Raw genomic sequence first — 144,179 nt, forward strand, 5'->3', positions numbered from 1 at the left:
GGGTTATGAATGATAAAGACAGGGCTTTATATTTTAATAGTGATTAATCAATAAACATGTTTTGGACATGGATTACTTCTATGCTTATTTTGGTAATGTTTGAGCTCTTTTGGTTACTTTTGCAATAGTAGCTACTCCAGATATTGGTCAATACTCCTTCCTCTCATTAGTTAAAAAAAATTACAATTCACCTATAGTATGATCTGTTTAGAACATTTATTTTACTTCAATAAATTGCACAATTTAAATAGTAGGAAAATGTTATGCATGTAGAAGTTTGAATGAAAAATCAGAGTAGAAAATTCTATTTTGGAAATATTTGTGCAGACAGATCTTTCTTAGGACTTCTTAAGAAAATATTTTGGATGGAATGATTTTGGAGAAAATATTTGAGAGTTTTGAAAAATCACATTCTTTATTTAATAACAACAATTTTGTAAGTCTGAAATTCAACAAACGGGTTTTAGATCTTGTATTCAATATCTCACAGACTGAAAGGAACCCTTGGTATGCCACTGCTTTGATTATAAATAAATAGTCTTGGGGCACTTTGGGATTAAAACAGAAAAACTGACTCATTTAGTTGCATTTTTAACATAGTAACGGTATATTATCCCAGCAGGGTAGTGGTTTTTAGCTGTGTTACTAATTCTTGCTTATGTACGAAGATCAAGAAAATATTTTTAGTGGTTAGATATGTCAGAAAACAATATATGTATCTCAGGTTTTGTTTATTGATATTTGTCTTTTAATTTTAGAAAATTTACATCTTTTGAAGGAAAAGTCTTTCTTGTGTTCCATTTTTCTACTTATGCTAAAATCAAAGATCAAAATGATTTTCACCAGATTTCAAAACTCAAAATTAAATTGAGAAAGGATGGCTATAAATATATTATTATCATAAATATAGCCTATCTTGATATGCTTGGGAAATTCTTTAATCCAAATGAATAGTTTTTCTTAGTAGGTTTATTTGCTGTGAGGCAAATTTTTGGCTATTTTTCACATGCAAATGCTTGATCACTAATTTTTCACAAGATTCTCAGAGACTAGGTGTGACTTCTGATGTCATCTCAACACAAATGTTGCTGAGAGCTGTATTAATCAAATTTACCATTAAATATGTAATCCTGTTTATATCCCTATCCATACAAGATCATTACAAGGCTATAATATGATTCTTAAATTCTTATGTGTAATAAGGAAGCATTTGTCTGATTTATTTAAAAAGTTGTTTCTATGTGGAATTGACTTTCAATAAGTTTTACAAATATACTCTCCCAATACATCTGGCTTTAACTTTTAGAATTTATTTTTAACATATGATTTTTTTTAAATAAAGCTTTGTGTAACCCAGTGGAATCTAAAGTTTTATTGCAATGCTTTATAAAACAATATAAAACTTATGAAAAAGATTCAAGAAAAGAACGAAATTTTTTACCTCAACTATTAGAAAGGATGCTGCAAATCTGATATTCTAATAGATTTGAAAACTTTGAATGTATTTCCTAAAACAAGAGCATTCCCTGCATAGCCACAATACTGTGACAGATAAAATAAAACTGATGCATTTCTACCATGCATTTGTCACACCCCATTCAAATTTCAGCATTTTCCCAATAAAGTTCTTTTCAGCAGAAAGATCTCATTCAGATTCAAGCCCTTCATTTAGTTGTGAGGTGTCCTTAGTCTCTTTCAATCTGAAATTTTTTTCGGTCTTTCTTTGACATCTATGCCTTTGAATGTTATGGAAACTAGGACCAGTTATTTTTTAAAGCATTGTCAATTTTAATTTCTCTGATGTTTCCTTAAGATTAGATTCAGTTTATTCATCTTTGGTAAGGATATAAGGGAAATTATGCTGTGTCCTTATTGCATCTGCTGTGGTTTGGGTGTGGTTTGTTTGCATCAAAACTCACATTGAAATTTGATTCTTAGTGTGACAGTGTTGGGAAGCAGGGCTTGGTGGGAGGTGTCTGGGTCCTGAAGGGAGATCCTTCACGAATAGATCAATGCTGGTTCAGAGGAGTAGTTTCTTTTTTATGTGGGACTGAATTAATTGCTGTGAGAGTAGGTAGTTTCCTCTTATGTTTGGTCTGTTTGCACACATCCACTTCCCCTTTCGTTTTCCACCATGAGTTGAAGTGGCACAAAACTCTCACCAGATGAGCTACCTGCTCTTGGACTCCCCAGCCTCCAGAATCACAAGCTAAATACAGTCATGTGTTGCATAAAGAGCTTTTGGCCAATGATAGACAGTAAATATGAGAGTGGTCTCATAAGATTCAACATCATATTCTTACTGTACCTCTTCTATGTTTAGAAGTGTTTGGATGCACATTTACTCTCATGTTACAGATACTTACAGTATTCAACATAATAACATACTCTACAGGTTTATAGCCTATGAATAATAGGCCATATGCCATATAGTCTAGGTGTATAGTAGGCTATACCTGCTAGTTGTGTGTAGATACACTCTTTCAGCTCACACAGCATCAAAATCACTTAATAATATCTCAGAATGTGTCTCCATTGTTAAGAATGGCTGTAAACTTTTTTCTTTATAAATTACCCAATCTCAGACACTTTGCTATAGAAACATCAAAAGGATGAAGATGACATCCAATGGGTAGAATCACTTTGCTTTGCCCAATTTTTGATAATATTTATTGTGATCACTTGATTTAGGTGCTGCTCATCTTCTCCAACTGTAAATTTATTATTTTTTATTTGTTATTAATAAGTAATTTTGAAGCCAGGCAACTTCTCTGTTCTTTACTAACGTTTGCTAATTTAATCATATATTCACAGACTTCAGGAAAATTTTAATGTGTTGTTATTTATATTTATCCCAGATTTAGCCAGAGTAATTCAAGTTGGCTTTTCTGTCCTTCTGACACCACAATTGTTTTATTTTATGAATATGTCTTTGATTTTTTGCATGACAAGAAGTACCAGGCACATCTTGTATTTCCCAGCTCTAAGCTCTATCCTTGGATTCAGTCATTTCTCCAAAGAATCAAAGCCTTCTTTATTTTATTTTACTTTATTTTAAGAAAAATGACATGTATAAGCCAGGATCTGGTGATAGGAGTGCTCATGGCTATTGAGGGGTTGCAGCTCTATATCCTTTTAAGTGGACAGAGCTGTACATGCTTATGTATTTATTTCTCTTCAGGATTTTGTTTTTTTATTGACCACTTACTCTAGACTCTGATTTCTGATGCTGGGCTAGAATGCATAGATGCCCTCCTCACCCCACTGGGGCCCAACACTCTGTGCCAGGCCATGTCTTCAAGTAGATTTTTTATTCATACTCTGTGGACAACCTCCATACAAACCCCATTAGGTTTCTGCACATCACATTAGGCTACCATTATATCCAAATTGTCTTTATTTTCTCTGAAAAAAAAAAAAAAAAGGATAGGATTAAATATTTCTGAAAGAAAAGAGAAAGGAAAGAGAAGAGAATGAGGAAGAGAAAAAAATGTTGGATTATTCAGGAAAGACAGGAAAAGAGAAGAGAATAAAAGAACTTTAAAAAATATCATCTCAGCCTCTTCTCGATTTCATAGACTGAGATAAGAATTATTTAGTTATTCTTTCCTTTTCTCTTGATTTAATATTTCCTGTATTACACATTATTAAAATAAACTACTGTTTTTAGCAATTTGATTATGAAGTTTGTCAGTGTGGGTTTTCTAGTGTCTATTTCAAATATGAACTGAGCTTCTTGGATTGATATCTTTACAAAAAGGAGAAATTTGAATAGATACACACAGAGGGAGAATGCTGTGTGAAATTAAAGGCAGAGATTGGAGTGATACAACAAAAGCTAAGGAATGTCAAGAAATACCCCAAGTTAGGAGGCAGGTATAAAAGAGATTTTTTTTTTCCTCATAGCCTCAGTGGATTCAACTTCATCAATAAATACCTTGATCTCTGACTTTTGTCTAAACTATTAGACACTAAATTCCTGTTGTTCTGAGCAAATGCATTTGTAGTAGTTTGCTACAGCAGCTCTAGCAAATGAATAAAGGTAGGTTTCTGTTTCTCACCAAATTTTAAAAACATTTGGTCATCGTAACTTCATATATTTTTATTTCTATAGGGGAGTCACTGAGCAAATTTCTAGAGTCATTCCTTGTTGTAGCTCCTTCTTTCCTGGTAGTCTGCCTCACAGATGGCTGCTGCCACTGTCTCCTTGTCCCTTGATTTTTGTTTCTTCAGCTTAGAAAGACCGTTGTACCCTGTGTGCTTTAGATCCTACTCTCTGTACCATAATTCAGAAAGTGCACCAGGGCGATTGTAGTGCTCACTTCATTTATATCACTTCTATCAGGGGCCACAATTCTTTGTCCTTTTGTTGTTAGTGAAAAGAGTTGTTTTAATAACTTTATCTAGCTTTTAGTTATTTTTAATAACAAGAGGATAGTTTTGATCCCAGTTACTCTACCATAGCCAGAAGTAGTAATACTACTACCTCATTAGATATTTTCAGAGATCTCATAATTTGGCTTACTAATTCACCTAATAGACAACAGGTATAGATTCATTTTCTAAATATATTTTATATTTAAAATACATAAAGTTTTATTCTTGTCCAAGTTAGAGAAGTCATTTTTAAATAAAGCAGTAGAAAATGAAGTGCTAGTATCTATTGAGAATTATTGATCATTTTTAGACAAAAAGACATAAATTAAGCCCACCATGTCTTTTGAGAATCATCATCATCAAAATCCTAAGCAACTTGTGATTTTCTTTAGAATTTACAAGTGTAGGTTTTGAAAGTGTTTCCTTCTTTCTCTAAAAATAGTAATAATCTTTTTTTTGTTAGCTTTATTTAAGGAGTCCTGAAGAGAGATTAATTTGGAATCATTCTATAACTGGAAGTGCTGGCATAATAATGAACAAAAGTTGACCAATGCATGTTAGAAATTTTATTTCCTTTCATTCAAAAGCTTTCTTTGATTGAGGAACTGATATTTGTACAAACACTAATCATATAACTAGAGATGATTCTCTCAATGACTCAAAAAATAACAAAAATATTTTAATGCTTCGTTCTCATATGTAAAAAATATGAGAATCTTCAAACAAACACAGTTACACTAATTATATAAAGACTAATAAGAAAACAGATTCCAGACTTTTTATCGTCTACCACCTGAAAGATACACAAATTCTGACATCTGCTACATGTCAGCTATGTGATTCAAAAGAAGATTTCATCATCGTTATTACCAAAAACAGATTTGACCATAAAATCATAGTTTCTGAGAAGAAGCAAAGAGCTTCCCCACAATGTATGAGATTTGCCAGAGGACTCAGTCAAGTGAAATAGAGCTGAAGACTCAGTCTTTCCAAGTCCAGACAAGGCATGCCACTGGACTACATGTTTCTGCTGGCTTTGATGACAGAACACAAATGAATTATAACTTAATGGAACCTTTAATAATGACTTTCAAAGAAGACTGTGAGATAAATTCATTCAGAAAAAAAATGCTTGCAGAGAAATCAATGGAGTTACGTTTTAGAAGGAAAGAGTTGTCAAATACAAAACACAGCAACAGACAAATGTTAAAGTTTTGAGTTTTTTGAAAGAGAGGGTCTTACTCTGTTGCTCAGGCTTAAGTCAAGTGGTATGATCACGGCTCACTGAAGCCTTAAATTGCTGGCCTCAAGCAAATCTTTCACCTCAGCCTCCCTAGCAGATGGGGCTATAAAGGTGCACCACCAGGCCCAGTTAATTAAAAAAAAAATTATAGAAACAAATTCTCACTAAGATGCCTAGGTTGATCTCAAACTCCTGGCCTCAAACAATCCTCCTACCTTGGCCTCTCAAAGTGCTGAGATTACAGGTGTGAGCCACTGCAATTAGCCAAAATATAAAATTAATGATTACTTAGTGTATATTCATCTGCTTACAGTTAAAAACTGGTCATATTTCAAATGTTTATCATATTCATATTCATAAGCAATATGACATGTTCAAATGCCAACACATCAAAAATAACAATAAAATCGTTTATGTTAAGAAGTCTGGCTTAGGAAAAATATTCACTGTTTTATTATTGCGAGGACAAGAATCCATCAAGGCGATTCCCTCGTTTTTAATTTATCATGAGATACACTTTTTTTCCCCTTTGGGTGAGGTATGTGAAGTATATAGTTTTAGTACTGGTAGCAGGTCAAATGTTAGATGGTATTCTATACAACCTATTATCTCTGTTCCTTAGGCAAGATTTTTACCTCTTTGTGCTCCAGATTTCTCACCTATAAAAAATGAATGGTAATAATGTTCTATTTCCCAGTGAATTGTTATAAGGACTAAATTTGTGTTCAGCAGTGCCTGCAATATCCTCAGCAGTATAAAAGTGCTTTCTGTTATTGTTATTATGTTGATGGAGATGATTCAACTGAGAGTGAAAAATAGATGATACAAGAGAGGAGAATTTCTGCAGTGATGTCTTTAAGTAGGTGAGGATATCTAGATGGGGTCTGGTGCCCAAATGGAAACTCTGGTCTTGGACAGAGGCATAGATTGTTTGTCCATATAAGCACAAAGCAAAGCAAAACACATGGCTGTAACATGGGACCAGAGTATATGGGAAGTGTACTGGAAGCAGCTTAGAGAAGTTTGTCTAGATTGCTCACATTTTCTTTATGCATTAGGAACTAATGTCATCAGTTGGAAGTGAGAATAAGGAAGAAATTATTGGAGAAGCTGTGATAATGTCATTTCAGAGAGCCATATAGTAAGTTGATGAAGACAATGTAGTAGGACTCTAGAGGCAGACTCTGAAATACCAAGGACTATGGCAGAGAATATTATTGATATATTCTGAATATGCTGTTTTAATATTTATATAGGGTTTTAGATCCAGGACCGAATTCTACTTTATGTTTGACTTAAGTCCTGCAAACAACATTATAGAAGTGGTTATTGTAGTTTTTACTCTTTTTCTTGATATAGCATTAACTAATGTTATATATTCACTGTGATATTTTGATTACATTTTAACAAATTCAGAAGAAATTCTTGGTGGCTATAAACACATTATTTTATATGCATACCTGCTTTATGGATATGTGTGAATTTGGTTTACATGATAAAATGTAACAGTAGAGAAATGTAGCAAGGATGAAGAACCACCTGGGCTTAGCGGTTGTGCGTAAGCAGCGGAATCAGTCATACAAGATGCTGTAGGAAGAAAGAAATTGGAGAATGGAACATCACCAGGATTACCAGGACAGAAGGGAAAGGAAGTTAAGGGTGCATGCAAGATGTTCATGTAGAGATGAATTTTGTAATCTCAACTGGATAAAGAGGGAAGAAAGACTGAAAGTGCATGAGATCCATGAAAAATATGTGAGGATTAATAGATTAGGGAAAGGACTTAGTTGTAGGTAATGGTATGTTCTGGGAGAAAGTGGCTGAGCAAGTTAGGAAAGAATACTAGAGAGTAAAATAAATCAAGGACCTGGGAGTTCTGTATGTTTGATGGTTTTATCCATATACATAATGAAAAAATCACATTATTTTTAAAGATAATGATATCCAAGTGTTGGTAGAATCATGTAGTCATGATTCTACCAACACTTTGTTGGTAGTTGGTAGAATTCCTAATCTTAGAAAACATAGTTAATCTTTTTTTTAAAAAAAAAAACCATCAGCTCTAATAACTCCAGTTTTTTTTTTTTTTTTTTTTTTTTTTTTTTTTTTTTTTTTTTTTGAGAAGGAGTTTCGCTCTTGTAATCCAGGCTGGAGTGCAATGGCATGGTCTCTGCTCATTGCAACCTCTGCTTCCTGGGTTCAAGCAATTCTCCTGCCTCAGCCTCCAGAGTAGCTGGGACTACAGGCATGTGCCACCATACCCAGATAATTTTTGTATTTTTAATAGAGATGGGGTTTCACCATGTTGACCAGAATGGTCTCGATCTCTTGACCTTGTGATCCACCCACCTCAGTCTCCCGAAGTGCTGGGATTATAGGCGTGAGCCATTGTGCCGGCCAACCCCAGTCTCTTTAAAAGGAAAATTTATAGTGAGGTAGCTTCTCCTCAGTTAAGGTAGTTTTACAGTATAGAGTTAGGGGTCACATATTTTCAGTGAAATGAAGACTGTAGGATAGACATGAGACTGTTCATGGTAAAGTGGTCCATTCTCAATGTACTCTATATCTAGAGAGAAAATCCTGTGTTACTTTGCTTCTGAAATCAATAATTCATTAATTTATCCCTTCAAAAATTATATTTTGAAGAGTTTTAAATTTTTAGTGATATTAATTAGAAGTTACCATCCACAGTAGAGAAGTGTTGAAAATGATATATTGGAAAAATGAAGATAAATCTCACTTGATTTTAAAATATTAAAAATACTTGAAAGATTTCTTTCATGTATGAATGATCCATAAAATTCCTCTTTTTTTTTGAGAAGGAGTCTCACCCTGTTGCCCAGGCTGGAGTGCAGTGGCACAATCTTGGCTCACTGTAACCTCTGCCTTCTGGGTTCAAGAGATTCTTCTGCCTCGGCCTCCCAAGTAGCTGAAATTACAGGCACCCACCACAATGCCTGGCTATTTTTTGTATTTTTAGTGGAGAAAGAGTTTCACCTTGTTGGCCAGGCTGACCTCGAACTCCTGAGCTCAAGTGATCCACCCATCTTGGCCTCCCAAAGTGCTGGGATTACAGCCGTGAGCCACCATGCCTGGCCAATTCTTCTTTTCTTTTATGTAATTGTTTTTAGTAGATGACTAATTTTCTAGTTTACAGATTAAAAGGCATGTAAAGCATTTCTAAAAATGACTGATAAAAAATAATATTATAGACAGTTAAAAGAAAAACAACTTGAACAAGTCATTTCGTGGTATTTCTAACTCTGCTTTGTTACAGCAACAGGAGAGAAGCTTCTCCTCTTATGAGATTCTATAGTTGCATATTCAGGAGCCCATATTTTGAAGGGAAATCAGGAATATAAACCACTACTGCCAACAGCATTATTGGCATAGCTGGACATTGCGTTTATGTTTTCACAGCAGATTAGATTCATGCCCAGTTTCCACTCAGTGCTGGAAATAAATCCTGCCAACCTCTTTGAAGAAGTGACTCTGATGGTTTTTTATTCTTTATTTTTATTTCCATATTTAATTAAAAACAAAACAGGTATTTGTCCACCGGGGCATGTTTATCCAGTGATATTCTTGCTGCAAATTTAAACTCTGAAAGTAATCCTTTCTGACAATAAACACAGTATTTAACATACGCATACGCACCTGCTTAATTTATATGCAACGCTAAACTAAAAAGTAAGAGAAGTGTTAGTTGGTGTAACTATGGGAGTGCATTTGGGTCTGGGTGAACAGTGACAGTTCAGTTGAAGATTATAGCTTCTTTATGAATAAACCTATAATACAATGAAATTTAAACTTTCAGCTGAGCTATTCATAAGCTATCAAAATTCCTAATCTAAAACTGTCATTTTCCAGATTAGCTAAAGTTGTCTTAATAATCACGAAAATAAATTGAGCCATTATTCCAGAATAAAGTAATTGGCCTTATTAAGACTGTGATTTATGAATCTTCATCTGAGTTTAAAAGGAGTCTATTATCTTAACAAAGAGTCCAAATTAATTCTTGTCTGCATCCTGACATCAGGATAGGCTTGATATTTTGGGTAAAAATTATTCTTGTTTTATTAGAAATAATTAGCAAATAAATCTTCAGTTGTTTTGTGGCATTATTCAGTCTTTAATCAAGTAAAGTAGTTGGCAAAGTTTTCAATCACAATTAATGAAACAATTATCATTATTAGCATTCACTCTTTCTCCTATCTATAAATCAGTCTGGATAGACACAGTGAAGTAGATGCTATTCTTTCTCCCTAAATAGTGAATCCTTAAATGCAAAGATGAATAATTTGCATAAGTATACTCTTTTCAGAGAGAAATGTGTTTTGTTTCTTGAGATCCCTATAAAATAATGTGGATGAAATTTGACTACAGCTAGGACAAAAACCCGGGACCCAGAAGAGCTTTATTTTGCCAAATTGTCTAGTCTAGACCATTCGTTCTTTCCTATATGCAGTGTGAGTAAGACTTTTCAGTATTTCATTCCGTCTTTTAGTCTTTGGATTTTATCTTCTCTATGAAGCCAGGATCAGGCATCATGTGTACGCTTTTGATACACAATGGGCCAACCTTCTCAGCAGGTCCTTATGCTGTACTGTAGACCCCTGAAGGCACATTCAGGACTATGTGGGCATCTAACAGCATACTTTGGACTGTGGACAAAAAGCCATATTTTCTCAGTCTTCAGGAGTCGTTGACATAATTTCAAAAGGTAGGCTCCTCTCTTCTGGTAAAACTTAGACAAAATTCCTCTTCCGTCTCTTTCAAAAATGGACGTTCCTCTCTTGCCCAAGACAGAGAATCATTCACATACTCGTAAGTATAATTAAATTTGTGAATTAAAACATGTTTAATTATATTCTTTATGAAGTTGATATAATAATTATATCGATAATCACAATTTGCCACAGACGAAGGGGTGAGAAGTGAGAAGAAATTGACTTGTTTCTTAATTTATCTTTTTGGTCAGCATTAGTGAAGATAGTTATGATCCACATTTGACTCTTAAAATTGTCACAGTTACATAAATTTAGCACACACTACATAATAAGCTTCAGAAAGTATTTGCATTGTGATATTAAGCATTTATATAGGAGGAAATAATTTGATGTGTTGAAAAATCCTCAGTTTATTCATTTCTTTTACTTATGTACCAGTTCTTTACTTATATAATACATTACTTTGTAGTCATTTTTTATTTGTTTGTTTGTTTTATTTTATTTTATTTTATTTTATTAATTACAGAGTCTTGCTCTGTTGCCTGGGCTGAGGTGTAGAGGTGTGATCACAGCTCACCACAGCCTTGGACTCCTGGGCTCACGTGACCCTCTCGCTTCAGTCTCCTGAGAAGCTGGGATCACTGGTGCAAGCCACTATGTTGCCCAGGCTGGTCTCAAACTCCTGGGCTCAAATGGTTCTCCCACCTTGGCCTCCCAAAGTTTTGGAATTACAGGAACGACATGCCACGCTTGTACTCAGTACTGTCATAGTGGTTTCATTCAACATTTAATATCTCCTTCATTGTGTACTTTTACAGACAGAAGAAAAAATGAAAAAACAAAAAAACGCATTTGTATTGCTTTTATGAAAATAAAAAAATTATCTGTATTTATTTATACTGATGCATTTATCTGGCCTATGTATTTATCTGTACTGATGCTCTTTATTTCTGCATGTGGATTTGAATTACTGTCTAGTGCCCTTTCTTTTTTCAGCCTGAATGTGAATAAAACTGGTGTTATGGGCTAAATTTTGTCCCCCCAAATTGACTTTTGAAGTCTTAACCCCAAGCATCTCCGTAATTTTATTTGGAAACAAAGTCTTTAAAGAGGTTATATAGTTTAAATAAGACTTTTCAGGTGGTGTGCAGAGGTCCCAGCCTTGACAGAGGTGGCCGGAAGAGCTCTCAGTGAGTTGCACTAAGGGTTTCTTAAGGGAAAAGGTTGGAACCACCTCAGCTCCCTGACAGGTCAGCAAGAAAGTTATCCACCTCTCAGACACACTCCATTCCCAGTGCTCCAGCTATTCAGATCAGTCAGGCAACTCTTTTCATCTGCAGGAATGTTGATGTTCCAAATAGGGCATAATTGTGACTGTCTCTCATGCAAGCCTGAACCTGGAGGTTGCTCCTCCTGCGTGGATGCAGTCACCCTCATCTGTTCCAGGAAGACTGTCTATAGTTGCACCCATGCTGTGTTCCCATGGGGAGGAGCCCCAACTGTGCCTGCAGTGGTAGACAAGAGGGGAAAGAGATCCCCTTCTCCAAGGCTCCTAAGTCACACCAGGGCTGTCTGACTGTTGGGTTAGAGCTGAAGATTTTCCCTGCTGTGACTAGCACTGCAACCATCCTTATGTTGAAAGAAACTTCCCACAAGCAGACAGATCTGGTAATTAAGGCCTGCTGTCCAGATTTTTTTAGACCACAGAGTGTTCCCTTGTTGTGGTTCACACATTCCTCCTTCCCCTAGGAATTGGAATCCCTGAAAGCCAGACTACTGTGAGGGTTGTTGCTCCTCTGGATCTAGCTGCCAAGTAAAGTTGCCACACTCCAGGCTGGTGTTGGGGAATGTCTGCAGATCCTCAAATCTCCCAGCAGTGGGTAGTAGCACCAACTCTAATGAAGGTGACAGGGAAGTGACATAGACTCTTTGAGATTCCTTCATTATTATTATTATTATTTTTTGTCATTTTATTTTTTTATTTATTTTTTTTTCTTTTTTTTTATTGCATTTTAGGTTTTGGAGTACATGTGATGAACATGCAAGATTGTTGCATAGGTACACACATGGCAGTGTGGTTTGCTGCCTTCCATCCTGTGTTGAACAATGATTCCTTCATTATTGATAGCTATGGTGTGTTGGCTCTCTCGAACTTGTTAAGAGCAGTAATGACCCAGTCATGTGGACAGACTCAGGACCTCCTGGTTAGCCAGAGTGCAGGAGGCAGTAATGATAGCTGAGATCATGCAGCCATCTTCTCCTTCCTAGGTACAGTGTTATTCTACTAGGAGACGCTATGATGGACTGTGTTAGATTGGCTGGCTTCCAGGTATGAAGTGACATTTGCAAAACAGCACCAGCTGCAGTAGTAGCAGTGGGACTTTTGCTTACCTTATGTTTCCTAGGGTGGGTTCTCTGGTTTCTTAGGCAATGGGTGTGGCCATATAGTTCCTAAGAGTTTCTGTGCTTTGTGTTAAGCTAAGAGTGCTGGTGATAGGGCAAAGTAGGTTTGCACTGAGTCTCTGTGTGCAGGGCAAGCAGCAGACCCTTTGGGTGTTGAGGAATGGGAGAAATTCTCAGGCCACTGGATTGATGTTCCAGAGGGGAGTGTTGCTGCCTCTGCTGCACAGAAGAGTTTATGCAGGAAGTGAACCCCATACAGGTAGCAGTTAGCCCCACACAGATCCCACATTCTTGGTGAGGCAGTTCACTCCCACAGTGTTTATTAGCAGTGGACTAGGTTCCAGTAAGCCTGCACTCAGAACTCTCATCTGCCCCAAGTCATAAGCTTTTGCCATGGACATAGAAACTGTGGTTTTCAGGCCATTCCCCTCTCCATCCTCTGTAAACCTGGGCACTGGGCTTCTGCACTTGTGGCTCCTGCACTCCTGGCTGCAGCCTGCTTTTCACTCTTCCCTGTCCTGGTCCTGGCCAAGGGAGTTTGTCCACACTCCATATTATATCATGAGCCCCAGCTGGGGGTTTCTTTCAACCGGTGATCACTGCCTGAATTTTTTGGATGTCATCCACCGGGCTCCCTTTGAGGAACAATAAGCAATGGCTTCCCTCAGTTTGTGCTGAAAACTGGGAGTGCATGCAAGGGTCTTCCTGCTACTTTTATATTTCATGATCCTCCCCAAGTCAGTTCCTGCATTAGGTAGGGTTAAAATCTTCCCCTGTGGCCTGGACTTCCAGGGTCCCCAGTTGGGGTATATATCCTGTAGGCAGTGTCTCTCCCTTTCACACTCTGGGGACTTGCAGCCCTTTCTCTAACTCATGGTGAAGGCTGCAGTCCTCTGCTTCCTTCTAAAGGTCTGTAGATTCCTTCAGTTTTCTTGTTCAGTTATTGTGCCACTTCTGGAAAAAATGTTCACTGTGTCTGGTCCTCCTTCTAAGCTAATTTTACATAGATGACCATAAATAAGATAGATTTTTTTTCAGGTTTTGAAAAAATCCCAACAATACACAAATTGTACATATTATTTTATAATTCTTTTATTCAACATTTTGTTTTCGAGATCTATATAATACCTGAAACTTATAAAATTGGTCATATGTTTTTAAAACAAACATCAATAGCTAATAAATGGGCTCTACAGTATTGTGAAAATAAGCACCAACCAGGTGAATTTGCTGCAAGCAAGAGTTATAAAAAGAACTCAACAAGAAGCATGACTGAACTGTGAAAACAAATGGAAAGGGCACAGATGCAGTGTTCCACAATAATGATACTCATTATAAAAATGCTGACCTGAAGTATATTTTAGAGGCCAGCTGCTAGAGAAAGCATTTGATTCTTTCTTTTGTATGCTGTAATGGACGGAGTCTCCTGGGGTAGTGATCCAATTTGCCATATCCTCAGGCTGGTTCTGTCCAGGGCTTGAAATGAAAAGTTTCCCCATTAATGGCAGTCCACCCACACCATCCATAATTGGAAGTGCAGTGCAGCCACCTCCTTGAGGCCTCCCACTGGTGCACAGAGATGGAAAGGGATGTGGCCCAACTGGCTAGCCTCTGTCTCAGTTACTGTCCTTTGGGGAACATAATGTATAATAGATTCAGTTTCACTGTAGATGCTATAAAAGATCAGGGACCTGAACTTCTCATGTGAAAAAGGGACAATGGGCCCACTCCAAAATATTAACAGATATGTGGGAAAACTGATACATGTCTATCATTTTACCAGCAGCAAATGTATTTCTACAGAATGAATAGAGTATTTCTATTGGCCCTAAGTTATATTTCCTGGCTGAAATGTTAAGACATCATTTCAAGCAATGATTCTTGAATTACCTGTATTTCATATTTCAGAGATCGTTATGAACTCAAAAATTGAATTTCAGGTTTTTTTTTTTTCTTTTTGGTACTTTACAGGAGATTTTCACTCAGAATTTTTATTCTCCTTGAATTTGAGTTACTTAAATGTGGGAGAAAAGACCCCTAAACCATTTACTCGAGTTAAAATGTCAGACCCTATATTTTTTTATTCAAACATAGATGAACAGGATGATACCTAATATCTTATCATTGCCCTAAGAATTTCTATTCACCCTTCAAATTATATCTCAAACTTGAACTCTTTGAAAATAACTGCTAAGGTCTCTATATCTTTGTATAATGTGTATGCTTCCTCTGAGCTCCTATAGCATTTTGATTTTGTGATTTTTTATCTCATAGTAGTTTTCACTTTCCATTTAGAATCATAAATATATTTTGCATAAAATATGTAACTCCTCCATCTTATTATATTTTACATTGATTGTAGGAAGAAACTCTGTTGAATTAAGTTTTCTATCCTCCACAGTGTCTATCACGATGCCAGACACATAGTAAGCACCAGATAAATATGAATTGATGAAGTGTATGAGCAAATAAATGAATGCCAAAGAATAGGCTTTTAAACACCAGTAATCTTAAAATACACACAAAATATTTAGTCTTCTTAAATGAAATTATATATTCAAATTGATTATCAACTTAAATGTTGTATACCTCTAAGATTTTAAATTATAGCTAACATTTAAGAAATAATGGTCAATGTCAAGAGTATTTACATTGACATATCTTTCTCTCTCTCTCTATATATGATATATGTATATATGTATTGGGAGAGAGAGAGAAAGAGAGAGACCAATCAAAGGGTAAAGAGAGAGCTAACTAATGGGAATGGAGTGCCTATTGCATGGAAATTACTCAATTACTCAATTAAGTTCTTTTGTTACCTCATGTATTCTGTATTTAAAATATTTGTTACATCATTTATTCTGTACTGATGCCTTTATAAGCCTTCATGTAAAATGTTTTAAGTAGCAAATAAATAGCAACATAGAGAACCAATATAGAATTGTTTGTGGAATTTGCAGTAAATCAGACCTAAGCCCAGTCCATGAGCCACCATTTTCTCAATTACCAGTAGCAATAGTCTCTACCTCTTAAAATGTGAGTATTATAGAAAATGATACATACTTAGGAGAGTTAATACTCAGAAGTACTAAGTAAGTACTAAGTATTAAGGCTTTATAAAAGTATATTTTAAACATAGAATAACTACTTAGTCTAGCTAATAAAAGTTACTTACTCTTTAGGCAGTAGAAGTGCCCAGTTTACCTAGTAGAAACAATTACATAAACCTTCAGTACCAAGTTTGAGGTCACATGGCTCTTAATCAGCTACCACCCTCAGACTGTGAATAACTTAATTGGAAGAGCTTAATTTACTCATACTAATATCTGTCATAACCAAGCAATGTAATGTAAATTGCTTTCCCTCTGCCTTTTTGTTCTCTCTGGGTCCTCAGCAGACTGGATAATACCTGCCCATACTGGTGAGAGTGGGTCTTCTTTACTCAGTCTACTGATTCAGATGATAATCTCTTTTGAAAAGATCTTCACAGACACGCTCAGAAATAATATTTTTCCAGCTATCAGGGCATCCCTTAGCTGGATCAAATTGACACAGAAAATTAACCATCATATGATTCTTCTCTTCAACTCCCTCTAAATATCTCCATCTTGACACCTCAAAGGTATTTTAAACTCACTATTTGAAAAGTGTCTCATAGTCACTAAGTTGTCAACACTCAAGCTAGAAACCTGTTAGTTACCCTTGACTCTTCCTTTTGTCACACCACACATCTAATCAAATTCAGCTAAATAGTTTTGAAACTTCCCACCTGTCTTTGTCAACTTTGTCAGGCTCAGTTAAGATTCTTAGGATTGCAAGCAATAGAATATGTTTTGTGTTAAGCTGAGCACTTCATAAAAAATATAGATTGCTTAACAGCCAAATCTCTTAAAGAGAAGGAATGGGACAGCTCCAGGAACTCTAGAGATTTCTGGTTTTTCCCTTTGGAATTATAGTATTTGAAGAAACGTAGCCGTTGCAACAGACAATAGCAAAATCATATCTCCAACAAAATAGAAGTTTATTCCCCACTCATAGAAAATCCAGAATAAGTATTCCTCAATATCAGAAGACACTGTTTCAAGTCAAGATCAGAATCCAAAACTTTTATATGTGGCACTGCAACACTACAGGTGGTATCTAATGTACCTGGGATAATTTGTGTGAAGTGGTGAAATGGGAAGGAACATGGAAGGTTGTACTTGGGTAATTATTAGGAAGTCTCAGAGGGGTCACACTTAATATCCATTCACACTTCACTAATTGGAAAGCAGTCACATGGCCACATCTATCACTAAGAGAAGCTGAAATGTTTTCTAGCTGTGTGCAAGGGAAACAGAGAGTAGGCTTGGTAATCAGCTAGTAGTTTCTGCCAGAGCCTACTTTTCTACCATTAAGTATGTATATATCTCAACCTTCCTTCTATGACAAGAACATGCTCATCCCCTCTCCAGGAGAGATAATTCAAAGCCATCTCTATCTTGGTTTTTTGAGTCCTTGATTGATGTGCAATTCTTATTATCAGGACATAAAATGACATCTGTAACCCTGCTGTTCACATCCTATATATGATGGCACAGAAACAGGAACAACACAAGGATTCCCATTTGAAAATGAAAGAATAAAAGATAAATGGCAGACATATTCTGTTACAATTATGAGTTCTTGCTGGGCAAAATTTGCAAAGTCTTTACCATCGCTGACTGGCTCCTTGACTAGACCCTGATTATTCTATTTGCTGAGAAGAAAATTCTTAGCTGTGACACCTAACTTCACTCTCTTGTTTTGTTTTGTTGATGTGTACATTATCTTCAAATGCTCTAATTGGAGTGGACTTTGTGAGTGTAAGTTCCCTTGGTACTTTTGCTGTTTTTGTAGTTCTTTTCATGGTTAATAGTTTAGGCAGTACTGAATCTTGTTTTAAGACTGAACAATAAAAATGTTTTGGTCCAAGGTCAAGTGTTCTTTCTAATATTACACAATTCCCTCAGAAACCAAAATTGCTTCCCATTTATTGTTTCCAGAAATCCTATAGGCAAGTAAACATCTCCAGAGTTCTTTCCTAGGTACAATGAACAAGCCTGATATAGTTCTTAGTTTCCTAGTTTCTACTGATTTTTTTCCTCTAAATTGAATTGTGCTTTATTAAAGCCCTTTGAGATAGTAGGTGGGAAAGCCTGTAAATCTGGTTTTTTGCTACATGGTTGTCACTTGCCTGATTGATTGAGAAGTCTTCAGGCTCTTGTCTTTTGTAATTTGAAGTCCAGGTGAAGTTAATTTTGCTAACCCTGCAAGACTCATGCTCCAGTTTCCATTCTATATCATCTTTGCATAAAAAATTGTAACTTCTTACTTTATTTCTTGTGATGCCTTGTTAAAAGTAGCCAAGAGAAGTTAACATATACTTATCATTTACTTTTAGAAGTCAGGCCTTGTAGTCTTCCAAGTAACTGTATGTCTACAGTTTTCTGTAGTCTTCCAAGTAACTGTATGTCATATGTCATGTTTGACCAATTGTGTTTCCTCTACTTAATAAGATTCTTCCATTTTCTAGCTTGTGCTATGCTGAGTGCTGAGACACTGGGGTTTTTCACCCAGCCACCACCCTCAGACTGTGAATAACTTAATTGGAAGAGCTTAATTTACTCATACTAATATCTGTCATAACCAAGCAATGTAATTCATAGTTTATGTACCCAATATTTTTTGTATAAATGAATGACATGGGTCAAAGAACTAGCCATTATATAGAGCATGATGAGGATTATTTTTCATTTTTATTTTTGAGACGGAGTCTCACTCTGTCTCCCAGGCTGGAGTGCAATGGCATGGTCTCAGCTCACTGCAAACTTCACCTCCTGGGTTCAAGCGATTCTCCTGCTTCAGCCACCTGAGTGTCTGGGATTACAGGTGCCCACCACCATGCCCAGCTAATTTTTGTATTTTTAGTAGAGATGGGGTTTTGCCATGTTGGCCAGGCTGGTCTCAAACTCCTGACCTTGTGATCCACCCATGTCTGCTTCCCAAAATGCTGGGATTACAGGCGTGGGGCACTGTGTCTGGCCCATGATGAGGCTTTTTATCTTTACTTATCTATGTTATGATTGTTTTTCAACTATACATTGAAGAGATTGAATAAATCACCTACTAGCTGAAGTATTCTACATTTATAATGATTTATGCTTGTTCTCTGTTCCTTTCACATTTGAACAACTTCCACACATAACAGGAAACAAAAGTGAAGAGCAATGCAGGAACTAATGCATACATTTTCTTCTTCTTTTTTTTCCCTTCTTTTTTCATTCATTTAAAGGCCTGTATTACTTTCTCTTGCCAAATTCTGCAAAGAACTTGCAAAGATCAGTAAAACGTCTTCCATGTCATCAATGAGCACTTGTAAAAGTAACAAATACAGCATTATTACCAAATTGTATATCCTAGCATCTTATATGCTATGGTACTGATTTCTGCAAAATGTTATGGAAATAAAGATTTTATCTTCTTAATGGGTATTAGATAAAGAGTCAAACAGATGGAGAACATCTGAGCTAGGCTTTGAAAAATCAGTGAGATTTAATAGAAATAAAATTACGGAGTGGGGCATTGCAGGCCAAGGAACAGCTTGCAGAAAGGACATGAAGTTATGCAAATGAAAGCTTATTTGTTTCATAATTAAAAATTCATCTAGGGTATATAAAGTATTTTTTTTTCTTTTTTGTTAAGAGATAAGATGGAGAAGTTGACATAAACTTAGTTTTAATCCTTGTTGGTTGAGAAAAAATATTTCTGACTGAAATTTATTTCCTGCTGAACAACTTCAAAGATGAGTTTTGATCTGTTACTTTTTCTCATTTTTTCAATTTTTAGTGAAAAGGTGCTTGTGGTTTATCAAATTCCTATAGGCATGTTCTTGATTTTATTTAATTCCTTTCATAATCTTTGATTTAATTTCTTTTCATATAAGGTTTATAAGAAATTCTTGGAGGCTCATTTTAAAATTAACATCTGAGGTACTGACACACAGTATGGCATTTTCAAGGCAACATTTATAAATCCAGTTTTCTTACTTTTGAATGCCCAAGTGAATTTGCTATCACTTAGCTACCACTTGTGTTAGAAAAGAAGAAGGAAAGGGTGGTAAGTTTTTAGCAATTCTAAAGAAAAATAAAGGAAGCATTTTCTCCCAGAAGACTCATTGAAAGAGTATCAGGAACACCCAGGAAATGATTACAGAATAGGGGTACAATGCTTGAAGATTGAGGATGGTTGTTCAGAATCCCTGCCACACAAAGCATTGTTAAGGCAGTATCAAGGTTGTCATGCCATGTATGAATAGTCAAGAGTTGAAAGGCCAGCATAATAAATGTTCCACAGTACTGATTATCCTCATTTTCTTTTGGCTTATCCTATTTTTGGAGTGCTACAATCATCTATCTTGCAAACCTGCCTCCTATTTCTAATTGATTTTAGACTCCAGCCTCAAGAGCCCATTTTCTTCTCATATTCTAGGAGACCGATAAATATTGGAAGGCATTTGGCCATCACAGCCCCTGACCATTAGGAAGCAAGTCTTCTGGGAGGCCTTAGTGCTGTTGGCTGACAAGAGCCAGATGGGAAATAAACTGCTTCAGAGGCTCAGGGCTAAGCAATGGAATTACATTCTCAGGGGGGAAGAGAAAATAAACAGAGCTAAATATTAAGCTTTGGCATTCACTTTGCACTTTTAAGCCATGCATGGTGAGAGTTGCTGTGGGGTAGGACAATAAGTTTGCAAGAAGGTAATATCAAAACTGCTCAATTTACTCCACTTCAGTAGTCTCCATTAGACTTCAGGCATTCCCTACACAAATTGTATTTTCTTTAATGCAATATGTATTCTTACTGGCTTGACATTTGAATATTTTGAGGTTTTTAGTATTAATCTGCTTTGCATTCCTTTTTATAAAATAGCAGCCCCAGGATAGTCCCTTTCTAAGATCCGACCACGCTAATGTCCTGTGGTTCCATTGGCTAGTGAGATGTACCTACATATGTTTTCTGATGACCTGATGACTGTGAGTAAATTTCCATCTCTCTTGGAAGTTTCTGGACAGTTTCGTGTGCTTGAAAAAGTTTTAATGATCCAACAAAATTAATTTCCCTAGTAAAAAAAAAACCCACCTATGATTATAGTATTGAACAAACAAAAACTGGTTTCCATTCACATTCATATTCTGTTTTGTAGGAAAAGTTCGAGCTGCATAAATTATAAGCTGAGCTCATAGGAAAAGTTCCAACTGCGTAAATTATAAGCTGAGCTCATAGCAAACTCAGTACTTTTCGTGACTGTTCACTTGCAGTCTTATTTGTTCTCATGCACAGTTGCACACACTCATTTACCAACTATACACATATACACACATACACAGACACCATTCTAGGGAAGAAAAAGGATAGCAATATATGTATAGAATACATACACTCTATATGTATATGTCAACTTCAGCTGTGATCATATGTTCAAAACATATCATACATATATATGTATCAGAATTCATTCAATGTTTTAATATCTCAAATTCATGATTTATAAATTGACCAACTTCTATTGATGTATTTGTTATCCTAATCAGAGCTTTAAGAAAACTGAAGACAATGAATTGATATTTTCAGTAGCTTCTTATAGTCTGAATTTATCAATCAAGTGGAGAAACAACTATCTGTTTCTGATTGAATCATCAGTATCTAAATTGGTAACATTTATCTGTTCCTAACTGAATAATCAGTATCTAAATTGGTAGCCTTTTGTAATAGTTAATTCTACTAGAAATAACATTTTAGGTGAAGCTCATTATTTACAACTGAGTACTTAATGACAAAAAAGAAATAAAAATGGTTTAATATGAAGAAAAAAGGGAAAGTAGAAATAAAAAAATAAACTCTTGATAGTTTTGAAGAAAGAAAGAAGAAAGTGTCCATAATTTAGAGAAAGAGGAGAAGTGCCAAAAAAAAAAAAAAATCAGAAATTTGATAGAAAAAGATTTAGGATTTGATTGCAGGGATGAATTCAGAAAGATCAATACTCAAACTGATATGCATATAGATTAATAAGGGGAAATGTATCAATTAACAAAAGGAAAAAAAATAAGGTGATGGAAAACAAGATGTTTCATGGATTAAGATGGCAAATGGGAGGCAAGATTAGCTTGCAGCTTTGGCTTGGATAGAGCAGCATGTGGAAACTCACATAGTGAACTTTTCCTCCAAGAACTACCAAAGCAACACTCCATGAAATCTGAGACCCTCTGAAAAAGCTGGATCACTGCTGCAAGCTCCCTGAAATGTTGAAAAAGTGTGAGTCTGCTTGTTTTCTAAGTGGAGAGGCTCATGGTCTGGGGCAAGTTCTCAGCCCCGGTCACCTGCTGCCTAGAAATAGATTCTGTGCTGCTGGGGGGAAATGGTGAGAGTGAGACTGGCCTTTAAGACTGTGGGCTATGTGGGAGTGGGATAAGGCCTGTGACCACCACCTTTCCCCCTACTTCCCTGGTGACTTGCATGACTAGTGCAGGCAGCCATAATCCCACTGGAAGCATAACTCCATTGGCCTTACTACTATGTGTTTGTCCCCACAGCAGCCACAGCAATCACCACCCAAGAAGGGTCAGCTCAGACACACCTAACCATGCCTCTACCTGGTGGTCTTTCTCTGCCTACCCTGGTTGTCAAAGATAAAGGACATAATCTTTTGACAGCTCTATGGCACTGCCCACTGCCTGAGAAACCTGAATACTCAACTAGGTGACTGTATGGCAATTTGCTTCCTCTGTATAATACCACAGCTGATGCACTCTTGAAAGTGCCATCTCCTGACTGGAGGTCAACCAACACAAAACCAGTGCACTAAACAAAAACATAAACAATGACCATCACAGAGTCCACTTCACTCTCCTGATACCTTCACTGGAGCAGGTGCTGGTATCTACAGTTGCAAGACCTGAAGATGGATCACATCACAAGACTCTTTGCAAACACTCCCCAGTACCAACCAGCCCAGAGCCTGGTAGCTCTGCCAGGTGGCTAGATCCAGAAGAGCAAAAACAATCCCTACAGTTTGGCTCTCAGGAAGCCCCTTTCCTAGGGGAAGGGGGATAATGTCATATCAAGGGAGCACCCCCCAGAGATGAAGGAATCTGAACAGCAGCCCTTGAATCCTAGAGATTATCTCTGACAGAGTCTACCCAAATGAGAAGGAACCAGAAAAAAAATTCTGGTAATATGACAAAACAAGGTTCTTTAACACCACCAAAAGATCATACCAGCTCACCAGCAATGGATTCAAACCAAGATAGAAAATATCTAATTTACCAGAAAAAGAACCCAGAAGGTCTATTATTAAGCTAATGAAGGAGACACCAGAGAAAAGCAAAGTTCAACTTAAGGAAATAAAAAACATGAGACAGGATATGAGATAAAAATTATTCTGTGAAATAGCATAAATAAAAACCATCATAAGTTCTGGAAATCAAGGACACACTTAGAGAAATGAAAAAGGCACTGCAAAGTCTAAGCAATAGAATCAAACAAACAGAAGAAAGCTTCAGAGCTCAAAAACAAGTCCTTTGAATTAATCTAATCAATCAAAGACAAAGAAAAAGGAATTATAAAAAAGAGGAGAGCCTCCAAGAAGTTTGGAACTATATGTTAAGTGTCTAAACCTAAGAATAATTGGTGTACTGAGGAAGAAGAGGAATCTAAAATTCTGGAAAATGTATTTGAGGGAATAATTGAGGAAAACTTCCTCAGCCTTTCTAGAGATCTAGACATACAAATATAAGAAGCTCAAAGAATACCTGGAAAATTCATTACAAAAAGATCATTGCCTAGGCACATAGTCATCACGTTATCTAAAGTGAAGACAAAGGAAAGAATCTTAAGAGCTGTGAGGCAAACGTATCAGGTAACTTATGAAGGAAAACATATCAGCGTTACAGCAGTTTTCTCAGCAGAAAGCCTACAAGCTAGAATGGAGTGGGGTCCTATTTTTAGCCTCCTTAAATAAAACAATTATGAACCAAGAATTATATATCCAGAGAAACTAAGCTTCATAAATGAAGGAAAGATACAGTCTTTTCCAGACAAACAAATGCTGAGAGAATTTGCCCCTACCAAGCTGGCACTAGAAGAACTGCTAAAAGGAGTTCTAAATCCTGAAACAAATCTTGAAATACACCAAAAATAGGACAGCCTTAAAGCATAAATCTCACAGAACTTACATAACAAGAACACGATGACAAAAAAGGTGTTCAGGCAACAAAGAGCATGATGAATAGAATAATACCTCACATCTCAATACTAATGTTAAATGTAAATGGCCTAAACGTTTCACTTAAAAGATATGAAATGACAAAATAGATAAGAATTTTGCAACCAAGTTTGTACTGTCCTCAGGAGACACATCTAACACACAAGAGCTCATATAAACTTAAAGTAAAGAGTGAAAAAAAAATTCTATGCAAATGGGCAAACAAAGCAAGCAAGAGTAGCTATTCTATTAGACAAAACAAACTGTAAAGCAACAGCTATTAAAAAAGACAAAGAGAAGCATTGTATAACAATTAAAGAACTAGTCCAACAGGAAAATATCACAATCCTAAATATATATGATACCTAATGCTGGAGCTCCCAAATTATAAAATAACTACTAGACCCAGGAAATGAGATAGATGGCAACATACTAATAGTGGGGACTTTTAATACCCCACTGACAGCACAGGTCATGAAGACATAAAGTCAAGAAAGAAACAGTGGCTTTAACTATGCCTTAGAACAAATGGACTTAGAGATATTTGCAAAACATTCTACCCAACAACTGCAGAATATACATTCTATTCATCAGCACATGGACATTTTCCAAGATAGACCATATGATAAGGAACAAAACAAGTCTCAGTAAATGTAAGAAAATCAAAATTATACCAAGTACTTTCTCAGACCACAGTGTAATAAAATTGGGAATCAATGCCAAAAGAACCCTACAAACCATACGAATACATAAAATTTAAATAACCTGCTTCAAATAATCATTGGGTCAACAATGGAATCAAGATGGAAGTTAGAAAATTCTCTGAACTGAATGATGATAGTGACACAACCTATTAAAATCTCTGGGATACAGAAAAAGCATTGCTAAGAGGAAAGTTCATAGCATTAAATGCCTACATCAAAAAGACTGAAAGAGCACAAATAGACAATCTAGGGTCACACCTTGTGTACCTGGAGAAACAAGAACAATCCAAGCACAAATCCAGCATAAGAAAAGAAAAGAAAAAATCAGAGTAAAAATAAATAAAATTGATTTAAAAAGATAAAGGTACATGAATCAAAAGGTTTTTCTTTGAAAAGATATGGTTTATGTACATAGAGCTGTTTGTAGTAATCTCTGATGGTAATTTGTATTTCTGAGGATTCAGTGGTGATCTCCCCTTTTTTGTTTTTTATCGCATCTATTCTATTCTTCTCTCTTTTCTTGAGTGCTTTTCTTAATCCTGAGTTCTAATTTGATTGTGCTGTGGTCTGAGAGACTGTTTGTTATGATTTTCGTTCTTTTGCATTTGCTGAGGAGTGATTTACTTCCAATTTTGTGGTCAATTTTAGAGTAAGTGTGATGTGCTGAGAAGAATGTGTATTCTGTGGATTTGGGGTGGAATGTTCTATAAATATCTATTAGGTTCACTTGGTCCAGATCTGCGTTCAAATCCTGGATATCCTTGTTGACTTTCTGTCTCATTGATCTGTCCAATATTGTCAGTGAAGTGTTAAAGTCTCTCACTATTATTGTGTGGGTGTCTAAGTCTCTTTGTAGGTCATTAAGAACTTGCTTTATGTATCTGGTGCTCCTGCATTGGGCGCATATATATTTAGGATAGTTAGCTCTTCTTGTTGCATTGATCCTTTTACCATTATGTAATGCTCTTCTTTGTCTTTTTTGATCTTTGTTGATTTAAAGTCCATTTTACCAGAGACTGGGATTGCTACCCTTGCTTTTTCTTTGTTCTCCATTTATATAGAAAATCTTTTTGCATCCCTTTACTTTGAGTCTATGTGAGTCTTTGCATGTGAGATGCGTCTCCTGAATACAGCACATTGATGGGTCTTGCCTTTTTATCCAGTTTTCCAGTCTGTGTCTTTTGATTGGGGCACTTAGTCCATTTACATTCAATTTTAATATTGTTATGTTTGAATTTGATCCTGCCATTTTGTTACTGGTTGGTTGTTTTGCCCGTTAGTTGATGTGGTTTCTTCATGGCATCATTGTCTTTACCATTTGGTACATTTTTGCAGTGTCTGGTACTGGTTGTTCCTTTTCATGTTTAGTACTTCCTTCAGGAGCTCCTGTAAGGCAGGTCTTGCAGAGATGAAATCTCTCAGCAATTGCTTGTCTGTAAAGGATTTTATTTCTCCTTCACTTATGAAGCTTAGTGTGGCTGGATATGAAATCCTGGGTTGAAAGTTCTTTTCTTTAAGAATGTTGAATATTGGCCCCCACTCCCTTCTAGCTTGTAGGGTTTTTGCCAAGAGAGATCTGCCATGAGTCTGATGGTCTTTCCTTTGTGGGTGACTCGTACTTTCTCTCTGGCTGCCCTTAGGATGTTTTTCTTCATTTCAACCCTGGTGAATCTGACAATTATGTGCCTTGTGGTTGCTCTTCTTGAGGAGTATCTTTGTGGTGTTCTCTGAATTTCCTGGATTTGAATGTTGACCTGCCTTGTTAGGTTGGGGAAGTTCTCTTAGATAATATCCTGAAGAGTGTTTTCCAGCTTGGATTCATTTTCCCCATCACATTCAGGTACACCAATCAAGCATAGATTAGGTCTTTTCACATAATCCCATAGTTCTTGGAAGCTTCGTTCATTTCTTTTCACTCTTTTTCTCTAATCTTGCCTTCTCATTTTATTTCATTGATTTGATCTTCAATCTCTGATATCCTTTCTTCTGCTTGATTGATTCGGCTGTTGAAACTTGTGTATGCCTCAGGAAGTTCTCATGCTGTATTTTTCAGCTCCATCAGGTCATTTATGTTCTTCTCAAGGCTGGTTATTCTAGCTAGCATTTTTTAGTTTCTTTGAATTGGGTTAGAATGTGGTTTTTTAACTCAGAGAAGTTTGTTATTACCCACCTTCTGAAACCTGCTTCCGTCAATTTGTCAAACTCATTCTCTGTCTTGTTTGGTTCCCTTGATGGTGAGGAACCATGATACCTGGGAGGAGAAGAGGTGTTCTGGTCTTTGATTGATTCGTCCTTTTTACGCTGTTTTTTCCCCCATCTTTGTGGATGTATCTCCCTCTGACCTCTGAAGTTGGTGATTTCAGGAGGAATCTCTGAGTGTATGTGCTTTTTGTTGAGGTTGGAGTTATATCTTTTTTGGCCTGTAGAGGTGCTGCTGGGCTGCCTTGGATTCAGTCAGGCTGCTGGGTGGGTGGTCTTCCCCTGGAGTTTCTTTAGACAGGTGAGATTAGCCCCGTCTTCCCAATGGCATCTCTCCTTCCCTGAGCTCAATCTTCCCAGTTGGCTGGTGTATTTGCTGTGAAGCTCTCTATCTTGCTGGCTTCAGTTTGAGTTTTGGGGCTGTGGGGCCTGCCAGACCTTATGGCCTGTATCCCTGCTTTCAACTCTGCCTCCTTCTGTGGGACTGGCAGTTTTGTCCTGCTGGCATTAGTCCACACTTCTGCCCAGGTCCATGCCAACTTGTGGCACCAGGTGGGAGCCATCACTCAAATTTGCATTGACAACCCATGACACCTCTCAGTCCAGTGGGGCTCTTGTGGACCTTGGGCTGCAGGAGGAATAATGAAACCACAGGATCTGAATTAGAGGACTGAGGGGGTGAAGTCCTGACCCTCTGAGCCAGCTGCACTTTTCAGGTGGGGATGTGCCCTGCCCTGTCTTGGTTCGCCCTCCCTGGGCTGCATGCACCCTGCTTCTGGGATCACCTTCCCTGAGCTATTTTCAGAATCCTATCAGTCCCACCGCAACGAACCCAGCACCTCACTTGGAATCATGAAGTCCTCTAGCCCTCTGCATCTTATTCACTGGGAGCTGCATTCTGGTGTTGCCTCCTCTCAGCCATCTTGGCGCCCCCACCAACAGATTTCTTTAAAATTTTAACTCAATTGGTAGAAATAGTGATGTTTGGAATAAAATTTTTGTTGTTGTTGTTGTTGTTGAGATGGAGTCTTGCTCTGTCACCCAGGCTGGAATGCAGTGGCACAATCTTGGCTCACTGCAACCTCTACCTCTCCAGTTCAAGCAATTCTCCTGCCTCAGCCTCCTGAGTAACTGGGACTACAGACATGTGCCACCATGCCCAGCTAATTTTTGTATTCTCAGTAGGGACAGGGTTTCATCATGTTGGCCAGGATGATCTCAATTGCTTGACCTTGTGATCCGCCTGCCTTAACCTCCCAAAGTGCTGGAATTATAGAAGTGAGATACTGTGCCTGACCATTTGGAAGAAATTTTAAACAATATTCTGTACATTTGTAATTTATTTTTCTTTACAAAAATCTAGATTACAGCATAAATATAAAAGGCATATTTTATGTATGTGTTATTTTAGTGTCAATTGCTGAACAGTGCTGATGATTTAGATTGTGTAGATGTGATGTTACACTGGGGATAGAACCCTGGGAGAAGCACGGATAATATTACAAAGTATAATTTTTATTTATTCTTATTTAGTCCTTTATTTGACTATATCTCTCCCTCAAATTCTCATATAATAAGTTAGTGCAACAGTTATTGTAGTTTTTTGCCATAGACTGTAATAACTTTTGCACCAACATAATACATTTATTTATCTCCATATTCACCGGCCTTGAAAGCAAGTCGTATTTTGCATCCCATAATCCCATCTCCCATTGGTAATATTCTATATTTGACAGTAATCTAATGCTTGAAAAGTGCTAAGATCATTATTGTATGTAATTTACCCAACGTCCCTGATATTCACTTCACATTATACATTTTAAATAAATAAATAAATGATACATGTAACCTCTATCATTTATTTACAGTAAATTATGAAATATGGTCATTATTCTAAGTTTTCTTATTAGAATTCCATTGCCCTTCCCTTCCATTATGTTGACCTTTAAGCTCTGATCTTGAAAATGGAGGAGAAGAAGGGAGTAGACTTTCTCCAAACTGAAAAGTGGGGGTCTGAAAAAGTCTACTCAGTCTACATTGTCAGTTCACAGGCACCACCTAGGTGTAAAGAGAATGGGAAAAATACTGCTGTGTTTCATTTTTTGCCTTTAAAATATGTCTGTTTTGGAGAGAAATGAAACAATTGTACTTCTAATGCTTATATTCAAAGAACAAAATACCAAATTAAAATATATGTTGATAGAAAAAGTATTAGATTTTTATTAACCATTAATATATCTTCTCTAAATGTTTACTTTGAACTTTTCTTTAACCTAAGCATGGTTTTGCCAATGGAGTTTGCCCATTTTTTCAAGATTTCTGCTCCAGGTATTTTAACTAATTTCTTATTTTTTCTGAAATTAAAAATTCTGTTAAAAAATTAATTGGAAAGCCATTAGTCTGAGGCAGCTATAGTGCCTGGAGTTTCTGCATAAGCAAACCAAAACCCAACTCAGTGTAGAAGGCCATATTCTTGGGCAATCAGAAACCACCAACTAACTTTTATGAAGAACTCTCCAACTGATGTGATGCAAATAAGGTTACTGCTTTTCTTTAACCAAATATTTTCTTTGCGTTGATTCCATATTCACCTAAAAGGTCTTCCCCTCATACCCCTTTGGTGAAGTCTCTGATCCTCTTGTGGTCTTGGGCTGCCCAATTCATAAATTGCTACCTACTTAAATAAATTCTTTAATATTTGAAGGTACCTCAGTTTAACTTTTAACATTTCTTTCCCTATTTTCGACATGTTTATGTTCTGTATCATTTAGCTCTGATCTTTCTCTTGAAATCTGTTCTGAGGGTCTTTTGAAAGAACCATGTATCATTTGATTACATTTGCAACTTGAATTGATTCTTTATGACTCGAGACTCTTTTTAATATGTAACTTCTTGATGACAAACTCACTTTTAGCATTATAAAATCATAAGGACTGGGCACAGTGGCTCATGCTTGTAATCCAAGCACTCTGGGAGGCCAAGGTGGGGAGATCATTTAAAGTCAGGAATTTGAGACCAGCCAGGCCAACATGGTGAAACTCCATCTCTAATAAAAGTACTTGTAATTCTAGCTACTCAGGAGGCTGAGGCAAGAGAATTGCTTGAACCCAGGAGACAGAGGTTGCAGTGAGATGAGATCATGCCACTGGTAAAATATGAACATTATATTTTAACAAAAGAAAATTGAGAGGTTGTTAAGAACAGGGTAAATAATCAGCATCCAGGAGAAATCAGTAGTCCAGAAACAATGATACCTGATGCAATGCTGTAAGATGGCACTTTGCCATGGCTCCCACTATTTCTCTGAATACTTAGTTTATAATGGATTCTAAAACCACAAATTGTTTTTAACTATACTTAGTATGATTTCAGTGATTCCTCCTGAATGCTGATTATTATTTAGTTTTTTAGGTATTTTGTGCCCTGTATCATGAATATACAGAGATAATTTTGTTTTAGTTTGTTTGCAGAAGAGTCAAACTTGCATAGCTTGCTTTTTTTTGTTTGTTTGTTTAACTCTCTCTACATCAACATATGTAGCTTGGTCTTCTCATTTCTTCTTTTCTGTTCTATAAGACCTTGCTAAACAGTATTTGTAGAAAGATACTAACTTTATTTTCTTACATTTTCTTAATATCTTAATGTTTACCCTGTTCTTAACAGCCACTCAATTTTCCTGTGTTAAGAATATAATGTTCATGTTTTACCAATATGTCTGTGAAAAAAAATTTAAAGGAAAGGAAGAAAAAGAATATAATGTTCTGTACTAATCTATTTCCAGCTCATGTTTTTATTTTAAGGTATCTGAGGATTCGTTTTGGCTACTAGCACCATGGAGAGCAGATCATTTCTGTACCTAACTTTATAGGAAATTCACTAGCTCCTTTTGAGATGGTTTTTGAAGATGTGTTATTTTCTATGCTGATGGCCATAGATATGTACCATTAATATTGAAATTAATAAAGTTGGAAGAAGTATGTGAAGAAATATCCATTTCTTAAATTTTTGACACTTAATTGCATTTGTAAACAAAATAGTGATATTCAGTTTAAATAATCACTATTTGAAAGGAGTTTATAGAGTAGTAGAAATTTTTTAAAAAGCCCTTTTTACTACTGAGGGATGTTTTTTTAACCCCAAGCAATAAACGTTTTATTAGCTATGAAGAGTTCCCCCTGCAACCAAAGCTTTAATTGGAGGAAGTATTCATTCTGACACTGAACAATGTGGTTCTTATGCTGTTACTCATTTGAAGATCTGTAAAAATATCACTTTATATGTCAACATTTATAGTGTTTCTTTCAATGATCAATGGATTGGGAACCTGGAGTGTATAAAGTAATCCCAGGGAGTTTAACAAAGGCTATTGATACATGCCTTGCCATTTCAAGGATGGATTCAGTGTCAGAAGGGCCAAAATGAAAATGTGGCATCTGAGTAAATGCGCAAGAGAGATGAGGGAGGAAGCCCTGCCAATTCCTGGTGAGAAGAACTCGGTAAGAAGAAATGGCAAGTGCAAGGGCTCTGTCAGAGAATCATGTCTTGAGTGATAGCCAGGAAACGCTGGGTGGTTTCGGGTAGAGAAGTGAAAAGATGTGATGCAGGAGGTCATCCTCACTGCTCTATTGAGAGCATTCTGAAGGAGGGCTAGGGAGCAATCAGGGAGATGGGTTAGGAGAGAAAACTATTGTCATAATCTCAGCTAGAGATGACCATGGCTGGGACCAGCAGTGAAAACAGGGATAAGTGGTTGTACTCTGAAGATAGAGCCAAGAGGATTGCCTAAGTGAATAAATGTGGAATCCAAGATAACTTTAAAGTTTTCAACCTGAGCAAATGGAAGTAATTTGTCATTTAGTAACACGGGTAAGGTTATAGGTGCCATAGATTTTGAGGTAAAGCTCAAAGGTTCAATTTTAGACTTAATCATGTTTGAAATGCCTACTAGACATTCAAATGGAAATACCAGTTATCAGCTGAACATGTGAATCTAGAATCTGAAGGAAAGATATAAAGATACTGAAAGCTTAGCAGGTAGAATAAAATGTTTCTATGACCATGAATTCCTCAGTATTTGAGTTTAGTCAGTATGCATAAAGACTCATTCATTCCTCACTTACTGACTGTAATTTCCTCTCAATGGAAAGTAAGTGCTTTAAAAAATTTTGCTGTGAATCTTCAAATCCAGGATTAAGGAAATTGTCTAATTGATGTTGTTTGGGGGCAGAAAGTCTTCAAAGAAAATGAAATTTTTAGCAGGTGAATATGAGACATGCAGAGAATCAAATCAGAGCAGGATTCCTCTACATGTTTTTTGAAGAAAAGGAGCAAACATAAATGTCAAATAAATGCATATTCATGTCACTAGTCTATCACTAGAAGTTAATCAGAAACAGCATTTTTAAAAAGGACAGAAACAAATAAGATTAGTTATTACAACATGCTATGCTGATTGAAGCAATTTGTGTTCATTGTTTTCTCTTATTCTTAAACTTCAGTGCTCCCTGGAAAGAATGGGCATTGTTATCATTGGCACTTCACCGATGAGAAATATTGTCTTGGCATGAGAGCTATAGATTTAGAGGGTTAGATCTAATATCATAGCATGTAAGTCGTGGAGGTGGAGATAGAGCTGAGTTCTTCTAATTCCCTAGTTATTAAATGGCTGGTTAAAATGCTTCTGGGCATTTCTTCCTGTGGAACTTTAATTAGAGACCTTATTTTCCAACTTAGGATCAATAGAGCCAAGGTTTATTTTAAACCTTGGAAAAATGCTATTTTTCATAGTGGTATTATTATTTGTAGTAATATTAAACATTTAGGATATTAGAAATTGTAAATGTGGAATCAAAATATATTTTAAATGTCCAGATTGATCCATATGATGAGATATGATTGCTTTGAAACTTATCCCTCCCTTAGACAAGATTCAGGCAAGATTAAAATTCTCCTTTCTGAAAATTTGCCCTCAGAATTTGTTCCAAAGAGCAGTAGCTAACTTTGCTGTTAACAGTGGGCTTCAATGTAACTAATGGTGCATAAAGAAAAGAAAAATTGTCTTTTAAAAAGGGAGATGGGGAAAAATTGGAAACACTGACATAAAGTTTAAAAGGTTTCTTTATCGTATGATTTTGCAGAGTCCTTAATAAGTAAAAGTGCTTGGTAAATTTACAAAAGAAAAATAGTCTGACGTGTTCTCGAAACGTATTTAATCATAAACATTTTTTAGTTTGAAGGGAACTTCATGGGAATAGAGTCTCATTTGGGGAAAGACTGACTTAATGTGGACCCAGCCAGGCCAGCACATTCCTTCCCAGTAAAAGTCTGGGTTGCTGATTGCAATTATATAATATGCTATGATGTGAGCTAAAAAAAAAATCTGATTTTTTTCTTACTCTCTTCATAGTTGAGGAATGTTCCTGCTTTCAGTCTTAGGCAGACTGGTAAAATATATATATTTATATATGTTAAGTATATAAATTACATATATGTGTATGTGAAATATATAAGTTTGTGTGTGTGTGTGTGTGTGTGTGTGTGTGTGTGTGTGATTCCAAAAAAAGTAAGTTGTTTGGTTTTATGTAGTTTCGTTTGAAAAGTTCAGTCCAAAATAAAAAGTAGGGCTATTTTCCTCTAACATTCATTAGGATTATGCAATGGTTCTATGGGATTAAAATTTTATTACTTGTATGTCCTTGAATATTTTTGAATTAACATATTTATCTCAGATACACTTGGTATTAAATTTAAGCATATTTACCATTTCTTTTTGCTCTAGAATTTTATATTTATTTAAGAAATTCCTTATTTAGGATCATGCTAGGTAGTTGATGCTGCTTTTTCCCATTATTTTTAGTGTCACCAATTTAAGTGAAATGAGATATAATCAGTTTAGATTTCACAGGAAGAAAATCAGATATAATATTAGGTATTAAACTGAGCTACAAATATGAAGAGAACTATTAACTAAACTAAGAAAAAAAAACTGAGAAAGCATTATTTGCTCCTTAGGAATTTAGACAAAAACCACAAAAAAGGCTCTTTAGATATCTGTAAATCTATTCCACTACATTTTCAATTCCCTTCCTTCTTTTCTTCCTTTCCTCTCTCCCTGCCTCCCTCCCTCCTTCTTTTCCTTTCTCCCTCCTTCCCTTCCCTCCTTCCCTCCTTCCTTCCTTCATTTCTTCCTTCCTTCCCTACCTATATCTGCATCTGTATCTTATCTATATCTATATATCTATATCATACATATCATATATATCATTTTTTTTCTAGCTAAGTAACTCTGTAGACATCTGCCTTAGTGAATCTATTTATCTGTTCTTTATGTTCTGCAGTTGAGACTGAAGTCTTATGAAATCTGTGCATTGATTCTCATTCTCTGCCTAGTCCTTATATGTCAGTGTTTCCTGAAGTTCTGTAAGTCAATCCGCATGTCTCTAATTGTACATACTGTAAAATTAGAGTTATTTCATCCCTATTCATCCCTGGCCATCTCTGATCTTCCTCCAAAATCCCAAACTCAGCTTCAGCACTTGCTCTTCCCTCTTCCTGGAATGTTCTTCCTCCAGAAAGAGCTCACACTCTTACTTTATTTGACATTGCTTCCTTAAAGAGGTCTTCCCTGACTTGCTTTTAATTTTTTATTATATTTATTTTTTTATTTATTTTTGAGATGGAGTCTGGTTCTTTTGCCCACACTGGAGTGCAGTGACAAGATCTTGGCTCACTGCAACCTCTGCCTCCTGGGTTCAAGCGATTCTCCTGCCTCAGTCTCCCAAAGTAGCTGAGATTACAGGCATACACCCAGCACTCCAAGCTAATTCTTGTTTTTAGTAGAGACAGGGTTTCACCATGTTGGCCAGGATGATCTTGAACTCCTGATCTCAAGTGATCTGCCCTCCTCAGCCTCCCAAATTGCTAGAATTACAGGCGTGAGCCATTGTGCTCAGTCTTGAATTGCTTTTTATATTAGTATACCTCCTTGAATTTCTACTCCCTTATATAATGTTTTTTTAAAAACAATGAACCTAATTGTTAATACTTGACATTATATTACACATTTTTTAATTTTTCTTCTCTCACCAAAAGATATATTAACCAACCACCAACCTGATGATCATGAGGATTACCTAACTTCCAACTTGATGATCATAAGTATGAAATCTTTTTAACATATTTTAATATTTTTTTCTATTATTTTATTTTATTTTTTGGCCATAGCCCCTGGAGGGAAAATGAGTATGAAATCTTTATCTCCAGCACTGTCTCTCTCTAAGCCTCAGACTCATATAATTAACCCCTGAGAGAGAATTCCAACTGGATTTACCTCTTAAAGGTCTAACTCAGTGTATAATACACCAAACTAATTGCCTCCCTGACTCTTTTCCATGCTATCACTCTTAGTAAAGTCTCTATCTCATTTCAATAAAAAGTATCACCAATATCCAGTTATTTCAGCCAAATGCTAGTTGCAATCCTTGATCTTATTATTCCCTCTAATACCCTCAGCTTTCACTCTCCCATTTATTCATAAAAAATATTTTTAGGGGCTTAGATTATTTTCTAGACACTGTTCTAGATGTTGAGGATATAATGACAAAACTATGTCCCTGCCCTAATGAAATTTGCCTTCTAGTGGAGGAGTAAGGAAATAAGCAATATAAGGGAATAGGCATTGAAGGTTGCATACTAACATAGAAAGGAATTCAGGAAAGACCTATTTCAGGAAGTGAAGCCAAATAAAGTAAGAATATGAGTTCTGGGACATTCTGGAGGGACAATATTTCTAGAAGGATGGAAAGCAGCTGCTGGAGCCTGCATGTGGTACGTTGAAGGAAAATCAAAGGTGGCCAGTGTGGTTGGAAAAGAGAGTGATATCCTAAGCGTCATAAAAATATCCTGGAAATAATTTGCTGTGAACTTGGAAGTCATTGGAGAATATTTTGAGTATGAAAATCAAAGAGTTCTAGAAATTAAAAAGCTTCACAGAGAATTAAAGTACCAGGAAATGAGACTGGTTAAGATAGCCTTAACATTTCTCTCAGCATGACTAAACTTTATACAGACTTCTTTCTGACTCTAGTTTCCTGACCTCCCTTTTCTTAGAACATTTCTTTCAAAAACTTATAACTGCAAATTATTTCTCTGTCTCCTGATGTAAATCTTTTTAAAAGCCTCTGACCAGTTTTACAACCCAGAAATGTCTTACTCAAGCACCTGGGAGCCATCTCTTTGAAATATAATCCTGAAGTTCATTCCCTATCTTCCAGTCTCTGTGGTGCCTAACTCCAGGGGGCATCTTGCCCCAAGACAGAAAATGATCTCAGGTCACAATAATGAGAGAAAGTTTACTTTTCCTTTAGGTAAAGCAAATTGGCAACACAGATGACAGATGATCTCTCTCTTTCTGGAGAACATAAATACACTCCCACCTTTTGTGTTGGCTGAGTAGAATTCAGATATTGTTTTGGTCTGTCTTGTCTCCTGCAATCACCTTAAAGTCTTCTTTGTTTAATTTGGCCCAGTACAATGTTTTCTTTAACAAGACTAACTACAGACAATGTGTTTTAAATAGGTAATTATGCTACTCATCATCCCAAATTATCTACAGGATCTGCTGAATCTGTTGCAATGGGAAGGCATATTTACATTTTCACTTTGTGCATTACCTGTTGCATACTGTCAAAAATACATGGTTTGTGGGTTTCAATGTTTTCTACACATTATTATGGAGACACAGACTGTAGCTTAAAATGATTGGGTGTGTGGGCCAGCTAGTGTTCTCTGATTCTTTGTCTGGATATTCATCACAAACAAGCCAGATCCTAGATATTAAAGCTGTGCTCATTTACTCAGTTCATGGTACTGCTGTGGGCAGGATAAACTACTGGAATGCAGAATTTGGAGATGAAATGAGGTGAGATAAAATTGGGAGCCAAAAGAAAATTCAGACATAGGACATCAGGGCTAATCCCAGAGAAGAGAAAAAAGATGAAAATGGAATCTGGAGAAATATGCTGACCCTCCGTGAATAGACTACAGAGTGCCCCTACAGCAAGATCCTGGGTGAAGTAGAGCTCTGTAGGCTGCCATATTACCTCGGGCAAACTTCAATTGCCTTCTCCTTTTGTGACTGCACCCAAAACCTGATTAACTTGTGATGGTGGCAGTAGACCTTCTGGAGGGGCCGCTGTGGAGATGCCAGCTACAGCAGAGGGAGTCATGCCCTGAGTTCAGTGCTCTGTGGAGCTGGTGTGAGCTGGGACCAGGTGATCCCAGGGGGAGCTCTGTGCCCTACTGAGTTGGCAGTGCAGAAGCCCATGCTCCAGGCTGCAGTTGCAGCCGCCTAGGCACTGCTCCAGATCCAGGCATCCCTGCACTCTCAGGGGCTCAGGAAGCCACCTGCCCTTGCAGGCTCAGCAGTGTCTTCTCACACTCCCTGGCATCTCCCTGCTCCTGGCAGCTGGGGAGTTGTAGCTGAGGCCAGGTGGTGTCCCAACCTGGCCAAGTGTGTGTGCACTTGGAGTGGTGCTAGCACACCAGCCTCAACTGCCACCCAAAGTCCGACTGCCACCCCAGCCCTCTCCAGACTTTGGGTGCCAAAGAGTGCAAGAGGGAGGTGGTGAGGGGGCCACAGGCTGAAGGTGGGTCTGCACGGGCCTGCAGATGTTCCTTGGTGCAGACATCCTGGGCACTGTGGATGGTATATTGATGGCAACTGGAGGCAGACAGGTTTCTAGGCAGGAAGGGGCATGTCTCCACTTAAATCCCATCTTCAACCCAGGGATGGCCTGAAGTCTTCAACCCAGGGGACTCAACTGCCTGTTCCTCATGGAGTCCACAACAGGGAGTGAAAACCTCATTAATGCCTTTTGGTCAGTTGGATGGTGCTGTTTCCAGGTCTACTCATGGTTGCCCATGGACCAATCAGTATGCACTTCCTCCATTCTGAGCACATAAAAACCCTAGAATCAGCCACTCACACATTTTCTGGGAGGACCTGCATGCAGAAAGAAGCTACTGACTTCAGTTCTCCTGAGAGTTGTTCTGTCTCTCACTGAAACTCTTCACTGCCTTGATTACCCTCCAGTTGTCTGTGTAACCTCATTCTTCTTGGACATGGGACAAGAACTCGGGAAAGACTGAACAGCTGGAGTGAAAGGAGCTGTAACAGGAAGCAGTTCCTAACTGGCTTGCTGAGCTGCCAGCAGTGACATGCTCCAAGACTGTGGGAGTGAAGAATGCTGACCTTTTTGGGGGCCCAGATCTTGGGGTTTCTTGAGCCAGAGGTGTGGGAACACTATAGCCTTCTCACCCTTGCTGGCACTAGGCAGCTGTTCTACGTGACAGGAAGCAGCAGTGGGGCCGGGCCAGTTCAGGAGTTGGGTGATGGATTGGGGTAGCTGGACTGAAAGAGCTGTAACATGAATTGGCTGAAGCATGCCACCACCACTACCCCAACTTCCCACTCCCCACACTATGGCAATGTGAAATAGAGAACCACAGTTCTATAACACAGTGGATTTCATATAAATCATTATAAGAGGGAAGAGTAATTAATGATCTTCATGATTTTTTAAATTAAAATATTGTCATGTTAAAAAATGCTATTCTCTGAACATCCTACTGTGAATATATCACACTACTGAAATGTATTTAAAATTTTTCTAACCAATAATTTAATTCAGCTTGTAACAACTAATTTATCCAGTGACTATTCTATTCAAGTTGTGATACATGCTTTAGGACTTCTGAACATTAAGGCCCTAACACCCAGTGTTTTGTGAGAAGAGTAACACTTCATTGCCATTGCTTCAGTCAAGTGGCAGACATCAAACTCTGGTGGAATGAATAAGGTTTTAGAGGGTATTTGAAAAGAAGTGAGTCCATCCAGAATAAATGAGAAGGGAACGGTGTTACAGTGCAGTCTTAGCAGAATAGATGTGCTTCATGCCACTTGCTGTCCAAAAGGAAGAAGTGACAATGATGACTCTGATTGATTTCATGGTTTTCCAGTTCTTACATTGCTCTGTGGGTTACATATAATTTATCTTTAAGAAATATTTTTATAATGTACTTTTCTCTTTTTGGTTATACACATCTTGCTTTAGAGAATAAAAAGTTACACTTATTCATTCTTTAAATTTTAACAACTAATACAGATTTCTATTTCCACAGGTTTCATTGCATTTATCTTCACATGCCAGTTCTGCAGATAGTCACAGAAACATAATAGTGGAAGATAAGTGAAATTAAATGGCTGGCATTATCTGATCTATCCATGTCTAGCAGGATCACGTTAAATGAGTCTTTGAGCAGCTGTCTTTCAAGAATATGTTTGATTGCTGACTGAAAGGTGATAAAAATGCATATTCTTGCCTTTATTTATTGTAATCACTATGCTTCAAGGTAGATTTCTTTCACAAAGAATCCCTGATTTTTAGGATGTTTAATATTAAAAAGTGCAACAAAACCCAAAGAAAATTTATTTTTGTAGATTAAAGTACTAACATATATTTGAGCTAAGTTGAAAAAATATGAAAAAATGCTTGAAAAGAAAATGTGATTAAAATAGAATTATTTTTATTTGAGATAAAAACATTTAAGGTACTGATATGCCCAAGACTAGTGGAGAAACACTGATTAATTTTATAAGTATGAAGGCATATATAATTTAAAACATCAATCCCCAATGCAATGTGAATAATAAAAAGGTAAACTGTGAAAGTACAGTATTCATATGCCAATAAAAAGCAAAGGATAATTTCATAATCAACTAGAAAGGGAGGAAAACAAGAAGAGAAAAAGCAGGATAAATAAATATGATAGAAATTAATCCAAATACATTAATGATAAAATAAATATGAATAGGCCAATAGACCAAACTAACTTATAAAATAAGGATAATTTTCTGAGTAGGTTTTTAAAAAATCAAGCCACTTACTTTTTTTTTTTTTTTTTTTTTTGAGATGAAGTCTCACTCTGTCACCTAGACTGGAGTGCAGTGTCATGATCTCAGGTCACTGCAACTTTCACCCCCAGGGTTCAAGTGATTTTCTGTCTTAGCCTCCTGAGTAGCTGGGACTACAGGCACCCCCAGCACACCTAGCTAATTTTTCTAATTTTGGAGACAGAGGATTTTATCTTGTTGGCCAAGCTGGTCTTGAACTCCTTACCTCAGGTTATCCACCCGCCCCTGCTTCTCAAAGTTTATAGGCATAAGCCACCATGCCTGGCCAAGCCATATACTTTTGAAAATACAAAGGAACTGCAACTTGAAAATACAATAATAGAAGAAGATATACCAGGCAAATAGTATTCAACAGTACAAAGTAGGCAGAACCACATTAGTAACAAATTAGACTTTAAAAGAAAATGAAAGTTTTGATATAAAGATATCATATGATAGAAAAAGAACAATTCACAATGTGTTACAATCAAATTCTAAACTTATATATAACTAATATTACTGCCCAGGTAAGTAAAACATTATCAACATTACAATGCATTAACAATTTATAATCAGAGGATTTTTGTAGCAAAACTCTCTAAATATTTGCTATATCAAGCAAATATATTTATCAAAGTACGTTTGAAAAATATGATTAACAAACTTTATCTCATGACCATATAAATTCTAATGCACAATAATTAAATACATTCTTCCCAAATACTCATAGACTTGTTTGTAAAATTTAAAGATGTGGAAAGCTAAAAGACATATCTTAGTAGCTGTGTATTGCAAACATGCAAAGTTTATAGTATGACATAAACCCAATTAAGGCAGAAATAAATTATAAAAAATAACCAAATTATCAGACTTCTGGAATTTTTAAAAAATGCTTAAATATGGCCATACTTAAAAATAGCCAATTGGTCAAAAATGATATCACAATATAAATAAGAAATGTAGAGATGCAGACAATTGCATTTGATTTAAATGCTTATACTATTTAAAAATTAATGAGCTAAGTATCTGACTTAAGAAGTTAGAAGAACAATGGAATAAGTCTCTAGAAAGATGAAGAAAGATACTGCCAACATGGATATATTTGAATTAGAAAACCAAAATATAATACAAAGTGTTACTAAACTCAAAAGTTGGTTATTTGAAAACCAATAATAAAATAGAGCACTAGAAAATTTATTTGAAATCATAAATTTAGCAATGGATAAGATAACTATAGGATAGAATTCTATAAAATCCTATAAAAATTACAGAAAAATAATATAAAAAAAGTTAAGCCAAAAAAAGTGGAAGTATACCTTAAATGGACTTTGAATTAAAACATGTATACACCAAAATTAAGTTGAATTTATTGAAAATATGAAAACTGATTGGTTATGTAATTCACCTCAATAATAGAACTTCAAAAAACGAATACTTTGCTGTCAGCCTCGATAAATACATAAAAATATTGGATAAAATACATAACTCATTAATGATACAAGAATCAACGCCTTAGCAAACTATTAACAGAGCAGAATTTTCTAAATTTGGCAAAGTAAGGGTATTTTCCAAAAGCTGCTAAATATCACCACAAATTGTGAAATAATAAAAGTATCTCCTTTAAATTTAAACATAATCCAAACAAATCTGCTCTTACGGCTTCTATTTGTTAGGCTATGTAGGCAGCACAAAAATATAAAAGTAAATATTTAAAAGTTAGAAATAACTAGAAAGAATAAAGAACTCTGCCATTATTTACAAATTATATGATTATTTGTATTTTTAAAAACTCGGAACAATTGACAAATTGTTGGAATTAACAAAAGTTAATGATGTTTGCTCTATATTTTGACTATATAAGCCAAAATCAATCACATTTGTACATACCAACACCTAACCAATACAAATATAATAAATATATGTCATTTCCAGTAGCAATAGCAACTTTAAAATGCCTAAGAATAAACCTCACAACAGATCTATTGTATTGTTTGAGTTCCTTATATATGTTGTATATTAACCCTTTATCAGATATGGTTTTAAAGCACCTTATCCCATTCCATGGGTTGTCTCTTAAGTCTGTTGATTGTTTTATTTGCTTTGTAGAAGGTTTTTGGTCTGATGTCAATCAGATTTGTCTGTTTGCTTTTGTTGCCTAGGCTTTCAGGGTCATATTAAATGACTCTTTGCTAAAAGCAACGATAAAAGGCGTTTATACTGTTTTCTTCTAATGATTTACAGTTTAAAAGTCTAACTCTCTAACTTATTTTGAATTGATTTTTATAAATGTTCTGAGATAAAGGTCTAATTTCATTCTTTTGCATGTATATATTCAACTCACACATCACTGTTTATCGATGAGTCTGTCTTTCCAGCCTGGGAATTTTGTTGACTTTTAGTTTGATATATGGATTTTTGTATATGAAAGACAAAAATAAGAATTGAAAGAGAAAATATCTCCAGGTAAGTATGTAAATGAAGCTGTTATAAGTAAGAGAAATAAACAATGATGATTATTCAAAAGACTTAAGAATAAAAGTCTTAAATTGGTATTAATAAAGGAATTATGTTTCCAGCATAGTTTTTATTCAGTTTGTTTCTAAACACCCGTATTAACTGAAAAATACTGATTTTAAGAGTTGGACTTCAGGCCGGGAGCGGTGGCTCACGCCTGTAATCCCAGCACTTTGGGAGGCCGAGGTGGGTGGATCACGAGGTCAAGAAATCGAGACCATCCTGGTCAACATAGTGAAACCCCGTCTCTACTAAAAATACAAAAAATTAGCTGGGCATGGTGGCACGTGCCTGTAATCCCAGCTACTCAGGAGGCTAAGGCAGGAGAATTGCCTGAACCCAGGAGGCAGAGGTTGCGGTGAGCCGAGATAGTGCCATTGCACTCCAGCCTGGGTAACAAGAGCGAAACTCCGTCTAAAAAAAAAAAAAAAAAAAAAAAAAAAAAAAAAAAAAAAAAAAAAAGAGCTGGACTCCCAAGAGGTAAAAAAAATGCTTTGGTATAGCATGTCACTTTATACTGATAATGAAAGCACATGTATGGCTTGGGAAATTGCTGGAAAAATCAAAGAAATCTCATATCACCATAATATTTCCCATATTATGTGAATCACTGCAGAAAAGGGAGACAGATATTTCATAAAAATGTCACATTATAGTGATGTGAAGAAATGCTGATTCGATTTTTGAAAACTTGCATGAGTGTCATATCGAGGTAAAGTTGAAAACTATACAAATTCAGGAAATTTAAAAATAAGTTTCGAAAGTCTGCATATGATTTCATATTTATACTTGATGAATTTATTTTTACAACTCTTCTTATCTTTATCGTGTGAAAATTAAGCCTCCAGCTTAAAATATTGAAAGATTCATCCATGTTGAATGTGTGTCTCAGGCCTTTGTCTCAACAGGAAAGAATTCTTGACAAACAAAGCACAGTAGTTCTGTGCTGGAAAATGAAAACAGCATCAGTGGCTGCTGTATCCGACAGTGTACTCACTAAAATACAAACTAGTAGTCAGATAACCAGGTCATGGAAAATTTCTAGCACAGGCTGGCTGAAAATCTATGCTGCTGCTGCTGCTTTTAAGGTAAGTATTATGTCAGGAGGTTACAAAGCCTCTGTTAGCAAAGGAATACAGATGTGGAGCAATGTTTCCCAGTTTTCCCTGATGCATACAGATGGAATGTATAAAATACAGTCTTAAAGATGGTTACTTATATGTATGCATTATTCAAACTAAAGAAGTGGCATAAATAATTGCTCCCCATAGCACCCTATTTGTTCTTCCAGAATAGGATGCCCTACCCTACGGTTCCCTCCCTGGAATGGTATGGCTATAGAAGAGTCTGAGAATGTAACTAGCATTGTGAGGGTACTGGCTCTATTATTTCATTCTGTGATGGGTTCTTCTTCTTCCTCTGACTTTAAAGTACAAAATTTCTTACAGATAGATTCCTTGTCTTATTCAGTCTTGTACTTGTCACAGTGCTTATGCTTTGAATGACAACAGGTAACCTAAAATTACTTATTAAATGAATAAGTGAATAAAATTACTTGTCATTTCCCCATGTCTAGAGCTCATTCCATTGATATTTTCTTCATTATCCAATGGTAAAAATTGTTTTTGAGAGTTTTGTGCTGGCTAGCTAAATGTGTTATAGCCAGGACTTGGATTTTTGATCAGTGAATTTCCCCCACTTCAAGGAGAGACTCTCCAATAGGCAGGTTTTAATCATTAGTAATAAGCAACACCAATAGGAACATTCCTTGATAATTCATATTGTGTTCATCAGAAGTGCTTATCTTTCAGCATGCATTTTTAGGCATATGTAAGTTCTCCAATGCTTAGAACGGGATAAAGTGCCTTAAAGGATTTGCAGGGCTCAAAGTAATTCATCTAAACTTTTCCTTCTCAAGATCTCCTCTCTATGTCAAAAGCTCCCTCCTTCACCTTAAATGAGAACATATCTGAAGGTATAAACCTCTTAACTCTCTCTGTACCTCATACAGAAACCATTACGGAGACCATTTTGGCCAAGAGAGAAAATAATTATTGTTGCAACACATGCAGTCAGATTTTATTCTATTTTGGGAATAATGTAAAATAAGGTATCTTTTCCTATTTTTTAGATAATAAAACCCACCCTTCATATTATGCTTCTTAAAGAACAGATGTATCCTGCACATATTTAAAATAAAAAATAAATATGAGAAAGCATCAAATTAGAATATTATCCCTAACAAACTGAAGACACTTAACTTACAAACGTATCAACTTATTCATATATTCATTCACTCAATAGTAATGCATACAAGTGCTTTACATAGATAAATATACATGTATAAAATTTCCATTTATAAGTAAATGTCCCTATTCTTCCCACATTGTTTCTGTTACTCATTTGTTTTCCCAAGAGGCAAATAAATATGTTACCACATTTTTTGTATACTTTCCCATATATTCTTTGCATACACAAACATCCACACATAATACATGTTATGCAAATCTTATAATTTATTAAATAGTATACTACTGTACATCTTGATTTTTGCCTTCCTTATGTGACTTGGGCATTAATTCATATAACTATTTATAAAACTGATCAGTCTTTTCAAAGACCATAGTATTTTATTACACGGATTACTGTAATTTTCTTAACTCAGATTTTCGTGATGGACATTTAGATTTTATGATTAAAAATAGCTTCTATCAACATGCAACCTCATAGACTCATTTCTCTTGCTCATGTTTTATTTTGAAGCAACACATGCTGATTTACATTTGAACATGTATGACTTCTTATGTGTGACTATGAAATGTGACTATATGATTGCTGTAATATTTTACAAATAAAACAATGCCTACTTTTAATGAAACATAATTTTCAAACTTGAGGAATTATAAAGATAAAGGAGAATTGTTTTTAATATAAACACAAGGCATGTATTTTGTAACCCAAGTTTCACTCTTTCCATAAACATGAAAATAGAAATTATGCAAATTATATAGTAAGAAATGTACTTACATAGGTTTGTGACATTTAGTAAAGATCTTTCATTTTTCAAAAATTATTACCACATATTTATGTGAGCTTCCGCCAAGCAGACCCTGAGATAAACATTCATATGCAAGCAAGTTATAAGAATCACCTCCACATAAAATCAACCAAAAGTAACAGGGCAAGAAAACAGGAACAGCCAAAAGGGCCCAAGAATAACACAATTCCTATCATCAACTTAATTCAAAAGAGCTGCTGATATAAGTCATGTCTCAAGGAAAGGGAGATAGCTTTCTTATTTTCACAAGGGAAATGTGGACTCTCAGGAATTTCTGACTCTATAAAGAGGGTTGAAGCCTCTCTAGGAGTTGAGGGGAAATATTCAGAGGAAGTTTGCAAGTGTGAAGCATAAAACGGATAAAATACAGAAGCTGGGGAATGAGTGCACAGATGGGTAGGAGTGCTTGGAGGCAATCTGGAATGGGCACCAGCAGTAACTTCTCCAGTCCAATACTGTACTGCTCAAATCTATTTCTTTCTCATATTAGCTTTATTCTATTGTATAAGGATTTCTTCCAGATTATTTTAAGTCATAACTTCTGGGGACAATCGACAATTTGAAGGTAGTGGAGTGACCTATTGACCTTACTGCCTCCTGTATTTGCTGCTGAAGCTGTCTCTGCTACCTGTCATCATCTTTCTCTTTTACTATCCATTCAGGACTTCTCTCATCATCAGGTAGAACTTCAACAGGTCCAGTCGGCTTGCCTTGTAGAGTGATCTATGACTTCAGGGCATCATACAGCTGCTAATGCTGTGGTTTCCCGTTTAGTGGTCATGAGCACCAAGGGATGTATAGTGTTCATGTATGTCTTAGTGCTAAAGTTGTCTTCTTTGTCCTATACTTCATGGTGATTGGGGCCAGTTGCTCCTTCACATATGACAACATTTTTCTGTATCTGCTGCTCTACCAGGCAAAGGAGTCCAAACTGATGGTGCAGGAGCCATAATTTTAAGTATAGTGGGAATTTTACTAGATAAACCAACCTCTCTCTGGAAACCAAGATCTCTAGGTCCAAAGAACTCAAGGTTGCAAGGATAAGAAACAACCCCAAATGGATCACTGGGTAAGATGGGGAATGCAGACATCCTAGTTTTACTTTTTGGTTCCTGGAGCATGTATTACATCTACCAGAGACAGAGCACCACACAACGGCAACTAGTTTAAACTGTGTATCATATACTGGAGGTTAGCACTCACAATTCATAAAATATGCTGCCTTAGTGCCATGGCTGTACCTGAAAGTGTCTGTCTGTTCCAATGTGTATTCAAGCCAGCCATTCAAGTCATTAACTAGGATTCTGTGCTAGTAACTTGGGCACCGTGAGTGTGTTGTTGGCCAAGGCACTACAGACAGAACATTTGAAACTAAATCCAGAAAATATGTCAGTTCCAAACAACAGAAACCATTTGTCTCTTGAGGCAGAATGTATGTAATGTGATCATGGTACAACCAAGTGACTAGCTAGACTTCATATGGGACAGTGCCACAGTGGGAGCTTGACACAAGTTTTTGTTGAAGACACATCAGGATTTGGAGTAGCTGGATCAGTGTTGCTAGGCCCAGAAATTGTCTCCATTTCTGTTATCACTGGTTATTAATCTGTTCTGGCACAACCAGCAGAGTAGCCAAGGATAGAGGCTGGCCAACATCTCCTGGAAAAGTCACCTTGCCTACCTGCTTATGTTGCTCCTTCTGAGTGAATGCTCCCTGGTGATTATTAAATAAGACACGTGGATCCTTATACATAGCTCTTCCAACTCCTATGAGTCTATCCACATAACTTTTCCAGAGAACTCTTTATCCTTTGTAACCTAACCTTTCTTCTTCCAGACCCAACATTCCTTACCTTGGGTGACTTATTTTCCCAATTTAATTGGATTGTCAATGCTCCACTTGCTGAGAGAATTTCCCTTAAACACTGTGTTTCAGATTCACCACTGAATTCAGCTGAAATGTAGTAACAGTCAATTTTCAGTTCCCCAACAACTAAGCACATACATCCTGTCCTCTGAAGCTGCTCAGATCACATCCTATATTGATCACTTCAGCAATATAATAGATTGCTGCTGGGTGCACACATTTTGTATATTGGAGGATCTGACAAAACCAAAGTCCAGATGAACAACTTTGTTTCATAGTCACTTAACCTCTCCTGGTCAGAGAAACAAGCTCTTCCTGGGTCTTATAAAATGCCAGGAAATGACTTTTCACTTATATAGAGTTCCCTACTGCAAATAGTATGGCAGTGCTCCAGAATCATAGAGCTCTGTGCTGTTACTCTTGTTACTGGGACTATGTAGAAACACTACATAATATTTGTATCAACCATAGAAAAGTGTAGAACAGACAAGTCTGCTTTCTTGTATGACCCAACAGCAAGACTGCAGTCTGGAGTTGTTACAGATTCCTCCCTTTTTCTATCTCTCTATCAAAACTGGCAGCATCCAAGTTACCCAATAAATGAGTCAGAGCAGTATTCCCAGTACACTATATAATACCTGCAAAACCAAAACAGATGTATCAAGTACATGCAAATTTCAATAATGTGCTCTTAACTTTGAAAAAGATGTCCTGGACTCCTCAAACTGCTCTAAAGCACTATGCTCCTGAATTAGTATAGGGATTTTCTATGACTCTCCAGGGTAGTTGCCACTTCTTGCTCCTCAGTTTGGCTTACATATAATTAGTAGAGTGGGGTAAGGTGATGGTGATGGAATATCCAGATGATCAAAGTCCTTTCAGATTATATTGCATAGGAGTCTGAGAAAATAATAAAATCTTGAGACAATAACCTCTTATATCTTAAAATCTATATTAGTCCATTTTCATATCACTATAAAGAATTTTTTGAGACTGGGTAATTTAAAAAGGAAAGAAGTTTTATTGACTCACAGTTCAGCATGGCTAGGGAGGCCTCAGGAAACTTACCATGATGGAAGCCAAAGGGGAAGCAAGGCACCTTCTTCACAAGGTGGCAGGAAGGAGAAGTACAGAGCAAAGAGGGAAGGGCCCCTTATAAAACCATCAGATCTCCTGAGAACTTGCTCAATATCTCAAACAGCATGGGGGAACCACCCTCATGATCCGATTAATTCCATCTCCTCTCTCCCTTGACACATCGGGATTATGGAGATTAAGGGAATTACAATTCGAGATGAGAATTTGGTGGGGAAACAAAAGCCTAACCTTATTGCCATCTTTGCCATACCACATGAATTCGTGCTCCTTCATGTACTACTATAGATGGCTATTGAAAATAACGTATTTTTCAGATCAAAATCTACATAGCACAATCAAGAATGAGGTAAATCTAGTCTGTAAATCTATTGGAGATACTACTGAAAGACTAGCTGAATTTGGGATTACTATTGATTCATTTTGTAGCTGTCCAAATCTATCCTCAATGATCCCTCTGTATTTTTTCAGAAGCCAGACTAGTAACTTAAATAAGTATATGATTGAACCATCATTTTAGTATTCTTTAAGACTTTGAGGGTGGTGGTAATTTCTGTCATTACTGGCTTTCTATTCCCTGTCTTAGCGAGGAAGCTGTGACATTTTCGGAGCTTTTCATGTTCTTATTCAGTTTGATAATCTCTGAGCTCTCTAGATCTGTGGTTTATGTTTGTCATTAATATTGGAGAATTCCTAAGCATTATTACTTCAAATATTTCTTCTATTTTCTTTTTCTTTTCCTTCTGGCATTCCAGCTACACTCCTATTATACCTTTTGTAATTATCGCATGGTTCTTGGATATTCTGTTCTATTTTTTCTCCTTTGTTTTCCTCTTTGCATTTAAATTTGGGGAGTTTGTATTGAAATGTCATCAAGTTCACTGATCCTATCGTTGGCTGTGTCTAGTCTACTGACCAGCCTATCAAAGGCATTTGTCATTTGTGGTACGGTGTTCTTTATTTCTAGTATTTCCTTTGATTCTGAGAAGTTCTCCACTTACATTACCAACATATTCTTGCACCTTGCCCACTTTTTCCATTAGAACCTTTAACATATTAATCACAGTTATTTTAAATTCTGATAATTCTAAAATCTCTGCCATAGCTGAGTTTGATTCTGATTTTGTGCTATCTCTTCACACAATGTGTTATCATGACTTTCAGAAGGCTTTATCATTTTGGTTGAAAGCCAGACATGATGCAATAGTTAATAGGAAATGAGACCAATGGGCCTTTAGAGTGAAGTTTTATGCTTATCTGGCTAGAAGTTAGTCTATGTTTAATGTTTATTATAGTCATAAGAGTCAGAGACTTTAAATTTCTCTAACATCCTTGTTTTTGTCTCTCTGTTTACTTTGGATTTCCCTAGAAACTCTTTCATAATTATTATTTGTTGTATAACTGTGTTATAATCTATGAGTATTGTACTGTAGACCAGTTACTGGCTTTAGTGGCTTCTGATCCCAGTAAGCTTTGATTCTGTGTATTCACCTGTCTCTCCATTTTTGAGGGCTGTGGTTTACCTGTGATCTTAACTCTTTGAAGAATTTAGGAAGATTTGTTTTTCTGTTTTCACGCTTTTCTTGTGTGGACAGGAGGGATGCAAGTGATTACAAACTCTTTACATATTGAAATGGAAAACAGAAGTCTTGTCAAGGAAATTTACATCTAGATACATGAAAAATATTGACCTATAATTTATTTTTCCTAGGATGTCCCTTTATGTTTTCCTCATCAGTGTAATACAACTTCATAGAATCAATTGTGATGTTTTCCCTCCTCATATAATTTCTAGACATAATATTGGATGAGTAAATATTATTTCTTTATTAAAAAGTGCGATATAGCTCACCAGAGAAGAAAACTAGGCCTAGAGTTTTTTGTGACAAAATTTTCAATGGCAAACAATTTCTTTTATAGATATAGAGCTATCTAAGTTTCTATTACATTCAGTATCAATTTTGGTCATATGTGACTTCTAATTAATTAGTCCATTTCATCCAAGTTGTCAAATTTCTTGGCATTAAATATATAAATAGTTATAGTTATTGTACTATTCACCTGATGTTCTGGGATACATAGTGAGATGTTGTTTCATTTTGAAAATTTGTAATTTGTGTCCTTCCTTTCTTGAATAGCCTACCTAGAATCTATTAAATTTATTCATATTTTCAAATCTATAACTTGTATTTTTATTAACTTCATCTGCTATTTGTTAATTTTAATTTTATTATTTATATTCTCCTCTTTCTTAGTCTCTTCTTCCTATTTACTTTGCATTGAATTTGCTTATTCTTTCTATTATCTCAAGAGAGAAATTTAAATTGTTGATATCAGACCTTTATTCTTTTCATAATAATTGAACACTATAAAATTTCTTCTAAACACTGCTTTACCTGCAAGCTATATATCACAATTCTAAATATGTGTTTTCATTTTTATTAAATTCAAGTTATTTATTAATTTATCTTGTGATTTCTTCTTTGACAAGGAGTTTATTTGGTAATGTGTTGTTTAATTTGCAAGTAATTGTAGATTTTCCAGTTATGTTTTTATTTTCAATTTTAAATTTATTCATTTTGTAGTCAGGTAACATATTTCTAATGATTTCAAGATGTGTACATTTACTGAGACTTAGTTATATAGTAGACCATATTACCTATCTCAATGAGTGTTTTCTGTGTATTTAAAAAGGAAGAGTACTTTATTTTGTTGATAGATTGTTTCTGGATTTCCACTGGGTCAATTTGGTTGATAATTCTATTTCACTTTTCTATTTTCTTATTTATTTTCTTTTAACTTGTCCTATCAACTACTGAGAGTAGTTAAGAGTGCTACCAGATGTACAAAGAGGAACTGGTACCACTCCTTCTGAGACTATTCCAAACAATACAAAAAGAGGGAATCCTTTCAAAATCATTTTATAAGACCAACATCATCCTGATACCAAAACCCGGCAGAGACTCAATTAAAAGGAAAACTTCAGGCCAATATCTATGATGAACATTGATGTAAAAATCTTCAATAAATTACTGGTACATCAAAAAGCTTATCCCTCATGATCAAGCAGGCTTCATCCTGAGGATGCAAGGCTGGTTCAACGTACACAAGTCTATAAATGTAATCCACCACATCAACAGAAGTAGAGACAAAAACCACATGATTATCTCAATAGATGCAGAGAAGGCCTCTGACAAAATTCAACAGCCTTTATATTAAACACTCTCAATAAACTAGATATAGATGGAACATATCTCAAAATGATAAAGTCTATTTATGACAAACCCATAGCCAATATCTTACTGAATGGGCAAAAACTAGAAGCATTCCCTTTGAAATCTGGCACTAGAAAAGGATGCCTTCTCTCACCCCTCCTATTTAATATAGTATTGGAAGTTCTAGCCAGAGCAATCAGGCAAGAAAAAGAAATAAAGGGTATTCAATTAAGAAAGAAGGAAATCAAATTGTCTCTATTTGCAGGCGACATGGTTTTGTATATTTAGAAGACCCCATCATCTCAGCCCATAATCTCCTTAAACTGATAAGCAACTTCAGCAAAGTCTCAGGATAAAAAATCAATGTGCAGAAATCACAAGCATTCCTATACACCAATAACAGACTAAAGGATAATCAAAGCAAGAGTGAACTCTCATTCACAATTGCTGCAAAGAGAATAAAATATCTAGGAATACAACTAACAAAGGATGTAAAGGACCTCTTCAAGGAGAACTACGAACCACTGCTCAAGGAATTAAGAGAGGACACAAACAGATGGAAAAACATTCCATGTTCATGGTTATGAAGAATGAATATTATGAAAATGACCACACTGCCCAAAGTAATTTATAGATTCAACACTATCCCCATCAAGCTACCAATGACTTCTTCAGAGAACTGAAAAAAAATCACCTTAAACTTCGTATGGAACCAAAAGAGAGCCCGCATAGCCAAGTCAAAAGAAACAATCATTAGAGTGAACTGGCAACTAACAGAATGGAAAAAAATTTTTGCAATCTGCCCATCTGACAAAGGGCTAATATCCAGACTCTACAAAGAACTAAAACAGATTTACAAGGAAAAAAAAAATCCATTCAAAAGTGGGCCAAGGACATGAACAGACACTTAAAAAAAGAAGACATCGATGAGGCCAACAAACATATTAAAAAATGTTCATAATCACTGGTCATTAGAGAAATGCAAATCAAAACTATGTTGAGATACCATCTCATGCCAGTTAGAATGGTGATCATTAAAAAATCTGGAGACAACAGATGCTGGAGAGGATGTAGAGAAATAGGAACACTTTTAGACTCTTGGGAGTGTAAATTAGTTCAACCACTGTGGAAGACAGTGTGGTGATTCCTCAAGGACCTAGAAATAGAAATTCCATTTGACCCAGCAATCCCATTACTAGGTATATATCCAGAGGATTATAAATCATTCTGTTATAAAGACACATGCACATGCATGTTCATTGCGTCACTGTTTACAATAGCAAAGACCTGCAACCAACCCAAATGCTCATCCATTATAGACTGGACAAGGGAAATGTGACACATATACACCATGGAATACTATGTAGCCATAAAAAATGATGAATTTGTGTCCTTTGTGGGAACATGGATGAATCTGGAAACCATTATTCTCAGCAAACTGACACAAGAACAGAAAATCAAACACATTTTCTCACTCATAGGCAGGTGTCGAACAATGAGAACACATGGACACAGGGAGGGAAGCATCACACACTGGGGTCTATTGGCGGGGACTAAAGGAGGAAGAGCAGGGAGTATGGAGGTTTGGGAGTGATAACATGGGGAGTAATGCCAGATATAGGTGATGGGGGTATGGAGGCAACAAACCACATTGCCATATATGTACCTGTGCAACAATTCTGCATGATCTGCACATGTACCCCAGAACCTAAAGTACAATACAAAATATTTATGTAAAAAAAGAGTGCTGTTATCTCAAGTATATCTATTTGTCCATTTACTTCTCTGTTAGTTTTTCCTTTATGTATTTTGACAGTATTACCACTTTATTTATACATTGGTTTCTAAACCTCCAAGAAAAATCCCATCAGCTCCTGGGGTCCTTGGCTACAGCATTAAAACTAGATAATGAGAAAGTGCTCCTTTATGACAACGTTTTTTCTTACCTAACTTTATATTCTAACACTCTGGTTCAGCATCCTCAATATCTACCTCTGGCTTTTGTCAATATGTATTAATCAGGTCCTATAGCACATTGGTAAGTAATTCCTTTTGTCCCTTAGCAGGGACACTATTTGGCTAATTGTGGCATGAAGTACCTTGACACTAATTACCTTTCTCATGACACTGAGAGTTTGTGGGGAAAGTTTCTGAGGAGGAAAGCATTAAGAAAACCAATCATCTATTACATCCCTTACCTCCCTTTTGCAGTCTTTCTGCAAAGGAGAATGTAATTTTAGCCAGTCAAGGTGGTGGGAATACATTTTTTTAGGCAAGCAGAGTAAACAATGATTAGGGGTTTGATGTTCTTAAGTTCATCAACCCAGACCTTCTTGTTTCGAGTTTCAGAGTCTTACTCCTTCCCTATCAAGATGGAGTGTTTCTGTAGGAGATTTGTTGAAACTAAAAATGTATTTCTATTAAATTTTGCCACTCTTACAATTGAGTTTCAAGCCTATTGGCCCTCACTTTTCAGGCAATTAGAGTTTCTTTTTCTTTTCCCTTTTTTTTTTTTTTTTTGAGACGGAGTCTCACTCTGTCACCCAGGCTGGAGTGCATTGGTGCAATCACTGCTCACTGCATCTCCACCTCTCAGGTTCTCCTGCCTCAGCCTCCCATGTAGCTGGAATTACAGGTGCTGCCACCATGCCAGGTAAATTTTTTGTATTTTTAGTAGAGACAGGGTTTCACCATGTTGGCCAGGCTGGTCTCGAACTCCTGACCTCAGGTGATCCACCTGCCTCAGCCTCCCAAGTTGCTGGGATTACAGGCACAAGCCACTGTGCTCATCCAAAAATGAGGGTTTCTTTAAATCCTACCAAGGAGAATTTTTTATTTTGAAATTCTATCTTTGGTTGGAAATTGATTGATCAGAACTTGTCATTTGTTCTCTTCAATAAATAAATCATACCTAGCAACAACAATGTGATTCCATAGTCCTTATGCTTATTATTTCCCCCTGTATCTCTCAAATGCCATGAAGCTTGCAGCATAAAAACCAGTACAGTCCCTTCTGCCTGTATTATATCCAATTTGATAATCTCATCAACTACAATGACATATTATGTCAGGGCTATCAACACCTTATTGGTTAGAAATGATGAGGCTCTTTATTGCTATTTGGGCAATGAGTAAGCCAGCATCATTATGTCATTCATGCAGGCTATTACCTAGAACCAATTTTGTTATTAATTCTCTTAGGTACCAGAAATAGACCTTAAGACCTTAGGATAATGCAAGTTAGTTATCGAAGAGATACAGAAGCTGGGTAACTATATTTTACAAGTCTTTTCTGAAATAGCCAACATAACATTTATTACAACAAATAAATAAATCAAAGGATGGCCTCCTCATGTGCTGTACTTTTTTTTTACCATTTATATTTTCATTTTTTTTCAACTTTTATTTTAAGTGCCAGGGTACATATGCAGGATGTGCAAGTTTGTCACATAGGTAAATGTCTGCCATGATTGTTTGCTGCACAGATCAACTCATCACCTAGGTATAAAGCCCAGTATCCATTAAGCTGTTCTTTCTGATGCTCTCCCTCTCTCCATGAACCACCTCCAAAAGGCTCCAGTGTGTGGTATTCCCTTCCATGTGTTCTCATTGTTCAGCTCCCACTTATAAGTGAGAATATGCAGTGTTTGGTTTTCTGTTCTTGTGTTAGTTTGCTGAGGATGAAACATCTTCCAGCCCCATCCATGTCCCTGCAAAGGACGTGCTCTCATTCCTTTTTATGGTTGCATAGTACTCCATGGTTTGTATGTACCACACTTTCTTTATCCAGTCTATCATTGATGGGCATTTGCGTTGATTCCATGTCTTTGCTATTGTGATTAGTGCTGCAGTGAACGTACATGTGCATGTATCTTTATAATAGAATTATTTATATTTCTTTGGGTGTATACCTATTAGATTACTGGGTCAAATGATGTTTCTGTTTCTAGATCTTTCAGAAATCACCACACTGTCCTCCACAATGGTTGAACTAATTTACACTCCCACCAACAGTGTAAAAGAGTTCCTTTTTCTCTGCAACCTCACTGGCATATGTTGTTTCTTAACTTTAATAATCACCATTCTGACTGGTGAGAGATGCTATCTCATTGTGGTTTTGATTTGCATTTCTCTAATGACCAGTGACGTTGAGCCTTTTTCATATGTTTATTGGCTGCACAAATGTCTTCTTTAGAGAAGTGTCTGTTCATGTCCTTTGCCCACTTTTTAATGGGGTTGTATTTTTCTTGTATTACCAACAGCCAGTTTCCTTTTTAATCTAGTATAATAATATACCCATTCCTTTGCAGAACCTCTCTTTGAACCAAAGACATTGAATGAACATGTAATCAGACCCTGTCCAACCATGTCATTACATCATCACTCTGGTACAGTGAATGACCCATAGACTGCCACAGAACACATATGAAGTTGATTCAAGTCCTCCAGAGTACTAGGAAAAAGAAGGAGGCTTAATTGTTGACTCTATGGAGATGTTCTAGTCTGAGACATCTATGAGAATTCCTCCCTTTTGTACCATATTAAGAAAAAAATGTAGCTTAACACAGAAAGAATTAAAACTGAGAAACTGAGAGTTTCTATGATAATGATTGTGCCCCAGATCCAGGCCCATGTCACTGATTACTTCACAAGTATATGGGCCAAAACATTCTAATTTTTAAATTTCTGTATGGGCTTGTCTTGATTAAAGGTGAAAGAGTTAGATTGTTTCCTTAATAAACTGAAAGTGTTAACGTAATGAATTATATTGAAATGAAAAACAGAAATGAATCCAGAAGAAAACTGAATAATATACTTAAAATTATGAAATAAAATAATTACTAACCTAGTATTAGAAAACCAGTAAAAATATCTTCCAAAGATGAAAATGAAATCAAAATATTTCAGACAAACAAATAGAGAAAATTTTCAATGAACAGACTCAAATCAAAATAAATGCTTAAGGATGTTTTTGAGGAAAAGATAAATGATTTCAGACATAAGCAAACAAAGGAATGAATAAACAACAGAATACATAGTGAATTTGTAGATAAATTTAAATGAATTTTGATTTTACAGAATAATATGGAAAGTGTCATCAATGTTAAAAATTTGATTAAAATATATATGTCAAAAATAGTGCAAATATGAGAGTGGATTAAGATAACTAAAGAGTTTTAAAATGCTTATATTGTCTGAGAAGTAATAGGAGTACTAATCTATAATAGAAGCTAATACATCAAGATTTTATGTTGTAATCATTAGTAAAACCACTAAAGAATAGTAAAGGAATGTACAAATGACAAGAAGATAAAGGGGGAAGATTGAAAAGTAAAATTTCATATTTCAAAAGAAGCTAAAGAGAAAAGACAATGTAAAACAAATAGGAAAAATAGAAGACAAATTGTAATACAAGAGATTTAGACTCAAATATTTCAATAATTCCATTAACTATTATGGAGTAAATGTTCCAAATAAAAGTCAAAAACTTACAGATTCATTGAACAAAATGAAACCAATTATATACAGCATATGTAACATATACCTTAAAGTAATAAAACAGAAAAATGGAAATAAAGAGACTACAATAAAGATATACCAAGTAAACACTGTCTTATAGCAAGCAAACACTATCTCACCTTATCCCTGACTTCTATCCCTTAAATGGTATTATTATATAATTTCAGATAAAATTGACTTTAAGCCCAAGAGCCTTATTAAATATATGCATGCTCTAATACACCAACAACCTGTGAACTATGCTCCATCTCCTGTTTTTATAAAGTTTTATTAAAACACAGCCACACCAATTTATTTTTATGTATTAGACATGGTTGTGTTTATGCTAGATGGCAGAGTTAAGTAGTTGCAGCAAAAACTATATGTTCCACAAAGCATAAAATTATTACTATCTGGTTGATTTATAGAAAAATGTCTATTCAAAATATATATCTTATAAAAGTAAAGAGCTAGACAAAAAATAGATAAGCTTACAAACATTTGCTAGATTTTTAATGTATCACTTTCACAAAAATTAAAGAATTACTATGGATAAGGAAGATTTGAGCAAGCAAATAACGAAATAGAGCAAATTTATATATTAAGAACACAACACTCAGAACCTACAATTTTTTTTCAGGTAGATATAAAAAGAATTTAACAAATGTTAAAGAGGTGAAACAATACAGCAAAAAATTCTAACCACAATGAATTAAGGACAAAAATAAGAGAATTCTAAAATATTCAAATGTTTGAAAATTAAACAATATACTTCTAAATATTCCATGCATCAAAGAAGTCACAGGTGAAATAGTGAAATCATTTGTACTAAACAATAATAAAATTATTACAAGTTATTACATATCACAATTGGTTGAATTCATCTCAAACCATGGTTAGAAATTTATAATGGTAAATGCATACATTAGAAAAGGATGAAAGAAAATCAACCATATAAGCATCCATCTCAGGGATTTAGCAAAATAACTGTAAGTTAAATGCAAAGAAGTAGATTGTAGGAATAACAACAAGAAAAGACTGTATTAGTAAAATGTAACACGGATAGAGAAAATTAATAGTCATTTATAATTGGGAAGCATATCTCAAAGACCTCACAGATGTTAGTGAGACCACAAAGAGTTGTTAGAATTTTATGACGAAAAGTTGTAACTTTATTTGAAGTGGAAGCATTTACAGAAAAATGCAACTGACCAAAATCGACACAGAAAAAAATAGATCTATGAAAGCTAATACTTCCATTAAAGACATTGAATCTGTGTTTAACATTTTTTCTCAAGAAATCACTAGACAAGATGGATGGCTTCAAGTCAGTGGCCTGACTTCGATGTGTACATTTTCTGAGAGGCCTGATATATATTTAGAATACTGTTGGAAAATAATTTTTAAAATAGACATGCTTTGTGTTTTTGCAGTACTAAAGGGTATTTTTGTTGAGTGACTAAACTATTGAATTTATTTAGTATCCATCACAGATACCATCACATACATACACCCTCAGTAAAGCCAAATTTTGATGTTTTGCTTTTCTAGAATGAAGAACATCTTTTTTATTAATGTAAATCACAAAGGGAGAATTAAAAATTTACCAAATTATGGATGTTGTAGAAGTTTGAATACAAATAAAATGATGTTTTGTTTTTCATTTCTTTTTTTATTTGTTAAAAGTAATGGAAAAAACTGCAATTACTTTTGCACTAACCTAACATAATAGGCTAAGTAAAGCCAAATTATAAGAATTTTATTCTTTTTTGTTTGCACTTTTCCTTTTCTGGCAAATCATATAAACTAAAGAACATTTAGTTATCTTAAAATCAAAATGTGATTTTATAAATATTATTTTATGACTGATCTTTAACATATGATATTTAGTGACGCTGGCCGCCTCCTCAAATAACTTATCTGCTGTGTTACCATGCCATTAGACTACAGCACTGGAAATATTTACAGGGGTCAGAAGATCCTCTTTCTCTGTAAATAAGGAAGAACATCAAAGCAGTAATAAGTTTTTATTATAGATTTTCCTTTCATTAAGTCGCTTGGTCCTTATTTTTCTTTATTTGAAAATATTGATTATTCAAAATGGTACTCCAAGTTTACCAAGCATTTAATGACTCAAGTGAGAGAGGTCATGAGTATAGTTTGGAAGAACCACATTCTATAAGGACATTTCTGAAATTTTCTAGGATTGAACAAACATTCTATTATATAGAAAAATGTCTATTTTCTTTTCTACCCTAAAACATAACCAACCTTAAACATAGGCAGAATCAATAATTATTTCTACTGTACAGATGAAATAATTTAAAGGAATAGAGTGAAACTTCAGTTTTGATCACCCACTTATAATTTCTTCTCACAATATTCTTATTTATTCACCCAGAATCTGAATACCAAATTATTTGCATTTGAAGAATTAGTAGAGTTGTCAGGGTATTAGGTAAGGTTAAATCATGACAAGTATAAAAACAGAATAGTGATTTACTACAGAGACTCATTTTTAAAATACATGAGCACATCGTTAGACAGAGAAAATACCAGAAAATAGCCCATTGCAGGAGAAGATAAAAATGCAAATCAGATGTACCTGAATGATTACAGTGTTAATGCTGTGGAGAAGGATAATTTCCCATAGCTGGCACTGTTTGTAGCACATTTAGATCTCAGAGTACCAGCTCCATGCACCATCCCTCAGGGTCTAAATCCTTGGCTGCTAATGGCTTCCATCTGTGATCTGCAGAGGATGACCTTTTGCAATTGAAGGGACTAGATATTCAGCATATTCATTGAAGATAATATTAATTTTTTTGAACAAACAGCAAAGAAAACGGTTAAATCCAAGTGAAAGACAATTTGAAGACAGTAACATTTTAAGAATTGTTCCCATTAATAGTAGGATATTGGAACCACTGCTAGAATCTAATGATAGTATAGAAAATTTGATTCTTGATAAGGGTTGGGAGGTTTTCAACAAGAAAGGGAAGTGGTATCAAAAGTAAAAGTGATTTAAAGCATGAGAGGAGCAAAGAACAGATCTTTGTGACCCCGTGTAGTTGGAGGTGGGGTCAGGGGTGTAGAAACCGGAATGTACAGAAGGCAGTGGGTAGCTGGGAACAGGTAGAAAATAGGCATGCAATGATGGTGTTGAGCAATACAGAAGACAATGTACAAGTTTCCAATAAGATTTATCCCAGAATTTTTTAGTTAAAACTAGACTTGACTTCCTCCCCTCCCAAAATATGGCAACTTACACTTACATGGAATTTCCAAGGTCATTTTGGGTAGGGGTGGTTCATTTTTAAACTCACAGTATGAGAACTAAGGCTATCTACCCAGGATATGTGCATTAGGCATATATAGCCAGTAACAAATCAAAATATATGTTTTGGAAGTGCCCATTTCTGGTTTCTGGCTAGAGACTTTGCTTCCCAGCCTGTCAGACTGGCCACCCTGTAAACTCCAAAAACAAATGGATGAGAAAGAAAGAAAAAGAAAGAAAAAGAAAGGAAGGAAGGAAGGAAGGAAGGAAGGAAGGAAGGAAGGAAGGAAGACATTAAGACAGGAAAAGAAAGCAGGAGGGAGGGAGAGAAAAACAGAAAAAGAAACAAAACAAAATACAGTTTTATTTTTATTCAAACTTCAACAACATCCATAATTCGGTAAATTTCTTATTCTCCCTTTGTGATTTACATTAACAAAACAGATGTTCTTTATTCTAGAAAACAACACATCAAAATTTGGCGTTACCAAGAATGTATGTATTTGATGGTATTTGTGATGGTTACTAAATATATTCAATAGGTTAGTCACTCAACAAAAATATCCTTTAGTACTAAAAAAAACATAAAGCATAGCTTTTAAAAAATTACTTTCCAATAATATTTTAAGATATATTAGGCCTCTCAGAAAATGTGCACATGAAAGTCAGGCCACAAAAGGAGGTTGAAGTGAAGTGAAAAGAAATGGAATTAAGGAGAATCATCAACCTTTCTCTCTCTTCTTCCCACTCCAACATCCATGAACAGACTGTACTTTACTTTGTGAATAACAGTCCCTGATTCTTTAGTACTTAACCACTTCCTGGTAGAATGGTTCCTAATTTTGGACAAATAATTTCAAACACTGTGTTTTATTCTTTTCCATAAAGCTGTCAAGCTTTCATTGATAAGATTTTATTTATTTCATTTTCAAAACAGATTAGAAAAGTAACAAATGATAAAAAAAAAAAAAAACAAAAAAAAAACCTATCATCTTCTATTCAAATTCCTTCATGACAGATTCTGGTATTCTGAACATTCACTACAAGAAATTGATGAGAGTGGTAACGTTTTAATCTTTCATCCCAGAAAATCCCTTGAGTTGTATGGCACAACATGAGTTTCCAAGTGACTGAAAATGTCAACATAGCCTATATCAGTATTGCTAACTCTGTAAAACCTATAGAATGTATTCAGTATTCACCACATACATCATCACATATATACACACTCGGTAGGGTCAAGTTTTGATGTGTTGCTTTTTTGAAATGAAGAACATCTTTTTATCAATGTAAATCACAAAGGGAGAATTTAAAAATTTACCAAATTATGGATGTTATTGATGTTCGAGTAAAAATAAAACTCTAGAATATATAACATGATATAATGGAAAGAGCTCTTAACTTAGTGGGATAAAATCAGGATGAAAGATTAAATTCTGCTGTTTATCAGCTTTGGACAATCTTCTTAAACTTCCAAGCCTCTTTTCTTATCAGTAAAATGTGTTTTTCCTTATCTAGAAAAAAGATTGCTTATTTTATCTAATGCTGTGATCTGAATGTTTGTGTTGTTCTAAATCTAATCCCCAATGCAATGATAGTATAAAGTAGGACCTTTAGGAAGTGACTAGATCATGCATGCAGAGCCCTGTTGAACAGGATTATTGGCCTTGTAAAAGAAACCCTAGAGAGCTGGTTGTCCTTTGCCCAGTTTGAGGGCATGGTGCAAATGCATTGTTCTAGGAACCACGAAGTGGACTCTCACCAGACATGGAATCTTCTGGTGCCTTTTCTTGGACTTCTCAGTCACCAGAACTGTGAGAAATAAATTTCTATTGTTTATAAACCACTCATTTTACAATGTTTTGTTATAGCAGTACAAATGGAATAAGACACATAACTGTCAGATTTCATATAAAAATAATTTGAGATAATGGCTAGAGAAAGACTATATATACTTTCACTGTTATCCACAACTAAATGATCATTACTATACTCGGAAAAGAGAAAAGGATTTCATATTTTTTGAAATAAGAGAAATAAAAATAATTCATTTTAATTGCAATTTATCTATTACTATATGCATCTTCATCTTTGCTTGTTGCGATTGATAACTATGTTTTTAACTTCACATCTTTTGTAAGTAGAAAAAAATATTGTGCTCTGAGAAATTTGATCTTTTGCCCAGCGTTGCTAGACTCCCAATTCAGATTTCTTGCAAGACTCTGAGCTGTGATGAGCATTGTCTATTCAAAACTCCAAGTCATTTTTCTTTTTGTTGTTTCACAAAAACGGGAACTAGAAATTCAGAGTGGAGGTTGGTGCAAAAGAATACTGCAAACTCATAATTTTAGTAGTACAGAAAACCATTTGCATTCTTTATATAAAAGAGTTAAAGTAATTTTAAAATGTCAGCCTCTGAACATTATACCTTCCTCTTTGTCCAGGAATAAGCATCTTAACAACCCCATTACATGGGCCGCCTATTTGAATATATCACCAGGATTGTACATAAAGTATACAGAGTTTATTCCATCTGAAAAACTATTTCCTTGGACTTTCACTTAGTTTTCTTATTCTATGGGGCTTTGGCAACTCAAAAGTAAATATAAAAGTAATCTTCTATTATATAACCATATTAGTTTAGAAACATTTAATGCAATTTGTATTTCTAGAATTCCTATTGCATATTTTTAAAATTTCATTACTTTTAGTCTTATACAGTGCTAAGATATTAAATATCATTATGAAAAATGCAATGTCCTTAGCAGTACTGTGACGGTTAGTCAGCAAAAGCACCCAAATTCATTTTGTTTCTCTGTTGCTAATGGTAACTTGGAAATTAGAATTCCTAGGAAATTCCAGAACTATTATTTCATTTCTCTAGTGCTTATGGTAACTTAGAATTTGTAGTGCCTGGAAAATTTCCATCTTCCATATCTAACTGCACATTGTGTTTTGAGGAAAGCAACTAATAAGGATATAAATCTTGAGGGATCAATTCAAAAAACAGCCTTACTTCAAGTTTGTTGATATTGTAGGACATTCTTGCTGAATAATTTTGGGTAATAAAATTGGAGAGAAAGCACAGTTTGATATTAAATATGAAATGTAAGAAATTGTCATTAGAAAAATTTGTCCTGTCATATTTATTAGAAAACCTATTTTTATAATTAAATCAGACCTGTGTATTTTAACTTATAATTTATTAAACATGGTAAATTTTTATTTGAAAGAGATTACGAATGAGTGCTGATAAACTGTTCCAAAGTGATGGTTACAATATTTTATTTACACATTTTCCCATATGCTTTGTAAAATATTTGAGATAGGTTACACAAAGAAGCATATGGTAAAAGAGGCCATATATGTATATAAATAAAACGGTCGTCTTTGTTTTGTTTGAGACAGGGTCTCTCTCAGTTGCTAATGCTAGAGTGCAGTCATGCAATCACGCTCACTGCAGCCTCCACTTCCCAAGCTTAAGTGATCCTCCCTCCTCAGCCTCCCAAGTAGATGAGCACCACTAGGCCCAGCTACCTTTTAAAGTTTTTGGTGGAGACAGGGTCTCCTTGTATTACCCTGGCTATTTTGGGCTCAAGCAATCCTGCTGCCTTGGCCCCCCAAAGTGCTGGAATTACAAATGTGAGCCACCATATCTGCTTAGCTAAATAAAATTATAGTTTTAATGCTAGCGTCTCTTGAGAAAGCTGTGAATTTATGATCCAGGTGTTTATCTTTCTAGCAAACTAACATATAATAATGATAAAAGATAAATCTGGAAAAATGTAAAATGAAAATTAAAACCAAGTAGGCTGTCTCCCTTAAATATTAGATATCTTCAATGAGCATTTTAAAGGCACTGCATTTTATTTTCTTTTTAAATTTTATTTTCAGTTCCAAGATATATATGCAGGACATGCAGATTTGTTACAGAGGTAAACATGAAGGCACTGTATTTTAATCAATTCAGGTTTTGTCTTTCTGTTAATGTCATGTTGAAGATAAGCTATCAGATATGAGTGATGGGAACTCATGCTCCTGTACTGCTAGGTATATATCCTTATACTAAAAGATTTGGTAACCCCCAATCGCTTAGTATAAGGATAATCCTCAAATACCAACACAGAAGCTTCTCAAGAACTTTTATAAGATCTTGGTCATGGTTTCCAATGGCATTGCCAAATGCATCATGATGAGTACTTTATCCTAGGAAGAAAAAGTGAGCAAGGAAAAAAAACAACAAAAATAGCTCTATATTTTTCTGAGATACGTAAGTTGGCACTGCTATGGTTTGTGTCTGTTTCCCTGCCCAAATCTCATGTCGAATTGTAGTCCTCAATGTGGTGGTGGAGCCAGATGGGAGGTGATTAGATCATGGTGGCAGATATCCCCTTGGTGCTGTTCTCATGATAGTGAGCGAGTTCTCCTAAGATCTGGTCTTTTAAAAGCATGTGGGCCTCCCCATTTCTCTCTCCCTTCCTCCTGCTTCCACCAGGTGAGATGCCTGATCTCCCTTTGCCTTCAGCCATGATTGTAAGTTTCCCGAGCCCTCCCCAGAAGCTAAGCAGATGCCAGAATCATGCTTCCTACACATCCTGCAGATCTTGAGCTGATTAAACATCTTCTCTTTATAAATTACCCAGTCTCAGGTATTTATAGCAATGCAATGGCAAACTAATACAACCATATGCTAAAATTGTTAGGTATCTATTTAAAATCAACTAATGAATTTTGTTGTAGTGCATGCACAAGTTGTTTTTCCTATAGTGTAAGGAGGATTTTAGAATGGAAATGTTTTATTTTCAGATTTTGCTGAGATCTATTTTCATATTACAAAATGCAATGCAGTCAACCGAAACAGGAGCTTGAAAAAGTGGTGCTCCAAATCTCTTTTGACTTCTACTGCTATTTACTAAATTATAAAATTGGAAAGGCCAGGGAAAGTAGATACTATCATGGATTTATTTCTAGGTCATAGAGTTCTGTGAATACAATCATACCTAACTCCGAGGAATATAGTTGGATATTTTTCTCTGACTTCAAGGCTACAGAGAAGTCTTCAAATAAACTTTTCCACATGTTTGTCATTTGTCCCCTGCCATTTGGACAGGAATGGTGAACTGGTGTCTGCCCAACACCTGAAAAAACTGAAACAAAATACTGAATGAGCCAATTGGTGAGAGTATATAAAAGGGTTGGGTTTGGGAAGTGACAGTAACTAGTGATATGATCCTAATAATTTTAAGATACAGAGATTTGTTTAAAAATAATTCTAAATTACTCCATGTGCATCTGTGTGTGTGTATAAGTGCATGTGTAAGGATTCAAAGGCAGTGCTCTTGGGACACTCCAGGGGAGAGTCTCCGAGGAATGGAGGGAAAGGGTTAGAGTAAAGGTGTTGCTTCCAAACAACCTGTGAAGGGGCCCATGAGAAAGTGCCCATGTTAATTAAACACTGTCAAGTTAAGGGAAATGAATGACAAAGTCAATGAGTATGAAGGAAGAAAGTTTTATTCACCTATGTCATTTAAAAAAAACTGGTCTCACTCCAGCCTGGCCAACATAGTGAAACCCCATCTCTACTAAAAATGCAAAAATTAGCCAGGTGTGGTGGCACTGCCTGCAGTCTCAGCTACTCTGGAGGCTGAGGCAGGAGAGTCACTTGAACCTGGGTGGCGGAAGTTGCAGTGGGCTGAGATCACACCAGTGCACTGGAGCCTGGGGACAGGGTGAGACTGTGTCTCAAAACAAAAACAAAAACAAAAACAGCAAACTAGTTTCACTAAATAAGTTGATTATATGACTCAGTAAGGATTCTAACACAGAGTTGCAAAAATTTTGCTTTAGAATATAAAACACATAATTTATTATTTAACCAGTAAGAAGTGATATTGATCCACCCTGACTGTACCTACCCTGGGCACACAGACCAGCCTTGATGAGAACTGTCTTATCAAGGAACCAGAATTGGAGGCTTATGCTTTTATCTAATGAACTTCTTTTTTAGTTTTTCACATTACTTAAGGCAACATTTCCAGGAAGCAATTCGAAAACAAGTAAATGAAGTGTAAAGAAGTGGGAATCCTAGTTACTCAAGAAAACTGTTGTAAATAAAGATGGATAGAACTCAGTGAATATTTCAGATCAGATATAGTTTTATAAGTTGAGTTAAGTGTTTCATGTTCGACACTGTTCAAAGAAGAACCTCAAAATGTAAGTGAATTTCTCTCACACTTTAAAAGGGAAGATGCAGAATACACCTTCTCTGGACACCAAGGGTTGAGCTAAGCTGCACAGTATTAACCTGGCTCTAAGGGGGAAAGCTAAATGGAAAAGTGTGGAGTACCCATGTGCACTGTGAGAAAGCCAAATGCACTCTAACAGCCCCATTTATTATCATATAAGGGATCTAAGTAGATTAGGTATCACCTCCCAAATGTTAAAAATTGAAAATGCATTCACAATTTCATTTATTGGGAATAAAAAGCATTCATACACACAATGTGATTTTTTTTAATCACAAAAAGGTATCACCTTTTGTATTCTCTCATAACTAAATAAAACTATCCAAAATTGCTTAAAGCTAATTATTGAAGCACAAAAGCAAAGACTGGTAATAACAGTGCACAAAATAATTTTGTATATTGTAAAATCATATAATGTAATACAATGTTAAGCTAACCAGAAATCAATGAGAAAAGAATGAAGTATCTCAATAAGCTATATTAGTATATTGAATAAGTATATTAAAAAGTCAAACTAACACATTGAATGATTAAACTAAAAAGTCAAATATCTTCTAAAATTTAGTTATTGATTTAATAGAATAATAAGTATTAGTATAAAAATCTGGAAAAATATGGATAAAAATTGTTTTCTTCTAAGCCAAGGAGGGTTTTCTAAAACATAAAAGAAATGGTGACATTACAATAAAAAATGCACTATCATATACTTGAATAAAAACCTTTCATATACCACAAAATAGAAACAAAAATAAAGGCAAACTGTGAAGTCAGGTAAGATATTTCAACAAATATGAGACAGAGTCAAAAACATAATTTATATTTAATAGATTGAATTATTCATTCATCATTTATTTACTAATCCTCGAGTGTCTGTTTTTCCTCTCAGCTTCTAATAGAGGTTAAAAATACAGACAGTGATCTACATAGCTATCTCTGTTCATATGGGAAGACAGACAGTAAAAAAATTCCAAAAGCAATCACAACAAATATAAACATTGCTAGGTGAGATCTAATTAAACTCAGCTTTTGCACATCAAAACAAATTTATCAACTGAATAAACAGACAACTTGTAGAATGGGAGAAAATATTCACAAGCTAACCATCTGACAAGGGTCTAATATCCAGCATCTATAAGAGACTTTAAAAAATTATGAGAGAAAAACAAGCCCATTAAACATGGACAAAGAACATGAACAGATACTTTTCAAAAGAAGACATACATGTGGCCAAAAAAGCATATTGGAAAAGAAGCTCGATACCACGGATCATTAGAAAATGCATGTCAAAACCACAATGCCATGCCATCTCACATTAGAAAGAATAGCTATTGCTAAAAAGTAAAAAATAACAGACGCTGGTGCGTTGCAGAGGAAAGGAAACACTTATACACTGTTGATGGGTATATAATTTAGTCCAATCATTATGGAAGGCAGTATGTCAATTCCTCAAAGAGTTAAAAGGAGAACTACCATTCAACTCAGCAACCCCATTACTGGGTATACACCCAGAGGAATATAAATTATTCCACCATAAACATATATGCACACAAATGTTCATAGTAGCACTATTTGCAATAGTAAAGACATGCAATCAGCCTAAATGTCCATCAGTGACAGATTTGATAAAGAAAATGTAGTATATATACACCATGGGATACTATGCAGCCATAGAAAAAGAATGAGATCATGTTTCTTTTGTGGGAACATGAAGGGAGCTGGAGGCTGTTATCCTTAGCAAACAAATATAGGAACAGAAAACCAAATACTGCATGTTCTCACTTATAAGTGGGAACTAAGTGTTAAGAACTTATGAACACAAAGAGAAAAACAAGAGAGACTGGGATCTGCCTGAGGGTGATGGGAGGAGTGAGAGGAGCAGAATAGATAACTATTGGGTACTAGGTTTAATACTTGGATGATGAAATAATCTGTACATTAAACCCCCTGGACATAAGTTTACCTGTGTAACAAACCTTCACATGTTCCCTGGAACCTAAAGTAAAAGTCAAAAAAATTTTAACTATAAGAGAAAAATTATATATCATGTGACAAGAAATACAAATTATCCATAAACAAAGGAGATGCTCACTTTCATTAATGAGAGAAGAAATAAAAAGTTGAAAATAGGACTTAATGTTTTCTTCCAGAAAATTGGCAACAATTGAACACATGAGATAATTCAATACCAGATATTGGGAAAGTGCAATAAGACAGGCTATTTTATACACTGCTATTGGAAATGTTATTTGGTATTATATTTCTAGGAAATAGTTTGGTAATAAGCCTAAGGTATCATATAAAAATGTCATTGCTTCAAATTTTGTTTAAGAATCTAACCTATGGATATAATTATATATAGATCATTATTTTTGTAAAACAATGCATCATTGCTTATCAAAGCTTTATATGTAATTGTGAAAAATTGGAACTAAGTTATATGCCAGAATAAAGATTGTGCATGGACAATTTGCAGATTCATTTCTAGATAAAAACATTTAAAGCCCTATGTAGAATAATTTAGATATTTATATAATTTCAAGCTTATTACTATTGCTTGCATATTTTAAAAATTTTGAAGGAAATACATGAATGTTAACCTTGGTTTTGTCTGGGAAGAAGGGTAATAGCTGATGTGACTTTTTCTCTATTTAAAAATACTTTACCTTTTTTTTTCTCAATTTTATTTCAGTGAGGGTGCTTGAATTCCGTAAATAAAAAACATAAAACTTTTATTATTCCTCTGATTTTTCCCAAAGTGGTACAATTCAAGTTTGAAGAAACAATATTGTTTATATTCGTTCATGTACTGAAACTAATCAACACTTTTTTGTTACTTTCTTATTATATGACAAACTTTTTTTCGTTTCTGGAAAAATGATAAATATTAGGTAATAATTATGGTTGAGAAAAATAATAAAGCAGTATAAGAAGGTAGATAGAGATGGGGATATTATTTTAGATTAGTGGTCATGAAAGCCTCTTTGAAATCATGCCATTTAAGCCAATAACTGAATGTCATTGAAATAGTAATTTATTAAAATATCAGAGGAAATAGCAAGTGCAAAAATTCTGAGGTGGCAACATGGCTTTTTTTTTTTTTTCACAGAAGGTAAAAACACTACTACCGGCTGTGGTAAAACTGTTGAATAGAAGTAGGAGATAACTTATCATTTGGTTGATATTGTCAATTTCCTTAAATTAGCCTTGACTATTTTCTTGATGAAATTTTATTAAGTAATTTTTTAAATTGCATATCAAAATTAATACTGAATTACCATCCTTGGAACCTATTCAAAGTATCTGAAAGAAAGCACATATTAAAAATAGAACAGTTAAAAAGACTTCTGGAATGGTAGAATGAGGACCTCTTTAAATTTGCTCCTTCATGAAACCAATAAAAACAGCAGCCAAAAAAAAAAAAAATTAAAATCAAGTTTTACAGAACTCTGAAAATTACCCTAATATTTGCACATGCTGGGAGCAGTTATTCAAGAAATAGTGCTGAATCTCAGTAAGAATAGTGGCCTTTGTAACCTTTTAAGTTGATCTACTCCCACTGCCCTCTGACCAAGCCCTTAATAGACTTGAAAATAAGTGACTCACAATCACAGTAGCTGAGAAAACCAGTGATCTCACAACCAATAGAGGAGGTAGACTGGCATTGAAGCTCTTCACAAAGTCTAATTTTCAGAACATTGTCAGCTTTTGAAATGTCTGGAAGTTCAAAAGGTGACAGACCTCTGGAAGAGACCAATTGTAAAAATACTGATAGTATTTGACATTGCTTGGAATTCATACTGTAAGAAAATTCACACATACAAGATATTTGCTAAAAATAATCAGTGACAATTGTTTAGCACCATGGCTGCCTAGAATTATAATAGCAGATAAGGCAAACAAAAGCCCAACAAAAACCTTAAAAATATCAAAGGGAAAGATGTCCATAGGAGGCTCTGAAAAGCTCTGACATGTTCCTGGGAATTCAAAAGGACACATACATCTGCAGGGCTGTGTGTGAGCCCAGAAAAAATCTGAAAGGGCCCTAATCTATCACCTCTGATTATCTTCAAGCCCTGAATAGATAGAAAGTGAAGTCAAAGACAGAATTTAAGGCTATGTGAGCATTTGATGACCTGTCTCAATTTTCTGATTTGGATGCCTACAGTAGAGAAAGAAATAAAGGACATCCACATTGGAAAGTACACACATAGAAAGATCTCTATTTGTAGATGGTGTAATATTGCATAGAAAAAATATATATATATGTATATATATATATATATATGTACATTTCTTGTGAGAAATCTATCAGATTTATTATAATAAATAAACAAGTTTGGCAAAGTTACAAGATACAAGATCAATGTAAAATATTAATTATATTTATATATACTATCAATAAAAAGTTGAAAATCAAATCAAGAATGCAATTTTGTTTATAATATCAAAAAACTAAAATCCTTGAGAATAAATTTAATATAAGTGGTTGAAGACTGTTAAACTGAAAGCTACAAAACAATTGTTAAAAAAAAATTTAAAGACTGAATTAAATGGAAAGGCATCCCATGCTTATGGATAGAAAGGATTAATATTGTTAAGATGGCAGTACTCCTTAAATTGATCAACAAGTTTAACACAATCTATATAAAACCACCAATAAGCTTTTTAATAGGCATAAATAAAGTGATTGTATAGTTTACATGAAAAGGCAAATACTTAGAATACCTAAGTTTTAAAACAATATTGAAGAAAAAACCAAGCTTGGATAACTCATGCTACCTAATTTAGAGACCTATTATACACAGAGTAATCAAGACTCTCTGGTCTTGGTGAAAGAATAATGATCCATATGGTAATAAATTAGAGTTGTAAAGATCAGTATGAAGTCGTATTTAGCTTATGATAGATACAGATGATTATATATAGAAATATTTACAGATAGGTGTATATATACAGGTTAATATCCACACATATATCTCCTTGTTTTATCAGCTAAGAGGACCTAGATGAAAGAACCCCCAGTGGAAATAGGCACACCTTACATTCAGATCTTTCTTTGTTTATAATACTATTCTCTGGAAAAAGAAACCAAGGTTCCTTGGAGAAAGGCTTATTCTTGGGCTGGTTGAAAATATATAAAATGAGCCTGTAGCATCTTGTAGTGACAGAATAGAACATGCTCAAACACACACACACACACACACACACACACACACACACAAAATGATAGGTGTATATCAAAGCAACACAGTAGTCAAATGAGAGAGCTCCTAATAAACAAAGGGGAAACAATTTGAACCACAAAATAAATAAACAACGTCACAATGAATTAAAATACAAACTATAACAAAATTCATGGGCCTATATTATTCTGAGTAAGTGACTGAATAAAAATATAAACAAGTGACAAGAGACAAATGCAGAATAATTCCATGTAATTTAAATAGTATTTCATCCCCAAGAAGGTAGTACATGATTCATAACTCCCCTAGTGTGAGTTTTTCATACTAACTTCCTTTCAGATAATATAATACAGACAGGGGGAAAAAAAAGAATAAGTTCACAGTAGATAAATCTGACAAACACTACTTTAGCCAGCTGGTCAGGGTTAACATTAATAATAATAAGTTATGTTGATAGTATGTATCTTTGATAGGATGTGATGAAAATAGTACTTAATCTCTGTGGTCTCCCTCCATAAACTTTATAACCCCAGTCAAACCATGAGAAAAATATTAGACAAATCCTAGTTAAGAGATATCCTACAAGATGCCTTACTGGCTCTCCTTAAAACTATCAAAGTCATCAAAAACAAAGAATGTTTGAGAAACTGTCACAGCTAAGAAGAATCTAAGGAGAAATGATAGATATATGTAGAATAGCATCCGGGATGGAATCCTTGACAGGAAATGGACATTAGTTAAAAACCAGGCAAATCTAGATAAAGTACAAACTTGAGTTAATAATGATGTAACACAGTTAATTAGTGATAACAAAAGTAACACACTAATCCAAGATGTTCATAAAAGGGAAAAACAGATGTAAGGTATAAAAATTCATTTTTTTTTCTGAAAATTCTACACTGTTCCAAAACAAAAAGTTTACTTTTAAAAAGCAATACTAGAGACAATTTTTGCTTAACATTAACAGATCCCTGTGGAGACTCAGGAGCCATACAAATTAGTTTTCAATTTAGGTTGTCACTCAGCATTTGTGGTGTTGGACAAGTTACTTATCTTCTTTGGCCTCACTTTCCTTCTTTGTAATATGAGAATTGTAATAACATCTAACTCATAGCGTTTTTATAAAAATTCATATATGTTTAAAAGCTAAGTACAGCATCTATCATAATGTAAGCACCATGCAAATGTTTATTAAATAAACAATATCCTAGAGATCCTCTATGGATTTAATAACAAGTAAAGGCTCTTTGATAAGCCCTGTAGGATACAATGAAATAGCAAATGGATAGACGTTAAAAAAAGAGGCTGCTAACTGCCTTCCAAGCAGGGGAGAGTTTTGTTTTGAATTTAAGAAATATTTTAAAAATAGAAGACTCAATGCCCACACTAAAACTTGCACATAAATGTTTACAGCAGTATTATTCATAACAGCTACAATGTGGAAACAACCCAAATGTTGATCAACAACCAAATGGATAAACAAATATGATTCACTGGAATATTATGTGGCCATAAAAAGAAATGAAACTAGTAAATGCTACAACTTGGATAAAGCTTGGAAATGGTCACAAAACTCCACATACTAGATGATTCCGTTCATATGAAAATACAGATTAGAGGAATCTGCAGAAACAGAAAGTGATTAATGCCTGTTTAATGAGGGAAGGGGAAAGCGGTGATAGCAAAAGGGTATATGAGGCTTTTTAGCTGATAGAATTGACTGGCGATGGTTGCACATACATGTGAATACTATAAAAACCACTGACTAGTATACTTTAAATGAGCAAATTGTATGGTATGCGAATTATGCTTTAATAAAGCTGTTTAAAAATAAGAACAAAATGAAAATATTTTTCAGTAAACAAGAACAAAAACCACAGAGGACTCAAATTATTAGCTTTTCTTGCTTTTCTTTTTCTCTAGATGGGGTCTAGATTCTGGAAATATAAATAGAAAGTGACATGCAGAAAGAATTTAGTACCTTGGCTCATAACATAGCCCAAATCTGCTTTTACAGTCTAGGGACATGCATGTTTACTTTTAGAAGAGAGAAGATGAAATATTGTCAGTGTAGGCAGAAGGTCTACTTTTAATCCCCTGATCTCACATAACTGCCTAAATTACTGTCCTTGTTTGCAGTCAGGGTTGGGTGAAGAATGTGTTGAATGCTAAGCAGTAGACATTATTAGCAATTCTTTTTTTTTTTTTCAAGAATGAAGTCAATTTTACGAATACCAAACAAATCTCTCTAAACTCTGAGAACATAACAAAATATAAACATCTGCATGAGAAATTTAAGCACACTATTATACGATCTGTGTTCACTGCTTGGTGTGTCTGCCCTGTGTCTTGTATGCCCGCATCTTACTCATCTGTTTGCAAACCCAACTCTCCTTTTCCAAGCATTGCTTATGCTCTGCCAGGCATACGTGAGGCTGAGGCTCTGTGTTTCCACTGCACCATGTCCATGTGCTGCCTCTAGTTATCTAGTGACTTTGGCATTTCCTCGTTAAAAATCCTCTCTGAAAAACAGAATGATTCTTTTCATTACCTCAGCATCCAGGTCAGTATATTGGAGATAAGAAGAGGTAAATAATTCTTCAAAGTTGATATATTCATGATTCAAAGTTGATTTATCTTCCTTTCTGATATAAAGAACAAAATTCCAATGGTCATTCTCTTCACATGAAATGATTTCTTTGGTTGAATTGTGCACTTCTAAAATGTGGGAAATAGTGAAGATAGACTGAGACACCTAAGATAATTAGTAAAAAGTAGCTGATAAACGTTGTACAAAATCAAGCAATGGAAGAATTAAAAAATTGAAAACTAAATATAACCCATTGTTATTTATTCCACATCCCTTTCTAAAACATGCTATCAAATCGTAACACAGGCATCAAAACTATTGGGTCTTTATCACCTATCAGAAAAATAATTCAATATATTAGTCTTCACACTTTCATTCTCTGCCACTTCCCATCAACCTGGAAACATCAGCAATGAGAAAATGATTACAAATGCCTGAACTGTGCTTTTCAGAGTCCTTGCCATCCCACAAATGTCTTTTCTCTCCTGTCTCCTGAGAAAATTTCATTTCAAATTCCAACTTAGAATTAGCTTTTCCAGAAAGTTTTCCTTAACATCCCCTTCCCACTAAAATAGTCAAGTACATATTCTTTTTTTATCCTAGGTATTTTACCTCTTTCTGTTTTTACATCTATCCCATTGAATTTCAACCACAGTTATTTTTTTGGTTTTTTTTTTTTTTTTTTTTTTTTTTTTTGAGATGGAGTTTCGCTTTTTTTTACCCAGGCTGGAGTACAATAGTGTGCTCTTGGCTCATAGCAACTTCCGCCTCCTGGGTTCAAGCAATTTTCCTGCCTTAGTCTCCCAAGTAGCTGGGACTACAGGCATGTGCCACCATGCCCAGCTAATTTTTGTATCTTTAGTAGAGACGGGGTTTCACTATGTTGACCAGGAGGGTCTTGATCTCTTGACCTTGTGATTCACCCACCTTGGCCTCCCAAAGTTTTTTTTTTTTTTTTCAATTCAATAGAGAGATCACCATGACCAGGAATCATATTGCTCTTCTTTTGCACAGTATCTTGTAAATACTAAGTAATCAATAAGTGTTCATTCTTGATAATTAAATGATGAACAAATTAATGCTTAGATGCTTTTTGTTTTTTAACATAACACATCAGATCATATATTTTTTATGTCCACACTGATTTAGGCAGTTTAAGCATCAAAGTCCTTTTAAAACCAAGAAAACAAAGAATTTGAAAAGTGTTGTGACAACCGGGAGTAGAGATGCAGAATTTCTGGCTTCTGAATCCCATGATGAAAGGGCATCCGAATTTGAGACAGCAATTTGGTGGAGTTGAGAACTATGCAAGCAATAAGAATGAGAAAGAAACAAAAGTAATTCAATGAAAAATATATTGTTGCCATCTAGATTGTAATATTTCACTGTTCACTGGGAAAGCAGTCTTATGTAAAGACTTCCTAGGAGAGTCACATTTCCTCCAATCACTATTAAACTCATTTCCATCAAATGGAACTACTTACCACTAATGAATTAATGCTGCTTTGGGAACATTTACTTCCTAGGTCAATTTTTATTCAATAATTGCAGTCTCTTGATTAAATCAGTACAGATTTGCTGTTGATTAGATCAATAGTCTCATGTCGCTAGGTGTCTACACATCCTAAAAAACTATGACAATCTTCTATCTAAAAAACTAATCTTAAAAAGTTAGAGATTATTTATTATTTAAAGTGAAATAAATCACCTACTTTTATTTTAATGTTAAAAAATAAAAGACCCTAGGAGGTGAAGTAATTTTCTTAAGTGACTGACTGAGTGGCCATATGTCTAGGAATTGGCCCCTTATCACCTGACCTTAATATGGGTCAGGTTTTTACTCTTTATAGATACTTTTATTTTATGCAAATCAAGCATCATACTCTTTTCATTAATTTAGTTACCCCAAATTTCGTTTTCATGTAAGAGTGGCTATCTCTGCTATAGAAAAATTCCTGAATTTTTTTACAAGGGCTCCCCATTTTAATCATGTTACCATTGTAAAAGGACCCACATGGTATAACTTTTACATGCAATTATATGGACAATTACTACATATGATTATGGCTAGAGATTGTCTTGTTAAAAACAAGTGTGCGTTTCTGAGTAACTTGCAAGATTAATTTGAAAGGCATTGGCTTGGTCCTTGAAAACCAGCTTTCAGCAAACAAATAGGCCAACTTAAATTCTGCCTTCAGTTACCTTCTTGGCCTTGCTGTTATAATCCTGCCTTCAGTTACCTTCTTGGCCTTGGTTATTTTCTGGTTTTAGCTCTAGAGTTTAGGATTTTCTGCACTTATCTGTTGGCTGCTAACCTGGATTTAGTTTTCCTCCTAATTCTATAGACTTCATGAACATAGGCTCTGATACTGAGTAGCTGTGAAAAGTTTGGGAAAAAGTCACTGAGATTATTTTTCATCTGATAAATGTTGATAATATGAGTACCTACCTCAAAGGTTGTCAACATTATATGAATTATTCCATTTAAAACAAGTAGCAGATTACATAGTATGTAGTAACTCATTAATAAATATTAACTATTAGTATTATTATTATTATTCAAATCTCTATGAGTATAGAAAATGACAAATGTGATTTGTCCCTAAGAAAAGTCATATATGTGAACATATGATATACATCAATTTTTCTTACATCCCTTTGGTAAATATTTGTCTAAGAATAAATAACATTACAATACAATCTTTAATCAGAATCACTGCTAAATAGTGCCTCTGGAGAAAGATTTCAACAAGATTATGAAAGTAAAATTGTTAGAAGTTCTCCCAAGATTAGATTAAAAATGAGAATATAATAATTTATCATATTCATAAAGATGACAAATGGTTTCATTTTAAGGAGAATCTGACACATCATTATTCCACAGTAATGTGATCCAATTGCTTTCCTCAGTGGGGCAAACATACAGGCTAGAAGATTGATGAATGAATTTTTTTTTAATATAACTATTTCATAAACTTAAACTTGCATGGCAAAAGAAAAGATGAGTATGATTCAGAGTAATGACTCAGAGAAACCTGGAAATAATTTTTATATTTTCTAACAAGTTAAAATGCTGTTCTCTGCAAGGATCTTTACTGCTGTATTATAACTGCAACTTGAATGCATAATCAATGAAAGTATCCCCTCCTTATAACATACATGATTCCTACTCAAGTATTTTAATACAAAATCTCATCTGTGCACAGAGTCCCACTGTTTAGGACTGGGGAGAAGCTCTGTGATGAGAAAATGAAAACCTTATCTCCTGGAGCTCCTGGTGTTTTGGCAGTAGAGAGGTGAGAAAAAGCCTCCTGGTATTTTTGAGCACCTCTTCTCTAATGCCAATGTAAGAGAATAGAAACTGCCTCCTCTACCATAAGGTGGTGGTGGGGGGGTGGGGTGGAGATTGGCTGGGACAGGAGGTATAGGAAGATACTTTCTTCTCTGGAGCATTTTTCTTTAAATATTGGTTGTTATCCTAGACATCTGCAGATCCATCCACTTTTTTCTTGGCAAGCAAATCCGTGTTCTTTTGCCTTGAACGCTCTGCAGACTGTGGTCACAGGGACAAGAAGGAAGATGAGTCACTGCAACCTTGACATTAAAGATGGGAGTTTTTTTTTTTTTTTTTTTTTAGCATTTGGATGCTTTCTTTTTTTATTCCCATTAAGTGCCTCCTTGGAAAGAATGACTTGGAACATGGTATTTAATTATTAATGAACAACGCAGCAGAACAGCTATAGGTTAAGAGACAAGTGTTTTTTATTTTTAATTATCCTTCACAGTTTCAACTCACTAAATGTCCATTGATACAACCTGAAAATTGTGATAGCTAACTTTACACTTTATAAAAGGAATATTTGCTAAATTTCAATCTAAAATATTATGGACATTCCTTAAATGTTGTTTAGCTATCCAGACAAATAATAGTGACACTTGAGTGGTGATACTGTTCACCATTATATATCATTATATTATGTTCAGGTGATACTTTTATGAAAGCAAAGCAAATTCATTTTATTTTTAACAATCCATAGTTAACCTCTTTCTGGTTCCACTTGCATTTATGCATAGACACCGTATTAAACTAACAATCAACAAAGCTACAACCAAAAATAATAGACAACAATCAATCAGACACCTGATATTTTCTGGACAGAGCCAAATTATTTCCTTGTGTGATGAACCCATTGTTGATTCATTGTAGATATCAGAAGAAACAAGGCAAACATAAGCCAGATGTCAGAGGATGAGTTGTTATAGGATTGGCAAAATAATAATAATAATAAAATTATTTTGCTTGCTGATCAAGGAAACTTTGGGTATAGGTATGATTTGCAGAGATATGAGACAGTTATGCAAGGTGAGGGTGGGTTTAAATGGATACATTTAACTTGTTAGATACAATATGGACCCTCATGTAAAATTCCTCAGAGAAGAATTTCAGAATGTAAGAAATTTACTCCAGTTCTCTTAGCTCCCAGCTGCATTCCCACCATTCTGTATTCTCCTTTGCATATTAGGGGACTCCAGCAGTGCTGGCAGTAGTTTTCGAAGAGCGGAAGAAGGCATTTTTTTTTAGAGAATTTATTTATACCCAAAGGCATGCTATAGAGTAGACATAATTTGTTTCAGGATTTTGTAAGTTTACCTTGTTTAGTCAATAAAAATTATGACTGCATTTCTGCTTTTGTGCATTTTAACTATGTAAGAAATTACACAAAGGTTCTTGAAACTCTGCAATGTCATTAAAAAGGTTTAAGAGGGAACTATAGACCACTACAAAGAGAAGAAGAAAAGCCTAGAAGGTGCTTTTATAACTTCATATCTTAACTAGAGTGTTTGCTGGTTAGCTGAAAACTACTTTACACATGTGAGTATAGCCCAAAATGCAGTAGCATTCAAGAAAGTGGAAATAAATCAGTTGATTATCAATATTTCAATAGTAATCTGAAAAAAATATATATTTGACATCATTTATTCCAATATCCAAAGACAAGAATGGAATTTTCTATGAAAGTTGAGGTTTACACATTAACAAAATTGTTGTTTTTCCTGACAAATAAATGGAACTAAAAGTATGGGAGATGCCAAGTCAATGCTCTCCTACTCCAATGACATACTTCTCTGTGTTTTAAATTAAGCTTTCTGTAGGGAGTCCTTGCACCTCAAGTACTGACTTTATTATGGAGGGGCCATTTCACCATGGCAAATAGTATTAGGAGGCAATGCATTTGTATGCCATGATCAATTTTTAAGCAAAGTAAAAGTTCTATAATTTAGAAATGGCTTCTAGTTTTGTGTGTGTGTGTTATAGTTTTCTTTGTATTTAAAAGGAGATTTTTGCTTCTTGCCATGGTGGAGTATCAGAAACTGGATTTACTTTCCTGTTATAAAATATAAGAAATCTGGGCAAAAGATATGAAATCGTAGATATAGATATCGGAAAATAAGCATAGCAGGACTGTGATCCTTGAGAAAGAGAAAAATAAAAATACTAGGTGAACCTTCAATAGCCCCTGACTTTATTCCCAAAGGCACACTCTGGAGACATAGCCAGGCCAAGTGGAGTAGGGTGGTTCCACTGAATAAAGGACACAGAGATTGGATGTGACATTGAGGTGAATGGAAATAGCAGGCGAGGCTCCAGACATGAAATGGCACTATAGGACGAGTTCCAGAATTTTGTATTGAGGTCTTCGAAGAGCTTGGCATCGTTGCTAAATATGAAGTATGCATGTATAGGTTAACATGCTTTGAAGTTGGACAAAGAGTGAGTCTTGAGGTTTTGCTGAATATGAAGATATACATCTCACCCAAAGATGGGCTAGATCTCAAAAAGCCCTGGCACAAAAGCAACTGGGGACCTGTGAGATGAGTAGATCTCAGAGCTGGCATGCTTTGGAGTTCTAACTAGTCATGGTGGAGAGTCTCATCTGTCACTCATTGAATTCAGTAGAGATGCCAGAATAGAATAACAAACTATAACAGTGGGGCTAAATCCTTCCTAGGGTAAGACTACCATTTACCCACCCCAACAAAGATCATTCACAAGCCCTGAAAGGATTAAAATGAACCATGAGTAACTTAACTGGCTACCCAATTAGTTTGATTTCACAGAAATTTCTACCAATAATACAAAAATTAGCTGGGCGTGGTGGCACACACCTGTAGTCCCAGCTACTCAAGAGGCTGAGGCAGGAGAATCACTTGAACCCAGGAGGCAGAGGTTGAAGTGAGATGAGATTGCAACACTGCAATCCAGCCTAGCTGATAGAGACACTATCTAAAAAATAAATAAATAAATAATGATAATAATAATAATAATAATAATAATCAGTGTTTTTCTTTCTTAGAAACACCTGCCTATTACTGGATTTGGGGTTGATAGTTGGCCCTACAACCTTAGGTTTCCAAAGGGTTAAAAAAAATTGTAATTGGAATTTTATTCAGATATTTTTATTTTGCTAAGTGTGGGAGCAATGCTCCTTCTGGTACTTCATATCCTGAACTAAACTGGAAACCTCAGTACTCTTTTAATAATTAGAATTCATAATATACTTTTATATTTTATAATTTCCATCCTATTAAAAACTGGTAGAATTGGCATACATTTCTTGTTAGAGATGCATGTAACTCCAAGGAACTCTTTTCTCTGCCACTTAAAATATGAAATTTAATTTGCATTTCCTAATTGGTCTAGCCTATATAAGAATCAGTTTTATTCTTCATTTATAGTTCTGTACTCTCCATTTTGATGAGCTCTATTTGTTTGGAAATTGATTCCTTTGAATTTTCTAGGTAGACAACCACATCATCTGTAAATAGGAACAGCATGCCATCTTAGATCCAATATTAAAATTTACTCTTTTTTTTCCTTGTTTTTGTACTGATTAGTATCTCTACCACAATGGTGAATGCTTATATTGATTTAGGAATAATTGCATTTTGGAATGCTCCTACTATTTTGATATCAAGCATAATATTTTTTATTGGTTTCTGATAGCTAATCTTTATTATTTTAAGCAGTTTTCTTTCCATTCCCAGTTTTAAAAATCATGAACAAATGTTGCAATTTATAAAATGCTCCCACCTTACTTCGAGTTAAATACACCACTTTGTTCCTTTAGATTACACTAAAAATATACACTGAAAAAAAATTCCGGTGTTGAACAATTCTTACAACCTGAGGATAATCTTATGTGGACATAATATCCTTTTAATTCATGGTGGCCTGTGCTATTCCTGTTCTGCCTAGAAGCTGAGAAAACGAGAGTCATATAACAAAGGTACATTCTGTACCCTGGAATAGTTTCCTAAGATAGGAGTTCTCTGTGTTCTGTGCTCTCTGCAACATGCTCTTCCCACAGCCATCAGAACTATGTCAACTAGAAGGAAGAAGCAGCTCCAGCATTCTGCCAATTCCTGGTAAGATCCCCACATCCTCATACCTCTGCTGCCTCCCTCCCAATTTAAATAGCTCCACTGCTGCAATCCATATCCATGATCATTAGGACTGGTTCCTCATTCTTTTTTATTCTTGTTTACATTGATTATCTGCCAGGTCGTCATGTGTACTTTCTTCTAAAATGAGTCTGTACATCCTCACACCCCTCTTCTCTTCACTCCCTGCTAAGCATATCAAACTGTCACTGAAATATCAGGGGTTCTCAGCCTAGGTCGCATTGCCAGGGAAGAAGCCTTTATTCCAGTGCTGCAGCCAATGAGAATGGGAGATCAGTCTTAAATACATCTCCCTGAACCAACTAAAATTAGGGGTTTATATAGTAAGGAAGGCGGGAAAATAGGAATTAAGGAGGAGCAAGGAAGGAATCCTGATGGATAATGGGTCTGGTGTCACATTGTCTGGATACAGCTATCTGATAAATTTCAACTCCTTGCCTGAGGAAGGAATTCAGGTAAGGCAAATGTAAGTTTTAAGTTTTAAGAATATGGTTATTCAAAAAAACATAAATAAAAGTTCAGTGGAACAATTGGGCTGGTTTCAAAACCATGTATTTTGCCTTCTGTAACTAATAATCAATAAAATAATTCTCTATGGCCTTATCTTCTTCTCTAGATGTTTTCAATGGAGTACTCTAAATAAAACCTAACTATACCCTCTAATAACACTGCTTTGCTTATAGATGTCTTACATGGTGGCTGATTTATCTCTTACTATTGTTGGGGACTCATACTGGACTAGATATTTCCTCTTAGCTCCTTTCATCACTGTCATTCTTTCTAAAAGCTCACTGCTTGGAAGTCCATTCCAGTAGTATATGTCTCAGTTTTCACAGACTGCTCTCCATTCATGCTTTAGTCAATCTGAGAGCTTACCTGGAGTCTCCCTCGTTTTGTGAAGATTTTAGCTTCTAAACCCTACTCAAAATTATCTCATAGTTTTTCTGTGATCTCAGGATCCATTTAGATAATACATTCATTCAGTACCCAAAGCTCTTCAATCTTTGATATTTTTTTTTTACTATAATAATCTTGACTTCCATCGCATATTAGCTTCTTACTGCCAAGTTCATATTGAATGCTATGTTATAACCAGTGATTGTACTCCATCTGTAAAATATTCAACACCCCAATGTTTTCTGTTCTAGTTTACTGCCTCAATGACTCTTACTAATAATATTTTAACTTCATTTTGATCTATACTTAATTGGCCATCATTCCATTGCACATACTTTGAAATCTTTTGGCCCTGCCTTTCTTGGTTGGACATACCTAGTATATGACTATATTAATATCCCTGGTTGAATTACATCTTGCTTCCTACTGCAGGGGAGAATATAGTTTAAAAATCACAACTGTGATGTTTGGTTTCACTTTAAATTTACGACCCTTGAATTCAAGTGATCTTGTAAGTCTTTCCAGAAACCAATCTAATTTTCTCTCTTCTTTCACTCTTCTGCTCATCTAGATGGCTAAATTATAGGTATGTTAAACAACAACTTTACCTACCTTGTCTATTCCATCCCTTCCATATACTTCTCCCCCGCCCTTGCTTTATTTTTCCCCTAGAATATTTATTTATTTAGACAGAGTCTTGCTCTGCTGCCATGGCTGGAGCGAAGTGGTGCGGTTTCAGCTCACTGCAACCTCTGCCTCCCGGGTTCAAGTAGTTCTTGTGCCTCAGCCTCTTGAGTGGTTGGGATTACAGGAGCCTACCACCACACCCAGCTAATTTTTGGATTTTTGATAGAGATAAGGTTTCACCATGTTGGCTAGGCTAGTCTCAAACTCCCGGCCTCAAGTGATCTACCTGCATCAGCCTCCCAAAGTGCTGAGATTACAGGTGTGAGCCACCACACTTGGTCTATTTTTCTCCTAGTATCTGAGTTCCTAGTATTTTTTCCTTTTTTTATTTTTCTTTCTATCTCTATCTGATGTTCTAGTAGTTGGTTTTTTTTTTTTCAACTTTTTCCCCATCTTCAAATTGTATTACAGATTCTATTATATCAAGAAGTTTGTGTATTTTGTTCATTATTGAATCCTCTCTTCCTAGGATAGTCCTGGCATAAAGGGTTGGCACTGAACTGTATGTTGGATAAACAGAAAGTGAATTCTTTCTTTGAAAACAAGTCTGTTAATTTTTCCAGAACTGATGTTTTTGTAGGGGGTTCGATTCTTTTATTAAAATATTGGCAAGATTTAATAAGATTGTGAATATACAAAAACACTTTGTGGGTCATGTCATTCTATATATATGTAAGTTAAAATTAATGCTCATTTTTAAAAATCAGATACAAACCATTAATTGACTAATAAGATACTCTCTTAGATGTGGAAATATTAATCCTGGGGTCTGCTTGTCCTTCTAAGCATGAAAAGGCCCAAGTTCCTCAAAGAGAATAATGTGTGTTGTTTTCTAAAATGTTCCATATAAAGCTTTATTTTAATTTTCTTTTATTTTTTACTTTTACCTCTAAGACTTTGTGGGAAAATTGAAGGTCCTTATCTCCATCCTAATATTTCCCCTCATTTCTCTTCAGCACAAACAATACCATGTACCACATGTTTAATTACAGTCTTGGAGAATAAAAGAGCCTTAGGTGGAAGTCAGATTCTGGCCTTTCTGTGCTTTGGAGGTTAATAACTGATCTGGCACAGTCCTGGTGAATTAGAGAAATTCTAAAACAGTTTAACCAATGAATGACCCCTCTAAATCATCTGTGAGATTTAATCATACAGTCTCTGGAATCTAGTTGATGAAATTATCCTATCATCATCATTACTGCGGTTGGATGAACAACTACTTTAAGGGCTAGAGGAATGGTGGGAATAAACAAAAATCTAAGAGTAATTGCTTTTTTAGAAACCCCAAAAGAACAGGTGCCATTTAATTGGACTGTCCTAGGCATGTCAAGGAGCAAATTTAGTGCTGACATGTTATAGTATCAAGAATTATTGAAACAGTTTTCTTTGGCCAATAAACCAGGTTCCCTGTTTAAAAATTTTTTCTTTCTTTGGTATAGCATCCATAGTAAAACAATCTTCTGAACTAATTGTTCACCTGTGGCTAAGTGAAGTTTTGCAAGGATTTGAGAAAAATTTCTCTCACTGAAAATCAATCACTTCCTACTGAAGTTAATATCTAACCCAATAGATTAGAACATTATCTGTAAGCCAAGATAAATTAATTTGTTTTTCATAATGTATGGACAAATTAATCTCATTAAAAGTAATTGCAAATAGAATGTATTAATGAGGTCTATAATTTTTAACTTCTCTAAAAAAAAGCAAGATTTTCAATACTGATTCCACTGCTTATGACCTGTGATCACAAGTAACTATATTAATTTCGCTCTGCTTTTATTTTACTCACACACAAAATAGGGCTAACATGGAGATTGTTTTGAAGATTAGTCTATTTTTGCCATCTTTTTAAGTACTTCAGTTGTCAACAAAATTACCTTATCTTTATTCATCCCCACTCAAAAAAAAAAAAAAACCAAGCTGTCAAGAAAATTAATGGATGTCATGATTGCCACATCCAATGATTTCCTGCCTTCACTCTCTTGAGATGCCTTCACTATTTGGTAGTTTATTCTTCTTTTAATCAAGAAATTACTTTCCTTGGCTTCTTTGATAATTTTATCTTCCATCTTTCTTCTGACTCCACGAGAGCTCTTTTCTCTCTTTAAATGCAATAATTGTTAATGTTTCCTGGTCATTTATTTTTGTCTCATTTAACACACTTGTCCACGCCAGATATTACCTGTATGGTGGTGACCCAAAATTGTTACCTCTATGTTCATCTCTCTTCTAGATTAATCCAGATATCCTACAGACATTAAAGTTATCATATATCCCAAATTCCAAATTACTTTTATCCCCTTATATCACAAATGTCCTAAACTGAAAGCCTTTAGTTATTTTCTAATTGCCATCACAACTACCATCACCATCATTATCACTGTCAGAAATGTAATATCCACCTGATATTGAATGTTCACTGTAATCCAGCGTTCATTAAAGAATTTGGGAATGCCATCTTATTTAATCATCCAAACACTCCAGGTAGCAATATAAGAAAACGATGGTCAGTGAGGTTAAAGCAATCGCCTATAGTGCTATTGTTATCAGGTGGCAAAGCTGAAATTGTATCATCATTCCATTTGATACCCAAGGCTATGACTTTAACTAATACTCTTTATTATCTCTCTCACTGTAATTCATCATTTTCAATCACTTCCTAAGGACACCTAGTTATATCTCAAGTCTGCCTGAAACTTGTCTCATCTGCTTATTATCCTCCTAGTTCAGATTTTTATTATCTCACTTCTAAGCCAATTTAAGACAAACTTTAGCCAACTCATTTAAATTAAAAAGAAAGAAATTCCTTGCTTTTTGAGAAGGCAACACTTTTGTTAATCTTTATTTTTATTCTCTTAAGATATTCCTTAGTTTCAAGTGTATATGTGCATGTTTGTTATTTAGGTAAACTGCCTGTTGTAGAGGTTTGGCTACAGAATATTTTGTTATTTACATGGTAAGCATAGTACCCAATAGGTAGTTTTTCGATCTCAGCCTTCTGTTACCCTCCCACCTTGAATTGACCCTGATGTCTATTGTTTTCTTCTTTGTGTCTATTTCTACTCAATGCTTAGCTCCTACTTATAGATGGGAATATGTGGCACTTGGTTTTCTGTTCCTGCATTAGTTCACTTAAGATAATGTCCTTCAGCTCCATCCATGTTGCTGCAAAAATGTAATCTCATTCTTTTATTTTATGGCTTTGCAGTATTCCATGGTGTACATGTTCCACATTTTCTTTATCTGGTATACTGTTGGTGGACATTTAGGTTAATTTCACATATTTGCTATTGTTAATAGTGCTGTGATGAACATACATGTGCACTTTTTACGGTAGAATGATGTATTAGTCTGTTTTCACACTGCTGATAAAGATATACCCAAGACTGGGTAATTTATAAAAGGAAGAAGTTTGTTGGACTTATAGTTCCACATGGCTGGGGAGGTCTGACAATCATGGTGGAAGGCAAGAAAGAGAAAGTCACATTTTATGTGGATGGCAGCAGGCAAAGACAGCTTGTGCAGGGAAACTCCCATTTTTAAAACCATCAGATCTCATGAGACTTATTAATTATCATGAGAACAGCACAGTAAAGACCCATTCCTAAGATTCAATTATGTCCCACTGGATTTCTGCCACAGCAAATGGGAAATGGAAGGTACAGGATGAGATTTGGGTGGAGACAGAGAGCCAAACCATATCAAATGGTTTATATCCCTTTGAGTATATACCCAATAATGGGATTACCAGGTTGAATGGCAATTCTGTTTTAAGTTATTTGAGAGATGACCAAACGGCTTTCCACAATGGCTGAACTGATTTACACTCCCACTAGTAGTGGGTATTCCCTTTTCTCCACAACCCCACAAGCACCTGTTATTTTTTGACTTTTTAATAATAGTCATTCTGACTGGTGTGAGATAGTATCTCCTTGCAGTTTTGATTTGCATTTCTCTAACAAGTAATGATATTGAGCATATTTTCATATGCTTATTGGTCCTGTGCATATCTTTTTTTAAAAAGTGTGTTTACGTCCTCTGCCCACTTTTTAGTGGTTTTTTTTTTCCTTTTGCTTGTAAATTTGTTTAAGTTCCTTAGTTATCAGACTTTTCTTAGATGTATAGTTTGCAAATATTTTCTCCTATTCTATGAGTTGTCTGTTTACCCTACTGATGATTTCTTTTTTCTCTGCAGAAGGTCTCTAGTTTAATTAGGTTCCATTTGTGAAGTTTTGTTTCTGTTGCCATTACTTTTGGCATCTTTGTCATAAGATTGTTGCTTGTTCCTATGGCCAAAATGGCATTTTCTTGGTTTTCTTCCAGGGTTTTTATAGTCTTAAGTTTTACATTTAAGTCTGTGTTTTGAGATGGAGTCTCACTCTATTACCCAGGCTGGAGTGCAGTAGCACAATCTCGGCTCACTGCAACCTCCACCTCCCAGGTTCCAGTGATTCTCCTGCCTCAGTCTCCTGAATAACCAAGATTACAGGCATGCACCACCACACCAGGCTAATTTTTGTAATTTTAGTAGAGATGGGGTTTCACCATGTTTGCCAGGCTGGTCTTGAACTCCTGACCTCAGGTGATCCACCCATCTCAGCCTTCCAGTGTGCTGGGATTACAAGCATGAGCCACTGCATCTGGCCTACATTTAAGTCTTTACTATATCTTGAGTTGATTTGTATGTGGTTTTAGGAGGAGTTCAGTTTTGGTCTTCCGCATAGGGTTAGCCAGTTATCACAGTGACATTTATTGAATAGGGAGTACTTTCTTGTTATTGTTGAATTTTTTAAGGAACAGATGGTTGTAGGTGTATGGCTATTTCTGGGCTTTCTATTCCAGTCCATTGGTCTATATGTTTGTTAAAGTACGAGTATCATACTATTTTGGTTATTATAGTCTTGTAATATAAAGTTGGGTGATATGATGCTTCCAGCATTGTTCATTTTGCTTTATGATTGCCTTAGCTCTTTGGGCTCTTTTTGGGCTCCCTATCATTTTAGAATATTTTTATCGAATTCTGCAAAAAATGTCATTGGTAGTTTGATAGGAATAGCATTGAATCTGTAAATTGCTTTGGAAAAGACTGGTCATTTTAACAATATTGATTCTTCTTGTACCTGAGCATAGAAAGTTTTTCCATCTGTTTGTGTTGTCTCTGATTTCCTTCAGCAGTGTTTTGTAATTCTTGTTGTAGAGATCTTCTTTCATGTTAACCTTGAAAAGTCTGATGACTACGTGTCTTGGGAATGTTCACCTTGTATATTATTTTTCAGGGTCTGTCTGCATTTTCTGAATTTAAATGTTGGCCTTTCTAGCAAGGTCATGGAAATTTTCATGAACAATATTCTTAAATATGTTTTCCAAGTTTCTTTCTTTCTCTCTCTTTCAGAAATGCCAATGAATTGGAGATTTGGTCTCTTTATATAATCTCATGTTTCTTGGAGGTTTCGTTCAGTCTTTTTTCTTTGTTTTTGTCTGACTGAAATGATTTGAAAAATTGGGTCCTCAAGCTCTTAAATTCTTTCCTTATCTTGGTCTATTGTGCTGTTAATACTTGCAATTGTATTATGAAATTCTTTTCATGAGTTTCCCAACTCTATCGAATCAGTTTGGTTCTTTCTTGAAATGGTTATTTCATCTTTCAGCTCCTGTATAGGTTTTCTGGTCTCCGTAGATTCCTTGAATTAGGTGACTTTCTGCTGAATCATGATGATCTTCATTTCTATCTCGATTCTGAATTCCATGTCTATCATGTCAGCCATTTCATTTAGGACTATTGCTGGAGAATTAGTGTGGTCATTTGGAGATAAAAAGGCACTCTGGCTTTTTACTCCAGAATTCTTGCACTGGTTCTTTCTCATCTGTATGGGCTGATGTTCGTTTAAACTTTGAAGTTGCTATCCTTTGGTTGGGTTTTTTTTTTTTTTTTTTAACTTTGATACTAAAAGTGTGGAATACTTCACAAATTTGCATGGCATCTTTGCACAGGGACCATGCTAATCTTCTCTGTATTATTCCAATTTTAGTATATGTGCTAGTGAAGTAAGCGCAAATATTTTTTTAATTTTAGTTTTACTTTATGTATGTGATGCATGTGGCTCATTATATTGAGAGAATTAAGAGGCAATGATATAATTTGTCAAAAATGGAAAATAGCCTCAATCATGATTTGCTATTATGATGTCAATGTTAAAAATGTGGCATACACCTTTTATTGAATTAATTTGATTCTATTAGATTAGTAAATCAGGTAAAATAAATCTAATTGGGATGCAAGTGTCTGTACTTCTAATGAGGAAAAATATGCTGAATATAATCCAGGGTAAGTCATTAACTTTTCATATTATTCCATTACAATTTTATGTTATTTTATTTTTATAGATTTGGAAGTTACAAACACAGTTTTGTTACATGGCTATATGGGATAATTGTGATGCCTGAGATTTTAATGTAACATTGAACTCTTTAGATAATTTATTATCCTTAACCACCCTCCCATGTTTCGGAGTCTCTGATGTCTATTAGTCCACTCTCTGTGTACACATGTAAACATTATTTAGCTCCAATTTATAAGTGAGAATATCTGGTATTTGACTTTCTGTTTCTGAGTTATCTCACTGAAGATAATGGCCTCCATTTCCATTCATGTTACCGCAGATGACATGATTTCATTTTTTTATGGATGATTAGTATTCCATGGGGTGTGTGTGTGTGTGCCTATTACATTTTTTTAATCATTAATTAATGAGCACTTAGGATGATTCCATATCTTTGCATTTTTAATATTGCTGTAATATATGAGTGCAAATATCTTTTGGATATAATGATTTATTTTTCTTTGGGTATATATTCAGTAGAGGAATTGCTGGATTGAATGGTAGTTCTGTTTTTAGTTCTTTGAGAAATTTCCATACTGTTTTAATGGAGATTGTATTCATCTACATTCATCTACATTCTCAGCAATGGTGTATGTTCTGCTTTCTTTGCATCCTCACTAACATTTGTTATTATTATTATTATTATTATTTACATTTTATTATGAGCCATTCTGACTAGTGTAAAATGCTACTTTATTGTGGTTTTAAGTTGCATTTCTCTGATGATAAGTGACGTGGAACACTTTTTCATATGCCTGTTGGCTTCTTGTATATCTTCCTTTGATAATTGACTGTTCATGTTCTTTGCCCAACTTTTAAAGATTATTTGCTTTTTCCTTTTGAGATGTTCAAGTTCCTTGAAGATTCTGGATATTAGTCTTTTGCTGAATGCATAGGTTGCAATTATTTTCTCATATGCTGTAAGTTCTCTGTACACTCTGTTAATTATTTCTTTTATTCTGCAGGAGATTTTAGTTTAAAATTTCATTTGTTTATTTTTGTTTTTGTTATATTTGCTTTTGAGATCTTGGTTATGATTTATTTGCCTGGGCCAATGTCCAGAAGAGGTGTTTTTAGGTTTTCTTCTAGGATTTTTATAGTTTCAGGCCTTATGTTTAAGTCTTTACTCCAGTTTGAGTTAATTTTTGTGTATGGTGAGTGATAGCAGTTCAGTTTCATTCTTCTGTATGGGCCTGTCAAATTTTTCCAGCATCATTTATTGTATAGGGTATCCTTTTCTTAGTGTATGTTTTTGTGGACTTTGTCAAAGGTCAGTTGGCTGTAGGTGTGTGGCTTTTCTTGGTAATTTTTTTATGCTAAAGATGTTGACTAAATCACATGCAAAACATCAATGTTTATAGCATGAGTCAATGTAATTAATATGTAACAGAGCCTTCCTATTCAAAGTAATGCTTTTCAAAACTATCTAATAAGCCAGGTTCACAGTAACTAGTATCTGTTGAGGACTGAAATAGTATCAAAAATTGTTCTAAGCACTTTATATTAATCAAATTAAATTCTCATACCAACCCCAATCTGCAAATAAGAATTTAAGGCACACAGAAGTGAAGTGATTTGCTCACAAAGCCAACATTTAATGCCTGACAGTCTAGCTCCAAAGCCAAAGTCTTAAATTATCTAGTCCATAAACACATTTTTAATAGAAAGAATCAAGAAACATCTAATATATCCGTAGTAATTACTATTGCACATTGTTTTTTATTTATCATTATGGTTGATATGGTTTAAAACACAGGGTTGATAGTATGCAATTTGAGCAATCATGTAACTGGGTCTTATACTAACCTAACACATTACTAATAGAGACCTCTTATATTACAAACTTAATGACAAAGAAAAAAATGTGTGCTCATTTAAATGCAGGTGTAATTCAAATACCAGACCCTCTATGAAGAAGTGCTGCTAATGCTATTTCAGCAAAACAATGGAGAACAGATCAACAAACAAACTTATTTAAATGTGATACTTTCCAATATCTTAATGACTGATTCACAGATGATTTTCTCCCCTAGTTGCAAAAGAAAGCGCTAATTTTTCCCCAGGGGAAAACCATTCATAAGATATTACCTTGGACAATGGGTTAAAACTGAAGCATTCAGCCTTCTGAGATTATCAAACAGTGAAATGAACTGGTATACCTGCCCTCCATAAATGGTTTCAACCTCCTAGACCCTTAACCAATTGTGTTGTAAAGTGTAGTGTAGTAATAGTTACTGCAGATAATTTTTTCAAGGAAAATGGTCAAAGTACCTAGAAATTCAAACAAGTTAATATAGCTTGACTTTATTTCATTTTAATTAGTATTGCCCTGTGTTTTTCTTCCTTTTTCATTTTTCAAAGTTTATTTTTTTCTACCTTATCAGGAACATTTTGTTAGAGACCTACTTATTTTTCCTTTTTTAAATTTGTGGAGTATAATTAGAATTCCTCTTGTAATTCTAGTTCTTAGTCTTAAAGAGAAACAGATAGTCCAGATGCCAGGTAATCTATGTGCTTTATGTGATTCCTTGAGTGCCTCCTTTATTCCTCACTTTAATAAAATCTTAGTTGTTTTACATGATCTCATTTGCATTCTGCAGTCTTATTAGCATTCATCATAATCACAGAGATAAATCACCAAGATAAATCATCCCTTATTTCTTAGGTGCTTCATCAGTTTCCTGCTTCATCTCACAGAACTTTTACAGAACAAGAAAGCTTGTAAAAAGATTATCTTTCTTCTGTGAAGTCTCATTATATCTAAAATATTGTGAGCCTAATTATTTTAAGTTTTGGGGTTTCAAAGAACATGAAGAAATGTCTTTTCTTCATATCTTATTATGGGCAATCTTATGACATATCATTCTTAGACAATAATCTCAAAGTAAGAGGGGACATTTTGGATATAAAATGTTAGCTGAAAAATTAAAAAAGTGATTGTTGAAAGATGAAGCACAATCAATAACACTTGTCTAAGAGAATGCACTAATTTGATTTTCCTTGCAGAACTGCGATACTGTCTTGATTCAATCGATAGTTTCTTAAATGAGGGTTTTGTTACAGAATTTCTTAAAGTTCCCAACCAGTATGTGGGAATGATATTGAGCATTACTGAATAAATTTTCTTTTTAAAAATGATATATTACTTTCAAGAAAGAACTTAGACTTGGAGGTTAGATTAAGTTTTAAACGAAAAAAATGTTCAATTAGAATATCTTTTTTATAAAATTTAGTTAGCATACACATCTCAATATGCAGAGACCAAAATCTGAACATACACTTTGAGGAGAATTATAATAAACAGTATTGAGTGCATGCAGCATAATAATGACAAAACTGTTGCTAGAAATGAGGATGTCATTGAAAGTGTTATGTATTGTAGCAAACATTTCTAAAATGAAAACAATCTTAAAATTCATATCCTCAAAGCAGTGGCATCAACCATTACAGACATTATAATAGCAACATATGCAATGCAGTGTAATATGTTATCTATTCATGATGTTTCCTCAGTGGCTTCAGGAAAAACAGTTTAAAATGGCTTTGTTTTGATTCTCATCTAAGTGGCTGTGAGTTCTAACCTAATTTTTTACCTATTTGACTTTATGGCATAATGGAGACAGTTCAATTTCAGACCTCTGAACATGGAGTACTGATGAGAGCCAGTTAATCAAAACAGTGCTTGGGCAAAGCTGTACACAGCAAACAATTTCATGATTTCATTATTTTCATTGTTTTCCATTTTAAGCAATATAAGATAGACATAAATGGACTAAATGAAAATCAAGAGATTACAAGGAACTACAAATAGAATTACCATTTGATCCAGCAGTCTCATTACAGAGTATATACTCAAAGGAAAATAAATCATTCTACCAAAAAGACACCTGTTCTCAAATGTTTATTGCTGTAGTATTCACAATAGAAAAGACATGGAATCAACCTAGGTGCCCATCAGTGGTGGACTGGATAAAGAAAATGTGGTCACCATGGGATACTACACAGCCATAAAAATGGAAACCATGTCCTTTTCAGCAACTTGGATGCAGCTGGAGGCCATTAGCCTAAGTAAATTAACACTGAAACAGAATATCAAATACTGCACGTTACCACTTATAAGTGGGAGCTAAACGGTGGGTACACATGAACACCAAGATGGGAACAACAGACACAGAGACTCCAAAAGTGGGGAGGAAAGGAAGAGAGGAAGGGTTGAAAAACTACCTATTGTACCTACTGGATGTTGAAAAGCTACCTATTTGGGTGACAGGTTCAACTAAAACTAAACCTCAGCATCATGCAATGTATACATGTAACAAACGTGCACATGTACCCCCAAATCTAAAAATTTTAAAAATATATTAAAAATAAAGATGCAGAAAACAAAAAAAGTTTGAAAAATTCCAAAAAATTAAGCTTGTATAAATCATCTTAAAGAAATCAGTCCTAAATTTTTATAATATTTATTTCCAATCTTCTAGTTTTCTTCTGCTTCTTTTAAAAAATCTTAATCTTAGTAAAATACACCTAGATTATTTAGCTTTTTTTGTTGTTGTTTACCAACAATGGTAACATACTTTTTCTAGAGTTGATCTATAATACTGTAATTACCTGTAACATATAATTAAATCTATAATATATAAGTAAGTCACAGAACCATTTTTAGAAAAGTTACATCTTCAGTGTTTGGTAAGTGCATCAAATATCATCTCAGCATTCTGTTCCCTATATATACTGTGGGGATGCACATTCATATCATTCAAAGGCAGTATCCCTCTTTTCCTCCACTAGACAATCTTGTATCACCTATGTGAGGGTTTCTTACCTTTGTTGATTCTTAGGTCATTATTATTTTATACGTGGTTCAAAATGTGAGGAAGACAAATCACTAGAACTGTGTATAACGTGAAGTAAATGTATTCAGGAGCAAGGCAGGAAACTCAAGGTTAGAGAAATCCCAATATCAAAAGTGCTTTATTTTTGAACCCAGATCTGTTATATCACTAGACTATAGGTAAAATTTGGAAATATCAAAATATATTTGCAGACATGACACATTGTAGAATGAAACATACAAGTAAGCAAAAAATAAGTAAATGAGACAAAGCAGAAGTGTTCATTATCTTTCACATTTTATAATTCTGAAGTCCAAATAGAAGGATATTACAGTCAGTTTTGCCTTAATTCCCATTTTGAAAACAATTTTGTACCAATATGACTAATGTAGTAGGGAACCATTTGAGCATAACTTGAATTTCATGTTTACTTGTGCATGATTTCATCTGCAAGAAATACTCTGAACCAAAAAACTGCATGTGGCTGAATCCAAGAGATAAAAACACATAAGAAACACACATGTACACACTTCAAACACCTACCAGCTACCTCAGTTCATTGTGCATATTTTGAGCCACACACATCCATATCTGGTGCTGGAAATTTCCATCTGATTTCAGATAACCCTCTTCCATTACTTCACAAAATTTAATAATCTGTAATCTCTCAGATACCCACTTCCAGTCATTCACCAAGTAAAATGTTGTATTTACTGTAGTAGTTATGTATTTTTAAACAATTAAATATGTAAAATTATGCTAAAGTTATTACTTTTTTAAATCATTTTTTATGTATCACAGAGTTGTTTGGTGTTATGCTCCTAAGCCCATTTTTCCTTATGTTCTCTAAAATTTTATTATTGATTTTGCCTAAAGCAGAAATTTTTAGTAGTTCATGTCATGTTGCAGCAGAACTGTTTGCATTTTATGCTGAGTATATAAAAAAACTTGTTTTCTTGTTAAATGTAAATAGATAGTAAAAATAAATTTTAAAAAATAAATTTTAAATTTTAAACTACATAACAATTGGGAACAGAAACATTCACTTTTTAAATTTAGAAACATATTTAAATAAATTTTAGAAACTGGAAGAAATCTCACTAAATAACTCATCTCAATTTTATTTTTTCAATGCTTAAGAAAAAGTGTGGAAAATTGTTGCCTTTAGAATAAACTATTATGAAGACACATTAAAGTCTAGAATAATCAGGCCTATGCTACTACCATGATTTGTACCGTAATATCTGAGTCCTATATATAATTTACTTGTTATGAATCTTTAAATTTAAAAAGAAATTAACATAAATAGGGACAAATACCACGCCATTTTATTCTGTTGGTAAAACATTTGTAGAGTGACAGAAAATGTTGAAGAAGAAAACAGAATACAGGCAAATTGAACCTGCAAGCTTCCAGCAACTTCCAAAATTGGCTGATTTAAACTTAGTTAATGCTGATGTCTCTAAAATATGTTTGCAAAATTTTCATTATTCAACAAGAAACTAGTTAATGCAGATCAAGTTGAAACCTATTAAGTCCTAAAGCATGTTTTAGCACCTCATCAACATTTTATTTATGCAAGGGCTGGAGGTTTGATAGGCAAATTTTATTAGAAAGCTCAGATGCTACAATTTGCATTAATTACAATTTTTGTTTTTTCTGTGAAATTGGTTGTAATTAGGGCCAGGCCTGCTCCCATCTAACAGCTTTCATCTCCCACATACCATATTCATTAATTTTTGCTTTATATATTTTATACTTAATGTTATTTTCTTGCCTACTTTTAATATTCAGCAGATTTTTCCTTTTATTATTATTTAGGGTCCATCTTGAAATAAATACATTTTGTATAATCTAATACCTGATAGAAATATCATATATATTTTCTTGTTTAGTATTTTCTGGGTATAATAGTTGCTATGATTTTTTTCCATTCTTTTATTTTTAATATGTATGTCTTTTTCTCCAAAATATGTCTTCTGTAAGCTTCATATAGTTGGATTCTAATCTCTCTCTCTCTCATCCTCTGTCTCTTTTGCTCAGTAAATTAGCTTACTCCAGTAACATTTACTGTGATTAATAATCTATTTGTATTTTTTCTGCCATCTAGTATTTTTAATTACCATGCTAGTATTATTTATCTACTGGCTGTACAACAAATTATGACAAATTTGGCAGCTAAAAATAATACATATTTATTACCTTATGCTGTGGTATGAATGTTTATATCCCCTCAAATTCAGATGTTGTAATATTAACCCCTAAGATGGCAGTATTAGGAGGGGGGTTCTTTGGGGGGTAATTAGTTCATATAGTAGAACCTTCAAGAATGGAATTCATACCCTTATAAAAGAGACCTGAGAGAGCTAGTTAACTCCCCAAACCACGTATGGACATAGTACAAAGGCAACATCTGTGAGGAAGCAAGCTCTCCTTACCAGACACCAAATCTGCTGCTGCCTTGATCTGGGACTTCCTAGTTCCAGAACAATGAAAAATAAATTTATGTTTTCTCATAAACTACTTAGTTTATGGCAGTTTTTGTAGCAGTCTGAATTAACTAAGATACATTATAATCTGTGGGTCATAAATCCAGGCATATCTTAGTTGAATAAATCTTCTGCTTCAAAAAACTGAATCCAAGTGCTGGCTGCAGCTGTCTGAATACTTGACCTGGAAAGGTTTCACTTCTAAGATCACTCATATGGTTTTTGGTAGTTCCTTAATGGTTGTTAGAGCGGGGGCCTCATTACTTATCTATCTGTTGGTAAGAAGCCCTCCTTCAGTGTCTGGCTACATGGACTGCTTCATAAAGGCAGCTCACAACACATCTTGCTTTACTGGAGTAAGCATGAAAGAAGAGCCAGAGACAGAGAGAGAAAGAGAGAGAGAGACAGAGAGAGAGAGAGAGAGAGAGAAACTGAGACAGGGACAGAGACTGGAGAGAGGGAATAAGCAAGCCAGGTGGAAATTACTATCCTTTATTACTTAATCTTGAATGAAACATCCCATTATTTTTCATATTAGAAGCAAACCACTGAGTGTCAGATAACATCCCATCCCTTGGCATGTTAGAAGCAAACCACTGAGTATCAGCTCGGTTGAATCTGCCTGATAGAATCTAAAATTTTATGTACAATTGTCTCTTGAATATTTGTGTTTCCCAGAAATTTATATTCTGAAACCTTAATCCTCAATGTGGCGGTATTTGGAAGCAATTAGGTCATGAGAGTGGAGCTCTCATGATGGGATTAGTGCCCTCATAAAGAAAAGTCAGAAAAGAATTCACTTCTCTCCTCTCTCTTCCATGGGAGGACAGAACAAGGCTTCCATCTAGAAACTAGGAAGAGAGCCTTCAATAGGAATATAATCAATGCTCACCTTGATCTTGAACTTCCCAGCCTCTAGAACTGTGAGAAATAAATATTTGTTGTTTACAGCACTCAATTTACGGTATTTTTGTTATAGCAGCCTGAACTGAATAAGACAGTTTTAAATAAGAGATTTTGAACAGTTATTATTTAAAACATACTTTTAAAAATTGATTTATTGTGTTATTATAAAAACAATTAAATTTATTTAGAGTAAAAAAGAGACAAATATTAATCACAGAATTAAATATTGAGATTTATTTTACCTAAAAGAATGTTTGATAGTCCAAGAGATTATTTTAAAATATCAGGTCTATTTTTCCAGATTACTGTGGCAACTTGAACATTATTAATTATAGTAGTTGACATTGACATCACATGAAATTTGATTAATCAGAATAAGCTAGCATTTCCTGACTCATAGTTCACCAAAAAGATAAGCTTGAAAAATGTAGATACTACTGAAGTAATTACTTTTGTTGCTAGAAATATCAGTCACAAAGTAAGAGTGGCAAGAGATCATCATTATCAGTTGTCTTGGATAAACAACTCTTTCCTATTCATATTATTTATTGAAAGTCTTTCAAATTGTTTAACCAAATCATTGCTAGAAACACATACATTATTTTTAGCTGATAAGCAGTATAAAATGAACTGATTTTCATTTTATCTGGACTTTAATTGAATGCCTTTAGAATTAATGAGACAATTGTTCATGTAATTATGAAAAAATCTTACTTTCCATGGTATTTTCTGTTTATAAGTTCCCTTTTATTTTTCAAATATAAAGTCAGATGTTGTCTTAATTGATTCTTTCAATAATCTTTTGAAGTGGATGAGGTAGCTATTGTATTTAAAAATTAGTTCTTCCTGTGAAATTAAATTAAAATGAAGTCATTTTTTCTGAAGAAAAATAATTCAAATTCTACTATGTATAACATTTTAAAATTTTCTGTCTTGTAGTTATGATGATTCATTTTAAACTAGTAACCTTTATTGTTCAATCATCCCTGGAGAATTAAGAATATTAACATACAATATCATCCCTCTGCAAAGGTTCCTGTTTGTATCTAGACTTTTTGTTGTTGATGACTGTCAATGTTTCTTTCACATTCTCTAACAACGTACACTTGCTGGGAAAAATAAATCTTGGTACCCCAAACTCATTAAGCCAAAGGGAAAAGTCAAGCTGGGAACTGGGTCACACAAAGCTGCCTCTCTTTCTTGGTTCCTAAATAAGATGGTTACAAGATGAAAAGCTACACACCTCCCTCATATTTTCCCCACAAGGAAATACTTAGTGAGCTCCAAGATATTTACCCTGAAGTGTTTCTGCTAAAATTCACCATGGCAATGTAAATGGATAACCTATCTTTACAGGTGCAGTCGCCCCTCTTCCCACCTGGTACAAATGCATATCTGATTACTCCCTTGTCCCATTTATCTTTGTTGGCTTATGTAAAAATGCAGATTCACTGAGCCAGACAAAAAGCATGAATACGTTCCTCTTAGTCCCTTCCTACATGAAAATTGTGTACTTCTCAATACCCACCCCTGTAGAAAGGCCATTGCTCCTATAAAACTTCAGGGGGTTTAAATGAGAATAGCTACCCTAACAAGTGCCATGAGGCTTATGGAGGAGCAAGCAATGAGTGATTTTAGATTGGTTTGGCATGGACAAATGGAACCTGTCATTATTCCTCATAGAGATAGTATGAAGAAAGGGTAGGCTATGTATTCTGTCACAGGATTAAGGATTAGAGTAAGCCATATCATTCTGTAGCTGCCTAATTTTAGGAGTACTGCTGCAAGTGCTGTTGAGCCAGCAAAGGGGCTTCTATTTGGGGTTTAGGGAGTCACAGGTAGAGTACCTAGAGAGGCATTTTTACCAAAAGTGCCACAATGCATGCTAGTCATAAAAGGTTGTTGGATCAGGGGGTTGCCAATTCTTGGGAAGTATATGTTGTTGTTAATATGCTTAGTGAGCCTGAGGCATTTTGAGTATAGATAAGTGCTATGCGGAATTTAAGGATAACATAAGAAACATGAGTGTGTGTTAAGGCATTTTGCTGGATTACCTCAACGAGTTATAATAATTAGGATGGGGACTAGCATGGTTTCAATGAGAATCTAAAATATGATTAGTCTTGTGGCTGTGAATGTTATAATTAAAAATATCTGTAGAAAAACTAATATTAAGATTAAAGCTGATTCTGTTAAATACAGTGAGTTTCAAGTTTCTCTTCAAAGCATCAGTATGCCAGTATGTTCAGTTTCCGTGTTCTTTGTTCTTCGTTTTAAAGTATAACATCCTCGTTCTCTTCATCTCTTTGCCCCTAATTTCAGTAAACAACCTTCTTGCCAGCTCTAATCAGTAGTTCACATCTGTTCCCCTGGTTACCTGCACCTATTCCTCTCCCTGAAACCTCACATACCCTGTGCGTCTCCATCCTAACCCACGTTTAGAGTCCTGACTCATCCTAGTCACCTGTTTTGTCCTGAGCCACCCCTGGTCTCCTGCTCTGTCCTGAGTCACCTTTAGTCACCAGTTCGATAATTGTCTTTCCTGCCAAAACTGCTCACCCCACCACTCTGGCTCATACTCATGCTGTCTTTAAAATAGCCAATCAGAATTAGCTTAGACTGTGTGATCCAACCCTAGCCAATAGGGGAATGACACAGCAGTAGGAGCTACCTGCCTCAGGGATAAGAACCCTTTCCCTTGTTCAGGTGTGCTCTTGCCATTGCTCCATCTGCAAGACACGCCCTTCTATAGAAGTAAATTGCTTTCCTGAGAAAATTAATGTTCAAGTGCTATTTCTTTTGGTGGCACCAAAAAATTATTTCTAACAATTCTTTGGATAGATGATATTGGCTAGATAAAATTTAAGGGGCAGTAACCAGTATTAGAATTCAGTAACCAGAATTAGAAGGGGTGATGACAGCAAATCAGAAAAGAAAGTTAATGAGAAATTGGATAAATTATCATTAAATTGGTTGAAGAATAGCAGGCTGATGAGACTGATGAGTGAACTGTGGGAGGCTGTATTAATTCAGATTATAGAATCCTTAGAGCATCACGTTATTGGGAAGAGTATAACTGTTGGGCTAATAATTTTTAGCATTGGAGTAAATTCAGACTTTGTACATAATCAACGCCATATGTATCGGAGGTCATAACCCCCATAAGGCTAAATCTACAGTGGCTTCACAGGCTGCAAAATATGTGAAGGATAATAGGTATTATGGAGCAGAAGCAAACAAGATTTAGAGTCAAAAACAAGAAAAAAAAATCAACAAAACCAAAAGTGGTTTTTTGAAAAGAACAACAAATATGAAAAATCTTTAGACTAATTAAAAACTAAAAGAGAGAAGACTCAAATATCAAATAACAAAAACTAGAAGTGAAAGAGGAGACATCACAATGCCACAGAAATAAAATGAATTAAGAGACTATCATAAACAATAATAGGCCAACAAATTAGACAACCAGAAGAAACAGATAAATTCCTCAATATGTACAACCTGCCATAATTGAATCATGAAGAAACAAATCTAGATACTCCTGTAAATAGTAAGGAGATTGAATCAATAATCAAAAACTTTCTGACAATAAAAATGCCAGAGGTAGATGGCTTCACTGGCAAAGTCTATCAATCATTTAAAGAGAGATTAACATAATAATTTTCAAAGTCTTTCAAAAATTGAAGAAAAGAGAACATTTTTTCATTATATGAGGCCAGCATTACCCAAAGCCAGACAAAGATACTACAAAAAAAAAAAAAAAAAAAAAAGAAAAGAAAAAAGAACAAAACAAAACTACAGACCAATATCCCCTGGTGAATATTGATGCAAAAATTCTGAACGGGATACTAGCAAATCAAATTCGAAAGTACATTAAAAAATTATACAACCATAAACAAATGGAATATTGATATATTCTTGGAATGAAAAGATGCTTCAACATGTGAAAATCAATCAGTGCATAAAACACATTAATAGAATGAAGGTCAAAGATTACATGATTATCACAAATCATGCACAAAAAGCATTTGACAAAATTAAACATAATTTTATGTTACAGACACTTATCTCATTAGAAATTGAAGGAAATTACCTCAATATAACAAATGTTTTATATGAAAAGCCCACAGGTAGCATTATACTTAATGGTAAAAAACTGAGAGCTTTCCTCTAAGATTAAGAACAAGACAAGGATGCCTACTCTTACCACTTTTATTTGACGTAATACTGGAAGTCTTAGAGCAATTAGGATAAAGAAATAAAATAAATCCAATTAGAAGACAGAAGTAAAATTATATCTGTTTGTAGATGATATGATCTTACAAGTAAAAACCATAAGATTCCACAAATAAATCTATTAGAATCAATAAACAAATTAAGTAAAGTTATAGATACAAAATAAACACCTCCAAATTAGTTTTTAAATATATGAACAATGAATAATCCAAAAAATTATTAAAATAATACTGTTTCTAATAGCATAAAAATAATAAAACATTTAGGAATAAACTTAACCAAGCAGGCAAAAGACTTGTATACTGAAAACTGCAAAATATTGCAAAATGAAATTAAAGACATAAATGAATGGAAAGACATTCCATACTCATATATGGAATACTTGATATTTTCAAAATATCTACACTCCCCAAGCAATCTACGGTTCCAATGCAATTATTACCAAAATCCCAATGGCACTTTTTGCAGAAAAAAAAAAAAACAAAGGATTCACAATTCCTGATGTCAAACATAGACAAAGCTACCCTAATTAAAACAGTATGAGCCAGGCACAGTGGTGTGTGCCTGTAGTACCAGCTACAAGCAAAATGGCTAAATTCTGTCTTACCCTGGAGATGAGTGTTTGAATCTGTTACGTATTTTGCATGTGAGTGGTAAGATTGGAGGTTAATTGGGGAAATGTATTGTCAATATGATGTTCTTTGTAATTTAAATCAGTACTTCTGATTTGCAGAGGAATCTTTAGAAATAATTATTACTTACCATGATTCATGCTGGAAGCTAGTTGAATAAGTTTATATGTTTGTCTGAGACTATAGCAAAGTCCAGGTAAAATGTTAGCTATTATTAAATAACAAACTATCCCAAATCCCAGTGATTAAAACAATAAGAATTTAGCATTTTTTATGAGTTCATTTATCAATTGGGCAAATCTGCTTGCATGGTCAAGTTTGACTGATCTTTTCTGGACTTGGTAAGTGATCAGCTGACAGGGTTGGCTAATAGCTTGGCTAGCCAGCTAGAATGGCCACTCTAATATGTTTGGCTGTCGCCTTGGGTGATGGTTGTGAAAAGCCGTGAGACTCTTAACATCTGGAAAACTGCTTTTTAGTCAGTGGTTGAATTTCAGGAGCAATAGGGGGCAAAATTCAAAATTTGGAAGCACTTTGCCGAGTTTCTGCTTTGGTCACATTTAGTACCATCCTATTGACAAAAGCAAGTGATGAGGACAGCCCAGAGTCAAGAGCTGAAAAGTCATATTGCAAAGGACAAGTATTTAAGGAAGTTTGAATAACTGGGGCAATTCTTGCAATAGATCTTCCATTAACATAAGCAATTTCAAAATCCCTCAGGCAATCTGTGGCTATAGGATCAAGGTATAAACATGCTAGAGTCAGGAAGACACAGGGAAATTTTGAGAGTTTTCCATTGAATCAAGTAGAATGAGCACACACTTGTGTTTTGGATTTGCTCTGTCATGCCAGGATTTATTTTTCCAAGGATATTTTTTAAAAAAAATAAAAGGTGGTATTAAATTTTATTTAACAAGGAAATGAAATCTGTGAACTAATTTTTATGTCAACTAGATATTTTTCAGTTTCAAGATAAGACTGATAAATTATGTTTGTCTAAAAGTAAAACTATAGCCCACTTATAAAAAAATTTTCAAGAGAAAAGTAAATTATGATTAATGGCATTATTGGTTTAGAGAAGGACAAAATACATGTGTATTTTTTTAAAGTAGGCACTGACTTAAATTTGAAAACTGTGCTTCTAAAATGGATTTAGACACAGAATGATATGTCCTCCAATTATATATTCAAAGCATTATGATGCCTAGTTATTCATGAAGTGTTTCTGAAAAAAAATTTATACTCTCATCAAATGTATTTAAACTTGTAATATTAGGACTTTTGGAAAGAGAGGGGAGGGGAGGAAGTAGTACACTTAATATGGACTGAGATTTTTCAGAACAATGGCTACATCTCTAGAGAAAATTGGCTAAAAACATAAATTTCATGGAGGTCGGGGAGTATGGTGGTGGTGATTAATTATTTGAATCAATAGACATGGAGTAAAGTAGATTATTCTCCATAAATGTAGGTGAACTTCATCTTATCAATAAAAGGCCTTAAGAGAAAAAAAACTGAGATCCCTTTAGAAAAATGGAGCTCTGTTTCCAGACTGTCTTCACACTGACACTGCAACCATATCTCTTCCCTGCTCTCATTTCAGACTTGACTCCCCCCACAATCATGTGAGTCAATTGCTTAAAATAAAACTCTTTCCTCTATCCTTCTCTTTCTCTTTATATTGATAGATGACAGACAGATAATAGATAGACAGATAGATGGATGGATAGATAGATAGATAGATAGATAGATAGATAGATAGATTAGATAGATGATAGATGGATGGAGGGTCAGATGGATGGATAAACAGATAGATAGACAGACAGATAGATAATCCTCTATGGGTTCTGTTTCTCTGGAGAACCTGGATTAATACAGGGAGTTAAGAAAGGACACACTACACTACCCATGGATGCAATAATATTTTCAGAGTCTCAGGCTCAACATTTTATAGAAGCAATACAAATTTGCATAAGAAGTTGTTATATACACATTGATTATCATTTAGTTTATAGAAGTGATTCTAATTTGCATAACTAGTGAGTACATACTCCTTTTCATTATATTAAAAAACTAAATTTATTATTCATTCTTTCCCTAGAAGAACCATTATATATGCTTGTACATATTTTTTTACTGCACAAAAGTGTCTAGCTGAAGGGGCAAATGGGATGGAAATAAAATTTCTACTCCACATGTAATTTGATTACTCTGGGAATAGGATGCACTCAGCTACATAGATCCCTTTTCCAATTTGTATAAAATAACTTCCACTTGCTAAACTATGATTCAATAACACTTTGTTTATCTACAGTAGGTGGCTCTTTTGAATTTGCTCAAAATACTTTATGTGATAGAAACAGTTTCTCCCTAATTATTGAGAACTGGATTCCATTTGCATTCTTATATTCTATGATGATAAAGCTACCTTACGTGGTTTAGTGCAAAACAAAAAAAACAAAAACAAAAAACAAAAAACAACAGATGTATTTTAAGCCAAACTTAAAAGCTGTGTTTTCCAAAATGAATAAATATGGACCCAAATGTAAAAACTTATTTATTAGCTAAAATATTCGTTTGTGCATTTGCAAGAAGATATGTATGGTTTACTCATATTTGGATTAAAACAATTATTTTAAATGAAATCTTCAGTAGAATTAATAGAAAGTTATTTGTTTCAATAAAACAAAACCAAATCATTGGATAAGTCAGGTTATTATCTTGCCATAATTGATTAACAAAAAACTTAAGTGTTTTATGTTCTAAGCCCCAAACTTGTCATTTAATTTAAGCAGTTCATTCTTTTAATGATCTGATTATATTATATGGAGCTTATGTTGTATTGGCAAAATAAAATGATGTTTAATAATTTTTCAAATTATGTTGAGCCAAGCATATGATCAGTTGGACATAACTTTTTTATCAGTTACAAGACTTCGATGTTTCCCCATAGTATTAAATTGCTTCTTAAATTTATTTTCTATGGCTTTAAAATCACTACTCTAGTCATTCCTATGAACATATTCTAAACTAAATGGTCATTTTCTTATTGGCTTTGGTCATCTTTTTACTTTTGTTAAAAATTTAACAGCATTGACATTTTATACTCTCCACCTCCCTTTCTCATTTAATCATTATTCCTTTCAATTCTATCTCCCATCTGCTTCCTTGATCTTTCTCCAACTTTCCAATCCTATTACCATTCCGTTTTTGTAAGAATTGTTGGAATATTTTCCTAAATGGTCTTTCTGCCATCTAGCCCTAATACTTCAGTGAACAGCCAAGCAATAAATAAGTGGGGGGTGTGTGTGTGTGTATGTGTGTGTGTGTGTGTGTGTGTGTGTGTGTTTGTATGGGCACACTGGCATTTGTTTGTATGAACAAATGTGTGGACACAAAATGATACTGTTTATGCCAGTCTGTTAGCACTGGACACCTCCAGGGGATAGCACTGAGAGAAACTGAGAGAAATAGTAATATTTTGTTTTACAAATCTTTGTAACATTTGACTGGTAAAAAAGAGAAAAAAACCCTAAACTTTGAATATACTCTATTAACTACATTTATTGTGACTATATTTAATACTGTATCAAAACCACAGTAGGATGTCAATATCTTAAAAGCTGTTGATGTGGCAAAGTTAACAGATAATTGCCAATTCAAAGCCAGGCAAAGTCAATTCACAATGAAGCTTTTTCTATTGGCAAAATAGGTCAAAATGAACTGAGAAATTTGGCTTATAACCTAAAAGAACAAATAAATAACCCAGGCGATTATGTAATGATTATGTTAAAAAAGTGTGCACACACATATATTTACACATTTGCAATAATTATATAAATTGGTTTTTAAATAAGACAGTATCTAAATAGCATAACACATCCAAATATATGTGCATACTTCTATTTAAAACAGAGTTCACCATTTTACTCCAGTTTGACCTAAACATTTCTAAGAAAATGCTCACTCTGATTATCAGATGAGGATACATGATTTGGCACTGTTACAGATTCTTTCAGTGGAAGAATTGGGGATTGTGCACAAGGGAGGGAAAAGGAATGTGACTTCTGTTAACAATGTATCTGGATGTAAATCTACGTAGGTGGCATTTTCTAGTGTACTTATACAAATTTAACTTATTCAGAATAAAATTGCATTTCTGAGTTCAACCTGAAATGTCTATGGAAAGACAATGAAATGTGTATGTGTGCATTTATGCATGAACACAAGTATATTTGTGAGTATTATAAAAAAAGAATTGCTTAGAAATTTGCTTGTTTGCCCTTCTGTCTTACCCTGCAAAATATTTAGTGAGGACTGATCAGTCTCACAGGCATCATCAAATCTTCTACAGTCTCAACATTTTACAATGAAATAGGACACAATTATTTAGGAAATTAGGGTTACAGAGAATCATAAAATTGTTGATTTTTGCAAACTTAAGCAAAGTTCCCAGTTTATTAGAAAGAAAAAAATCAATACCAGTATGAAACATTACAGGGTGTGAAGTGTCTTTCACTTTCAAACTACAGTGAATGCTTGAGTATTCAGAAGATAATCAAATTAATGTCTATTGGCTAACTGTGCCAATGCAAGAGAATCGCTGAAGTCTTGAATGCTGACCAAATAAGGCTTAAAATCATCGGAACAGAATTTTGCTTATTGACTCTAGTTTTCCTTTGTGACTCAAATTTAACTCTGGCAACAACCACTGAGTTCATTTAGAATAATCTTCTTGTTTTACAAATGAGAAAACTTACCCTCATCAAGCTTAATTATAAAGGTTAGGTCATGGCACATCACAAATTAGAACCCTGGGCTTCATTTAAGAGCTCACAATAATACTTTTCAATGTATAATGGTGGATGAAGGAAATGAGGATGGGGTGAATTGGAGGGGAAGGAACACTCCTTACATCTTGCCTAGAAACATATAGTGTGGCTGAAGCCCTATCTTTGGAAAACCACTGACAGAGACAGGCTAGGGACCTGGTCAAGGTTTACCTGCAGGTCTTCTTCCTGTCAAGTTTCAGCAATCTACAGTCATCCCTGAATATTTGCAGGGGATTGGTTCCAGGACAAATCACTGGATACCAAAATCTATGGATGCTCCAGTCCCTTATGTAAAATGGCATAGTATTTGTTTATAACTGACGTATATTCATTCTCCGATACACTTAAATCATCTCTAGATTACTTATAAGACCTAATAAAGTGTAAATGCTGTGTAAGTAGTTGTTATTGTCTTTTTGTTTGTATCATGACTATTATTATTATTTTGAGACAGGGTCTCACTCTGTCATCCAGGCTGGAGTGCAGTGGCACTATCTGCACTCATTGCAGACTTGATCTCCTGGGTTCAGATGATCCTCCCACCTCAGTCTCCCAAGTACACCTATGTGCCACCATGCACCACTAATGTTTTGTATTTTTTGTAGAGAGGGAGTTGGGCCATGTTGCCCAGACTGGTTTCTAACTCCTGGGCTCAAACAATCCATCTGCCTCAGCCTCCCCAAATGCTAGGATGACAGGTGTGAGCCACCATGCCCAGCCTTGTTTGCATTGTTTTTATTGTTGTATTAATATTTATTATTCTTTCCCCAAACATTTTCTGTCAGTAGAATTTGCAGATAGGAGCCTGATCTGAATCTTCTTATGGGTTTATTAGGAAATTATCAAATAAATGTTAATTTATTTCCACTCTAAACTTTATGAAGTGTTGTTTTGCAGAATAACTTTCAGACTTTCTCAAAAAGATTTTTCTTAAACAAATCAAGGCTATACGACAAAGATTACTAGCTGTTCATCAAATATTCATGTTCTTCTTTCCATAGGAGATAGCTATTTCTGAAATGGATATTCTCTGAGAACATCACATTCCAGGTCTCTCCAAGTCAGTGTGAGCATGTGGGTTAAATCTGGTCAATGGAATGTGTTGTAACCAAGAGAGTTATAGAGAAAGCACCACACTCTGAGATCAAATCAGAAGTCCTTTATTGCCGACAACCAAGAGATGGCTAACGCTCAAATTTTCTTGGCCCAAGGAAGGGGCTTGATTCTTTTTTATACCTTGATTAGGATAGGGTAGGGGGAGCCCTAGCTGAAACAGAATTTTACAGAATCAGAATAAGCAGGTTAGAGGGGAGTGGTTGCAGGCCAGGGTATTTCCAAACAATCACCAAGGGGGGTCCAAGGAGGAGTATTCACAATAGCAGATGTGCTTGCCAAGCAGGATGTGGTTACAAAGGTTTATGGTAGAATAAGCACAGCATCAGTGTGACCCAGTTATGCACCGAAGAGAGACATGGCAGGAGGATGGCGGGAAGGGAGAGACTAAGATGGGGTCTGTCTGGCTCACAACTAAGATGGAGTCAGTCAGGCTAACACGGGTTAGGCTATCACAGAATGCATTTAGAATAATAGGCATCACTTCTAAGCTTGTTTCATACAATCTTCACCCAGATGTTTCTCCTGACCTTTTGTCCAGGTGGCTACTCATCACAGACATCTTCTGAGGATCACCGGTGAACTCCCAAGTAGATCACCCAGCCTTGCTCAGCTTGAATCTGTGAAATATTGCATGAGAGTTCATCCAGAACCTACCAACCCCTTAACCCCAGAGACGTGCTCAGAAGTTGGTACTATCTATTCCATGATCAGGAAGAAAACTTATATTGTGTTTGAATCAATACATGCCACGAATTCACAATATACACAGCAATCAGGCAAACTGTTCAAATGCAAAATAAAATTTAAACTGGACACAGTTGTATCAGATTCAAATATTGTTTTTAAGGACAAAATTTATTCTTTTAATATCTACTGTTCATAATTACAAATACAAGTACCTACAACTTAATTACCTTCTTACATTTGTGATCATTTCATAATTTCTTCGATATGCTGTATTTTTACTCTACCCCCATAATTATAAACATAGAAAATGTAGAAGCATAGAGATAATTTGGTTTCACTCTCTAATTTCATCAATCAAACAATTAAGTTGTTAAGATATGTAATAAATTATGGAATGTCATACTAATGAAACAATGAAATCAGAATTCTTTTCCTGATTCCTAGGGTATTTATTACAATAGATCAAGTTTCTTCCAGAATGATAATTATATCTACATTTCCTTCTTAACAATGGTATTTACATAACTCAGCACAATGGGTGTTTAAAAAATGTCGACTAGATGAATCAAAGATTTTAGGAATTAAATAAAAATTAACTTAAACTAGATTTATATAAATTTATTATAGCAATGGATTGGGTAACTGAAATAATATTCCTAAGCAAACTGAAGCTATTTTATGATAAAATGAAAATTAAATTTTTGTAACCACATAATGCATTTCCAGGAAAAACATTAAATGTTAGACATTATTCTTTTAAAGTCCAATGCAAATTATATATCTTGTTCATTATTATATGAAGTTGAATTAAATGTCATTTATTTTCTAAGTTGAAATGTGGACTGTCGTATGTGAACTTGACAAATCTAAGCAGCAATAAGTTTTAAAGTAGCTCTAATGAGTACATTTTATTATTTGTTAGATTTTTGAATTTATGTTTTCTGTATATGTTTAAAACTTATTTACAAGTTAGACATCCCAATTATATAAATATAATTGCTGAACTATATATCTTTCTATAAATGAATATTCTTAGAAAATAGTAGACATTAAGTCTGGTTTTTAGTTATCCAATTCATGATAAATAATTTCCTTGGTGAAGAATAAAGTTATGGCAAATTTCCAAAAAAACTGGGAAAATATTTGGTTAGAAGGAATGCTTACATGATAGCTACTTTTAAAAATAGAAACTAAATCTAACCACTCATACATTTGAAGTTATATTTTTGTTTTAGAATATTTTCATAGTGTTATCTTTTAGCCAGTTTTTTTATGGATAGAAAATTCTGTCTACAAACTAATTAAAAGTAGGGCAGAAAGTTCTCAAAAAAAGTAACCACGAAATCGTTTTTTTATATAATTAACTTAGGTGTTATATATTTAAATATCATATGAAATAACCTACTTGTATCTTTAGTAGTATTAACTTTTTCAGTATAGGCCCTGTTACTTTAATTTCTTATTCACTTTTATGGTACTATACATACTATTGCACAGTACCACCTTACTGTTGAAACATTTGTATGATGAAAGTTTTGAAAAAGCTAAAATGTACTAGCCACTTCTATTCATCTTTTATCACAAAAGTTACCTTACATGAGATAATTTGAAAATCAGTGACAAAATCTGAACCCCTTCCAAGAACAAAAACTAATTAAAACCCTGAAGTTATATTTTCTCTTTTTCATCTGTATTTTCCCTGTCTTCAAGATACTAAAAGGGGAGGCTCCTTCAGGAGCCTTTACAACCTCTGTTATGCTTGAAAACAGTCACCTGAAATGTCAGCTTACTCTTTCAGGTGCTTATTTTTAGGAAAGCGTTTACTTCCAGGTACCAACGGGTGAATGACAGACGAGCCTTCTTAGGTGACATGAAAGTGTGGTCATAAAGATATTAAATGAGATACAGCCTCATTAGTCATTGCAAGAAACCTGAATATATCTCATAATATATTCACATGTTAGAATACTATTTAATAGCTGGGTGTGGTGGCTCACTCCTGTAATCCCAGCACTTTGGGAGGCTGAGGCAGGTGGATCATGAGGTCAGGAGTCCAAGATCATCCTGATCGACATAGCGGAACCCCATCTCTATGAAAAATACAAAATTAGCCGGGCGTGGTAACAGGTGTCTGTAATCCCAAGGACTCAGGAGGCTGAGTCAGGAGAATTGCTTGAAATTGGAAGGTGGAGGTTGCAGTGATGGGAGATCACGTCACTACACTCCATCCTGGGCTACAGAGTGAGACACCATCTCAAAAATAAATAAATAGGACTTCTTAGCAGCGAAAATGAATAAACTACCATTTCGAAAGGATAAATGCCACAAATACAACGTTGAGCCAAATAAACGTCACTCAGTTAAAAAAATAGTTATTTTTAAGTGTAAAGTCAAATATGTAGGATCTTGTATATTTAAATATAAAATACATACATAAATGTATGTATATACAGTAAAGCTAAAGTTTAAGTGAATGACAAACACACATGTATGATAGCAGATACATGGGGGTGGAAAGGCTGGTGTTAATGACAAAAGGGATGAAATCATCAATTGACAGGATGATCATCTATATATTATTCTCTAGGATGGGCACTTTGGGGTCCTTTTATTGTTACTAATTTTATGAATAACTATATGTATTATTTTATCTGTGGAAATATTTTACTAAGAGCAATAAAGTAGGTTGAAAAATTAATGGAAGACTGATTCCTTAGGAAAAATGTAAAGAAGGCACTAATGAATAAAATATCAGCTGCAGCTGTCCTTGAAGTCTTTTCTTTTCCTAAAAAGAAAAATGAGCAGTTATCACCTGTTAAACATGGTTATTTAAATCAGTGGGTTTACCTATTAATAAGATAATTGAGAAAAAATATATAAACCTAGATCCCTTTTTTGCTACTTCTATGTCCCAGGATTCCAGATGCCCTTAGATAACTAAATGTAAAAATATAAGAGTTATTTTAAAACCCATAAGTAATTAATTTTATAACTTTGAGAGGGGAGATCTTTCAAATCCAGGGCTGGTGTAGGATGAACTGAATGAGGCAAGTGCCTCACTGACCTCTTTTGTGCAATTAGAAGGGATGCCAGAAAACTCAGTAATCAAGACAATATTTAAAACATTATACTGAAATATTTTAAGTACTTAAATATTCTAAAAATTAAAGCTATCTATCATGAACACAATTTTGACTAAAGAAAGGATTATTATTATTGATGTTTGAATTAAATCATTGCTCTAAATCCAGAAACCATGAAGAAACTACAAAGAACAAGCATGATAACATGAAAACTAAATGATGAATGGTGATGATAGATTATGTCTGTCCAAATTTTTACTAAAAACAAAAAGAACAAGAGAGAATTGGGTATAAATTGATTATAACATATCTTACAAATGTTATAACACATCTTATAATTCAATATAAGATATTGGCATATGATATAAACGTTTCAAAACAAAGTAATAAATGTTCAACTAATAAATAAAAATGTTTAACTCCAAACATACTTAAGTATACACATATCAGATCAATCAATTATAATTTATTATATAATTAGATACTTTATAAAATATTAAAATAGGTAATATATAACTAATACATTCTGATAAATAATGACAAAGATATATATGTACATGTATATATAAGAAACGATAAAAGAAACGATATCTTAAAATATGAGCATCATTTATAAATTGCCATGCAAACTTGAACAAAATAAAATGAAATTTAATTCAGTTGGACAAAAATAATGGTTTAACCATTTGATTCTAGAAATCAAAGAATGCAAATTATCATGATAATGAGAAACTAATATCAAACTCTAGATGAGAAAAGAACAATAATGATGCTCACTCTTGATAAACCCTGATTTGAAGAAAGTCTGAGATACTTCTGCTTAGCATATGGTAATTTCAATTCTGGAACTTTCTTGAAGAAATAGTCAAAAGACAAATGTAATGGAAGTTCATTTCAGTGTAAATTATATTTGTGAAAAATATAAAGAGGTACTAATAATATAAAAATTATAAACCTGTAGATTAAGACATAGGTTTTATTCCTATTGATTAATTTGGAAAAATATTAGTAATATAATCTTATTTGAAAAATCAAGTTTCAAAATAGCATGCATAAAACAATCTCATACATTTTATGAATATAGGTATATGTGTTTTTGTGTTCTTAGAACATTTTGGGAACATGTTTAACAAAATGTTATAAGACGTCTATTTGAATATATTAAAGGTGGTTTTCACTTTCTTAGACTATCTTTCATTATTTCCTGTACGATTAGTTTTGTAACTTGTAATGACATAAGTTAAAAAAATTAAATTAATTAAAATGTAATTTAGAAATTTAAAGGGGCAGACTTTTGTTAAAATACTTGGCAAAAGTAAAGCTAGACATCAAAAGTAATTAATTTAAGTGAAGTATGGTGACACTTTACCGGTGCTTCAAGCAGTAACAATTGATGAATATCATTTCAGCTGCTGAACTGGGATGATTTAGTCTGAATTCCATTGTCTTATGTATTTTTTTCCTGTAGTGGAAAGCTTGAGTGTGCTCTGCTTAGCTTGGGGGCAGGTGGGATTTATAATATAATATATGTCAGGAAATAGTATCAATTTATATACTTAGAATAAGTGAAAATGAATAATTGCAAATATGGCACATTTCTTGATAAATAAGATGACAAGAACATTTAAGCAACATGTCTTAACATTTCAAGTGAACAGGCATACTTGTGAAATCCAGCATCTAGATTGTAGGATTAGCTCTATTTGCTTTCACAGGTAAAGTTTGGAAAACTAAGGGTATTGGGACTGTGAAAATATAATCAGATATATTCCATAAAGCAGCTCTCATGATGGTAATAAAAATCCCTTATTCTGAAGAATAAGGAGATGCTGGAGCACTGCAAAGACAGCTCAGCCAAGTCTCACTATTGGGTGTTTAAATTATTATTATTGCTGTTGCTGCTGTTGCCATTATTGTTGCATGGTTGCTGTTATTTTAAATATTTAGGGGATTCACATCGTGAAAATTGAAGATTGCAGAAAAGATAAACAACCACCCTTGTACTATGCACTCAAGAATTCTAGTTCACTGCCTTACAGGCCAGTACCCTTATAGATTCACGTAATGAACAAAGTAAGGAGGTAAATATCTCCATGATATTTCATACTTATCACATATCTTTGATATTTATATATTTGAGGTTAATTATCATATTTGCCAACTCTATCATTTTTGAAACTGTATGAAGACAGAAGAGATTTTTAAATAAAATTAACTCTTATTTCCTAAAACTGATTTAAAGGATGAACTCCAGTTGTTTTATTATTTTTATTATTATTATCATTATTTTAGTTCTTTGTTGGGGAAGGGACAGAGTCTTGTTCTGTTGCCCATGCTGGAGTGCAGTGGCACAATCTTGGCTCACTGCAACCTCCATCTCCCAGGTTTAAGCAATTCTCCTGCCTCAGCCTCCTGAGCAGCTGGGATTACAGTCATGTGCCACTACCACACCTGGCTAATTTTTGTATTTTTGTGGAGATGGGAATTCACCGTGTTGGCCAGGCTGGTCTCAAATTCCTGTCCTCAGGTGATCTGCCCACCTTGGCCTCCCAAACTGCTGGTATTACAGGTGTGAGTAACCAAGCCTGGTCAACTTAAGTGTTTTTACCAAAAAACAAAACAAAGCAAAACAAAAAAACAGTAATCCGGTCCATATTCTTAGTTAGCCATCATTCTAAATAACAGACGATGAACAAAAATTAATCAAAGTTAGTAATGATATAGAAATTCATTTTAATGCTATCAGAAAATTAGTTACCAGATTAATGAAATTGGTTGTATAAGCTCCTCCTATATTATAAATTTCAAATTTTGAATTTTCACAGCTATGAAAGAAGATTCTTTCCTGAGAAGAAATATTACCTCTGCCTGCTATCGAATGCCTTATAATTTGTATGCTGTCATCTTTGTCTCCTTTATTGCACTGCTTCTAATCTTACTGTGTGCTCATTTTGTCCTTGGTGTAGAGGTGCTTTATGAATAATTTAAACCCATCATGTTCGAAAAATATGAAAAACCATGAGAAGGTTGAAAGTGCTAATAAGTTCTGTAGTGCAGCTAAAATGAAAACAGAAGTCAAGATCATTTAAAAGCCCAAAGGAATGAGAAAAATCACATATGTTGCCTGTGTTTATGGGAAAAATTATCAGAGGAAGAACTAGTCTGAAAAACATATAAAGCAAATGATGCAACCTATAAATAATTTAGTCAACAATAATCATCAAGGGATGAGAAAAGCGATTAATTAAATAACAACATTTTTGAGTGTGTGCCTAAAGGATTATCACCAAAGTTAGAAACTTATTTGTAAGATGTTAATTCTGAGGAAGTTCAAGAAGTTAAAAGATAGGCAAGCTGAAAATGCTACCAATAGGAAATTTTACTAAAGAACGTATGATTGTACATGTTAAAGGTTCAATTCTGCCAATGAAAATGAGTGGTAAAGCAATAAGGTATTAAGCAGTTCTTTGGAACACCTATGGGATGATAAAGAGTACTTCTCGCATTAGATACTTTAGCACATAACACATTGTTCTATTTTGAGAGAAGTTCAACAAGGAAATGCGCATCTGTAAATAGGGGAAGGGCATTTTATTGAATGTCTTAAAGGGTAGGTATATTTCTATTTGGCCTACAAAGTAAGAGCAGCCTCTGGAACCCAACCTTTCTCCAATATAGGCATACATTAGTTAATGATAGGAATATTTTTTTCAGAAATATGTCCTTAGGCAATGTCATTGAGTTGCTAACATCAAGAAGCGTACTTACACAAACCTAGACAATACAGCCGACTACACACCTGGGCTACAAAACTATATAGCAGTATACTGTATTGGATACTGTAGGCAATTGCAATACAATAGTAAATATTTGTGTATCTAAACACAGAAAAGGTACAGTAAAAACACCATGTTATAATCTTATGGGACCACCTTTGCATGTGCAGTTCTTTGACAGTATCATCATTATGAAGTACCTGAGTGTAATTAAAGAAGTAAATATAGATACAGATCAATTTTGATGGATCATTATACATAATTTATTTTTAAATAATTATAATTTATAGATAATATAATGTGAGCCCAAAAGGCAAACCACATGTGTAATTTCTTTCTTTTTTGAGATCATTATAAATCAACATGAAGTTATAAGAAATAGTACTGAGTGATACCTTGTTGCCTTTACCCAGCTTCCTCCATTGGCAACATCTTACGAAACTATAGTTAAGTCATGAATTATATATTCCTCTAGATATGATTATTGAATAAAACTTTGTCCATATGTTGTTCAAATGTTCCACAACCTTACTATTTATCTGACTAACTGATCTATCAATTACTGAAAGAGAAAATATATAATAGTTTTCTGCATAGATTAATAAATTCTTATAATTTTTGCTTCTAATACTTTGAAGCTATTTTATTAAGCGAATGCTAGTTTATAATTATTATTTTACATATTTTTATTATCTCTATATTATTTCATATATATACTTATATACACTTTATACACACACACACACACACACACACATGTCTCCTAGTATATGGAATTTTTTCCTAATACTGCCCTTTGGCTTACAAAGTCTATTTTTTAGACATGCTTTCTCTTATTTGGTATTCATCTGAAATATAATTTTCCAACCTTAAAATTCAAACCTTTCATTTCCTTACATTGTAAATTTGTACCATACAAATACAAACATGGTGATTATAGCAGATATGGATGCTTGTTACATTATCTGAAAAGTTCAATCCATTTACATTTATTTAGATTATACGTATTTGATTTTTCCTTATCATTTTATATTGTGCTTTTTATTTATCTTTTTCAAAGCATCTTGTTTTTCTCCTACCTGTTTTTTTCCCTTAAATTGAGTTTTTAAAAATTTTTATTTGCTTACCTCTAGTAAGTTAAAATTATATACAATTGCTAGTTTGAGTCATTATGATTAAAAATAATAGTTACATTTAACCACATTCTAATTTTAATCAATATTTTTACTTTCTTCTCAAATATCATAAGAACTTAGCATTCTTAGTTCTAATTATATCTGTCCAAAAAACCAAATTATTGTATTCTGGCACTTTGTTTCTAGATTATGTTTTCTTATGGAATTAAACATTACTATTACCGTTTTATATAGTTGATATTTGTTTACATTTACTTAAATATTTACCAGTATTTTTGTTGGTAACCATGGTGCAAGAAGAACCATTTTTTTCTTGTGTCACTAATGCTCATTTTGCCATATTATCCTTCTTCCTGAAGTTCATCCTTTACAGAAGACGTGTTGGTGGAAAACACTCAATTTAGTTTATCTGAAAATGTCTTATTTTGGAAAAATAGCTTTGCTAGGAGTACAATTCTAAGTTGATAATTATTTTCCATTAGCACTTTTTAGGTGTTATCCATTGTTTCTGCCATTCTTTTTATAATTGTAGCTATTGTAATTGTAATAAAATTTTTATTTTGTGTTGTATATTATTCTGCTGAATCTCACTCAAGGTGGCATTTTTCCATTTTGTTATTTATTTTTGAGAATAGGCTGAGCTCATATGCAGTAACCAGGGAATGGTTACAGCAAGCCATGGGCAAGACCCAGTGCTGTGTTTGCTTCAGATCTGACCAAGCACAGTCATATTGATGGTGGCCACAGGGGTGCTTGTCTCACTCCACTCTCAGATTTAGGTGGCTCAGAATATATAGAGAGAGACTTTGCTTGCTTGGGACAAAGTAAGAGAAGAGAGCAAGTCTCCACTTGATAATTCAGATAATTCTCTTGGATCTTGTCCAAGACCATCAAAGTAGTACTCTACAAGTATGCAAGAACCACAGCATTGCTGGGTGTGGGGTGACCCTAAAGCGGATAAATAGCTTATATTACAACACCCATGTTCTTTCAAATATCTGGAAAACTGACCCAAACAAGAATGGGTACAAGGAAGCCCAGATAATGAAGACTGCATTAAATACATCACTCTTCAATGCTCAGACATCAAAGAATATCTACAAACCTCAACACCAATCAGAAAAATACAACCTCGCCAAATAAACTAAATAAGACACGAGGAACCAAACCTGGAGAAACAGAGATATGTGATTTTTCAGACAGAGAATTCAAAATAGCTTTATTGAGAAAACTCAAAATAACTCAATATAACACACAGAAAGAATTCAGAATTCTATCATAGATTTAACAAAGAAATTAAAATAATTTAAAAGGGTCAAACAGAAATTCTGTAGCTGAAAAAATGCAACTGGCATACTGAAAAAAGTATGAGTCCTTTACTAGAAGAACTGATCATGCAGAAGAATCTGTGAGCTGCAAGACAGGCTATTTGAATATATATAGTCAGTGAAGGCAAAAGGAAACAAATAAAAAACAATGAGACATGCCTAGAGGATTTAGAAAGTAGCCTCAAAAGGACAAATCTGAGTTACTGGCCTTAAAGTAAAGATAAAGAGACAGAGGTAGTAAGTTTATTAAAGAGATAATAAGAGAAAACTTCTCAAACCTAGAGAAAGATACCAATTCCAAGTACAAGAAGGTTATAGAACACCAAACATATTTAACTCAAAGAACACTACATTAAGGCATTTAACAATCAAACTCTTAAAGATCAGGAATTTTTAAAAAAAGATTCTAAAAGCAGCAAGAGAAAAGAAATGAATACCATACAATGGAATTCCAATCTGCCTGGCAGCAGACTCTTCAGTGGAAATCTTACAGGCCAGGCGAGAGTGGCATACATATTTAAGTGCTGAAGAAAAAAAATACTTTTAACCTAGAATAGTATAATTGTTGAAAATATCCTTAAAACATGAAGGAGAAATAAAGACTTTCATAAAAAAACAAAAGCCGAAGGATTTCATTCAACACAAGACCTGTCCTACGAGAAATGCTAAAGGGCGTATTTATGGTAGGACAAGAAAAGGATTTAAATGCAAAAGAAGCAATAACCTGAAAGTTAGAACTCACTGGGAATAGTAAGTACACAGAAAAACAGAATATTATTTAACTGTGATGTGTAAACTACCTTTATCCTAAGTAGAAATGCTAAACAATGAATGAATCAAAATTAAATCTGCAACTTTTCAGGACATAGTACCATAAGATACGAAAAGACAAGAAAAATGTAAAGCTTAGCATATCAATAAAAAATTATAAAGTTAAGGTGTAGCATTTTTATTCGTTTTCTTTTTGTTTGTTTGTTTATGCAAACAATGTTATCAGGTTAAAATAATGGTTTAAAAGATAGTATTTACAAGCCTCATGGTAACCTCAAACCAGAAAATACGCAAAAAAAAAAAAAAAGCAAGAAAGTAAATTGTATCACCACAGATGATCACCTTCAAAAAAGAAAGATAGAATGGAAAGAGAAAATGAAGAGAAGACCATAGAACAACCAGAAAACAAATAACAAAATAGTAGGAGTAATTGCTTACTTATCAGTGATAACATTAAGTGAAAACAGACTAAACTGTCCAATCAAAAGATATAAAGATTCTAAATGGATTTCAAAAACAAGACCCATTGATCTATTGCCTGTAAGAAACACACGTCTCCTATAAAGACACACATAGACTGAAAATAAAAGAATGGAAAAACGATATTCTATGGCAACAGAAACAAAAAATGAGCAGGAGTAGTTATATTTGCATCAGACAAAAAAGATTTAAGACAAAACCTATAAGAGATAACAAGGGACTCTATACAATATGATAAGCAGGCATATTCAGCAGGAGGATATGCAACTGGCATATGTTGGCTGTACATGATTTTAAATATATATATATTTATATATATAAATAAAATATATGTAAATTTAAAAGTTATATATATATAACTTTATATATATATAACATATATATATATAACTTATATATATATATATATATATATATATATATATATATATATATAAATTAATGCTGGGGTACCCAGATATATAAAGTAACTATTATTAGAAGTAAAGAGAGAGATAGGCTCTGACACATTTTAACTGGACATTTCAACACCCCACTTCCCCACTTTCAGCACTGGACAGATCTTCCAGGCAGAAAATCATCAAGGAAATACCAGACTGAATCTGCACTATAGACTAAATGGATCTAATAGACATTTACAAGACATTTTTTTCCAAGAACTGCAGCATACATATTCTTTTCCTTAGCACATGGATTATTCTCAAGGATAGATCATTCTCAAGGATATGATAGGTGACAAAATAAGTCTTAAAACATTCTAAAAATTGAAATAATACCCCCCACTTTCTCTGACCACAATGGAATAAAACTAGAAATTAATAACTAGGGAATTTTTGGAAGCTATACAAATGTATGGAAATTAAACAATGTGCTTCAAAATGACCAAGGAGTCAGTGAAGAAATTAAGATGCAAATTGAAAAATTTCTTGAAACAATTGAGAAGGAAAACACATATGCCAAAACTTATGGTATATAGCAAAAGCAGTGCTCAGATGGAAGTTGAAGTTTATAGCTATAAGTGCCTACATCAAAAAAGTAGAAAAACTTCAAATAAACAATGTAATTATGCATTCTAAAAATACTGGAAATGCAGGAGCAAACCAAACCCAAAATTAGTAGAAGAAAAAAAATTAAAAAAAAGAGCAGAAATAAGTGAAATTTAAAGAAAAAAAAAACAGCACAAAGTTCGATGAAACAAAAAGTCAATTTTTAGAAAAGCTAAACAAAATTGAGAAATCTTTAACCAGACTAAGAAAAAAAGAAGATACAAATAAAATCAGAAATGAAGAAGGGAAACATTACAGCAGAAATTCAAAGAATCACTAATAGCTACCATGAGCAACTATATGCCAGTAAATTGGAAAATCCAGGAAGAAAAATGGACAAATTCCTAGACACATGCAACCTATCAAGATTGAACCAGGAAGAAGTCAAAAACTTGGACAGATTAATGGCAAGTAATGATATAGAAGCCATAATAAGTCTCCCAGCAAAGAAAATCATGGGACCTGATGGCTTCACTGCTGAATTCTATCAAATATTTAAAGAAGAACTAATACCAATACTACTCAAACTCCAAAAATCTAGATGAAGAGGCATAACTTCCAAACTAATTTTACAAGGCTAGTATTACCTTGATGTCAAAACCACACAAATGCATAGCAAAGAAAGAAAACTGCAGGCCAATATCTCTAATGACTATTGATGAAAAAATCCTGAACAAAATACTAACAAACAAAGTTCAACAACACATTAGAAAAGTCATTAATCATAACCAAGTGTGATTTATGCCTGGGATTCAAGGATGGTTCAAGATACAATTCAATCAATGTGATATATCATATTAACAGAATGAAGGATACAAATCATATGATCATTTCAACTGATGCTGATAAAGCATGTGATAAAATTCAACATCCCTTCATGATAAAATCTCTTTAAAAATTAGATATAGAAGAAACATACTTCAACATAATAAAAGCCATATATAACAAACCTATAGCTAGCATACTGAATGGGAAAATACTGAAAGCATTTTCTCTAAGATCTTAAAGATGGAAAAGATGCCCACTCTCATGACTGCTATTCAACATAGTACTGGAAGTCCTAGCTAGAGCCATCAGATATGGAAAAAACAAAACAAAACAAACAAAAAAAAAAACAAAGGTCCTCCAGGTTTCAAAGGAAGAAGTTAAATTATTCTTGTTTGTAGATGACATGATCTTATATTTGAAAAAAGCAAAATAATCCTCACATCAAAACTGGTAGAACTGATAAATTCAGTAAAGTGACATGATGCAAAATCAACCTACAAAAATTAATAGCATTTTTTTTTGCCGATAGTGAACAATCTGAAAAAGACATAAAAAAGATGATCCCATTTACAACAGCCACACATGAAATTAAATACCTAGGAATTCACTTAACCAAAGAATTGAAAAGTCTTTATAACGAAAACAAGAAAACACTGAGGAAAGAAATTGAACGGGACACTAAAAAATGGAAAAATATTTTCCTGTTCATGGATTGGAAGAATAAATATTGTTAAAATGTTTATACTACCCAGAGAAATCTACAAATTCAATGTGCTCACTATCAAAATGACATTTTTCACAGAAATAGAAAAAAGAATCCTATAAATATGGATCAAAGGAAAGACCCCTAATATCCAAATATATCCTAAGCATAAAGAACAAAATTGGAGAAATTACATTACCTGACTTCAAATTATACTACGGAGCTATAGTAATCGAAACAACATGGCACTTGAATTAAAAACAGACACATAGATCAATGGAAGAGAATAGAGAACCCAGAAACAAATCCACACACTTAAAGTGAACTCATTTTTGACAAAGATGCTGAGAACATACAATGGGGAAAAGACAATCTCTTCAATAATTATTGCTGTGAAAACTGGATATCCAGATGCAGAAGATGAAAATAGGCCCATATCTCTCACCATACACAACAATCAAATAAAAATGAATTAAAGACTTAAATCTAAGACTTCAGGCTATAAATTACTATAACAAAATATTGGGAGGGCACGGTGGCTCACACCTGTAATCCCAGCACTTTGGGAGGTCAAGGTGGGCATATCGCGAGGTCAAGAGATTGAGATCATTGTGGCCAACATGGTGAAATCTCACCTCTACTAAAAATACAAAAATAAGCTGGGCATGGTGCATACCCCTCTAGTCCCAGCTACTAAGGAGGCTGAGGCAGGAGAATCTGTTGAACCCAGGAGGTGGAGGTTGCAGTGAATTGACATTGTACCACTGTACTCCACCCTGCTGACAGAGTGAGACTCCATCTCAAAAAAAGAAAAAGAAGGAAAGAAAAGAAAGGAACTCTCCAGGACATTGGTCTTGGCAAACATTTCTTGAGTAATACCCCCACAAGCATGGGCAACCAAAACAAAAATGGATAAATGGAATCACATCAAGTTAAAAAGCTTCTGCACAGCAAAAGAAACTATCAATAAATTGAAGAGACAACTCACAAAATGGGAGAGCATATTGGCAAATAACCCATCTGGTAAAGGATTAATAACCAGAATAAATAAGGAGCTCAAACAACTCTATAGGAAAAAGTCTAATAATCTGATTTTAAAAATAGGCAAATATTTAAATAGACATTTCTCAAAAGAAGACATGCAAATGGCAAACAGGCATATGAAAAGGTCCTGAAAATCACTGGATTATCAGAGAAGTGCAAATCAAAACTACAATGAACTTTATCTCATCCCAGTTAAAATGGCTTATATCCAAAAGAGAGGCAATAACAAATTCTAGTGAGGATGTGGAGAAAAGGAGACCCTTGTATATTGTTGGTGGGAATATAAATTAGTACAATCAATGTGGAGGACCACTGGGAACTATCATATGATCCTGCAATCCCATTGCTGGGTATATACCCAAAATAAAGGAAATCAGTGTACCAAAGAGATATCTGCACTCCTATGTTCATTGCAGCACTGTTCACAGTAGATAAGCATTGGGAGCAACCTAGTGTCCATCAACAGATGAATGAAGAAAATGTGATATATATAAAATGGAGTAATATTTATCCATAAAAATGAATGAGTTCCTGTCATTTGCAACAACACAGATGAAATCGAAGATAACCGTGTTAAGTAAAATAAGCTAAGCACAGAAAGACAAGCATCACCTGGTCTCACTTATTTGTGGGATCTAAAAATCAAAACAATTGAACTCATGAACACAGAGAGCAGAAGAAAGGTTACCAGAGGCTGGGAATTATAGTTGGGTCAGGAGGGAGAGGGAATGAATAATGGGTACAAAAAATGGTTAGAAAGAATGACTAAGACCTAGTATTTGATGCACAACAGGATGACGTATAGTCAAAATAACTCATTTGTACATTTTTAAATAACTAAAAGAGTGTAACTGAATTGCTTGTAACACATAGGAAAAGTAAAGGTGATAGATACCCCATTCGAAAAATAAAATCAAGCTAATGAGCATGTCAAAAAATTTAAGAAAGAAAAAAAAAAACACTACCCAATGCAAGTCTTTCGCTTATATATATCCAAAAACGCAACTATGAAATTGCATTTTTTTGTATAAGTTTACCACTCTGGTTACGTGGTTTTTTAGTTTTCTTTGCTTACTTGCTTGCTTTTGTTTCTAATTTGTTTTGTTTTGCTTTTGCTTTCACTCTGCAGAATTTATTTGCTCTCTTTGGATCCCTGTTTTGCATTTAAACATAGGTTTACAGTAATTCATCCAGCTTTTTTTTTTTTTTTTTTTTTTTTTTTTTTTTTTTTTTTGAGACGGAGTTTTGCTCTTGTTACCCAGGCTGGAGTGCAATGGCGTGATCTTGGCTCACCGCAACCTCTGCCTCCTGGGTTCAGGCAATTCTCCTGTCTCAGCCTCCTGAGTAGCTGGGATTACAGGCACGCACCACCATGCCCAGCTGATTTTTTTGTATTTTTAGTAGAGACATGGTTTCACCATGTTGACCAGGATGGTCTCAATCTCTTGACTTCGTGATCCACCCGCCTCGGCCTCCCAAAGTGCTGGGATTACAGGCTTGAGCCGCCGCTCCCGGCCCATTCATCCAGCATTTCTAAATGTTCTGTACACAATTGGTTTTTCTGGATACATCTGTCTGTTGTATTACCAGCTATTGAAGTGCAAAATCTGCTTGTTCACCCAATAGTACATGTTATTTATCTTTTCTATTTTGCTGCACAAGAAATGTGCTTCAGTTTTTTTTTTGTGTGTGTGACTATAATACTATAATATGAACATTGACAATTTTAGTCATTTATCCAGGCATTCAGATTAGTTTATTATTTATTATTACAATACGTGACTAAAACTGTACCTTCATATGTATATACCTTCCTGTGGGAAAGTGGAAAGGTTTTTCTAGCAGAGAGAGAGGGATCTTGGAATCATAGAGTGTGCTCATTTAATTGTAATGAACTTTCATGTTTCCTTTCAAAATGGCTTTGACCTCTTATATTGAGGACAGCATTCATTTCCTGAAGTCTGTTCAATACACTCCAAGATAAATTGTGTGCTTTCTTAAAGTAAAATAATATACTACATTTTTCTTTTAAATTTGTCTGATTACTATTAGAATGAATGCTTACACATACTGATTAGGCATTCATATTATCTTTTCTTTTGAATTATCTTTTCATGGTATATCCATTGGGTTGTGTTTTCTTGATGATTTGAAATCACATGAGTCTTATGTTTGTAATATGTTGCAAGTATTCTTTCCCAGTCATATACTTAATTCGCATCAGTTCACTGTGTCTATTTAAGAACAATGAAGAGTAAAGATTACTCTGTGCTGGGTTCACAATGGTTTCACATTTCTTTGCTCTGTTGAATTGATTCTTCAGAGCAAAACAAAACAAAATATTGAATAGAATATAATGAGTGGTGATGAGAATTTCTCCTCTGCAATTTTTGAAAAGCTGTTAGTGCTTCCAGCATTTCTTTAAGCATTTCTGATGGTGTTCATATGTTATAATTAGGTAGCCTGTTCAGAGAAAAAGTAAAGTGAGAGTTTTCTTATTTGTTGTTTGTCTTTGTTTTTGTTCACTGTTCCTTTATGACAACATCACACTCTTTAAGTCACTCCACTACCAGGATTTGGGGAAATGTATAAAATAACACATTAACCTTATAACTACAATCTATTTGTTCACTCTTGACAGTCCATGAGATATTCTTTTTTTTCTTTCTTTTCTTTAGTGAAATATTTAAGCGTGAAATCTTTCCTGCAAATTAAAAACAACAACAACAACACTACAGACCTTCTATTTCAGTGACTATATGAAGCTGTAATTCTAAAGGCATGCAGAAAGTCTTGTAGTAGAAATATACTGGTTACTCATTTAATATCACAAAAAATTAGGACCATAATAAATTGTCTCAATTCTTTTCAAATAAAACTGTAAATAATAATGCTTAGGAAATGAAGAATTATTTAGATAATAAAAAACTTAAAAACAAATTGCTCTAAGAGAAGAGTAGTTTATTATGGCTTTGTCATTCCCACCATGCCATTTTAGAATTTAGTACAGGCATACCTCAGAGATATTGCACATTTGGTTCCAGACCATTGCAATAAAGTGAATATTGCAATAAAGTGAGTCACACAAATGTTTTGGTTTCCCAGTGCACATAAAAGTTACATTTACAGTGTACTTGCTACAGTTTAGTAAATGTGCAATGGCATTAGGTCTTAGAAAAACAATGTACATATCTTACCTAAAAAATACTTCATACCTATCCCAAATAGCCAAGGTCAAGAGCATGGGCATAAATTATGTAGAAATTTAATAATAATGATGCTGATCATAATAATAATTATGAAGAAATCCCTTTTTTCTTAAAAGCAATGAAAAAAATGCAGAGTAGATGTATCAATTATTTATCACTTCAGTAATGTTTCATTAAAAAACATATGAAAAATTAGTTGCTTACAATGGCCAATGTATATTTTTCATAGCTTTATGGGCTAACAGACTTGCTCTGATGATCTGAGCCAGGTTCAATTGAGACTGGCTGGGTTCTCTCATGCATCTGCACATAGTTGGTTTGGTAGGCTTGGGGCACTCTGTTCTAAGATGTTCTTTGCTGGGCAATTGAGCATTCTTTCACATGTCTCTCATACTACTCTAGCAGGCTAGCTGAACACATTCTTGTGATAGTGGCCGGGGTCAAGAAGAAAAAGTAGAACCCTGCAAGTCAAATTCAAGCCTCTGCTATCATCAACCCTCTGCTATCATCATTCAAGCCTTGTGCTAACATTACTTGCCAAAGCAAGCTCATGGAGTAGCCATGAGTCAGCCTGAGAAGGAACTGTAGAGCTACAGGGCAAAGGACTTTGATTCCTGGAAACCATTAAAGTGAGACCTTAATGCAATCAATCTACCTCAGTAGAAATGGATTTTTATAGTAGGTAGAGTTTTTAGATTTTATTTTATACATAGAATTGTAAAATTAAAAGTTTTTTTTTCTTTTTTATGCCTCTTTAAGTGGGGCTTTGGTCAGACAATTGCTGAAATATATTTAATAATATTTTTTGTGAAATGATTTACTTAAAAGGCTTATCAGGATGGAGCCATGCTGGTTTATTTGCAGAATATTAGGGTTGGCTTTATAAATAGAGTCTTGCAAAAATGTCAAGGCCTATTATTATTTGTTTAAACATGAAAATACCAGCTGGGCATGGTGGCTCATGACTGTAATCCCAGCACTTTGGGAGGTCAATCGGGTGGATCACTTGAGGTCAGGATTTCAAAACCAGCCTGGCCAAAATGGCGAAACCCTGTCTCTACTCAAAATACAAAAATTAGCTGAGAACAGTGTTGGGTGCCTGTAATCCCACCTACTCGGGAGGCTGAGGCACGAGAATCACTTGAACTTGGGAGGTGGAGTTTGCAGTGAGCTGAGATCTTGCCATTGTACTCCAACCTGGGCAACAGAGTGAGACTACATCACAAAACAAAACAAAACAAAACAAAACAAAACAAAACAAAAATGAAACTACCTACTTGATATGAGATTCAGAATCAAAGGTTTGTGGCAAAAGACATGTTACCCAGAAGTATTTAGAACATCTTAAACTATTGTAACATGTAGAAAGATTAGTCTAAATATCAGTTTTCATTACAATAAATAAATTTCTATGTTGCTCATAAGTAATGTAGGCAATTTTTATTATGTAACAGTCTTAAAAATCATAAGCTGAATCTAATGATATAAGTGTAATAACAACAGGGAGTAATCATTTTTAACAGCCTTGGCCTTGCAAGGAAAATATGACTGAAAATGTAAATTAAGGAAATGAAAAAGAAAATATAAGTGGGTAAAAATGAAATGGTGCAAAACTAAATATAAATGATTTTCAAAGACAACCAGCAAAATTACTGATTTGGATATCAAAACTGAACTACGCCATAGAGTTGGAAAGAAAAAGCATTGTAGTGAGTAATGTGAATAACAATGATCTGTTGCAATATATTTCATACTCTGTAATAGGTGTTTGTGGGTTTCGGTTTTATTGGTTATTGGTTTTTAGAAACAAATAGAAAATAGTCTTTTTGCAGAAGACTTAACACAGAGGACAAATAATGTGGAAATTTATACTGAATTGAAAAACTCAATGCCAAGTAGAATAGAGATTTTAGTAAGAATAGGAGGGGTATAATAAAAATGATGTACATGGTAGAGTATTTATTTATTTATTTATTTATTTATTTATTTATTTATTTACTGAGACAGAGTTTCGCTCTTGTTACCCAGGCTGGAGTATAATGGCGCGATCTCAGCTCACCACAACCTCCACCTCCTGGGTTCAAGCAATTCTCCTGCCTCAGCCTGCCGAGAAGCTGGGACTACAGGTGTGCGTCACCATGCCCAGCTAATTTTTGTATTTTTAGTAGAGACTGGGTTTCACCATGTTGACCAGGATGGTCTTGATCTCTTGACCTTGTGCTCCACCCGCCTCGGCCTCCCAAAGTGCTGGGATTACAGGCATCAGCCACCACGCCTGGCCAGTAGAGTATTTATTTTAAGAACCATCTTTCAGAAGTTATATAAGCAGCCAGGAATAATAATTGTAATTGGTCACAGTGAAAACTGTAATTCTCTTTCAGAATGATATCTTTTGATACTAGAATTATCAATGTTTCTAGTTTGACCTGAAAATTCTCTTATATGCCTTTTTAAACTATAATATTATAGACAATAATAAATAATATCATTATCAATTGGTATTCGATTTTTAGTTTAGCAAGATAAATTTATAATTTTAAAATTCAGTATCTTGTTCTGTATCTATTTTATGATTTTGTTAAAAACCCCCTTTCTGGAATATAGGAGCCTGGCTTCCTGATGCTAAGATCAAAATCAACACAGGCTGAGGAAACGGTCTATCTAAGATAGAATCATATGTTCTTAAATGTATGCAGAACTGCTTAAATGAGAATTTTGAGAAAAAAAAACAGGGTTAAAACTCAAGACATTACATCAAATTTGTGAATGTTAGAGGCCAAACTATATTAACAATAAGGAGACTCTCTCAAGCTTATAATGGAGGCACTGGTAATACTCATACTGAGACAAACACATTTTCGAAGAATTGAATATGAATTTTTGCTTCAGGGAATATTTTATGAATTTAGTTAATTGCATAAGTACTTAAATTATTAAAATGCATTTGAGATAGACTTCCTGATATCGTGTGTATTTTAATGCATAGAAAACTCAGCCATGCTATAATGGAATACTCATCTACATTGGTACAGTTATTTGGGGATAGGGTTGGCACTACTTTTATCAAATATAGAGTGTATGATATGTCTCTATGATTCAATTTCAAGAACACTCCTTTTCCACTAATAAAATATTTCCTACCCTAAGTATAAAATGCCTAAATTTAGAATTTTGTACATGTTCCTTTTATTGAGGATGTAGTTAACTCATTACAATTTAAAAACTGCTGGAAAAAGCCATGCATTTCATTAGTATTCCTTGGCTTATATTCAAATTAGGTTATTAGATCTTCTGGAAGAAGATGTCAAAGTGTGTTCAGTAACAACAAAAATGAGATGCTATAATGAAAGGAAAGAGGCAGCATTGCATCTTCTCAGAATTGTCTTTTCTCAAAGTTTATATCATATTTGAACAGTAGGAGCACTGGCTTTCTGGTTCTCCAGCTTAAGTCTAATTGCAGTTGCTGTAATTTGTAAACTGTGCTCTTGGGTTCAATAATTTTTCTAAACTTGTATTCTTTTGATAAAGTATGGACATTATTGCCTCTCAGAGTAATGCAAGCATTACTTGAAATGTTCTCTCTAAAGTATCTGATCTACAAGAAGTCCTTGATAACACCAGTTCCTTTTCTCCAGGGTGAGAGATGTAAAAATTATTATGCAAATATAAAGTCTTCAATTTCTCGATGATCCCATCAGAGGTTAGATGTCTAATTCAGATTGGGTTCAGTGATGGATTAAAAGTTGGCATTGAATCTATGAAGTTTGATATTGAGATAATTTTTTAGGCACCCTTCAGGGAGAAACTAAAAATTAAATACAAGTCAGAGAGTAAAGTCAAATATCAGTTGGCAATGGCCCCAAAGAAGCAGAACCCAGAAAGATCACAGAATACTGTGGTAGAGTATTTCTAACAGAAGATAGAAGTGAAAGAGATATTTTGTACCCTTGGGAAGAACTGTGAATTTCTGGAAATCTCTTTAGGGTTCTCACAGACTCAGCTCTGCTGGTAGAGCATATTAAGAACACCAATCTAGCTGAGTTAGATTTAATTCAATTAAAATATAATGTGAACTGGATTTGTTCTGGCAGGATCACTATCACTGAAGTCCAGTAAATATAAAATGGCAATTACTCATATCGTCTTTCTTACAAGTTGTGGATCTTTAATTTTTCAATGCATGAAAAATACAAGAATATAACGGGATCTAACACACTTCCATAGTTAATTAATGTGAATTTCATATCTGAGAAAACATTATTGAGAAAAGTCATCTGGAGAGACGGTTGGCATTGTCTTTCACAGTGGAGGTGAGAGGTAGAAAGCAGTGCACTTTGAGACTATCACTATTTTGTTAGGAATTGATTTCTGGGAAAGTTAAACAAACAAATTAACAAACAAAAACAACCTGACATAGACTTCTAATATTCCCCAAAGTTCAATATGTGCTGAGATATATTGCCTGAATATGGTATCAGCGCTCTACCTAGAAGTCCTCTGTTCATGAGGTTAAAATTCACGGCTAATGTGATAAAACTAGTTTATGTTTTTATTTTCAGTCTAATTGCTTCTGTACTTTTATTGGAAAACAGAGGAAGTTCTGAGTATGGATGAGAAGACATGATAAGCCTTGCGAAAATGCTTACAAAGATTCTAATTTTGTAGACACTGGACAGCCTGGTGAGATTGATTCATTTACTCATTCAACAAATATTTACAGAAAACCTACCATGTGCATGTCCCATGGCAGTAACTGGAGATACTATAAGGAACCTCACTAACACATTCCTTCTCTTCATCAAGCTTAGGCTTTAATGATGACATGGAGCATAGAGGGATAACAAACAGTAAAAAGTGCTGCATGGAAATAAACAAGACAATGAGATGATCCGCAGTTGAAGAGAGTGAGACAGGTGAGCAGGGAACTTTGGATGGAGTGGGCAGACAAAACTCTCTTAAGAAGTGACATTCGACAAGGAAGATCCACCGAAAGAACAATGTTAGAAAAGAGGACAAAGGGCTAAAGAAACAAGTACAAGGGCTTGTTAAAGGGTCTAAAAAGCAGAAAAAACTGGTGTTAATTAAGAGAAGTCAGTTAAAGGGAAACAGCAAATGCAGGCCTTCGTAAGACATAATAAACTATTAGCAGAAAGTGAGTTGGGTCTGTTATACAGACTTTTTAAAAAGCTCACCCTGGCTCCTCAGGGGTGGATGACAGAGTTGTTGGGATGCCATTGAGATCCACTTGTTCAAGGCTGAGCCACCTTTAGTTGCTGGTGTTTGGCTGTGGATGGCTTCAGCTGACTTGCTTCAGGAAAGGTTCTTGATCAAAGACAGCTGCTTAGCTCAAGGGCCTGCCTCCCCCTCAGTGCACTGTGCATGCATGACCTATTTACATAGGGGTATTAAGGCCTCAAAAGTTTGTTCCAATATTGGATAACTTGAAAAGCCATCCAAGCAGTGGAGCTGTCCTTTAGGATTCACTGAGCTCTGTTGCAACTGGATCACAATTTAACTTGTTCTTCTGCCCAACCCTGCTTCCTTCTTAGGTGTTGATTCAAAGACTGTTTCCCAATTAATTTCCTGTATGCAAATCTCTGTCTCAGAATGCATTTTCTGGGTCTGACTGACCATGGCTGGTACAGAAGGAGGTCCAAAATACTCTTAGAGTATTTTGGAGCTGGATTACCTGATAGCCAGCAGGCAAGGAGGACCCCTGGTTGTAGCAACAGGAGTGTTAAAACATCCACCGGTGGGAGCTAGGATAGAAAAATGTCCAAAGAGGACATGCCAAAGGCAATAGACTTGTTCTGGGAAGGCAGTATATGTAAGGATTTGGAAACCAGATAGCGCTTACTGGATTCCATTTGTGCATTAGACAATGACAAGGAAAGGCTAAAGATTATTAATCACCAATTCAAGAGAAAGTATAAAAAGCCAAAGGACCTACTAAGAAGCATAGAAATAGACTCTCATCTCCTGTAACCAGAGGGCAAAAAAAAAAAAAACGGAAGGTCACATCTAAGCCTTAAGCATAAGAGTGGCGGGAAAAGCAAGAACATGAGATTCTCAAATCTATCAAGGTTATTGCTCTAATTGGGAAAAAATAAATGGTACCTCAGACTTGGATTGGGATGCCAATAACCTTAAGTTCTCAGATGTCCTAGTACCCCTGCAGCTTGTATAAGTAGCACAGTGCTCCCTGATGAAGATTAGCTCCTCCTCCTCCCTTTCAGATGGCGGGGAACTATTGCCTTGCTGGGCAATGATGCCTCTCCTTCCATCTACTTTCAACCCCACTCCTGGCCACCATACAATTAGCTAGAGTGCACTCACAGTATTGTCCTGCTGAGGAAATTTTGGCCTTGCTGAAGGAGAAAAAGGACGATATGCCAACGGAGCCACAGAATCTAATTAACATGCATCTGGAGGAGTAGGGGAGAGTATTGTATAAAGAACTGTATAGAGAGGCCTCTGGATAAAGGAGTAATGAATGGAACATGCTTCTGGATAGTGGAGTGTTTGTGAGAGATCACCTTTTTCTAGCCTTTAATTCCAGCAAGGAACTGGAGGTAGTGTGAACAATCTGTCAAAATAGCCTGGAAGCTTGGAAATCGTAATGATTTGCTCTAAATGAAAAAAGACATGTCAGAACTGTACAGAGGAAGAGAATTTATTCAGAGAATGGGAATGCTAGAGTGAATATGCAAAATAAAGCTGGACATGCCACCACCCAACTATACTCTGTAAGAGAGTCTAAACAACACCCCTTCCACCTAAGCAACCATTAGTGTGCTAGCATTGTGGAGAAGCATATTTAAGAGCAGAAAACAGATACATGAAAGACAGAGCAGTGGTTGATCTAAAAAGTAATGAATTAAAACACAGCCTGGGTATTTACATGAAAAGGTAGCATCCAAAGAAAGAGATTTTTTGAAAATGTGAAATGAGCACTAAAAGATTGGGAGGATACATTGAGAGGATCAAACATATTTCTCAATTTTAGAAAAATGATAGAGGAGCAATATTAGAAAAAACTATCCAGAATGGATGTAAAATCTGAGTCTCATTACGGTGAGCACCAACTGGGAATGAATTTATGGTCTCATATCTCAGCTCTATTATATACTACCTGTACAAGGTCCCCCATTTGTAAAATACGAACAGTAGTAGGAGCTATATAAAATGATTGTTCTAAATATTAAATTAGTGTACACACATGCACATGCACACATTCATATAAAGTGGTTCACCAAAATCTGATCCTGCTTCATTAGGTAAATTGCATTTGCCAGCTTGCCTTGCGATGAAGTAGGTAACAGAATTGGCATGAAAGTTTGAAAATATTGGATTCCACTTTCAGAATCTAGCTCCCTAAACCTCCCACATGTGGTCTAGAATGCTGATTTCAAATTTGAGCCAGTGTAGTGGCAGGTACACATTGAAGGTAGGAGAGCTGCTGTTAGCCTGGGCAACTGAATTACTCTGTACCAGGAGAGCATCCCAGTGACTAGGACTGCCCAGTACTATCCCATTTATTCTCAATGCTGCTTATCACCAGAATCTAGTTCCCAGCCTGGTAACAAACCAAAAATTAGTTCATTGGATTGTTTCAGGAATTAAATGAATTAATATGTGAAAACTTAGAAAATAGCTCTGTAAACACAGATGTGTGTTATTTTGTTATGTTATTAAGCTCAGTGCAATGATGTATTTTGAGTGCCAGAATAAGACAAATACAAATAAACCAATTCCTGTATATTTTGTGAAGAAATTTTAAAACAAAAATAAGCAGATGTCTTTACTAAATATCTATCAGAAATAAGTTACTTGTTTTTTTCTTTGTTTGTTTTTTTGTTTTTTGTTTTTTTTTTTGAGACAGAGTCTCACTCTGTCACCAGGCGGAGTGCAGTGACGCGATCTCAGCTCACTGCAACCTCCGTTTCCCAGGTTCGAGCAATTCTCCTGCCTCAGCCTCCAGAGTAGCTGGGACTACAGGCACGCGCCACCATGCCCAGCTAATTTTTGTATTTTTTTAGTAGAAACGGGGTTTCACCATGTTGGCCAGGATGGTCTCGATCTCTTGACCTCGTGATCCGCCCGCTTCGGCCTCCCCCTTTTCATTCTTTTTTCTCTAATCTTGTCTACATGCTTTATTTCAGCAAGGTCATCTTCAAACTCTGATATCCTTTCTTCCACTTGGTCAATTAGGCTGTTGATACTTGTGTATGCTTCATGAAGTTCTCATGCTGTGTTTTTCAGCTCCATCAGACTGTTTATATTCCTTTCTGAACTGGCTATTCTAGATAGCAGCATCTCTAACCTTTTATCAAGGTTCTTAGCTTCTTTGCACTGCGTTAGAAGATGCTCCTTTAGCTCAGTGGCATTTTTAATTACCCAACATCTGAAGCCTGTAAGAATTAAAGAGGAAAGAAATGCAAAAAGGTGGCTCACCAGTCAGGACAGATTTATTTTAGAGAAAACAAACCTGAGAGGCACTTTCTGGCCAAGTTGGGTCAGAGACACACTTTCTTAGAGATTAAGAGTTTTCAGGGATTGGGATGGGAGAGTTTATTAAAGCCTTGGACTGCTTCTGTGTCTCTTTGTTGTGCCGATCTGGGAGGGAGAGTTGTGTGTCTGTTGCCATAAATCTTTTAGCAGCTGGAGGCCTAGCTCCCGAGTCTGCTTTTAGCTTCCCTATCTCAGTGCACCTGAAGGGAAAGGAATGTGCTTATTAAGGCCCACTGTTTTACTGAGGCCCATTGTAGAGGGCGAAGTTTGACAGTTACCCAAGAGACTTTTCCCCTACCTCCCTCTGTTCCCCAGCTTATCTGTGTTTTACTGTCTGCTCTTTCTGGCTGCTTGTAGTTAGAAGAGAAGCGATTTCCCTGAAATGTTTGAGGCTACAAAGGGAGCCATTGTCTATCTCATCCTCCCTCCAATTCTGCACCCTTGCAGGAGAGGCAATACAGTCAGTTGGAGAAGGGGTCCTCTGGCCTTTTGGTTTTTCAGCGTTTTTTCACTGATGTTTTTTTCTCATCTTCATTAGTTTGTCTAGTTTTGATCTTTCAGGCTGCTAACGCTTGGATGGGTTTTTTTCTGGGGACTTTTTGTTTTTGATGCTGTTGTTGCTGCTTTCTGTTTGTTTTTCTTTCGATGGTCAGGTACTTCTTCTGCAGGGCTGCTGTGGTTTGCTGGAGGTTCACTTCAGGTCCTATTCATCGGGTTCGCTCTTACACCTGGTAAGAGAGACATCACTTACACACATATCACTCAAGGAGGCTGGAAAACAGCAAACATGGGTGCCTGCTACTTCTTTTGGTATCTCTGATCTTTAGGGACACCAACCTGATGCCAGTAGGATTGCTCCTGTATAGGGTATCTGACAACCCCTGTTGGAGGGTCTCTCCCAGTTGGGTGGCATGGGGAATAGGACCCATTTAGTGAAGCACTTCGACTGTTTCTTGGTGGAGGAGGTGTGCTTTGCTGTGGGGAATCCCACTCTCTGGGCTGCCTGGATTCCTCAGAACTACCAAGAGGAAAGGCTAAGTCTGGTGGTCTGCAGAGACTGAAGTCACCTCTTCCCAGGGGCTCAGACCCATGGAGATTAGGGTTCTGTTTCTGAGCCTCTGGCTGGAGTTGTTGGAGTTCCTGCAAGGAGACCCCACTCAGTGAGGAAGGGTGAGTCAGGGTCAGGTTTGAAGAGGAGCTGTGGCTGCAGTCTGCCACAGCCAGGGTGTTGGGCTGTGGGGAACACCTCTTGGGAACAAGCCCACCAGCTTCCTGGCTCCAGCAGGAGAAAAACACGGACTGGAGCCACAGAGATGGATGCTGCCCTTCCCCCACCTAGGGAGCTTAGTGCTGGCTGCTACCCCTCCCCTAAGGAGCTCAAACAGCCTATACAGCAGGCAGCCACAGCTCTGGTGCTGGTCACCCATCCCCCCAGAAACTCAGCAGGCTCAAGCAGATTCTAGCTGACAAGCTGTTGAGAATCTGCGTGGCTCCAGGGTTGGGACCCCAGGCCCCGGTGGCATGCGTTGATGAGTAGCGTCTTCCGATCCATGGGTTGCACAGTTCCACGGAAAATGTAGTTTCCCCAGCTGAGTAGCACACTCACTCACCCCCTCCCTTGGCTGGGGGGGTGGGGGCTCCCCTGACCCCTGTGGCTCTGAGGTGTGCTGCCACACCAAGCTGCTCTTCTTCCTCTCCGTGGATCATGCCAGCCACAGCCACCTAGTCAGTTGATGAGAGAACCTGAATACCTTGGTTGCTGGTGCAGGATTCACATGCTAATTAGAATGTTTTGTTTTGTTTTGTTTTGTTTTGTTTTGTTTTGTTTTGTTTTTGAGACGGAGTCTTGCTCTGTCTCCAGGCTGGTGCAATCTCGGCTCACTACAACCTCCACCTCCTGGATTCAAGCGATTCTTCCACCTCAGCCTCCCAAGTAGCTGGGACCACAGGCACCCGCCACCATGCACAGCTAATTTTGGTATCTTTAGTAGGGACAGGGTTTCACCATGTCCAGGATGGTCTCGATCTCTTGACCTTGTGATCTGCCCTCCTGGCATCCCAAAGTGCTGGGATTATAGGTGTGAGCCACCACGCCTGGACTATTATAGTTCTTTTCTATGGCAGCCTCCAATCGCCACTACTTCTAGTCCAGTAATTCTTTTTTAAATGCTTTGAGAAATGACCATACTGCTTTCCACAATGGCTGACCTAATTTACATTCCCGCCAACAATGTATGGTGTAAGTGTTTCGTTTTCTCTACAACCTCTCCAGGATCTTTTTCTTGACTTCTTAAAAATAGCTATTCTGACTGATGTGAGATGGGATCTCATTGCAGTTTTGATTTGCATTTCTCTAATAGTCAGTGATATTGAGCATTTTTCACATGCTTGTTGGCCAAACATATGTCTTCTTTTGAGAAGTATCTGTTCATGTTCTTTGCCTACTTTTTAATGGGGTTGTTTGTTTTTTTTGTCTGTAAATTTGTTTGGGTTCTTTATAGATTTTGGCTATTAGAACTTTGTCAGATGCATAGTTTGCAAACAGACACATGAGTGTATGTTCATCACAGTACTATTCACAATAGCAAAGATATGGAATCAACCTAAATGCCTATCAGTGGTAGACTGGATAAAGAAAATGTGGTACATGTACATCATGGAATACTTTGTAGCCATAAAAAAATTAGATCGTGTCCTTTGCAGCAACATGGATAGAGCTGAAGGTCATTATCTTAAAGAGACAAACACAGGAATAGAAAATCAAATACCACATGTTCTCACTTGTAATTGAAAGCTAAACATTGAATACATGTGGATACAAAAAAAGCAACAGACAAAAAGGTCTACTTGAAAGTGGAGGTTGGGAGGAGGGCGAGGATCAAAAAACTACCTATTGGGTACTATGTTTATTACCTGGCTGATGAAATAAAATGTACACAAAACCATCATGATATGCAATTGATCTATATAACAAACCTGCACATGTACCCCTGAACTTAAAACAAAAGTTAAAGAAAGAAGAATTTTTCTGGAAGTCACCTCTTCCTATTGTCCTATGCCAACAAAGAAACTATTTGTGTTTTTCATTTCTCATTGGATGGAATGTTCCCTCTTGGGAATTTAATTCACTTGGCTGCCTTTTACCTCAAGCCCCTCATGAACTCAAAAATTACTACTTTGAAGATTATTTCACTTTTTTATTCAGTGGGAGCAATCATTTTACAGTTCCCCTTCCCTTAAGAGTAGAGCCTGATTATCTTTCTAGAGCCTGTGGTGGTGTCAACCTGGCTGAGTTGAGGGATTCCTAGGTGACCGGTGCAACTTTGTTCCTGGGTGTGAGGATGTTTCCAGGGGATTTCAACATGTGTGTCAGTGGACTGAGAGAGGAAACCCTGTCCTCAGTGTGAGTAGGCACCATCCAATCAGCCAGGGGCCTGGAGGAGACAAACAGGCAGAAGAGAGGGGGTTCTCTTAATCTCTGCTCTCCCTCTGCCTTCCACTTCTTCTCCTGCTCTTAAAGTTCAGACTCCAGGTTCTTTTGACTTTTAGACTCTGCAACTTATACCAGCAGCCTCCTAGGGGCTCAAGCCTTTGGCCTGGGACTAAAGGCTGCAACATCGGCTTCCCTTGTTCTGATGGCTCCAGGCTTGAAGTGAGCCACACTACTGGCTGCTCTGGCTTTTCGGCTTGCAGGTGGCCTATTGTGGGACTTTACCTCTGTGATCTGAGTCTATGCCCTAATAAATCCCCTTTCATACAGCTGATTGGTTCGGTCTCCCTGGAGAACCCTGTGGAATCAATACCATGTTTCCACTTTTCATTTTTTTGTTGTTGTTGTTTACTTGAATTTTCTCTTCTTTTGTCTTTATTCGTCTTGGTAAGTGTTTTTCAAATTTATTATTGTCTTCCAAAAAGTAATTTTTAACTTAATAATTTTTTTCCTAAAGAATAGTTTCATTTCATTGATTTCTGCTAGAATCTTTTTGATATATCCTTGTATTTATTTGTGTTAAGTTTTTTCTAGCTTTTAGAATTGAGAGCGTAATTATTGACTTTAACATTTTCTTCTCCTTTTTTTTTTTTTTTTTTTTTTGAGACGGAGTTTCGCTCTCGTTACCCAGGCTGGAGTGCAATGGCGCGATCTCGGCTCACCGCAACCTCCGCCTCCTGGGCTCAGGGAATTCTCCTGCCTCAGCCTCCTAAGTAGCTGGGATTACAGGCACGCGCCACCACGCCCAGCTAGTTTTTTGTATTTTTAGTAGAGACGGGGTTTCACTATGTTGACCAGGATGGTCTCGATCTCTCGACCTCGTGATCCACCCACCTCGGCCTCCCAAAGTGCTGGGATTACAGGCTGAGCCACCGTGCCCGGTCTTCTTCTCCTTTAATACAAGTATTAGTTAGAAATTTTCCTTGAAACATGGTTTTGAACTGCATCATACAAATTGTACTTTTATTAATTCAATTATTGATAAAGAAGGTTTAAGTCTAACAACCCATTGCTTTTTTTTTTTTTTTAATTGTTCTCTGTGTTATTTGTTCTTCTGATCCTTTGGATTTCTCAGGTATTTGTTTTTGTATTCCATTTATTTCCTCTAATTTTCTTCTTTATTTAATATTTTCATTGGTTATCTAGGGATTATAATATCTGTCTTCAGTCTATCCCATTCTACTCATTGTATTTCTTGATATGAAATTGCTTTAAAATACTATGCTGTTATTCTCCCCTTTCTTTCCTTTGTGCAATTTTGAAATGTGTTTCAGTCTACATATAAATTTTGTAATAAATTATTTTTTTATTTAAATAGTAAATTGTGTTTTTTAAAAATATAAGAAAAGGAAAATAGATCTTTAACATAAAATGATATAATTACCATTTCTTTTGCTCCTTATTTCTTCTATTACAAGTGTTTCCATCTTGTACTATTTCTCTTCAGCCTAAATAATTTGTCTTATTATTTGGAAAGCTTCATTAGAAAGTGTCTTGCTTCGATGTCACCTCTACATAATTTGACCATACAATTCTAGCATACTCCCCATGAGATACCTTCTTTTCCTCTACTTTGAAATATGTATTTTATCTAATTTGTTAATGTTTTCTAGTTTATAGAAAGGAGAGGGAACTATTCCAAGTAGCTGTTCAATTACTATGCCTCTTACACTAAATTTTTAAACTGGCTTTTGTTTCTAAATAGGAAAGAAACATATGTTTCTCTATTCTTAAAAAGTATTACTTTGAATAAAACAGTATTTTATAATAATGTCATGACAATGAAAGTTCTCATTGCTTTTCCAAGTTTTCCTCTTTCTAATTTTATAGCTCAATGCAATTTTCTCTAAAAAAAAAAAAAAAAAAAAGATGATGTCTTAATTTGAGACCTCATATGACCAAATATCAACATTTCATCATTGAACCTGATGCTTAATTCAATAATATTTGATTTTTAACTGTTGAACATAAACATGTTTTAAATTAGACTTAAGTTAGGTAAGTTTAAAAATTTTTGTGCCATCAAAATAGCCAAAAGTGTCTATCCCCCATAGCCATATATTTAAACCATGTGCCACAAAAATAAATATTTTTCTTAAGTAATAATATAATTGAGAGCAAAACTGAAATGTGAAATTAATTATATAGTAGGTTTCTTACAGATATCAAGCCTTATAAGGACAATATATTTTTAAATTCCATTTTTCTTATCTATGAAAATACAGCTTCCATATTCTGACCAAAAAAATCACCTAATTTCTCTAAACTTTAGCTCGTTTTCTTCTATACTTTCATGTTCATTGGTCAAGGCAATTGATTTTAACCAATATAATAATTAACTCCTGAATTTCAGTAGCTTAGTACAATAATGTTATGTTTCTCACTCATGTTACAATTCATTTGTTTTTTAATCATCTCCCCATGCAGTAATTCAGGGCTCCCAGGACCTTTTTCCTGCTGGGCCACCACACTCCTTGGGCCTCCTTGGGGTTTCTCCACCGCTCTGTGTTCAGTAGGACTGAGGAGTAAAATGAGAGAGAGAGCAAGGATGATTATTTGGTTCTAAAGGTAGCATTAGTCCCTTGAACTCACATCCTACCCGCCAAACTTCTATCATGTGGCTCCAAACTCACTGCACGAAAAAATGGAAAAAGTAGTTCCTTTGTACCTAGGAAGAGGAAATAGAATGAGGTCACTTTAAACTAGGGTCTGCCAAACTTCGGTTAAAAGCAAATACTTGGGAGCCATATGGACTGAGTTAAAATCTTTGTTTTGCTACTTCCTTGTTGAGACAAATTATATAACTTCTATGGGTAATTATAGAATTTACAGGGTTGTGAAAAAATTAAATGAGTTAACTTATATAAAGTTTTTAGCAAACGGCTTTGCACTTGTTAGGTACTCTTACGGGTTGAATCGTGTGCCTCAAAAGTTCGTGTGCTGAATTTCTAACCCCAGTACCTCAGATTCTAGCTGTATTTGGAGATGCAGTCCTTAGGAAGGTAATTAAATTAAAATGAGGCTATTTGAATGGATCCTGATTTAATATTAGGCAATCTTAGAAGAGGGAATTTGAACATAGACACACACAGAGAAAAGAGGCAGTGAAGATATTGAAGGAAGACAACCATCTACCAGCCAAGGAGAGAGGCGTGGAAGAGATTGTCTCACAGCCCTTAGAAGGAACCAATCTGCCAACACCTTGATCTCATACCTTTGGCCTCCAGGATTACGAGAAAATAATCCCTGTTGCTTAAGTCACCGAGTCTGTGGTACTTTGTTACTGCATCCCTGGCAAACTAGTATGGGCACTACAATATATTAGCTATAATTAGTGATTTCTTCTGGCAAACAGGCCATTCAATCTCCCTATATAAATTTTACCATTATGTATGAGGTAACTGGGAAACGCTACTCTTTTCTAGAGAATAGATCTTATGTTACATTTTTACGAGGCTAAATCCTTTTTCTCTCTCAGTAAAATCCCAAATATCTAAAGCACATAATACAATGCAATTCATCTTGTGGACAATCAATAATTCTCTCCCTCCTGCTTCTACATTTACTGCAACACCCACGTTTTATTCCCATTCCTCCAGTTTGAGCTATGTGCACTTCTCTGAATCAATCATGATGTGTTAGGAGCCAGAAAAAGACTTTAATCCTCAGTTTAGGAGTTCAATCAGCATTCTATAACCATAGCTAAGGCTACAGTTTTATAAATACATAATATTCATAAGGATTTATGGAAAAAAAAGAAAGCTTTTCCTCTCTTTTTCATAAATCCTTATAAATATATATATTATATCACAGCAATCAAAATTTGAGGGATTGTATGTGATTTGCTTTCTGAAATATTTCATAGAAGGCAGGTAAGGGCTTTTAAGTGATAATAATAACAAGGTTAATGATCGTGTCATATTATCTTAGTTTAAAGCAATCTTCGGAATCATCTGTCATGAGCTGGACTGATGTGGTAACGAAGCTACAGAAATGGTAAATAAACACCTTGCCTGATCCCCACAGATGATCAAGAGGAGTAATTAGTTCAGGTCCCCTGACTCTAGGCTCTTGTTCTTCCCACTCTTCGCAACATCAATAATGAAAATGAAATGTGCCTTCTGCTAAGAAAGACAATTAGTAGTATGAAAAATTGAAATTGTTACTTTTCTCCCCATCAAAAGAAATCAGATTTTTTGGTAATATTCCGCCTCGTGCATGACCGAACATAATTATTCTGTGACTGCTGATGATTACACTCCGAACACTTTGAGAAATTGAAGTGACATGGCAGGGAAGGGATGTCTGTGATTTTTAAACTCATCTCTTGCAATGCTGAGACAGTTAACAGATCCAAAAGATGGTGACAATGATAGAAAAAGAAATACATTCTTATTACAGAGTCGTTCTTAACATTGACATTGTAAAAATGATTTTTAAATACCCCTGCCTGTAGAGTCATGTCAAATTAAGACTGACAGTCTGGCCTAAACAGCGAGTCCTCATTTCCATAAACTACTCCTATCACTAAGCACATTAGCAAACAAACGAAATGCAAAATGAGAGTGTTCATTCCTTCTGAAAGGAAGAGATGTGCTCCTGTGTTGTTGGAAAACACAAATATGTCACATTTTGTTTCCTCTCCTGTAACAAATCTCTTGAAATGTAAAGAGGAATAGGAGCGCTTTTACACTGTTGGTGAGAGTGTAGGTTTAACTATCATGGAAGACAGTGTGGCTATTCCTGAAGGATGTAGAAATAGAAATCCCATTTGACCCAGCAATCCCATTACTGGGTATATACCCAAAGGTTTATAAATCATTCTGTTATAAAGACATGTGCACAGGTATGTTTATTGCAGCACTGTTCACAATAACAAAGACTTGGAACCAACCCAAATGCCCATCAATGATAGACTGGATAAAGAAAATGTGGCACATATACACCATGGAATACTATGCATCTATAAAAAAGGATAAGTTAGTCTTTTGCAGGGACATGGATAAAGCTGGAAACCATCATTCTCAGCAAACTAACACAAGAACAGAAAAACCAAACACCACATGTTCTCATTCATAGGTGGGTGTTGAACAATGAGAACACAGGGACACAGGGAGGGGAACATCACACACTGGGGCCTGTGGGAGGGGTGGGTGGATAGGAAGGAATAGCAGGAGCTTGGGGGATAGGGGAAGGACAGCATTAGGAGAAATACCTAATGTAGATGATGGAGTGATGGGC

General features: G+C 35.0%; 1 non-coding gene across 1 annotated transcript; it reads right to left on the reverse strand.

The window, feature by feature from the left end:
• Nucleotides 1-89,426: 89,426 nt before the first annotated feature.
• Nucleotides 89,427-89,533, reverse strand: LOC120363396 (U6 spliceosomal RNA). Its single transcript, XR_005578952.1, has one exon. It is a non-coding gene; the product is annotated as a U6 spliceosomal RNA (small nuclear RNA).
• Nucleotides 89,534-144,179: the final 54,646 nt, after the last annotated feature.

Source organism: Saimiri boliviensis, chromosome 4 (assembly GCF_048565385.1).
Source record: "Saimiri boliviensis isolate mSaiBol1 chromosome 4, mSaiBol1.pri, whole genome shotgun sequence".
Taxonomy (NCBI): domain Eukaryota; kingdom Metazoa; phylum Chordata; class Mammalia; order Primates; family Cebidae; genus Saimiri; species Saimiri boliviensis.